The following is a 144,179-nucleotide window of genomic DNA, read 5'->3' as shown; positions in this document are numbered from 1 at the left end:
CAACTAAAGCCAGTAACAATGTTTTGATTTAAGATGTCACTTTCCCACAGCAAGTACCCCAAACAATTTTGCTCCTAGGCTACTCATTTGGTGATTCATTTTTGCTTGCAAAAATCAGAGCAGAATAGTGCTTTAAGCATATGGGGTGGGGGGGATTCAAATATCAAAATATCTCAAGTACCATAATTTACTGGACTTTATAATACCAGGGTTGCTTTTAACTGCCTGACACCCCACAGATTTGTAGTTAGGTATCCACTTTTGCTAAGCCCTAGCAGAGTTACAAATTCAAGGGCAGACTAGTCAGAGATATCCTTAACCAAAGGCTCCAAGTACTCCGAACACTCTACCCTGCACATCCAAACTACTATGGCTGGCAGAACTAAATAACTAGGAAACAGTAGAAAAATCAGTGAAGATCACCTGGTCAAATGCAACAGGCTGCTGTAAGACTGTATAAATTCAGAGAACACAGCATATCCAATCATGTAGTTAAAATTCATACAATCATAGAATGTTTGGGTTGGAAGGGACCTTAAAGATCATCTAGTTCCAACCCCCCTGCCCTGGGCAGGGCCCCCTTCCCCCAGCCCAGGGGGCTCCCAGCCCCGTCCAACCTGGCCTTGAACCCTTCCAGGGAGGGGGCAGCCACAGCTGCTCTGGGCACCCTGGGCCAGCGCCTCACCGCCTGCACAGGGAAGAATTTCTCCCTAATATCTAACTTAAGTCTACCCTCTTTCAGTTTAAAACCATTATCCTATCATTACACTCCCTGATAAAGACTCCCGCCATTCACTTTACTATTTACTCAAATTCACCACTATTCACTTTACCTGTACCATCTGATGTATTACTTTGTGTTTAGAAGAGGTGAGAAGATATTTTACAATATTTTAACTGTCTCAGTTCGTCTTTTCCTCAGCTGCATGACATACCTGGAAATACCTTTCTCTTGACCACATTTAGATTTTCAAATGGAGCTTTGTCAGGTCTAGAAGTTTGGCCACAAATGACATATTAAATTGTTTAAAAGAAAACTGGAAAGCTCCTACCTTTAGCCCAGTCTTTTTTCTCATAGATTTCCTCTACTGCATCTGAAATCTTCTTAATATTTTCTTTGATTTTTCTCTGGCGTAAGTTGGAACCTTCTTTATATGCTAAATGGTCTTGGGTGTAGGTCTTTTCTGTAATGGCCTCCACTACTTCCAGTCCATCATGTATTACTGGATCTATCTTTCTTCTGAAAAAGTCAGCGTAGTATCTGTAGGCAGCATTATTATTTCTGTGGTCATCTGTGTTTCTGTGCTCTGTGTAAGCCTCACTGGCCACAGAAGCTGCATTTTGTTCTGCATGCAACTTTTCTTCACCACTGTTCTCTGTTGGTGTCACAGTTTCAGAAGTGTCTGCCTCCACGCTTTCTGAACGGCTGAAATAGTTCTCAGAGCTTTGGATAAATCTGACTCCACAGAGGTCACACTGGGTTTGGTCAATATCTGCTTTTTTGAAGATCTGTGATAAAAATTCCTCTCCTTCCATTGCAACATGGTCAGCTTTGGAGCAGGCCTTCCTTTTCCACTTCATGCACAGAGAAACAAAATGGAAGACACGACGCAGCTGGCGTCGAGCAGATGCTTTCTGCTCTTGTTTCTGTTGCTTGCTGAGCGCAATGACTTCCAGGGGATCCTTCTGGTCCTCTAAGCAATGAACGCTTTCAAGTTCCTTTTCTAGCTCGTCAGTGTATTCTGTCTTATCCAAAGAGGTGATAAACCTGTCAAGGTTTATGGTTTCATACAGGATGCCCCTTATGGGTGAATGCCCCTGAGTGTACACAGAGTCCCACTTCCATCGGCAGTCAACCAAGTACTCTGCATCTCGTTCTGTCAGCAGCTCCTGAAGGCCTGCAACGATTTCTCTCGTGTGTGTAGCATCACTCACTTGTTCCACAACCCTCAGCAATCTTTCAGGCACTTTAGAGGGAGAGTCTTTTCTCATTGATTTCAGCATCACCTTGATTTCAGGAAAGTGGTGGCATAAGAGGGCTCTATGTTTAGAACTCTGCACCTGGTCAGCATTCAGTAGCATCACTAAGCACAGCACTACAGTCCGCTCAGCCTCCCCTGAAGTTATGCAATCGGGATCCTCGAAAGCATCTAGAAGGACATTGAACTTTCCATGAACTCCACACAAAACTTCTGCTAGGTAACAGAGATGAAATGTGAAATTCTGCACAGCTACATATGCATCCTTTGGTCTGTACTCCTGTATAATAGAAAATGTGTCTCTAACTTCTTTGTTATGGTCCTTGCTTCTGAACAAAAACTCCCAGTAATGAATGAGAGCAATGTAGCTCTTTGGAAAGCAGAGAGTAATGTTCTTGGAGAGACGCATCAGGACAGCACAACAGAGAATATACTGGAATTCCAACAACATCACAGTATTTCCTATGCTTGGAATCAGGTATCTTGTGCATTTCTTGACCAGGACATTCATAAAACGGAAAAAAAACCTTTTACAGTTTTCTGGGTTCTTATGAACATAGAATTGCTCAAGTGAATTTTCAAGAAGTCGAATGAAGCACAAATGTGTTCTTCCTGCATTTTCGGCATTTTTGTCAGGTAGCAACATACCATGTCTGCCCTCTATTCCTTTGGCCTTTCCTCCTTGGCCTTTGGTCTTTGGAGAGCTTTTTGCCTCTAACAAAGCAAAGTTTAGTTCTTTGTTATAATCATCCTCTTCCTTGGAAAGAAGTTTCTCAAATTCTTCAGGATATCCCGAAGATAAGATGAAAACTTGCATGGCACTTAGCCACAAGTCAGTTGATTCTCTTCTGGCTGCAGTGTCTTCATTTTTAAACTTAAATGCGATGTACTCCTTCAACATCGCTCTACAGGGTTTGGAAATAATATTACTGAATTCCAGTATTTCTTTGCATGCCTTTGGGTTCTCAGACAGTATTCTCAAATGAAAATGATTAGGAAAAAATATTCCTAGGAGGGCTTTACACGATGCGTATTTGTCAGCAGTCAAAACATCATCAAAGGTTTTGCACTGACTCAGTAGCTCTTTAGGGAAAGTGCGTGTGGCTTCCAACAGCAGTCCATTTATGGCCACCAGATGCATTTTACATTGAAATATTGTCTTTGCTTCATGGCGCAACAAGGGCTTATGGTAACCCTTACAGGTTTTGTCTTCACAGTTCAAGCCAGCAATGAACTTCATACAAATATCAGGGTAATGCTTGTTTAGTAACTCACGGGTGATAGAACACAACCTGCTTAACAAGTGCTGCTTTAAAGCTGATTTCACCTCCTCTGTGCTTACTGAGAAATCACCTTTTGTTTTCCTCTCTTTTAGACTTGGCTTGTCTGACAAAAACTTGAGAATAGGTTCAGCTTCATTTTGAGACACCTGGCAAGTGTCACCTGTTGGTACAATCCCAAAATAGGCAAAGCACGACTTCACCATATCTTTCTCTGCATTGGTGGCTGCTTTCTTCAAACCCCTAACCAGACTCAGAAGAGCCATTAAGCCGCGCGTTGCCATAAAGAGGATGTTCTGGCTAGGAGCGCTGCAGCGAGATAATGCAAAGAGAGCTTCAGCTGCACCAGCTGAATGATTCAGAGATAGGAACTGACTGTATGCACTGCTCAGCTTTGTGAAGTCTCCCTTCAGAGCTCCCTGCAAAAACACAGCCTCAGCAATGCCAGACTTCTGCTCAGTTTGTTCACAAAGTTCGAGGGCTTCTTCTAGGATGACCTCCACGTCCACCAGGTCAGATTCTGAAGCGTGAGTCACACTAGCACGTGCTGCAGCAAGCAGACATGATGCACGAAACTCTTCTGTAGCTGTGAGGTTGGCTGCCTCCAGAGCAAACCCATGTTGTTTCATTAACTTTGCAGCTTCTTCCTCTCGACCTTCCCTTTTCAATAAGTCTGCTGCTTGGTGTAAGCATCCACGAGACTTCAGAAACTCAAGCTGATCTTCTATATCAAGTTTTGAGAGGACTTGCATCATTTCCTCAGTTCTGTTCATACTCAGGTACTTCGCGGCTGCTTCCAAATACAACTGATTTGCTGTACATGACAGTTTGGAAACCATTTGTCCTTTTGTATTTAACATCTGTTCATATCTGAAATAATAGATACATCAATTTACTACCAGAGATGACAAACCTAGACAAAAAATAATCTTAAAAGATTGTCCTGGTTTCGGCTGAGATAGAGCTAATTTTTCTTCTTCATAGCTAGAATAGTGCTGTGTTTTGAATTCAGTGTGGCATTTGGTATGAGAAGAATGTTGATAATACACTAATGGGTTTAGTTGTTGCTAAGAAACCACGGACTTTTCAACTTCCCATGTCCCTGTGCACCTGCGTGCTAGCGGAAGCTGGGAGGGAGCAGGGCCAGGGCAGTGGACTCAAACTGGTCAATGAAATATTCCATACTACAGAACGTCATCCTCAGTATATAATCTGGAGGGAGTTTGCTGGGAGGGGCAGATCACTGCTCGGGCATCGGTCAGCAAGTGGTGAGCAACTGTGCTGTGCATCACTGGTCTTTTCCTGGGTTTTATTTGTCTCTCTTTTTGTTATATTTCTTTTTGTTACAATTATTATTATATCTTATTACTATTATTGTTATTATTATATTTTAGCTTACTTATTAAACTGTTCTAATCTCAACCCTCAAGTTTTACTTTTTTTTTTTTTTAAATTCTCCTCCCCATCCCAGTGAGAAGGGGAAGAGCGAGTGAGCAGCTGCATGGTGCTTAGTTGCTACCTGGGGTTAAACCACAAAAAAGATCTACAGAAAGTTTTTAGCTGCAACATAAGACTGTCTGAAGCAAGATCGTTAAAACCTGGTGCAAACAAGATCGCAAGGTTTACAGCATTAATCTTTCTCCATGCTGTCAAATCACTGTACAAATTACTTTACTCCCATTTTGACAGTGATAATATTTTGTTTATTAAAGTAAGCCTCAATATGGAATGGTTGTTTACATGAACAGAAGCCATAATATAATAAAAGTGAATTTCAGTGAATTCTCCACAGGTCAATATAGATAATATTCTGTAAAATTTACATAAACCAGTCAGTTCAGAGAACTCTTTCAATTCTGTTCTATGTATCTACACATACTTTGCTGCTTATTGGGTGCCTCAGCAAAGTATCTGGTTGCATCTTTCAAACCATGCACTTTAAAACACTCGGCTATTAATTATTATTGGCTGATGTGAAATTACTAAAATATTCCCTAAACCAGTCTTGCAAAAGTATTCTCTCCTGCATGCCGAGAATGAGTAATTTTTTCCTGATGGGTGAGTAAATTATCATTAGCCTTTCATTATCACCTTTTTCATGATAAATGTGGGAGTACAGATTTTTGTACCTATGCTGATGAATTTGCATGAATGATTTGGGGAGGTTGATTTAAAAAATTGTTAGCTGATGAGGTGACTTTAATGCTTGAACTTTTTGATCAAACTATCTCTACATACTAAACAAGCTTTAATCCTTCAAAAAAACAGCTGCCATTATTAGATATATCACAAAGGATTTCAGTGAAGGTGTGTAACTGTAGACCTTGCTAGGATTCTAATTGGTGTATATATTCTTTGAAAGTCATCAATCAGTTTAGGTGAAAGGTGTGGCCAATAAATGAACTGTTTACACAAGAACGTGCTGATGAGGTCACAGGGATGGTGCTAGATGTAAAGTTCTGTCAAAAATATACTAATAAAATCAGTTTATCAAGCACAGTGCAAGGCAGTTCTTAGCTGCCCTGAGCCAGCACAGGAGAGATGGTATGGCAAAGTTCATCTCATAAATGGGACCAAGAATCTGTCAGAGAAGCAGTGCAAGTTGCTCATTTAAATTCCTACTCTTTGCTCGTAAGTTAGAGATTTTGAGAGATAAATAGTTCATTTGCCACAACAACTGCTGCATTATATACCATATATCTAATGGTTATACTCCTACAGAAGTCAGTAACTAAATGGCTAATTCCGTTACTACTTCACTCTTAAAAGAGAAGTATTTAATACTTCTATTAAACGTTTTTGTTTATTTACCATAAGAACCTAATTCAGAGGAGTGGCTGAAGGAGAACTTGCATGACTAGTAATATGGACTGCAAAAAAAATTCCCAGGAAAATGAAGCTAGTCACTGTTCTAGTTGTGAATGCAGCAGAATGTCTTCATCATGTTAGTATTACCCGTGTGAGAATTCAGACAAAGTTAATTTAACTTTGTAGAACACAAAGTGACCAGCTGAAACTCTTGTGAAAATTTTATGGTGAGACAGCTGTATTATGTTGAATTTGGAAAAGGAGAAGAGAATTATATTCCAATACCATCTTGGAATACGTACCTTTCAACTGCCTTTGCTGCTTCTTCATAGAGTTCTTCCTGACAATACATTTTAATTGCTAGATCAAACTCCTCAATTTGTTCATAACATTCAGATGCTTCTTTGTAGCACTGGCTTTTCTGATAGTAAACTGCAGCATCTTTGATCTGCAATGCAGAAGTCAGTAATGAAACTGAAGTGCTCTAAACAGTCAAAACTACAGGAATAGAATAAATTTAGTAATTCCATCACGTAGGTGTCTCCTAGAGAAACACACTTTAATAAAATGTAATTAAAGTATCTGAATGTAATCAAACACATATTAAAGTAACCATCATGAAAACTGAACAGATTTTTAAAAAAACCTTCAAAATATTTGTGTCCAAAAAACTAGAATGTAAAACTAAAGGTATTATACAGGATTTCTAAGTACTTTTTACTTACCCAGATCTGCTTGCTATTAAAAAACACCATGCACGCTTCTGTTGACTTGAAAATTTTTCAGAATCAATGGGATTAAATGAGAACAGTTATGGATGCATAATGGGAACCCTAACCTTGTATCTTAAACTTTAAATATTTGGGAACAATTACTTTACATTCTTTTAGTGGAAATGCACTGCAAATAAAAACCGTTAAATATCTTCATATACTTAGAAAATTATTGTTAGTACATTAATGAACCCTTGCAAGTTTTAAGTTTCCATTTGGATGGCTGTAATTGGTGAAGCTTCAGTATCATCACAGTACTGAATGAAGAAACAGCCTAATTTTCATTAAATCAGTCATTAATTAACTTTTGACTGCAAAGCAGAAATGACTGATGGTGAAATCTGAGGAAAGCCAAATAAACAAACCTAGACTGTGTAATTGCATCACTGTCCTCTTCATTTCTCTTCTGGCTATTCTGTGACAAGTGCTTCCTCCCAAACAGCCCAGCTTAAAGAGCTGTTTTAGTTCATCTATTGCCACGTCAAAAAAATACTATTACTTTATGGGCAATAGGGGGAAAAAAAAAGCTGTAGGAAAAAGGAAGTGATAAGGGGAGGGTAGTTTAGAGGGTTTAATACCTTTCCTAACTTTTTACACAGTTCTGCACAAAGCCGGAACTCCTTTGATTGAAACAGACATTTTAGTGATAGTTTTGGTTCTCCACATTCCAAGTAAGTTTTAGCCAATGTCATATATTCCATCTGTTTTTCCCTGTAAAAAGTAAGAGAAAATTACTGCTTACAACCAAATTAAGTTTAGGATCACATGACCTGTCACTGACTCCAACCAACACTGACATCATGTGTTCTTCTTCATACATAACCTGATGAGGTACTGTTTTACAATTAGTTATATTTTTGGGCTGACACTGTTTTGTCCAGAAGTCTGTTCCAGAATCTCACTGCTCCAGCAGTAAAAAGCTTTGTTTTTTGTTGTTTTTTGGGGTTTTTTTTGATTCTCAAACTAAAGTATACTAGTGTGGTTTTGTGCTGCTTCTCTTTTCTAGCTTAACTTGCTCCTTCTTCCTTTCTCCTGTTTAGCTCCAATGCCATTATAGACAACGATCAAATTTGGTTTCAGCCTTTGTTCTGTATAACTAAACATGCCCAGCCTTTCTGGTATCATTGCATCGTGTCTAATTTCTTCCCAGACCTAGTCTGAATTCATCATTCTTAAGCCCGGAGGATCAGAGTCGTACAGAGCATTTCATATTATAGAGCACACAGGAATCTTACTTATGCTTTGTACACCTTTGCAATACCTCTACTCAAAAAAAAAAAAAAAAAAAGCCACTTTCACAGCTTCATTATTACATATGTTCTATCAACTTAACATAGCCTAATATATCCAATATCTTCTCAAATTTTATCCAGCTGACAAGCACCCCAGCTTATAGCCAACTGAAAAAACATTTTTTTCAGTCCCATTAACAAATTCTCTATGATCACGAAAATTTATGAGTATCCTTATACTTCTAGGCAGGGCCACTAAGACAAAACAGGTAAATTAAAAAAGGTAAAACTTTTATTAATTCCAGTAATAACATTTCTCCAGACCTTCCCCTTTTCCCTTCAGTGCTAACTTCCTCTGCTCTAGTGATTTCTCACCCACTCTGCTAGCACTGCTAGTCTTTGTCCTCCCCAGCATGAACAGGAATTAATTCACTTAGGTCTAGAGTCTTCCCCATGAAGTTTTTTCTTGTCTTATTTGAGACAAGTCCCAAACAGTTTTTCAGCCTCTTCAGCAAACTGCAAACTTTCTCCCCTGACAAACCATTGAGCTATTTTGCCCAGCTGACAGCATGAACTAAATGATTCATCTCAAAATCTGTCCCTTTAAAACTGCCCTTTGGTTCAGACCTAGCTCTGCTTGCCTAGTTTAGATTGACTCTAACACTAATTTTATCTCAAAGCTCACTTTCTGTTAGCAGCTTTTCTTCCCCAATGTACAGCACCATTCCTTCTTCTTTGTTAAGTGAATATGCAGTGGGATTAACTGGAGTTGAGCACCACTGATGGCATATGCTCTTCTATCGTATCTAAGAATGGAAAGCCTCTTGCAGTAATACAAATCTTGTTACTTTTCTCTCATGTAGCCAGTAAGCCCTTTGAAGGGCCACATTTGGTTTGGACAGCCCACAGCGTACAACTGCTTTCGCTACTCCCCAAAGGGAGCTGTGCTAGACTTTCCAATTTCTTAAATCTCTTTTGCCACCCACAGACAAAGATGTGAAGACACCTTGCTTGCATCACCAGTCTGGTCCCATAGCTGTGGTGGGAATCTCCCCCTGCACACACTAATGAGGTCTGGCACCACAGACTGCCACTTGCTCATCTGCGTTTACACATACCTGGGGCTGCTTTTCTTTGAGTGCACTTTGAGAACAGCATCATGTGCCAGGGCCAGTTTTGACTTCTCAGCTGCTCCTCCCTTTTGGTAGCATTTGGCTGCCACCTGGGGTGAAATCATACACAGCAGTTACACATGTGCGTCCAGCCTGCGGCTTATCACATAAAAGCAATACTTAATTTTACAGTCGCTGTAATGGAAAACAGAAAGGCTGGCAGGGTGCCTGGAAGGAGGAAAAGGTAAAACATTGCAGTATATTTTTAGGACGAAAAGAAAAGCTTTAAAGTCAGTCCACATGTGACTATCAGAATTTTAATTACAGTGTTTTACGTGGAAGTAGTGAAAGCAAAATTCCTAGTAGGCTGATAGAACAAACAGCACATGCAATTTGAGTGATGTCCTAAACCACTAATTGGTAAGTCATCAGGCGTCTACCACATCAATTCTATTAATAAAAGTTAGGAAAGCCAATATGTGCAAAGTTAAAATGAAACGCATGGAACATTTATTTATACTTTTACCATACCAGGTCCTTTCTGTGATAAGCTAAAGAGAAACAGCAGGAGTTACCATATTCCTAGCAAGGTTTGCTTCATTATCTCCTCACTTATTCTGCGACACCATTATTTCTTTATTCTATCCATTGATTTAGTATTTACTTCTGCTTGGAAATTGCACATTGCAAACCACTCTTAGAACTGCCAAATTCACCAGATAATTTCTTCTTAATGTAGCAAAGATAAGCAAAGATCAGGGTTGTAAAGAAAACAGAATAGCAGATAATATAGCTAGTACATTACAGATGTCAAGATTTTTTTTTTTTCAGCTGTGTGGTTTTTATCTAAACAATTTTCTGTCTATTTAGGAAATTGCCTTTTTTTTTTTTTCCAAGGGGAGATACTGTCTGCATAGTGGCAGCTGATTATTTTGATTTTGGTCTTGTTATAAATATCTGTTTTCCATACACAAAATTATATGTTGCTATCGGCAAAAAAATTTTATTTCCTAGAATAACAGAGTATCTCAAGTTGGAAGGGGCTCATAAGGATCATCGAGTCCAATTCCCTGCTCCTCACAGGACTACCTAAAACTAAACCAAATGACCAAGATCATTGTCCAGATGCTCCTTGTGAGAGGCTTGGTGTCATGAAGACTTCCTTGGAGAGCCGATTCCAGTGACTGACACCCCTTTTAGTGAAGAACCTTTTCCTAATGTCCCAACTGAACTTCCCCTAATGCAGCTTCATTCCATTTCCTTGTGTCCCATCGCTGGTCACCAGAGAGGAGATCAGCACCTCCCCTTCTGCTGCCCCCCTTGAGCAAGCTGTAGACTGTGATGCGGTGATCCCTCTGCCTTCTCTTCTCCAAGCTGAACAAGCCAAGTGACCTCAGCTGCTCTTCATAAGTCTTGCCCTCAAGGCCTTTCACCATCTTGATCATACTCCTTTGGACGCACTCTAATAATCTGATGTCCTTCTTATATTGAGGCACCCAAAACTGCACACAGTATTTGTGGTTGGGCTGCCCCAGTGCAGTGTAGAGTGGGACAGTCACCTCCCTTGCCCGGCTAGTTGTGCTGTGCTTGATGCACCCCCTGACATGGTTGGCCCTTTTTCCTGCCAAAGCACACTGTTGACCCACATTCAATTTGCCATCAACCCAAGCACCCAGATCTCTTTCCACAGGGCTGCTCTCCAGCCTCTCGTCCCCTAATTTTTACGTACAACCAGGATTACCCCACTCCAGGTGCAGAATCCAGCACTTGCTCTTGTTATATTTCATACAGCTGGTGATAGCCCAGCTCTCTGGTCTATCCATATCTCTCTGTAAGGCCTCTCTACCCTCGAGGGAGTCCACAGATCCTCCTAGTTTAGAATTGTTGGCAAACTTACTTAATGTACATTCAATTCCCGCATCCAGATCATTTATAAAAACATTAACGAGCACTGGCCCTGAAATTGAGCCCTGGGAAACCCCACAGGTGACTGTCAGCCAGCCTGATATAACCCCATTTAGTCTTTGAGTACTCTCTGAGCCTGACCTGTCAGCCAATTGCTCACCCAACGTATCATGGACTCGTCTAGCTGTGTAGTGGACATTTTATTAAGAAGAATACTGTGAGAGACAGTATCAAATGCTTTGCTAAAATCCAAAACCACATTTACTGGCTTCCCTTGGTCAACTAGATGGGTGACCTTGTCATAAAAGCAAATTAAGTTGGTTAAGCAGGACTTTCCCCTCATGAACCTGTGCTGGCTATGCCTAATGACTGAATCATCTCAAGTGTCTTTCAATAACTCCCAGAATAACCTTCTCTGTAATTTTAGCAGGCACTGAAATGAGACTGACAGGCATGTAATTACTAGGGTCTTCCTTCTTAACCTTCTTGAAAACTGGGATAATATTCACCAGCTTCCAGTTGACTGGGACCTCTGCAGACTCCCAAGACCGTTGAAAAATAATGGAGAGAGGTCCCGCAATAAAATCAGCCAGCTCTTTCAGTACCCTGGAATGAATCCCATCGAGCCTCACAGACCTATGTCCATCCAAGTGGAGCAGCAAGTCTCAAAAATGTTGAGTCAACTGTATGTTTATCATCCCTCCAGTCACAGTCTCCCAACACAAGGTTCCAGGTCCATCATCAGTGTTGAAGACAGAGGCAAAGAAGGCATTAAATGTCTCTGCTTTGTCTACCTCCCTATTTGTGATGTGACTGACGTCATCAAGTAGTGGACCAATGTTTCTGATCCTCCTTTCGCTGTTAATGTATTATAAAGAAGCCCTTTTTGTTGTCCTTCACAGTGCTGGCCAGCTTGAACTCGAATCAAGCTTTGGCAGCATGGATTTTCACACTACAGTGGCAAACACAATCTCTGTAGTCCTCCTGTGTCACCTGTCCTTGCTTCCAACATCCATACACTCTCCGTTTCTGCCTATGTTCTAGAAGATCCCTGCTCAGCCAAGCCGACCTTCTGCCCCACTTGCTTGACTTCTGACGCTCTGGAATTGCCTGCTTCTGTGCTCTTAAGAGATTAAGAGGGTCTTAGAGAGTGACCAGCATTCATGGACCCCAAGATCTTCAAAAGCAGATTCCCAGGGGACTAACTAGCTCCTTCAGCAGCCCAAAGTCTGCTCTCCCCATATCCAGGGTCAAAGTTTTGCTGGCAGTTATTCTCCTATTGCCAACAATTTGAAATTCAAATACTTCGTGGTCACTGTAACCAAGACAGCCACCAATCACCACTCTTCCCATGAGTCCCTCTCTGTTTACAAACAACAAATCTAGGAGGCCACCTTTCCTAGTCAGCTCCCTCTGTACCTGCACCAAGAAGGTATCTGCAGTGTGCTCCAGAAATTTCCTGGACCTGTTTGTGTCCACTGTATGATATTCCCAGTCGATGTCTGGGAAGTTAAAATCACCCATAAGAACAAGGGCAGTTGATCTAGAGATATCCCTTAATTCCTTGTAGAACAATCCATCGATGCTGTCGTGCTGGCTGGGTTTTGCTTCTATTCCATTAACTGTCATCTCATACCTAATTGTATTTGCTATCCATTTAGGAAATAAGACTCCAAAATCTCCATGTTCTTTCAATAGGAAAGGAATTAAACCATCATTTTGCTACTCTTCCTGCAGTTTTCTTAATGCTCCCTTGGTCTGTACACACTGTTCTTTAATGTGTGTTTTGTATCCATCCCTAATTACTGTCCAAAAAGCTATAAAAAGGCTCTGAGATCATCACCCAAATCAAGATACTTCCAAGAAATATTTTAATTTTCCTATAGTAATGTGTAATGATGTTGTCAAACACATGGTTTAGATTCACAAATTCCAGTCAATTGCAGTTGTTGCTAATAATTGTTTTTTCCAACCATCTTTCACTTGTGCATATTAAAATGCTTTTCCCTCATTGGACTGCAAATTTCTGAGTAGTGAATTTAGGATTATAGACAATAGGCTTGCTCTCCCTTCCTGCTTCTTACAAGTTGTTTACAAGTAGTCTATAGACACCTACACAACTACAAACCACAAATAAAGACAGACTGCTACAGAGCAACTGAAGGTTTAAAGATAATTTTATAGATGCAAGGGAAAAAAAAAGTTTCGGGATAGATAAGAATCCTTATTTCAGATAAACATATGCTCCCACCTCCCAGAACTGATGTTTAGCATAGTAGTCTCCCTGTGCAATCCATTCTTCTGGAGTTGAAGTTTTGGCAAACATGCTGTCATCTAAGTCTAGGAAGTCAGAGGTAATCATTTCATGTTAGAATGGAGAAAGCACAGAAATCACTTATCACATACCAAAATGAAGCGTTAACATCTCATAATGTTCCAAACTCTTTATGATTTGATACAACAGTAATGGTAACTATGAGTTAAATACATTTTATCCCTCACAATCAGCACTGAAAATCAACAAGTTGGGTTTTGTTTTGAAAGCTCTTTAAAAATCATGCTTTTTTTTTGGACAAAACTTTGAGTAAATCCACTGTCTTTACAGAAACCAAATTCCTTCATTTGATAAATCTTTCAGCTGGGATGGTTTACCCATGAGCAGTCTTCATCACCATGCAGGTGTGACTGCTGCACTCTTGTTTGCACTAACTGAGCTTTGGTCCAGGCAGATGCTCAGCAAGCAGCAAGTAAGCCTAACCAAAGTTAATCCTATTGCGTGAGGCTATCAGTGAAAACACAGCACCAAAACCAAAAAAATGGACTGACTGAAGACTGGGTTGATAAGAGGCTGAAACTATGTGAACACAGCAGAAAATGTGACTACAAACCAACCACGGCTGGGAGATCCCTTACCTGACACCAGACGTCCATGGGTTGGTATGTGACATTTTTGCATGCATCTAACATTTAAGATACATATAGTAAGCTTAGGCAATAATCTTTGTATCCCATACTAAATTTAACTGTAGTGAATAGTAGAGTATTGACCACTAATCCGCCTCTACTTATTAAATAAATATTAAATAACTAAATTTATTGGTTAGAACTCAATAAACTAACTACTAGATCAGTTCTTTCTGAGCGATCTCTGACTGTTCTCCTGCAACAGGAGGAAAACTTATACTAATGAATTAGCAATGAAGTTATGTATTGACATATACAACTGATCTTTAGAGCCAAAAGAAGACCCACTGAAATCAGTGGAAATTTGCAAGGGTAGTTATCAATGCATACTGTTAGAGAGACCAAGGAATTTAACCTTCTCTATTATACAGTCTAAAAGCAAGAAAACATGAGTAGGCTGTCCTGTTTGACAGTCTTTAAGAAAGTTTTAGGATAACTTTACCTTTCTTTTCATCTGCTTTGACAATCTGAACAAATTCTCTTTTGATGAAATACTTAAAAGCCGGAGCCCGTTTATCACTGTCTTCATCGAAGATCCAAAGATTGACTCTGGCTCTTGTAACAGCAGTGTACAATTGCTTTAGTTCTCCATTCAGCATCTGAAGCAGAACCAGGAGAAAGAAAAAAAAAAAAAAAAAGCAACACACCAAAATAAATTAAATGCCAGATGAGCTAGATTGTAGAAAGAAATATTACTTTGCAGTTAGAAGAAAACAGCAAATATATATAGAATGAATAACAAATAAGAAAGTATCCTTAAGTAAGCAAGTCTAAATATTAAGTATGTGATTTTTTTCAATTACATAAGCCATTGTTTGGCTAATTTGTGTGCAACCACCACTACAGCAAATCTAGCAGCTGCAGGTGTGACAGTCCATTTTCCTTCTAATCGCTTGCACATATAATTATTCATTTTTTAGCATACAATCCAAAAATATCTGACTCACTAGATTCTAAGAAGTTTTCTTAATTTTAAGGTAGTAACACTGATCTGAAACCAGACTAAAGTAATAACAAATATCAACAAGCTGATTTGCCATTTGCTTTAACCACAGCTGTTCTGTAAATATACCTAAAAGTCTGTAACACGTAGTTTTTGTTCTTATCAAATTACACTCGCAAAAAACCTATCTTTCAAAATCAAGATTATATTATACAAATGTGAACAACTACCAAAAAGATAAAGCATCCTCAATAGACATGGAACTACAGGGTGAAAGGATTTCTCGAAGAAATTTCCCTACTTCTAAGATTTAAGAATTTAGTTTATCCTTCCTATTGCCAATATTACAAAAAACTCACCTTGTACATTTCTACATTAAAAGGAGTTCTTTTCGGCATACCAGTAGCATCCTCTAAAGGCATTTCGATTAGCAATTTGCTTCCTACTTGCACAGCTGAATCAGGAGTATAAGAAGAAATTATCTTCCATTCCTTGCTAGCCTAAAATGTCAAAAGAATGAGGTTTACTTGCATGCAGCAATCACTACTACCCACACATGCAAAAGATAAGGTCATATGTTGTGATTGACCAATGCACCCCCCCAACTGAAAAATGCTCAGAGAAGATGAGTGGGGAAAAAAAAAAAATTATCTCAGGGAAGAATGTAAAGAATAACCACCAATTTTCATCAAGAAAGCTGAACTTCTTCGCAACTCAAGTGGGATTGGAGGGTAACCTTTGAGATGCATGTCTGTACCGGGCGGTCATCAAGCTAAATAAACAACTTCACTCTCTACTAGCTATTTTAGGGAATGTCCTCCTGAGCTGCCTAGACCAACATGGGGGAAAGTAAATATGTGGCTTAGCCCAACAGTGTGTAAAAACTGAACAACAAACAAAACAAATCTGGAAAACTGCAACTGGCTTCAAGCTACCTATTACTTCCCGGGGACGGGGGATGCCCAGCATCATGATGGTGGAGCATATGGGGACTGCTAATGGGAATCACATTTGTATTGCAATTCCACAGTGTATTTCTACTGTTTTATTTGCTTGTCTTGTGATTTCATGATACTGCTGTATCACTCTTCACAATCCAAATCAAACGCAACGCCTACTAGATCAAATAAGTAAATTTGATGCTAAACACGAAAACCTTCTTGGGTGGGACTACAAATTTTCAGCTGAACTTGAAGATACACCCCTACAACAGATGGCCCATCTATGGGGAAAAGGAAGAAGTCAGGTTACCCTCACCATGGACAAGGCTCAAGGTTTAGTCCTAGGGCTGGGGATTCTCCTACAAACCCCAATACCACAACAGGCAGAGTCACTGTGGGGGTGTGCTGACCGCTGGGCCAGGCAGCTCCCTGCCAGCTTGGGGCAGGGTGAAAGGTAAATTGCGGTGGGAAAACACAAGTTGCAGTCTGTCATGCTAAAATCTGCTAAGACATGCTGGATAGATCTTAGCTTGTAAGTCAGGACAGGCAGCCACCAAGTCTCCTTGACACTACAAGACTGACAAGCTCAGTGAGTTGCAGGCCAGCTGGCCCACAACTCACCAGACTCCTTGTCACTGTAGCACCAAGGAGACTGAGAGCAAGGAGGATCCAGACAAACAGAGGCAAGTAGTTGCTGTCCTTTGGCTGGTGTACCAACAAGGCAGTTCTCTGAACAGGGACCAGATCCTACACCTTGTCAGGGAAAAGCAGTGGATTAACAAGAGGGAAATTTGGGACATCATCTTTGGCAAGTATCACCAGTGCTTGTGTAAACCATGATGTAGTGGAGCCCATGGACAAAACAAAGGGGTCAAAGCCATGGAAGTGGACCCACCAGTATCCCATACAGGCATGTATTCTCCTCCTCATGGTGCCCAGGCAAGAAGGCTGGTCATTCATGTGAGGAATGTGTTCAGTTCACTGCACAAACACCAGTAATTGCCAGTGCTAGTGTAAGCCAAGGACTGGAATGGCATCTGCCAACACACCCCCTTGGAAGAAGGCTCAGAGATGAGCAAATTAACACTCATGGGAAGTATCTAAAAAAGTCTGGTCAGAGAATGTTGGACTCTGACATAGGGACATGTGAGAAATACATTTAAGCATGTCTGTGCACACGTTAAGTGTGGCAGCAGATTGGTCATGTGCATTCTCATGCCATGTAACAAATGCCAGCTCCTGATCACACTGTTCTGCAGGTTCCTGAACCCCCACAAAACTAGCAACTTAGAGAATCATAAGTATATTTGAAGTTATGTTCATTTTTTCCCCTTTTTGGTATTTAATGGAAAGCTGATTACGTAGTACGAAGTTTCTGACACAAAATAATGCTGAAACAGCTTTTTAAAAAATTATATAGTTCAGAGATTTAAGCCATGTAATACAAGTTAACTGTCTTCCTTTGGGGGACAAAAATGCAAAACTCTTCTTGCAAAATGTATTTTGAAGTTGAGATTGCAAGATATCATCAATCAAAACATTCCTAAACCTGTCACAGATTACAAATGACAGCCAGCTAATGGTATCAGTTTGCTCAACAGCTTGCAGGGTTTTGGGGATTTGAGGTTTTTTTTCCCTTTTTGATTCTTCATTCAAATCTGCTTCTTGAAACAAGACTGATTTCAAATCTTATTTTCAAGCCCAATAAAAAGAAAACCCAACACATTACAAAGCATACAGCCACATTTACAGTGTTTACAACAGTTCATGTATTCAGCTTTTCAAAACTAGAAAACCTCAGGGTGAGGTGCTTTCTCACCTGCTTGTTTAACTGCTTAAATCAACTCAATTACTCACGACTCAGGAAAATGGAACAATTGTATGAAAACAGTTCTCCAGGCCTAGCATATGTTAGTCTAAGTCAAAATACTCTACACAACTCAGTTCCATTAAACTGATTCTGCTAAATTCTGGTAAATGGTTTGTTGTTTTTCTGAGTACAATCTGCATCACCAAGAACAAATCAACTTTGAGAAATCTAAAATGACAGCCAGTATTGTACCGTCCCCAAATGTCAGTAAGCCAGACACAAGGCTGTTTACCTCAAGCTCCTTCCTGTTGCTCTCACCACATAATGTCTGCTAACCTCTACAAAGAGCCACCAATAGGTTGCCTTCAGTTTTTCAGTGGTTTTCATCTACTGAAAACCACATCGGAGACACTTTTTTGAGGGCTAGAGGCAGAGGACATTTGCAACAGAGATGTTCACACTGAATGTTTAATTGCAGAGCAACTCAGTCGTGGGCATTCCCAAGTCTCTGCAGGCATGTTCAGTAAGGATGCTGCCTACTGCCTTGCTGGGGGTGGTGGTGGGGGCTCAGTAATGCTCCAGCAAGAACAGCAATGCTGCTGTGGTTGATAGCTCTTTACAAGGAGCCTCAAGGACCGCACCCGTGCCAGGTCTGGAGTTAGAAGAAACCCTGGAGAGACAGGGTCTGAGCTCCCTGGAGAACCACAAATGGGGAAAAGGGAGTACCTAAGAAATACAAAATTCAACACCTCCAAGAAAGAAAGTCATCTTTACCCGAGGCCATTCTACAGGCAGTGTTCTCCGCTATAGACTGTGATGTCTTCCCAAGCTTCCTGACAACTCCTGAGCTAGACCAGAATAAGTTTTCCAGAGATAAGCTGTGGATGGGTACAGATCATGCTCCTTCCCCTCACCCCAAACACATACACACACTATTTGATTCTAATCATAATTGTTTTACAATTTTGTGGTGATGCAAAGCAGGGGGTCTAAGGTGGTTTTCTGGGACCCAGAACTCCAGTATGTTAAAAACTATGAGAGGGTGATGGCGTGTCCCTCCACCAACTGCTCTGACCTGAACAGGGAGCAGCCAGGAGGGACACGCTGTAAGTTAGCAGAGTAGTCTTGGTATGCAGCAGAAGTGTGTGCATGTGTGCACTGTTGTGTGAACCCCAAGGCTCTCCCTTAAATTGCAATAGCCAGTCTGAAGGAGCACTAAAGGCAGATGGTCTCAATTCATAAACCTATGAGCCCTGTTTTCTACTGTGATGAAACCACTCATCTTCAGAGGAAACAGGGAATCCTTCCCCAGCTGGAAAGCCAATTAGTAACATGTAAAAGCAAGACTTAGGGAAAAACTACAGAAAATAGATAAGAATTAAATACCTCTGAGTCTGTGAAAAAGTTGTAAAGGAGTACATCATCAAATTCCAAGCCCTTTGCTTCATAAATTGTCAGTACAAGTGCTAAACTAAGTTCCTCGGGTATCTTCTCCTTTGCAGTTTCATTTGCCACTAATACCACCTGTCATAAGATACATTAATAAAAGGGAACATATTAGAAACCAAAAAAACAGAAAAAAGGTAACAGCTGCATAGAGAAAGCATACAAACATGTCATGATAATACAAGAGCCTTCTCAGAATCAGATGACATTTAACACAGACGTTCCTGCACACTCTGCAAAAAAGGTCACAAAGCTGACACTACAAGACTGACAAATGCATGGTATGTGCAAATAGTCGTAGATCTGATAAAAGAAAATTTGGAGTTTGAAAGACATGGGACAGGCAACACCTGATGTAAAAAAGAACAGAAAGACCCAGACACGTATTAAGAAACAGAAACCAACACAATAAGGGTTTCTAAGTTTGAAAAGCATAATTTATCAGTGAGACACAAGGGCTTAAAAAATAAAAGTTGTGGGAAGCCCATATAAAATGGCAATGCAGCAACAGTGCTGGAAGACTCTGCAAAAAGCCATATACCTAAGAAAAACCAACCTGATGTGCTCCAAATTCAATGGGTTGTGTTTTCCTTTTGTTGCCCCTCAGCAGAATTGCTAGATCACTAACACTGCAGGACTCCAAGACTGTAGGTTTTGGTCCATCAAAGAGACCACAGTCCTTAGGAAGCCGATCAAAAGATTCTGGGAAGTAATGCTGAAGCAAATCAACCACTCCAGATGCTAAATGGAGAATACCTGCAATAAGCAGAACAGAGATTTTAAACTTCAATCTGACTGTCTCATACTCTCTCACAAACACACTTGTAAAAGATTTTTTAGAATTTTGAAATCAATAAATGTGATGACAAAAACTCAAGTCAGAGAACAGAGAAGCTGTAAGGTCCGCTTTATGTTTTCGTCATTTTGAGTGGACCTCATTCTTGGGCCTGTAAAAATCAGAAAGCATGCTACAAAAACTTAGCAGCATCCTCACCAAATAAAGGTCATAAATGAGAAACAAGTAAGAAAAGTAGCACACCAATGCTGCAAAGTCTAGCGATTTGGGGACATGACAACAGAAATGGTATGATTATTTGTTAAGTTTTCCTTCAAACAAATACAGTCAAGACATGCACTAAGCATGAGCATTCAAAACCCAACAATTTAAAAAATGTTCATTCTTGGTTTTCTGGTTGAGATGTCAAAACACAGAATTTGCATGTCAGAAAAACCTGACCATTTGATTGCTTAAAAAAACAGGCCACTTAAAGATGCTTTGAATTAGCTAGTAGAAAACTTCAATCATTAGTGACACTTGAAGAGCACAGGCTCAGATCATAGATAAATTTGTTACTGTACCTGAATGGGACCTGTAGTTCTGGTACAACTGATAGATCCTTTTTGGTTTTCTAACACGCTGCTTTTTGTTCACAGAGTTCTTGCTTGCATAGTGAAACAGTGATTTCAGATCACTAAAACGAAAAGCAACTCCTTTCATTATGCTTTGGGCAGTGTCACCAGTTAGAAACATGGCATTAGGATCATTGATGCATTTCATTAACAGTGCTAACTCAGCTTGGGTGAAATCCTGTATCTCATCACCATAAAACTCATGGATGGACCACGGCAGCTCCCTGAGCTTTGAAAGTCTTTGAGATAAATTATACAGCAGATCTTCTTCATCAAAGTAACCTCTTTGTGATCGTATCTGCTGATAAAGACAAAAGAGGTGATAGATTTCACTCCTGTCTTCTGTGAAGTTCGGTGATCTCTTTCGGCCTAGCTTTTTGTACTGCTCCTCAGTAAGTTTACCCCCAAAGCAACTCAGTGCCTCAAAAGAGCCTTTCAGAAATGATTTTATTTCTTTCCAAACCAGTGCTGGATTGTACAAGCTTTTACCTTTTATCATTTTTGGCCACATTTCATTTGCAAATACATCATAAGTCACAAAAGTCCGAGGATCACTTTCCCTAGAGTACGCATCTGCAGCTCCTTCATCATCACCATGTTCTGCTTCAACATCACCTTCTTCATCCTCATCCTGCCAATTTGGTATAACCAAGTCCTCCTGAGGAGTCCAACCAACAATGGTTCTTTTAAGGCTTCCATCCTCATTTCTTGGAAAAAATGGGTTGGGCATGGATGCATCCAATAACAGCAACAACTGCTTGGAGGTGACAAACAGCGGAAAATTTTCATCTTTAATGTCTTGTATCTTGTGAACATTTGGCTCCAGAGGCTTGAAGTGACTGGTTACCTTGGAAGACTTGCTAAGTTCAATGAAATTCTTCTGAACTTCTTGGCACAAGACAGGATTTTTTGTCACAAAGATCTGATGCAGGTGCTCCAGCCTGTCTGCTTCTGCGTCACACATTTGGTGTCCTTCATGGTCATCACATGAATTCATTTCTGCACCAGCTGCACCCGCAGGAACATTTTCATCCTCACTGTCCTGGTCTGGCCCATCGCTCACCTGCTCCTCACTCGAATCATCACTGTCCTGTTTTAGTTCATTCTCTTCATTTGCTAACCTAGCTTTTTCAACCTCACTGCATGGTCTTTGCTGCCATGTTTGCCTCTCCAGCAGAGGACCATTTGCCAAGGCGGATTTTTCCCAATATGAATAGAATTTCTTCCAAAGCCTATACAAGCAGCAAGTCGTCTTCCCTGTCCCACTTCGTCCAATCAAAATGATTGGTTCCATGGGCTTTGGATTGAGATCAATTACTGCATACTCCAACTCCCCAACTCGGAAAGGGTATTCAACAGAAGAATGTACATCGTTTATAATGTTAAGCGCCATGTTAGTGCTGAAGCTGTGAAATTTCATTATATTGTATTCCAATTCTGCTGCACTGGCTGGAGGGAAATACTCGGGTATGGTACGTTCTTTTGATTTTTCTGCCTCTGGGTCTTCAACATAACAACGTGGAACACGCTTCTGTGTTGTCACATTGTGGTTCTGATGTCCTTCGTTTATACCCTTGAGCTTTTTCCTCAAGATGCAGGATAAACCACGATTGTAGGAAATACATATATTATCTAAGACACGGTTCAGCTTGCAGTGGTCGAGAACAATGGCCCAAATTCTGATTATTTCTGTGTAAACTCTACCTGATTTTTCTGGAAGACTGTTTGTCTGTTCTGTCTCCATGATCTTCTCTGCACTCTCGCTGCAACGAGGAGAAAAGTCAATTGCAAGTTCCCATAGCATCCTTGCACCTTTGCCCAACTTGGCTTCATACAGCTGAATATTAGTTTTCAAGTGTTTCAGTGGCTTCTGAAGGCCCTTAGTCCATTCCCCATTGCCAAGCTGTTTAATTGTCATTATAGTTTTAGTTTTCAGATAATGAGGGACAGCTTTGCTGCCCAACGTCTTCAGCATTTCAGGAGTGCACTCTATTTCCCAGGTCATGTTATCAAACTCCTGTACATATGCCTCAATATCCAGAATCTTCCCCTTCTCTTCTTCTGGTTCTTCCTTCTCTTCACTGGGCAGGGCCATACTAAATTCCCCTGCTCCCTTCTTTTTGTCCCAATCATCTCCTTTTCCTGCAGGATAAACTATGCTTCCAGAAGGTTGCGAGGACTCACTTCTTCCCTCTTCCAAATTAGTCTGGGCTGAAGATGACTTCTGTACCAGAGAATGATCTTTTCTCAGAGGGTCACCCAACTTCAATTGATGAATTAAAGCTGTGATTGCCTGCACTAGACTTTCCTGCAGTGTTAAGGGGCTATTTATTCTTTCTGTTTCCTGCTTTGCCAACTGATCTTTTTTTGTCTTTACAGAACACAGGGTTTTTAAATCATTATGCGCTGCATTGCCAGATGGTGCCTTTAATGAGGACCCAGATGAAGAACGCCCTGTGCTCTTTGGCTGTGAAATTTCAGAGGCTGGAACAGGCTTAGATGTTTTAACTGACTGCCCTGCTATATCATGCCGGTACTTCTTTTTCTCCAGTGCAGCATTATTCCAGGCAAGTAGCAGTGGGTCATTTTTTTTAATTCTATGCCTCACATCTCTTCCTAATTTGTTTTTTATATTAAAGTTAACATCGAATTTTGCCAATGACTCCATTATTCTCTTAGCCTGCTTTGAAAATCCTCTCTGAAAAACAACATGCATCACTGTATTTCCATTCTCATCTTGTACGTTTGGATTAAGACACGGAAAGTCAGAAGGTCTTGAAGCAAAGAGATCAAGTAGATAGTTCAGGATGTTTAGGCCAGTGCTATCTGAAAGCAAAAGAACAAATTTAAAAAAAAAAAAAAAAAAAAAACCAAAACAACCAACCAACCAACCAACCAAACAAAAAACCCCACTTACTTTACAAGTCTGCTTTGTAGGCCAACAATTTTTAATACCTTTTTTCTGCAGCTATTAAATGAAAACCAATTTGTCTTCAAAAGAATAAAAAATAAAACCTACATTTCATGTTTGTAAAACATGCTTATTTGAAATGGCTTAAAACTGAGCTTTCCTAATAGGGAAAACAATACGATGGCAGCAAAGCTTTAGAAGTCCCTAGTGCTCCAATTGTAGCATCAGTTGATTTCATTCCTTTTTAACCTCTGGATGTGGACAGATTCGTTGGTTTCCCAATATCAGCCCTGACTGCTACCCAGAGTAGGCTGGTGACTGGTCATCTGGACAAGCAGCAGCTCTAGGTACTGTTCTGGAGTCGTTTGGTTCACTTTAATACGCCACTCAAAAGTTATCTGTGGCAGACAACTTTACTAAAACAGCCTGTGGCAAATCCCAATTATTTCCTGGTAACTGAGGTCCCTAGAGAAACTTCCTACAAAATAAATTAATCCAATACCTCCCTGGGGAGAAAAAAAGAAAGATACTCTACAAATTTCTGGATTTAATCCAGACAATCTATTATCTGGTTTAAATGACATTTATGTGAAACATTTCTTTCCTGACTGTAAAATAGTCACACCAAAATCATTGTAAAGAAATTCTACCTCAAAAACTTCACACAGTGAAAAACACTTGAGAAGGTATTGCCATTGGACTTCTTAATCTTTTGATTTAAAATTTACAACTGGCAGTAACTATGCTTTTGATCTCTTTAAAGCTATTAAATTAAATGTCTGTGCTTTAAAAATGAATAAATTCTGTGTTTTAAATTAGTTTAAACCTGAACTCAAAAATGCATTTTTTCTCAATTTAAAATCAAACCTGACTTTGGGGCTTGATTTCATAGTTTATTTCTTACATTTTCATGTAAGCCCTACAGTCTTCTCACCGCTACTCCTCTGAACAAAAATGCTTGATTTACAACCAAACAAAAACTAGGAAACAGATTTCAGATGTCATTGTAGGATTTCCTTCAAAGTCTGCTGCTATTGCTCTGCCTTTACCTTTGGTTTCTTCCTAGATCCTTCCCATTAACTTCATTCCCAGCTAGTACACATTTTACAGGGTTTCAGACAGGAGCCTTCCTTTCTAAATCAGCTTGATTAAACAAGAATATATTCACAAAACAGTAACTGACAGAGGCATTACAGCTGCTTGATTCCCCCTGGTCACCTCAGCTGCCATTAACTCTCTTCACAGTCCCAGCCACTGCAACCAGAAAGCAGAACACGTCAGCTTAACTAAGATGGTGTGAATCCTCTGGCCTGGAAACTTTGGGGGCTGAAACACATTCGGACATCCTGATCTGATGTCACATCAGTAAACAGCAGCAGAAGGGGCGGTGGGCTGGACAGGTAAGAAATGGGGATGTTTTCAACAGCTGCTGTGAAAACAAACTGCGCACATCTGCGAGAGCTCTTTGTGTCCCCAGGCCCGGGCACACAAAAGTCTTACCTCTGTTATTTAAACAGATGGAAACTGCAGCATGCAAAGGAGTATCTCCTTGTGCAATAGAGACATTTTGAGGATCTGCACCTTTGGTCAGCAGCAAATATACCAGTTCAAAATAATTCTTTCTGAGGCATATTTGCAGTGGTATTTCAGAGCTGGTTCCAACCCCATCTGGCAGAGCTGTTGTGAAGGACATGAAAATAGCAAGGGTTAAATCTGATACGCCAGATCTGCAAACCAAACAGATGAAGGTACATGCTGACTGCTGAGCAGGTGATGGGGTTTTTTGTCAGATTTTTCCATGTATCTGTGAAAGAGTTTTTGACTAGGAAAATCTTCAGAATCTCCTCATCTCCCATTAAGCTGAGCAACCAGTCCTCCTGTTATGATAGGAAGACAGAAAGGCCAGAACATATCTTCTTCAAGTCAATCACTGACGGAAACAAGAAGCCTCCTTGCACCTCCGGCACTCACAAGGCTGCAGCAGGACTGTGTGTCCATAATTTATAGCTAAGTTATAAGATGAAATGAAAAATGCCAGAATAATCCTAGCAATAAACCCCATGCAAAACAAGAAAAAATATGATGTCTACACTAGCTAAAAAAAGACAGACATCTGGTCATGCCTTTGAAATCACTGAAGTAGTCAATTACTTGTAAAATAACAACAGACTGAACCCAAAGATTGTAGCTTACAGTTTGTATCAGGATAATACTGTGGCTGAAGACAAGAGAGATTAAAAACTAAAGCAACTACAAGCAAAGGAGCAACAATAATCTTTGGCGTTTTTTTGTTTTTTTTTTTTTACCTTTTACCAACCCTGACAGTCAAATTTCATCTGAACAACATCTTCCATTCCATGTAGCCTTACTTACTAGTTTTCCCATGGTCGCACACGGCAGATGCGGCCAATGGACTGCACTCCAACAAGCTGCTGCACTTATACAGAGCCACAAAAAAACATGCACTGGTATTTCTGAAACTGTTGCTCCAAATATGCCAGATAAAATACCAGATCTTTTATAATAAATTAATAGTGCACAGTTTCTCACCTCCTCGTTCAAGCAAGCATTTTATGAGGTTCACTTGCTTATCTGATCTGTCACACCGTTGGATAACGTTGCCAATGTCAACATCTGAAAGACTGCAGTTTTTGAAGAGTCCTCCACTTGATGGCTCTTCCCCACTGGCTTTCCCTGTGAGCAGCAGCAAAACTTTATGCCACATTTGCTTCTCCAGCAACTGTTTTATGAAGCTGCTAGCACAGGCATGGGAGATGTTGCAAACCACCCCTTCAGGGATTTCTGCAAGACAGTCAAGACAACATAACTCACTCAAAGCCACATAATAAAATCCATCTCACTGTAAACTAATTTCAGAATAATGAACTCGTTAAATTCAAAGTATAGAACAACAAAATGCAACACTTGCATCTTTCCATCCTTATGCTGACAGCCAAACAAGTTTGAACATTTTGATTCAACCACACTAAATTTTTGTGCATATTCCAGTGGTTCTAAGGGCAAAACACAACAGTAAAAGTATCTTGTTCCACTAATGTCAATTGCAGAAAAGGGGAAGAGAAGAAAGGGTAAAAGAGCAAACACTGTATGTTAGCATCAAACACATTTTTCACAACAATTAAGTTTTGTGAAGGGAAAAAGGAGAACTCACTGTACCATGCATCGAAGACAGCAGTTTCAGAAATCGCTTAACTGCATCTTCCTTCAATACATTTTTATTATGTGCTCCGGTTTCAAACCTGTAGAACTGGACAAACTGTTCAAGAACATCCAGGAAAGAATCTGTATCTGCTATGGCTCTGCTTTCACTCCCCCCTGCAAAATATTACGGAAATTGAAAATCCAGTTCCCTGCTGGCATGTGTTCAGGGCAGAACTGCAATACATGACATTTCAGGGCTCTAAGAAACATGTAGTGGCAGGTTAAAATGAGATGGCTGAAATTCTTATTGCCAAAGACAGTACTGTGATGAATTTTATATTTGATATACTCATCAAATACACTCTCTGGCATAATACACTAGCTTGAAAATTGTACAGTTCACAAGTTGATCTGCATGCAGGCAGAACACTGCTGCTTCGCAGCGATAGCATTGTTCAGAATTTTTAGAGTAGATGACTAAAACCAATGATGTTTTCAGCATACAGTTTTAATCAGATGTCCTGAGCTTGTCTGATTCCTCAGTGTCATCTAAGAAACACAGCCATAAAATTAGTTTGTCCTCTTAAAAGAAAAACACAAAGCCAAAAAAACGTCATCACATCAAAAGTAACACCTACAAGTTTAAGAGATACTTAGGTAATGCAACAGCAGATCTTAAATTATGTCCCAATAAACGCCTTTAAATGAAACCCAAATGACTTGGCCTGTCTTGCTGAAAAGACTTGAGGAATTCAAGTACATCAAAGACTAAACAAAACAGTAGCTTTAACCTTTAGGACAAAGAGACAAACAAGGCTGGTCATCTTTTTAGCAATGAGGACTAACCTCAGATTGTTACCTGTTAAGCAGTGGTTTGTTCTCCAGCCTTTCATTTTGCACTAAGCCTAGAAAACTCTTGTGGGCTGTGCATTGCCAAAAAAAAAAAAAAAAAAAAAGAAAAAAAAAAGAAATTCAACACAAAAAAGACAGGCTTTGCTACCTGGAACGCCAACAAAAGTGATTGCCACCAAAAGGGGTATTGGTGTTAACATCCTAACTGAAAACCACTGGGCTGAGACCTCCTGCAGAGCAGAGATCTCTACAGTAAAGAAAGAGAAACTTGGGAATCTGCTTATGCCAGGAGCCATAAGATGGAAGTGCAATGAAACTCAGTGCTTTCTAGTAAACTCACATGCAATACACATATGAAAACAGAGATGTAGCCTAAAAACTTCAATTTTTGCCAGTCTGATCTGCCTGCGCAGTCTTTTGCTCTACCTGTGCTTTGAGATTTGCACAACATGAGCAAGTCCTGGTTTGAAAAGGTTATGCCTTGGGATAATACAGTAATATTTCTAATACAGGTGTTAACTTAAAGTTCCAGTTGGTTAGTGACAGGGAAAACAAGCAGATCAGGCACCAAGCCATTTGAGAAAGACTGTACTGAATAAATGCTTTCAAGATGAACAGTGTCCATGCTTGGGAGTTATTTTTAAACAGCAGTCTAAACCATGGCTTGAAAAGATCAGCTGCAGGATCTTCTCCTCCGTTTCTGAACCTCAAAGTCCTGCAGGAACATCTTGCCTCATCAACCAGCTGGTTGTCAGTTCCCATGTGGATCCTCACAAGAACTCCAAGGGGCCTCCTCCTAGGACTGGGTCCTCTGCTGGAAATCTCTGTGGCCCACTACCACCTCTTTCAGAGGTTACCTGGGAGGTAAGCAGCATCCAAGCTGTAGCCCCATGCTGCCGAGAAGGTGCCTCCCGCAGGGACCCCGAGGGGAGCCAGCTCCCCACCTCCTGCCCCAGCTATCATCTCTCCAACCACACCGCAGCACAGGCTGCTCAGGCTTGCTCCATTTTTTTAAGGCAGAAAAGAAACTATATTAAGGGTTAGCCAGTCTTGATGCTGTCACGCCGAGGTGGTATTGTACAATTTTTATGTTTTCTCATTCTCATGTATTGGCATGAAAGAGGAAATTCCCATTATTTGGGCAATCACACTTGATACATTAGTTTCCAGAATGGAAAATTATGGAGAATCCAGACAAGTCAGAATCTTTTTCAGAACTGACAGGCTACTATACAAAAGCAAACTGGAAACCAGTTTATCACCCCAGTTCATGAAATCTCGTATTAGCACTGGTACAATTAATATTTGTGCTTTTCTATATGACAAAAGGTCCTTTGCAAACTGCCTAGAAATATCACTAATAATTTTTAAAATGTACTTTGAAGTTTCCCCATACTTAAGAGTGTAACTAAATTTCAGCTCCCCTGTTTTGGTTATGAGAGGTTCTTGTAATTTTAGTCTGGTAATCCGCTCTGCTTCTCTTTTCCCTTAACACGTGCAGAAGTTAAAACTTTCCAAGTAATACCGGAGTTTTAGCTGCCTATCAGTGACATAAATCAAAGATGACTAAAACTGTGTGAACAAAGAGCTCTTACTAAAATGTTATTTTGTTTTTAAAAAAGCCAACAACTTTTCACTCACATTTTCCTCATTTCAGAGCTTCTCTTTTTTTGTCAATATTCTTTGTTATTAAAAACATTTTAAATATGCCACCAATATTTTAACAAAACATTTTATTTTCCAAAAAATAAAGTGAAGGTAAAAGGTTAAAACTGAAAAAGCATCAAAAAGAAGCAGTTTTTATGGCCAGGGGAACCTCATGTTAAAGGTGAGGAAAAAAAATAGTGGCTTATAGTAATGTAGAACAACTTGTAGTTACTTATTGCATGATATACTAAGAACATCAGTTATAGAGCAGACACCTCCAGGCATGGACAAAATGTTCATCACTGACTGACAGATCAGGGTGACAACTCACAGGAAAAGTTACATAAAACCCACCTATTATTACCAATCACAAATAAATTCTGTATCCAAAGGTTATAATTTTAAAGCAGGAAAAGCACACAGTCTGTGTAGTACCTGTCCGTTTCTCAGAGGAAGTGTGTTTCTCAATGTGATTGCTGACTGCTTTTACAGCATCGAAGTTTTTGTTCTTTTTCAAGATATCTATGACATATCTTGACCGTGCATCTGGAACAGTGGGATCGACCCCAAAATTCAGGAGCATGATCACATCTTCTGTTTGGCCTAAGGTATTACATGAATAAACATTAGAGGAAGAAAAACTCTCATTGTTCAGGGGTTTTGTTCTATTTTCCTTTGGATTTTTAATTTCCTGGTACGATTTCTAGCATAATTAAAAAAAAAAAAAAAAACACACTTGAATTTTTCTGATGTCATAAGAATGAGGTACTGTTAGGTATTTTTCCCCCCAAAAAAAACCTTAAAAAATATAGAACTCTATCTTCATTATTATTAATTGGAAAATGGGAGAACAGAAACAAAGTGACTGGGTGCCTCATGAGCATCTCACTGGCCAGAGGCAGTATGTGGAATTCACCTCCTCCCTTATGCCCCAACCCTGTTCTCCAGGCACTAGGCAAACTGCTCTGTACATAAAGAAAAAAAAAAAAAAAAAAAAAAAAAAAAAAGGAAGGGATTTTGCTATTGCTTGGAAGGTGACTCAATAAACCAGAATATTTCACATATTCAGGCGTGAATATACACAGCTAGGCACTGAGTTTCTTTCCCATGCAACATAAAATACATGATTTTCTTGGTAATGAGCCTTATAACAAAGATGTCTAGCTTGACTAACGATAGGTACCGTTGCTTTCAACAGAAACTACTATCCTCTATAGCATTTCACAGCAAGCATTACAAATTGCACGTAAACACAAGAAATACAGTAGTGATTTAAAGCCTTGACACGGTGTCTAATACTCTGGAAGACAACATGCTCGCTCCGTAGTAGGTCTCACTGGGCTGCCAGGGGGATCTGCAGCCCTGGGCGCAGCTGCCTGTCCTCCTCTTGCCTGGAAGAGGCACGTTCCCTACAAGCCGTGCCCTCAGGACAGCGGGGAGAGCGCGGGAGCACCGAGCCACCACGTCACGGGGGAGAAGACGGAGCGGCGGCGAGCGGGGAAGTGCTGGACCACCACACGTCCCCCCGGCGCGCCACCGCACGGGCCGACGGCAAAACCCAGATGAGGAAAAAATGATGCAGGCTAACGCAAATGTCTGGCTTGCTTTGTCTAAGCCTTACCATTCTAGCTGCTTTAGGGATTATTTTTTGTTAACAGATGGGTGCAAGGGCTTCTTTTTATATGTACATTTATATATATTTATAAGTATACTCTACATATAATATATAGAATCACAGAATGGTTTGGGTTAGAAGGGACCTTAAAGATCATCCAATCCCACCCCTCCTGCCCCGGGCAGGGCCCCCTTCCCCCAGCCCAGGGGGCTCCCAGCCCCGTCCAACCTGGCCTTGAACCCTTCCAGGGAGGGGGCAGCCACAGCTGCTCTGGGCACCCTGGGCCAGTGAACATATACTATATATTTTTATATGAACACACTATATAAAGACATAAACTTTAATAAATAAATATCTCTATAATCTATAGATAATATATTATTATAAATATAAATAAATAAACTTCAATAAATAAATTAATATTCAATTATATACTATCTATATAATATATATACTGTATAATTATTAATAAATTTTAATAAATGAACAGTCTGTTCTAGAAATGCAGGAAGCATTTAGCAACAGACAGAACTGCTGCAGAAGAGGTCTTACATCTTTCCAGAAAATAAAATTCTTTAGATATAGGTTGTGCACATGTCATTCATACTACTAAAGAAAACCACCAGAAAGTCATCTCATTTAATGACCTAGAAGTCTGGTGTTACCTTGGCATTAATGCTTATTTCCTTTTGCCATCTAGTGGGCAGAGTAAGAAACACAAGAAAAAAAAAAAGCCAGGCCAAGATAAAACAAGTCCTACAGAAAACGTGAAGGAAAGCATTTAATTTTCGTCTTCTGACAAGGTACACTGCTACTTAGGTTTTAAATCTTCACCTATTTAAAAGAACAGGATAGTTCTCCAGGTGGTCTAACATGATTTTAAGGGCACATCAAACTTTAAAAGGTAACTTCTATGGCTCTAAAAACTGCAGCATACTTGTGGGAAAACCATAACCAGCCAAACCAAATAGCAAAGAAAATGGTCACAAATCTGGTATCCAATTTTAAAAGGGAATTGTTTAAATGTTTAAATATTATATACCATTACAAAGTCTACATTCAGATCAAAAGACTTTCTCATTTTCTTCCTTAGCATGAAATAGTGAACACTAGGGTCTGATATTTTCTTCCATTATTCATTTTTCCATGTTAAAATAAAACACCACACGCATAGAAAAAATAATTGTATTTACTGCGTTTCTGGGAATATTCACTGGAAGATGCCACAATATGCAGAAGAGTGCATCCATCTCTGTCTTGCTGGTTGATCCTATCCTTCAAGTCTGGCCTCTGAGTCAATAACCACCTGAAGAGATGGTTCTTTCCTAGAATGATAAAAAGACCCCACTTGTTATAAATGGTAAACAGAGATACAGCAGAAAGAGATCCTGATTTTTGTTCCCTATGGAGTGGGGCAAGATTTATCTGTACAAAACCTTTTCTCGAAGATGGGGAGTAGGAGAGGGAAGAAATATGTGAAAGAAATCATGGTAAAAAGCCAGCTGCATTGTGGGAGACATGATGCCGTGTTCTCGCTGACTTGCAGAAAGTGCAAATCTGAGGTTGACTCATGACTCTTTAGCACCTATAGAAATTGTTGCTCCACACTGAGGTGGCAGGAAGAAACAGTGTATTTTCACCAAAGCTGATATATTCAGGTCATGAAAGACCCACGCCAATCACACCTTTTACTTCAAACCACAGAAGAGAACAAACATATCAGGTTTGCACCACTATCAGGCACAGATAATCAAAGAGAGTGTTTATAACCTTGCATGTGCCAATAAGACACTATTTTAAAAATGTTGTACCTAGATGATCCGATCCCATTAATTTATTAAAAAAAAAAAATTAAAAAGCTCTAGCTGTCAGTTCTCTGATGAAGGCCACCATTGTTTTATTTTAGCTGCAGATGTCACTCACTTGCTTTGATACACAGTCTGATAACGGCATGAAGCAGATACACTCCAATGGTTTCAACTTTCGCCCCAATGGAAATTAGCCACTTGGCTAACTCTGCTACTTCTTGCATCTTCTCACCATGACCATACAACTCCGAAGTCTGGTAACAAAGAGAACAATTACAACATGTTATTTTTACATTTATTTTTAAATCCTATTTCCATGTTTTTTATGGCAAGACTCAGTGGAATTATAACAATCAAGTCATATCTGCCGTAAAATGAAACATTTATTATATATGCAACAATTCCAGTAGAAGCTCAAAACGAAAACTCTTCTCCTATGAGATGTTAATGAATCCTAAATAGAATCTTGTCCTGGTCTGAACAGCACTGAACCTAAAGTCTCTCTACATTTCTTCTCTGTAATTGACTGCAACTTTCAGCCTTACACTTGTCTGTTAAATGTTACTGTATCTATACTGTGCATATATGGCTGTAACTGGATATTGTGCCTGCTAAGCTTGGATGAGGCAGCTTATGCAAGCAATTACCCCAAAGCAAGAAAAGACTGGAGAAATACTTGAAACTGGGAAAAAGGAGACTGGCAGGAGGTTTAGGGAACTCAGGTAACCAGTCCTTTTACAGCTCAGGAACCCAATGGATATAGAGCAAGACAAAGCCCTGCTCTCATCCAGCTCAGGAATAACCTGGCCAGTGCTATTAAGACAACAATGATAATATGACTGCTCGCACAAAGAGAAGGTGTTAAGCCTTAGGAGACAGAATTTTGGCCAGATAAATTCCTAGAAGGTGATCTGATAAAAGTATGGAATTTACAGGGAAGCTTACAGACCAAGACTGAAAGCACACAGCCTGAGCAGAAGGCAGCTGAACTGAAAAAGGGATGTTCTAGCAAAGACTTAATGAACATGAAGCACAGTCTACAAGGGGTACAAGTAATATGAGGAACTCTGGAGGTGGGCAGAGGAAGCTCAGATGGAAATTGAGACAATATGCCAGAAGGATCAGGACATGAGGAGGTGGTCGGAAACAGTGTTCAGACATAATTTCTCCGTTTGTGCCAGTCATCTTTTTAAATAGCAGTCTTCACACATGCTTCCAACATCCACAAATAAATCTTTTTTTCTAACACCTCATGACAAATTTTGACTGGCAAGAATTACTGTTTGCGCACAGTTACAAAATTAAAATACAACAAATTACAGGGAGAATGTAGTGGCAGCAGGGGAAGTTTAAGTTGTCAGAAAGCCACATTTTCTAATTTTTGCTGAAAAGAAGCAGTGCTTAGGGATCTTTCGTCTTGATTCTTCAGTTTTCCGCATGCACAACAAACCCACTAGAATAGCTAAGACTAGTGGGGCCAACTCAACAACGAAGGACATTCTATTTTGCAAATGCATCCCACTTTTATCCTCCTCTCTCAATGAGGCATTTTGATTTGCCTGCCTAGGAAGGAAGATTTTTTGCTAAGACAGCCTACCTGTGTCCTCTACTGTGCTGCCATGCTTTACAGTCAGTGTGAGGAGCACATTCACCCCTTGCAGGACTGCTTTGCTGCTGTGCCCCAGGCCAGGGTGCTGCTAAGAGCTTCAAACCACAGCAGCAGCAGTGGGCAGCTTCGCTTGGGAGCTGCTTTAAGCTGAAGCTCTCATGCCTCTGTCCCCACCACAGCCATGCTGCTGCCTGGACACAGGCATGGCTGATCCAGGACCAAATCCTGGCCCACCCTCCCTTCCTGCAAAAAACTGAGCAAAACACACAAGGGATGACAGCGGGTGGTTAAAGTCCCATATGGGCTACTCTGCAGGCACCAACACAGCCTAACGATAGCTAATGAAGGCACGCTTGCATATATTCATCCACTAATCCTTCTGCTATCACTATAAACAAGCTTAAGAACTGATGTTGATTTCTTTCCTTTGCATTACCCTTCTTTTCCAGAATCACTCCCGCTCACTCTGTCAGGCACCTGACTGAAACATATTTATAGAAAAAGCCTCAACCTGAAATCATTGTGACAAAAGTATCACAAGCACTGTAGCTGCCAAATGGCAAACTCTGGGATATTCCATCAATATGCCCTAAACTGTTTATTTGCCAGCCAGTAAATACCAAGCAGATGTACTGTGTAGCCTACAGTTAACATCTGCTAAAGCTTCCACCAGGAAAACCACAGCACTGTAAAAAATCTAGTATACTTCACCATAAAGCCTAATGGAATTTCTCAATGAATGTGTAACCATATCTTTTAAAAAGGTTACATACAGCAGAACTATAGTTAATTAACTTAGACACACAAAGAAATGGGAGAATAGAACAAAAAAAAAATAATACAGAGAAGAATTTTTTTAATGGTCTGTAAGAAATGCTTTACTTAAGTGCAATATGAAACAGGCTGGGCACCCACTGTGCGGTCTCAGGCACATACACTTTGAAATGCCTTTAGAAAGTTGGTGTGTTACTGCTACAGGCACCAGCTGTTCCCAAGCTACAGAGATGGTGAACTCCCAGCAGCTCCTGGCTCGCAGTTGGCCTCCAGCTACACCCTGGTTCCCCGGGGGCCAGAAGCAAAGGCTGCACGCCCCTTCATACATTCAGAGTGTTTTGGTGGGACACACATGCACAAAGGCAGGGGCAAGCAGCAGAGAGCCCTACAAGGCCACCTGGCTCGCACCAGTACCAGCGTGCAGGGCCCAGAACATGCACCAGGCAGGCACGGCCAACCAGCAGCAAAGCACGCGTGAGCGTGGCAGTTTCTGACAGCTGGAAGATTTTATTTTATCCTGCCAGCATAGAAAGCTTTGGAGGTTCCCAAACGATGCACAATATGAGGAATCGCAAGATAAGGAAAAGAGTGAGTTTCAGAAGAGCAACATAAAGATCTGCTGTCTGTAGATGCCATCATCTCGGTGAAAGGCACTAGGAATTGTGGCTCCTTGGTCTGTGACTACGTGTTTCCATCTTGCCAAAATTCTCCAAGTCATTTGGAAAGCGTCAAAGGCTTTAGGGAGAAAGTTTAGCAGTTGCTGCCTAGGTATAAAGCAATCTACCAAAAACTTGGTGCATTGAGGGAAGGGAAAATTCCAACACTGCACCCAGCTCAACTCCCTGTAATCATACTCCGCACCATGATGCAGTCCAGAAACAGGCTAGCAGTATAAAAATACCCTATCCTGTGTAGATCATAAATTCTCCTGGTTGAAAAATATATCCAACTTAACTGATATCAGACATTTTTCAGCATTAAATTGTCAGGTTAGAAGCGTGACTTTTGATCGAATTAGAAGAAAAATTAGATTACATACAGAAATTATGCAAATTAAGGATTTTTAAATTTTCAAATGAAAAGGCACAAAATAGATGATTTAACATAATCATACAAAGTCCACATATTATTTTCCATTTTATTTTCTTTGATCTGTTTTAGCCCTGCACACAATATGGAAAAATCTCTCACTAAAGCAAACAGGAAGAAGAAATAGACATAAGAAAAAAAAAAAGGATGTTACTTTACCTCAAAGAGATTCTTCAGTGATAACTGGGTGACCCTGAGATTGGTGGGCAACTCTTTCTTCTCAGACAACAATAACAGACAAGACTGGTAAACAAACAAACAAAGAAACATTAGAGATCTTATAAGCACACTTGGAAACTTTGTTTTTCCTCATCAGATCTTGTAGGAAAGCAAGCAGGGGCTAACAACATTTCAGATCTTTTTTTAAGATTGTAACAGATTACTGAATCTCCCTTTCCATTTTCCAACTGAATTAATGTTGGCCTTTCGCTTTAGGAATGGACCTTTACGTTCACGGGGATGAGGCTCCCCAGCTACACCAACATCCTGAGCAGAAAGCAAGAAACACATGCTGCATCTTTTCCCGTTTTCTCATTTTCCCTAAAAACTTCAACTTGCTCCTTGAAAACCCACCTAGCTTCACCAGAGTACAAGGGAAGAACTACAGATGTCATCTATCCAGACTTCTGTCGGGCCTTTGATACAGTCTCTCCGTAACATTCTTACCTCTAAATTGGATAGATATGAGTTTGATAGATGGACAGATAAGAAATTGGCTAAATGGCTGGCTCCATCCATAGTCAGTGCTCAGAGTCCAAGTGGAAACCAGTAATGAACAGTGTCCATGTTGAGTCCCATACCATATAATATCTTCATCAGTGACACAGTGGGATGGCGTGGTGCACTCAATCACTTGGCAAGTTTGCCAATGGCACCGAGCTGTGTGGTGTTGGAGCCGGCTGGAACCAGCACAGGGCGGCCCGGCCTCTCCCCACAGCGGCCCCCGCTGCCGGCGCCCCACCAACAACATCCACTACAGGTATAATTGTGACAATGAACAATTATTATTTTTTGGTGGCGGTGTTGTTTGTGTGTGGGTTTTTTTGGTTTTGGTTTTTTTTTTTTTTTTTTTTTTACACAGTCACTACAGAAAAAAGAGGCTTAAAGTAATTTCAGGTGATCTTTCTAAATGATCTGTTTATTTTTTTTTTTTTTTAACAACCACATACTTCCACTGAGATAGTCCTTTATTTGTGGGTCTTTCACAGACAGCTTTGAAAATCCAGCCTGCCATACAGAAGGAAAAGTATAAAGGACCCCAAATAAACACTCTTCCCTCCTCTGCTTTCTTTCAAAAATTATGACTGTAGATGGCACCATAATTGTAACAGAGACAACAGCAAGAGTCATGTGGTGTTTCAAGTTCTTTGTATTCCTTTAAGAAATTAATTTCAGAAATAATTTATCACTGAAAGTATTTTTCAAGTCTTAAAAAAAAAATCAAGACATTTGAACCAGAGAGAATAAGTATTCACTGTTTAATATTCTAAAGGTAACACAAAAAGGTAAGACGTGAGCAGCAGCAGGTAACGCAGTGACAGACTTACCCGCCACTTCCCTTTCTGGGCCAACCTTTCTATCACCGCTTGCCAAATCAGCGCATCAAACCTGGCGCTGAAAATATAATCATATGCAGGGGGAAAAGTTGGTGGAAAGACTCGTTCATCTGCAAGAATTAAGAAAACTCTTTAGTATACACAGCACTTTTAAAGTTGGGTTGTCCAAGGAAATTACTTAATTGCACAGTGACAATTTTAACGCCTGTTAAAACCCAGGAGAATGCCAAATGGGGTCTTAAGTGTCCCTGACCACCCAACTGATGTGGCACCTCATTATCAGCAGTCAGTCTTCATTAAACAAGTTAAAAACAAAAATAATCCCTGCCCTCAAGAAACACTTCTAAACCCCAAGACATTGGAAACCTCACGGTGGCTCTTCCATTTGTGGGTGCGCTCAGATACAGACACTGCTAAAGGTAATCAAAGTCCTTAACATGGAGCTACAATTTCAAGTAAATGCAGCAGGTGCACAACCCGAAATCTCCTGGCATGCCTGCAGGCCCCATCAGTCAAAGCCTGCGAACCAGACAAAAAAAATAAAAAGCAAGTAGAGGAGGAGAGACTGAGGAGAGGGGAGGGAGACACTGGGTGGACATTGCTCCAAGCAACCTACACAGTGCCACAGAAAGGCCAAATTCCCCCTCTTCACTGCTGCCAATTACTAGCTGAGGGAAAGTCCCTCCTCCACTGAAATACACTGCACTGTAAACTCAAGTTTAAGCTGAGTATCTTCTAATCATTTTCAAATCTACCCAGCTAAAAGAAAAGCTGAGTGGGTTGGACAAAAGCCACTAAAGCCTTAGGGGTCTGGAGCTCCAAGTGTCCAACCTTGCCTCCCTGACAAAATTTTTACTTTTTCTAACTATTCCACAATTGACATGTTGTTGTGAGATAGCACACTCCCCTGCACAGTGATTTCGGATTGCTGGCATCTGCTGTTTACAAACTGGACCAAGTTCACCACATCCTTTTGATTAGGCCACTCAACATATTCATAACCCTCAAATACTTCTGAGGCACTAAAGACCAAATGAACAATCTCATGAAGGATGCCCTACCAAGGACTTGTGTTGTCCTCACTACTGAAAGGTTCTTAGAAAAATTAAGGTCTTCATTTGAGTTTACCGTTGATACTTATGAAGATTCCAGCTACAAAATCAGCAACCTGAGTTCGATCTGCAGAAGCACTCAGGAGAATCAAACCTTTATGAAACATAGAAATCGCCTCATAAGAGTCTGATAACATGATCAATGAGTGGCCAGCTCTATAGTAAGCCTGAGAAAAAAAGAACAAGAGAGACCATTGCTGGAAAAATATTCAGAGATCTTTACTAGAAAATGTTATAATTTTTTCCTAAATTCTCTAATTATGCTACAAAAATGACATGCAGTACTATTTTTACAGCTTCTTATATACAGATAAAAAAAATGCAATAAACAACCCTTGAAATTCACAGTAAGCTACTGATATCAACCCAGATATTAAGAGTGATAAATCCTGGAATATAAAACCTGGAAAATAACTACAGGATGAAGAACATACTGTTAGCAACTGTATTTTAACATCCTCTGGACAGGAATTTTTTTGTCATTATCACAAGGTCCAGAATATCTGTTTATGTCCCCATGTCACTGCATTTTGCAGTATTTACCACAATGCATATAATAATCTTCAGCCAATGGCAGCTGAACATGTTTATATTCACCACTGAACTAGATTGTACTGGTTCAGTGTCACAGTGGTGTCAGTTTGTTCAAACCAGCTATCTGGCATGCTGCAATATAGCACAAATTAAATTGGTATTTGCATGCAATTTGACCATATATAAATCAAGTACCTTCTGCTACAGTCTCTGGGAGTCTGTAGTGGTTAGTCCAGATGACTATTGTACATAAAAGCCAATCCAAGCATATGCCTCTATGATAAATACTGTACAACCGCTACTTATTCCTAACATGAGTATTTAAGTCAATGCTTATTTTTTGCTCATTGCAATGCAATCACAAGCATATGTAGACTGTATTGTTCTGTCCACTGAAAATACAACATGACCTTGGTCACCACGTACTGTTCTTATGAACCTGTAAAGAATATTAGGGCACACTACCCAAGAGAGCCTTCAAAGCTAAGTCCCCATCCCAGACCCGACTGCTGCCAGTGACTGATGGATCTGTACTGTGAGCCAGGCTCTGTAAGACCGCAAGTGAACACAGAGCTGGTGAGCTACACCACAGGCAGGATCTGCACAGCGTGCCGTGGCCTGAGCAGAGACCTGGCTGGTGCTGCGCCATCCCAGGGTCTCCAGCATTACAAGGGCACATAAGATTTTATTGCTTGCTATCACCCCATCGGTGATATTAATAAAATAGTTATCTTTCTTGAAAGGACTGGTGCCTCTTGTTGGGACCCAGAAAGAACCAGCACCTCCTGGTGCAAAAGTGAGCTGCTTCATTTTATTAAAAGTACTATTACAGTAGTAATTCCAATGCTCGTGTACAGAGCCAGACATTGATTTTGGAATTTTATGCTATTTGTTTATCACACCTCAAAACCAAAACACAAGAAAAGGCAGATATCGACACCTGTTTTAAAATGTAAGACATGCAAAAACTGCCAGCTTTAACATCTGAATACCTTAACATACTCCGGATCCCAGTGTAAGCTCTGGCAGGCTGAAACCACTGCTTCTCTCCATTTACCAAGACTGTACAAGGCAGTTGATTTGTTGCAGTGTAACACAGCTATGTCCTTGGAACACCTGAAAATTTTTTTAGCATAACTGTTTATTTGCTTGAAAAAGGATGCATCGCACTTTATAGTTAGCAACGAGAAAAGAAGTCTACGTGTCATCCACCTAACAAAATTAGAGGTAAAAATGGGGTTGTAGAAAATAAAGATCATTTGAACATCAGCTACAAAAATCTAAGTGACATTCTAAAGGATCTCTTAGTGGTACCCCAGTCTCTTCTGCAGCAGAAAACCAACCCACTGGAATAACGCAGTATGAGGATTTAGAAAGAGTTTAGACCATCTCAACACACCTAGATATGGCTCAGTGAAAGCCAGTGGCCAAGAGTGGAGGAAAACAGACACACAGGTGGAAGCGGCTAGATGGAAAGAACACTAAAAGCATTTTGGTCACCAAAAAAACAACCTAAACTCATTTTACTGTATCACCAGTTGATGAAGTCAACAGTATTATTCACATTTACACCAGCTAAGAAATAAAGAAATTTCTTTTGGAGAACAGATATATATTAAAGTATATAAAGCATCTGCTGGATCCAAGAGAGTTTCTGGAAAGAGCTGCACACAAATGACAGGACACAGGGTACTGGGGAGCCTGGAAAACCACATTGCTGCATCCTTCACCTTATTACTATCTACTAATTTACACTCAAGAAGGTTACTTCAACTACACTGAACGTGTACAGAGCACACACTGGCATGCAGGCATATCCTGACAAGGCCACCTCTGGCAAGGGGAAAGGAGACGCTCAGGAGCAGATCCCTGAGGTATGAAGAAGCCCCACTCAACTATTTAATCATTAGCAACTGATGTTAACTAATAAAAACAAGGACCTAACACTTGGAAAGAAATACCCAAAGAACTCTTCTGCTGAAAAATTATTTTTTAACAAATCTGAGAATGCCAAGAAAGACGAAATAACTTGCCTGAATCATTTTAAAGATAATCCAACGACTCATTTAATGACAGGCCACATGTATGACCAGTACATGGTAGAATCACATCAAGATTAATCCTACAGCATGTCAGCTAAGAAACAGAAGTAATTTAACAGAAACCAACATAGATTATAGAAAATTAATTTGAGCTTTAATTACATTAATTTATAATTGATGTTTATATAAAAATATTCAGAATACAGTAACTAATCTCCCACGTATATGTCAGGAACAGCAATTCCTCTTTAATTAGGAAACTGATACACTAAAGAGTGTGACAAAAGATACAAGAACATCAGGCATCAGGGCAAGAAATACAGTTCTGAGTTAGCTGTAGTACTGTAAAAATTTCAGAATTGTCTTATGGTTTACATCTTGTAATTCAAGAATACTTACGGGACCCACTGCATTAAACAACTGAGCATATGTAGAGCTTGATCGTACTTTCTAATGGCCAAGGAGTAATTCCCATTTTTAAAATCCTGGTTCCCTTCTTGTCTCATAACCTGTGCATATTCCATGGCATCCATCCTAATTTAAAATAAAAAAAAATAATAATCAAACAGAAGCATTGAATTAGGAAACACTTATTTCCCTAAAATTCACCAAAATTTTCATCTTAGTTTTTGCCTATTTGAAAAAGAGGACGAAAGAGCAACTCTTTTTTTGTTTGCTGCAGTTGGAATAGTAAAATATAACTCAGGTGATAACCTCATCTTTACTGTTGATGTCTCAACTTCCCATTCAATTTTTAAATCAACCTCAGCTACCAGATCTACCACTGGTATGCATTTTTTTCCAGTTCTTCTCCTCGAGTCTTAGACTGTATTTTTAAAATTAAGATTCCAAATTACTTAAATGTGTACACAAACATTAAATGCAGGAGGAAATATCCAAGAGAACATACACAGTTCATATGCTTAAGAAATACACGAAGCTATACATCTCAATTAATTAAACACAAAACTGACTTACTTGCTTTTTATTTATCTTTCTGACTTTCTTGTCCAGCCTCTCTGGGTATACATTCAATAACTCAATGTATACAAAACTGCGTTGAAACTTGATTACTCCATGAAAATACTGTAACATAAGTATATTAATAGTGCATGAGGACCTTGAATCAGGTTCTGAAGAAAACAGAAGGTTGAAACAGGCATCAACTGCAACTGACTGAAAAAAATATTTCATCATTACAATTGTAAATTCAGGTTCACTACATAAAACTAATCACATGGTCAGGTAGCTAGATAAAGGGAACAGACAGAAAGAAAAACATGTATGTTGAGAAACAGAACAAAGTCACAGACAAGAGAAAAAAACAATGCTAAAGCCTTGCATGGTGTCGTGGTTTGAGCTCAGAGCGCAACTGAGCACCATGCAGCCACTCAATACATCCCTTCTCTCCCAGCGATGAGAAGGGACAAATGAGCCAGGCTTGGGATTTGAGATAGGACCGGGAGGGGAAAATCACCCATTATGGTCAAGGGCAAAAGGCAGACTTGTTAGGGGAAGAAAAAAAGAACATACATTTATTACAGACACTAACAATAACACTTAACAGAGTAGGACAGTGACAGGCATTGCCACATCTTGAGAACACCTTCCCCCCACCTCTCCCTTCTTCCCGGGCTCAGCTCTGCTCCCGATATCTCTACCTCCTCCCCCAGTGGCGCAGGGGCAGGGAATGGGGGGTGCAGTCAGCGCTGCCACTTCTTCCATCTTCAGTGGGGGGAGCTTATGGAACTTGTTCCCCCTGCTCCAGCATGGTCCCCCTCTCACAGGAGACAGTCCTCCACAAACTTTCTCTGACGTGAGTCCCTCCCATGGGCCGCAGCATTCCCCACACTGCTCCGGTGTGGGGCACCAACTTTCTTCAACCGGAGTCCCTCCCACGGCTGCAGCCCTTCCCGAGCTGCTCTGACATGGGACTCCCCCGCATGCTGCAATCCTCCCAGCACTGGACTACAACAGCGGGGCTGCCTTTTCCCAGAAGACCCTGTCCTTCTTTGGGCACAGCACCTTGATCACCCAGGCAAAAAACACAGGCCGTAAATCAGTGTCTGCTCCACCGCAGATCTTCATGGGTGGCAGGGGGGGCCGCCCTGCCGTCTCCCCACAGGATACAGGGGGGTCTCTGCTCCGGCACACCTCCCTCCTCCTTTCTTCCTCCGTTCCCCCACTGACCTTGGTGTTCACGCAGCTGCAGCAACTCCTCCTCACAAGTCCCACTGCCCGTCACCACGTCCCTTCTTAAATACGTTATCGCAGAGGCGCAGCCGATTGGCTCAGTTTTGGTGCAGAGGTGGAGCTGACTTGGAGCTGGGGGAGCTTCAAGAAGCTTCTCACAAGGGGCTGCCCCTATAGCCCCCTCCCCTGCCACCAAAAACCCCACCACTCACTCAAACCCAGGACACGTGGAATCATTCTTCACAGACAGATTTTATGATTAAAAGCCATTTCCATTATCTGCAAAAACCCACTGTTGTGGTTTAGGCCCAGCTGGCAACTAAGCACCATGTGGCCACTCACTCACTCCTTCCCACCCTGGTGGGATGGGAGATAGAATCAGAAGAAAAAGGTAAAAAACTCATGGATTGGACGAGGACAGTTTAACTGGACAACACAGAGAGAATAAATACTACTACTAATAATAAAATAATATAGGAAGCAAGTGATGCACAGTGCAGTTGCTCACCACCTGGAACTCAAATGCCCAGCCCGTTCCCGAGCCACGATCCCTTCTCCCCTCTCCCAGTTTATATACTGAGCATAACATCATATAGTAGTCATATAGTATCAAATAGCCCCTTGGCTAGTATGGTCCAGCTATCCTGGCTGTGTCGCCTCCTGGCTTCTTGCAAGAACTAAATTTATCCCAGCCAAACCCAGGACATCTGCAAAAACCTGTATGAACCTCACAAATCTTAGTACTATGAGATTAATTGACTAAAAAGGAATGCACAGATTTACTTAATATCCAGGTATTAGCAGGCCTGGAACAAAATCAGTAACAACCTGTAACTCTACAACGCGCTAATATAATGTTATGGTCTAACCCAGCAGGCAGCTAAACACCACATAGCCCTTCGCTCACTCCCCCTGCCCCTGGCGGGATAAGGGAAGAGAATTGGAAAAAAAAGTAAGATTCACAGGTTGAGATATAGACAGTTTAATAGGAGAGAAAATGAAAATAAAATAAAAATATTAGTATAATTAAAACATGCAAAACAAGTGATGCACAACACAATTGCTCACCACCTGCTCACCAATGCCCAGCCAGTCCCCGAGCAGCAGCCCCCCCCAGCTTTCCCCGACGTCACATACTGAGCATGATGCCACACGGTATGGAATATCCCTTTGGGCAGCTGGGGTCAGTTGTCCTTGCCCTGTCCCAGCTTCTTGTGCCCCTCCAGCCCCCTCGCTCGTGGGGTGGGGTGAGGAGCTCAAAAGCCCTTGACTTAGTGTAAACACTGCTTAGCAACAACTTAAACATCACTGTGTTAGCAACATTATTCTCATCTGAAATCCAAAACACAGCAGATACCAGCTATCCCAGCTGAAACCAGGACACGCAATCTGTGAGATCGCTTCCCAATGAGCAAATAGGTATTTTTAAGTATATGAACCTACAGACAAACCAAAAAACACTACTGACCTATTTTCTCTAGAGGACTCCTTGTGATGAACCTGAAACATTGAGAATCAGCAGAACCAGGTGCAACTAGAAAGCTCAGATCCAGGCTGCTTCAGGCTGACTGGAAACAGACTTGTCAGATGTTATGTCTTATTTAATTAAACAAATAAACACTCTATGGTGATGTCTGCAATCCAAACATCACCTCCCTAATTCCAGGGAAGGATAAACTCCCAGCTATGAACTAAACTGAAGAAAAATAGGTCTCATCTACATGAGGGAGGTATGATGATCACTCACATTAAAGGAGTAATTATAACATTTATCCTAGGCAAATTAAACCGTCACTTCATTGAGCAATATGCATACAGTATATTTTAAAAATACTACTTATCCAAACAGCAAATCAAGTGTACTCATAGCGTAAGTGGCACTTTTTTTTTTTTTTTTTTTTTACACGACATGGTGTGAGCACTACCAAGGTAAAGAAAAGGAAAAATATAGAGCAACAGTGCAAAGAATAAAAAGCAAGTGCTAAATGAGTATTCTACGTCTTATTTTTGTCAATTCTTTCATCTTTCAACTCTTTAACATCAGAAGGTTAGATAAACTATTTTCACCAAGAATAATACCAAAATAGCTCAACAACAAAGGAGCTTCTTCATGTAAGAATACACATGAACCTGTGGGTTTCTAAATCATAGTCAAATTTCAAGCTTTTTTTTTTTTAAGGTTCTGCTTCTATTTAGGGTGGATTTTTTACCCAGGATTATATTTACCTTACTCTTCCTTGGAATCTACTTAAAGTAGAATTACAAATGAAAGACATTTACAAGGATTATTTTTCCCACAATACAGCAAAAGACCCCCAATTGCAACATACATTTTAAAAGGACTTTCAAACATGCACTGTGCTGAGAAGTTTTAGAACTGAGCTGCCTGTTTCACATCAGGAGGCAGCATCCCCCTCCCAGCTCTAGGCAGCCGGATTTCCAGCAGAACACAAATTCCCATCCTCTTCCAGCACTGGAGTTTCCCAGCCAAAACTCCAAACAGTAGATCATTCAAACAATCAGGATGTCCGCTGCAGGCTTTAGCAACTACACCCAAGTTTGCAGACACAAGAGATACACAAGCATGCAAATCTGACAGCTAAGTTAATGATCCAAAAGAATCACTGTGCTGACTAGCACAGCATGTCTTGCTATTGCCTAACATCTTCTTGAAGCATAAACAATTTTAACTCAAACCCAGTGAACTAACTGCAGAACTATTATATAAAGTCTACTGAGCATGGTGAGCATTAAACAAAAATGTTGTCTATTACTCTGGCTTAACTGGCACAGGTAAAGGTCACAACTGCATCTGAATATAACTAAAGATTTTTGTTGTGGTGAGTGCTGTGGGTTAACCCAGGTGGGCAGCTCACTTCCCCCTCACCCCCAGTGGGATGCAGAAAGAGGAAAGGAAGAGTAAAAGCAAGACAACTTGAGGGTCAAGATAAAAATTGCTTAATAAGCGAAAGAGAAGCAGAAGGAGAAAGAAAACAAAGCAAGGGCTACAAAGACAATCCTTCATCACCTCCCACGCATAGACCCATGTCCAGACAGTTCCTGAGCTAGGGATAGCTAATCTCCCCAAGCCTCCTCCTCTCCCTTTCTATTGCTGAGCATGACGTTAATAGCATGGACCATCCCTTTGGTCAGTTCGGGTCATCTGCCCGGTTGTGTCCCCTCCCAACCTCTTGCACACCCCCATCTACTCACTGTGGGGTCAGAGTGAGAAACAGGGAAGGACAGAATGCTGGGCAAACACGGCTCTTCAACAGCTGAAAAAGTGTGTTACCAGCATTGTTCTGGTCACAGATTTAAAACACAGCACAACACGAGCTACCATGAAGAAAACGAACTCCATCCCAGCCAAACACAGTAAAGTAAGACAGGTCTTCTCTTAAAGTGAGGATTTCTCCTAAGCTATGGAGTCCATGAAACACATAAATGAGTGGGGACACCTTAAGGTCTGGGAGACCCTTCCTAGGGCATTGAGACCTTGTACTTCAAAGAACACAAACAAATAAACAAAAAAAACAGACAAGATGGTCTACTCTATTCACTTTTTTTTTTATGACTCCTGAGGCCACCAGCATGACTGTGAGAGCAAAATGAAGCATATTAATTTCCACTCAAAGAATTAAAACAAAAGATTATACAGTTAAGTCAGAAGCAACTGGCTCCAAACCCTACTGCTGCCAGTGGGCAAAATTCCCATTTACTTCACATGTTGCCAACTCTTGTTATTGTGAGACTTGATGTCCCACTGAACTACTTCAGTCGGACTGTTCTCAGAGCAGGGCATTTTTGGGGGCTTACAAGGCTAAGTTTTGACTCCTCCTGCTTCAGCAGATATGCTTGAAAACACAGAGACTGCCCAGAAAAACCATTTGTTATTCTTGAAAAACATTGTGTTCCTTATGCCAGCTATCAGTCTCAAGAGGCCAACTTGTGCTTTTTGAGCATCTGAAGTTGGCAATACTAAAAACTGTACAAATCTGAAAGTGAACCCCAGCAGCTGGTTTGTTCTGCCTGCAACTGGTTTGCATGTTTTTAAAAGAGAAACTGTGTGACACTGCCAATTTACAGAGAAAGAGTGGGAGGGCTACACAGCCATGCTTTTAATTACTGTTGATATTGAAAGTTAAGCTTTGAAGTTCCATCCCTATGGCATTATTCAGTGGTAGAAGAATGTTTTTATTCCTGAGGCACAGCAGCTTTCTATAATGCAAGCAACAAATGAACTATAGCAATCTGGGGAGCTCCGCATTGGAATTAAAATAGTGGTGAAAAATAAGCATATTACTATTTAGAGGAAATCTGACTTCTAAACACTGCACATTCCTCATTCCTATTAAGCAGAGGAATAAATAATCTTTCCTTCTTCTCCCTTAATCTAACAGGTAGACATTACCAACTGGCAACAGGTAGGGAGAGAAAAAGCCCAACAATGCGTCTACACTGTGGCTGACAACTAAATACATTTCACCAGCATTTGAATAATTCATGTCTTCTCATCAGAAATCCTCCAGGCTCTCATTAGCTCTTGCCCAACAAACACACGCTGCCTCTGAGAGCATGATGCCACCAAGAAGGAACTGTCATGACACCCCAACCTGCTACATCAGAGGGACCCGTCCAGCCACGTGCCCACCACTGGCACCATCCATCGAGGCAGTCCTGCAGTCACCCAGCAAAAGGACGCTGCATATAAGTCCTTAGAATGACACCTTCAGTATGTCCTGGTATAGATGTATGTGAATGTCAGGGCAGGCCCAAGTGTCAGGGTTTAACCCCAGACAACAACCAAGCCCCACGCAGCCGCTCGCTCACGCCTCCCCCCGTCCCAGTGGGATGGGGAGGAGAATTGAAAAAAAATAAAACTCATGGATTGAGGTAAGAACAGTTTAATAACTAAGATAGAATATCATAATAACAGTAATAATAAATAAGAATAATTGTAACTGTAATGAAAAGGAATATAACAAAAAGAGACAGAAATAAAACCCAAGAAAAGACCAGTGATGCACAATGCAATTGCTCACCACCTGCTGACCGACACCCCAGCAGCGATCCGTCCCTCCCAGCCAACTCCCCCAGTTTATATACTGGGCATGACACCCTATGGTATGGAATATCCCTTCGGCTAGTTTGGGTCAGCTCTCCTGGCCATGCTCCCTCCCAGCTCCTCGTGCACCTGCTTTGCTGGCAGAGCACGGGGAACTGAAAAATCCTTCATTTAGGGTAAGCACTACTTAGCAACAACTGAAACATCAGTGTGTTATCAATGTTATTCTCACACTAAATCCAAACTATGGCACTGTACCAGGTACTAGGAAGAAAATTAACTCTGCCCCAGCCAAAACCAGGACACCAAGGAAAGGGAGGAAAGATCTAAGATGAGAAGGCTCTAGCAGGCCACAACATGAAGAGGCAATGGTTCGCCTGCTAGCCAGTTTGATTTGCTTTCCTGACAACAGCAGCTACCAAAGACATATTTACAAAACACAACCTTCTCTGAATGCCTATAAGCATTACCCTGACAGTGAAAAGTAGAAAAAAAAATGTACTTCTTTAGAAGCCTTGTTTTTCCATTAAATGCTGAGATGCTTGAAAACAAAAAAACAATCTTGAAATCACCTGTACTTTTGGAGGAGGACTTAGAGAAACAGCAGAGACAAAAATGCAGATTCTGCAGTCACGATGAACAGATTATAACTGACCAGGTCATAAGTAGACACCTTAGGAAATCTCATGCAGAAGATGAGAAAAAACTTGAGATTTAGACACGGCCATGCTCATGGATCTGTTTGGGCTGGAGAAAGTTGTAGTGGTATTTCTGATTATCTGAACATTTTAATTGAATGTTCAGCCAATATCTCACAAAGAATGTGTTCAGCCCTTGCGAAATATGTCAGCTCATCTTGGAAAAGCTGGTCAACTCAAATGAAAAGCCTATCATGTAAATAGCTTCTCATTAGACACCCCTATCTAGGGATAGATTCAGCTAGACAGGGACAGCCTATCATTAGATAGGCTCTCATTCTACCCTGTGAAACAAAAAGAAACATTCCTGTAACAAGGCACCTTGCCAGATCCGTACTAGGGCTTGGAAGTGCCAAAAGACCCTTTGTTCCTGCCACTTTGAAAATGAAGAATGAGATTCTAGAGCAAATTTCAAACAGATTAGGGCAAGCAGAGCAGCATAGTGGTAGCTTCTTAATAGTATACGTTGCCCTGAACTTAGCACAAATTGGACCAAATGAAGTTTCTTTATTGCTTCTGGGGCCTACAGCTGGCCAGTGTCCTGTGCATCACAGTACTCCAGAGGTGAAGACAGCATGCATCTCTGTAGCTGTGTTTACCTCTAAAAGGACAAAGAAAACAATCTCCTAGGTTAAATGAATAAAGAGAAAACCTTATTAGTTTTTTTTCAGTCTGAACTGGAGACCTGAACACAATCTCTGTAACTGGAAACAAATAACCCTAAACACTTCTCCAGATACCCTTCCCACCTGAGTGTTTGGCCAGAACTAGGACTAGGGGAACTCAGCCTACCTTTTCGTAGCTCCACCAGTGCAGTACCACGCTGAATCAGTGCTCCCGGCCAGCGCAAAGCACGTCTCACTCTTGAGATGGGATTCGTGCCTGCACTGGGTAGAGCGTGCAAGCGCTACGTCCCTATTTTGAAAGCCAGCTGTGAGACTTTTCGGTTCTGGCTGTGCTTTCAAGAGATACCAATCAAATGGCTGCTGGTGCACTGATCAAGACAGAACATCCCAGGCTGCTCCTCATTTTGTACCAAGCTTTCCCCTGGAAACGTGCTCTGTCATCAAACTGATGATTGTAGGGCACAGACGTTGTCTGACACAAGACAAACACCCTTATCAACATTTAGCAAATGAACCCCAGGATACGATTAGCACAGATGTCTCAATGGCCTGTTACTATCTCAAATGTTATGTACAAATCAGATAAGGAAGAGGTGTATGTAAGGTCTGGGTAAAACGAGTGGAACAAGTGGAATACAAACAAACACAAGAAAACTCAAGCTCTACCCTAGGACTCTGGTCTGGGCAGGGCTGGTCTGAACGACCTCCCAAGGTCCTCCTTCTCCAGATTACCACTGTATGTTGGTTTCGATTTATGCAAACTGTTATAAAGCAATTATTACTAACAACTAAGCCTATCCGCCTGACATCTCTAGCTGGCCACACACCAAATTCACATAGTTGACACCGCTTAGCAGCTCAGTTCCTCTTCAGATGCATCACCAGCAACCCAGGCCACAGAAACAGGACCCAAACCCAGCCAGAAGGACAGGGCCAGCCCTGCTGACTCGCAGTAATCCAGGCCAAACCTCAGGACAAGGATGCTACTAATACTTTACAAATAAATCCTCTACAGTAGGGATTTGTGTTTGACTTGTACTCAGGAAAGCTATTACTCCAGGAAGTAAATGGAAACCAAAAGCACGTCACCAAGAACAAGATAACACTTTCCACGAAACGAGATGGGTACACACACCCCCCACCAGAGCAGCTCTGTACCGGCTTTATACTGCCAGCATTCCCTGCGACACCAGAGCTTTACATCCATGAACAGGGCAAACAGAAACCTGACAGACTGTCTCCTACAGACCGCTTGGCATGTCCTGAGCCTGCCCACGAGGTGTCTTCACGTGCTGTGGTTTAACCCAGCAGGCAGCTAACACCACACAGCCGCTTGCTCTCCACCCACCCACTGATGCCCGAGCGCTCAAGCAGCAGCCCCCTGCCAGTTTTCCCCCTACTTTACATACTGAGCATGATGCCATATGGTATGGAATATCCCTTTGGGCAGCTGGGGTCGGCTGTCCCGGCTGTGTCCCATCCCAGTTTCTTGTGCCCCTCCAGCTCCCTCGCTGGTGGGGTGAGGAGCTCAAAAGCCCTTGACTTAGTGTAAACACTGCTTAGCAACAACTTAAACATCACTGTGTTATCAACATTATTCTCATCTGAAATCCAAAACACAGCAGATACCAGCTACTAGGAAGAAAATTAACCCTATCCCAGCCGAAACCAAGACATCACGTCATTGAAATCGTACCCCATCTTAGAAAGTCTCCTAGAAAAATAACACTACCGAAAGACAAAAATAAAAATCACAGCTCTCTCACTTTATAGGCGAGACCTCAACGCAGTGCTGAGTGATTTGGCGACAAAGGTTTTGAGGTGGCATCTCAGAACACCCTTCCTCCTTTCCTCGCAAGCTGAACTTACACCAAGCACATGTGGACTAGCTTTTGCTGAAGACTGCTGCTTCACAGCTTGCACCGGTGACAGTCTGCCCTTGCTCCCCAGCACATCCTGTTTTGCTAAGTGAAACAAAACAGGGGTTTTTTCCTTTCAGTTTGAAACGATTCTCCCCTCTTTGTAACCTACCAGTAACAAATTATAGCTAAGAGAACATACGGTTCAGGCAAATTGCGGAGTTGTATTTTCAAGCAAAACTCTGTATACATACATATGATTTCCAGCAAACTAAGAAAGGATTTGCATTTCCCATTACACATACATAAACACTGATGCAAAAACATCTTCAGCATTCTATCTACACAGCATCATTACTGTTTTACAGACCAAAAAAAAAAATCTCCAAAACCTCACAAAACAGTAGAAAAAGTTAACCCTGCTTCCTACCCTCTGAAACAGCAACAATCTTGCAATCCCGGGTCTAGCCCAGCCGTACAAGACCTAACAGCCCAAGGGGGAGGTGTTTACACTGCTGAAAGTTGTTTGCTCATTCCTGTCATCAAACAGAGCTGACCGGGTAAGAAAGCAATGGCAACAAACAGCCTCAGTATTTCCTTTGTATAGATTAGCTCAACATGGTATTACATCCGGAATGAAAAACAAAACAAACCCCACAAAAAGCAAAACAGACAACAAAACAAAACGAGATTCCTCTAACAGCAAGGTTTTCAAGATTGTGCAGTTCACAGCCAATGCTTAACAATTTCAATCGCATGTTCGTAAAAACACTTAGCAAACATTCTGTCTTGCATGTTTTCACGGGAAAGCAAAGCTTCTTCTCATTTGCAGCAAACCTACGCTACCGACCTGGAGCTCATTTTCTGTAAACTGGGCAAAAGCCACGAAGACTGACGAGGGATCTGTTCGCTTTCCTCCTCCCGAAGCTCACACTGCGCCCGAACTCCTCTCCAACTGAAAAAGCCTGCTTCGTGGAGTGACCACTCCACGACCTCGTACACGAGTTTTGCTTTTCAGGGAGAGGGTCCAAAAACCACCGAAGACAAGGCTCAGCGCCGGGTTGGGCCACAGTTCTCCTTCTTCTCCCCAAGCCCGGACACGCCACGCCACGCCGAGCCCCCCCCCCCCCCCCCCCCCCCCAGCTCCCCCGCGCAACGCCGACTCGCACCCCCAGACGCCTGGCAGGAGCCGGGAATGCACTCCCCCCTTTCCCTCCTTCCACCACCCCACGCACTCCCGCGGCGGGCTCCCCACGCAGCACAGCCACCCCGCGCCCCTTCCCAGGGCAGCGCGACCCCCCTCCCGCTCCAGCCCACGGGAGGCCAAGGTGGGTGGGAAGCCAGACACACACACACACACACGACACAACGGCTCCCACGGCGGGGCACACGGAGCCGCGTGGGTCACGGAGCACGGCGCGTCCACCCCGAGCCGTGGCCGAGCAGTCGGGGTGTCCCTCCGCCGCGGCTCCATCAGACGCCCCCCCCCCCCCGCCCCGCTCCCAAATCCCGCGTGGAGCGGAGCACGGGGGTGTTCGCCCCGCCCGGCGGAGGGCGGCTGATGCCCCCGCGCACCCCCACGCACGAATCGTAGCGGGGGGGTATGGGGGGGGGTGGTTATGGCCGCTACGTGCACGCACCTACCTGCCCGCCACGGCCGCACGCAGAGACACCCCAAAACGCGCGCCGGCCGCCGCCCCTAAACACGGGCACCCCGGCCCCGCCCACCGCCCCGCCCATCGCCGCGAGCGTCACCGCAGGAGTGGGGGGTGCCTGCGGGGAATCGAAACGGAGACCGCCCCGCCCCCTGCAGGGGTTGCCCCGCCCCCTGCAGGGGTTGCCCCGCCCCTCCCGGGGTTTGCCCCGCCCCCCGGGTACCGGCAAGATGCCTTCGTGTCCCCCACCGCAGCAGGAGCGTCAATGCTATTTTCTAATTTTTTTTTTTTTTTTTTTTTTTTTTTTTTTTTGGTCAATGACATAGCGGCACCATCAGCCGACGTGGGAAATCGGGCGTCCCTCCCGCCTCAGCCACCCCTTCGCCCTGAGGTCACCGTCACCTGAGATCCTCTCAGGGTGACCCCCCCCCCCCGCTCAGAGGGAGCCCCCCCTGCTTGGCTCTTCCGCGGTTTAAGGCACCCCTAGTTGTTTCCCAGTTCCTCGTTGCCCACTGTCCTTTCGCACTGGGAAAAGCGGATCAGTCAGCCAAAGATTAACGCTTCGCTAAGAGACGGCTCAAGAGCTCACTTTTCCATTTTAGAGTTCAGCATTTCGTATCACAGCTCGACAGCTCGCACTTCTCACCGGGTTCTTCTCTGCCGTCGAGTGTTGCCATCCGCGCGTCTTTCCGGGTGCTGGCCCTGGCTGAGAGGGGTTAATCTTCCCCCCAGCACCCTGGTTTCTGTGGGGTTGGTAGCGCAGCGGCGCGGAGACCCGCTCCCCAGCACCAAGGCTGTCTCCTCAACATTTCCCCCTCTCCAGCACCCTGGGGGTGGGCAAGATTCTAGGGAGGGGACATGGCCAGGACAGCTGACCCAAACTGGCCGAAGGGATATTCCATACCGTGTGATGTCTGCTCAGCAATAAAAGCCAAGAGAAAGGAGGAGGCGGGGGGGGGGGGGGGGGGGGGGGGGGGGATTTGTTATTATGACATTTATCTTCCAGAGCAACCCCTACGCGTACTGAAGCCCTGCTTCCCAAGAAGTGGCTGGACATCGCCTGAATAGAGAATAAATCTTTTGTTTTCCTTTGCTTCTGCACGCAGCCTTTGCTTTTGTGTACTTAAACTGCCTGTATCTTGGCCCAAGGTCCTTCTTATTTTCTTCCCCCCCCCAATACCCCTTCCCAATCCTGCTGAGGAGAGAGCAATAGAGCAGCTTGGTGGCACCTTGGATCCAGCCAAGGTCAACCCACCGCAGTCCTTTTTGGTGCCCAACGTGGGGCACAAGGCAACGGCAGGTTTGCGTTAGTGTGCTATAGCTATAGTATATAGTGGCAAGCTCCTGGCTACAGCTCTAGCGGGGAGCTCCTGTGCGGGTCACGGGGTTCGTTGTCTGCACCACTTATCTCTTTAATTTGCTGAACACGTCAGTGCAAGCAATTGCTCTGTGCTTTGGCCCGGCACTGATGGCCTTGCTGTGCTGGGGAGCTGTCTTGTGGGGAGGATGAGGGAATACATCTCGGGATTGGTGTGGATGGTTTCATTACACAGGCTCCCGAGGCCCTTGTTCACCCTTACATGAGCTGTTGAATATTACTAATTAACACTGTTAGCGTATTACGGGGTTTGTGGAATCTGGTGTCGTCCTGGTGTAAGAGAAGACAGCTTTGGGGTGAGGCGATACTGAAATGTGCCCTGAGGCAGCCGGTCCCTGGGTGGCAGGGTGTCAGGAAGGATTTGGGCAGGCTCTTAGAATGGTTATCACCCTAACCTGGACTTTAAATCCCATAACCTGAGACTTTACACCCGAACAGGCAAGCAACCCTGGCAAACTGATGTGCCAACTGGTACAAGGGTGCCTTGCCTACCCCAGTGAAACCCAGCAGCTTCCCGCACGCTACTGGGGCCTGGCCTGTGCCTATTGAGCCAGGGTTCAGTAATCTCAGAGGACTGTGGTTGAGGCAGGGACCCAAACAACAGCAACTACAATAATGGCCCCAGGAGTGAAAAAGAAACTGTGGACAATGAAAACAACAGGTCCCTATCATCGATTAGTATGGGAGGAGGAAGAAGAAGAAAGGTTTGATCAAGAAGCCGGTCCTCCGATAAAGAAATTGGAGGAAGAAGTGAGAGAATTCAGTCAGGAAGGGGAAACTACCCGGTACCTGACCTCATCAGATCTTCGATTGCTGCCTGGCTGCTCTGATGCCGGGATAGGCACGCCAACAGCAGCTGGAAGGTAAGGAAGCCCAACAGCTGGGATACCTTGCTTGAAACCAGGGAATTGAGAGAGGAATTGGAAAAGAGGCAGCAATTTGCAGTCTCTGGAGACAGGTCCTCACAAGTGTGAGGGAAAGATAACCATTCAAGGAAGATCTGGTGAACTCCCCAGGAAAGTGGACTAGTGCAGATGAAGGCGTCCAGTACCTGAGAGAATCAGCGGTGCTGGAAGTCATCTACAGTGATCTAGACTATGATGAGGTCTCCAGAGATCCAGGGGATATCCTGTGCGCAGGGGCCATGTGGAGGAAGGCAACTCAAAGTGCCCCAGCGTCATATTCTGACGGCTTGGCCATGACATATTGCCTGGATATGGATATACCAACTGTGAAGAGAGTGTCGTCTTGGCTTCAAAACACTGAAGAAAATCTCTGTACCTCCTCATCCTTACGGGCCAGCGCCTTGGCTGCCAGGGGCACCCCGAGAAATCGGTCCTCTCCTGCCCTGGTCGGAGGGGAAGGGAGCCCCAGGCACGTGGGCTGCGCTTCGTATCGGTAGCTCGACAGGCGCTGGCAGCACCCCGGTGTGCTGGCTGCTGCTGAGCCCCGCTCCCCAGCACCAAGGCTGTCTCCTCAACATCCCCCCTCCCCAGCACCCTGGGGGTGGGCAGGATCTTGGGAGGGGGACACGGCCAGGACAGCTGACCCAAACTGGCTGAAGGGATATTCCACATCGTGTGGCATCTGATCAGCAATAAATGCCAAGAGAAGGGTGGGTGGGTGTGTGTGTGGGTGTGTGCGTGTGTGTGTGGGTGTGTGTGTGTGGGTGTGTGTGTGACGGGGGGCATTCACTATTACCATGTTTGTCTTCCAGAGAAACTGCTACACATACTGAAGCCCTGCTTCCCAGGAAGTGGCTGGACATCACCTGCTGATGGGAAGTAGAGAATAAATCTTTTATTTTCCTTTACTTCTGCATGCAGCCTTTGCTTTTGCTTTCTTAAACTGCCTTTACTTTGACCCACAAGGGTTTTTTCCCATCTTATTTTCTCCCCTCCCTGTCCTGCTGAGGAGGGGAGTGATAGAGCAGCTTGGTGGGCACCTGGCATCCAGCCAAGGTCAACCACTACATTCTCATATAAAAATGAATTTCTGCTAATCATCTATCTTCTGTGCTGAGTTTTCACATAAATTATCTTGCTACCCATTTAGGGACTGGAGAAACAAAGTAATGATACCCTTACCATGGGTATGTTTATCACTTTGCTCGAAGTGGAGTGCATCAAAATAATGGTGCAAAGCCACTTAAAAAACAAACAAACAAACAAACAAACAAACAAAATGAAAAAAAAAAAAAGTCAAAACTGTTGTTTTGGAGCTGCATTGATACAAGGTGGGAAAACTGCATGCTCACCAGTGTAATCTTGTTTGCTAAGTAACTTAAAGAAATCAAACTTCATGGGTGGGATTTTGCAGTTCTTATTGAGGCAAAATGCTTGTGTGAAATAAACCGAAAATAAATGTTAAGAGTATCTAATGTATCTGGTATTTTGTGTAACCTCTGAACTCTCTATTATTGTTATTTTGGCATGTTTCACTTCAGTGCAGAGGAACCAAGGACCAACCCACCTCAATTCTGGTGCAGAAAGTGGAAAACACTGCTTTTTGGCTTGGAAGGGACTCTGACCTAAACACTGGCACAACATACAGTCTTTGCTACATCTGTTTGCAAGTCATGGGTGTGTTTGTCAAACCAGTCATGAGACAGAAAATGAAACTTTTCTTTCCAAACTCAGCTGTGGAAATGAAACCTGGCAGCTTCCAAGCCTTTTGCTGGTGTGCCGTGGGGCGTTTCCCTCTCCTGCAGAGCGAAAAACTTCCAGAAGCTGCCTCCCTGCCACGCAGCCCTGTCGCCAGTGGGTTACTGAGTCTGCAGATTATTGCACTTCCTGAATCTGAGCGAGTGGAGAAGGAACAGAAACTGAAAAGGGTGGGCTGGCTTGGGGAGGCAGTACTGCACGTCTGCGAGCGCTGGCACTCGGGCAAGGAAGCGGGTAGCTGTACTGGCTGATACGGGACCCTTCTGCACAGAAGAAGGAGCACTGGGAGAAGGTGCTCAGAAATCCAGCACGGCAGCACAAAAGGATGCGTAAAGCCCTTACTTCTACACCTCTTCTGTTGCAACTGTAGGGGCATTGGTACATTTCTAAGGGAAAACATTTCTTTTGGATGGGAGAGTGAGTAACAGATCCCTCCACTTCTTTGTCACTCCACACACCAACCCGTGCAGCAGCCCTCATGATGGAGGTGCATCCATTGCGCAGAAGGGATGGGCCTTGGCACAAGGCTGATGCTAAGAATCCTGCTTTCTAGCTCTGCTCCTTTTTCAGTGCTGGGAAAACCTCACTTTGAGGGGAAGGGCACCCTTCGGAACACATCCAGGAAAGAGTTGCAGTGCCTGTCGCAAGCCCTCGGCTGTGCTGAGCTTGTGGGAGCTACTCCACCAACAGCTCTTGCTTTCCTGAGCATCCAGCATCTCCTGGCTCCCGAGAGTACAGAAAATTCCTGGATCTTTCCGCAGACCTGCACCTGGTGGGATGCAGACTCAGCTCCCCGCTGAAGGCGTTGCATCTATGTGTAGGGCTGACACGCTCCCGACACCGACACAACCTGAACAGGGAAACGGACACTGTTCTCCCTCCCGCAAGGATCTATGCAAACTATACCATACGTCAGGGCCCTGGGGACAATGATCAGCCTTAAGAGCCCTGACTAACCTCACCTGGGTCACCCCTCAGCCCATGGGCCCGGCAGTCACGGGGCTGGCTCTGGCCCTGGTTCCCCTGGGCAAGCCTGACCCTGACACCCACCTGCAGGCTGACATCCCAGACTGGCCTCAGCCCATCCCCACCCCCAGGGAGCTGCCCCGCTCCCTAACTGGGGACAGTGGGATGGACCCTGGTTGGGGGAAGCCTCTGCCTGGCCAGTCCCCTGGGGATCACCACATCTCCCCATCCCTTGGGGAGTAGCTGGCCTGTGCTGCTGCCTGACACCCTACTTGGAAAAACATGGTTTTCCTGGTATAACTGCCCCACACAATAGAGTTAGTCAGCAAAAATACAGTGGCTATAAATGATGTCTCCAGCTATTACGGCTATGAGGGCAAAAGTTTGTGGTGTAGGTGTGGTTTCGTGGAGGTATCCAAGCTACAGCTTCTATCAGGGTGACTATTTCAGGATGCTTCCTTGACTTTAAAAGCCTATCTCCCAACTGACATAGTAGTACTGCTGATGAACTTCTGGTTACCCTAGTTTATTTCTGAGATCAAGAAACTTGTCCCAGAGCAATCAGCTACTTCAGAGTAATAGCTTTAAAAGCATATTTAGTGGAATCTTAAGCACATAATCAGTAAAGGATAATGCAACACAACTAATGGCAAATACCTGCCTATTTTATTATTTAGCATCTAGTTGCCCTAATGCTGAAAAATCCCTTCACATCTCTCCTGTCTAATGTATCTTGCCTGTTATCCTTTCCTGTTACTCCTTTTTCTTAAAGCCTGACTACTTAACCTTGCCTGTGTCAGCATCATATAGGCTAGTATACTTGTAAACCATCTGACTCTGAATAAAGGCACTTGACAGCATTCCAAGGAGAGGTCTGTATCATTGTACAAGTTGTTGTCGGTGATCCACACACAATTATTGGTGCTCTTTGCAAAACAAGGGGTTTTGTTCCTCCTGTGTTTGCTGCCAGCACAGTCCACAGCCATTTTTCCAGTGTTATTCTCTATACACTTAAAACAATTGTGGCACAGTATGTCCTGAGCTGGGACTGGAGTCCTCTGAAAGCAAGCACTGCATATCTTGTTAGGAAAGCAGTATAATCTTTTACACCACAAGGCCTGTTGTGCATGGAAGGACTGCTCTAGGGACGTCTCTCTTACCTAGACTTTAACCCAGCGTTTGATAGCAGCACTGAAGCTGCAGAAGCACAGGACTCATTTAATACTGCACAAATAGTTACCTTCCTTTACTGTCTCCTTTAATGGCTGCTAAACAATTTGCAATAAGGCAGCCAGTTCAGGACTGCTTATGTACTCTCCTGTGAGAGCAGTTCAAATAGTCTTACAAGAGGCAGAAACTGAGCTAAGCGAGTGAAGAACGGGTAGGGAGAGCAATAGGTGTGACCAGGGTAAAGAGACCTGCTCCTTCTGCACCTGCTATCTCAACCTATTTGTTTTGGAGGTAAAATAGCTGAGCAAGGAAGAGTGGAAAGAGAGTAGGGTGGAGAACGGGGAAGATGGTGGAGATTTTGGGAAAGGCACTCCCTCGGGCTCACTGGTACGGGCTGGGACTGGGGCATCTCCCCAGCAGCAGTGCCTGAAGGAATCTGGAGAAAGGGCAACCAACAGCTGGCAGCAACATAACAAACAAAAACACGGGGTCTGTCGTCAGAGGGGAGTCATCATGGGAGAAACCCATAATAATAAAAATAAAACAAAGATACATACTTTTGTACTCTTTCATTTTGAAGTAAAACCATACATTTGCCCCAGTTCTGGTTCAGGTAATTTTGGGCCAATAACTTCAGATCCATGTCTCTGTGCTTCCATACCAGTATGTCTTAATGAGGTGCATCCACTTACGGATGGTGTGATACGGGAATGCCAAAGCCCCTGAGATAACTAAGATTGTGTGAAGCCAATAGTGAAAATATCAGTAGCAGTGGAGCATGAAGGTGAAGCTTTAATCAGCAAAGAACACATCCAGCTACAACACCAAGGACTGGATGGGATTTTAGCAAGAGAGAGTGGCATTGAGCATCACTTCATGAGAAACAGAGATGACAGGCTTGGTGGCAGAGAGGAAGAGCAATACTCCTAGGAAGAGGTGCCCAAAGTCCAGGAGATGTTTGCGCATCAGGAAAGCAGTCAAGAATCTGTGCAGGCTAACCAGGACAACTAACTCAGATACGTTCCCATCCAGGTCTCAGCACCAGCACACTGTTAGCTACATCCCAGAAGAGATTGGCAGGATTTTCTGTGTCTGTTTTTGTAACGAGTCCATGCCAAGTTTTGAGAGGAAGTTATTTGTTTTTACTGCCAACAGTGGGGACCACCATCATGGGTGCAGAGGAGCAAACAGCTTTTCCAAATTCCTCTTCTCCCCTTATGTGATTCAGCTTCTCAAAACCAGCTCATGACAGTGACTTTTAAACAGGACACCTTCTGCTACCCATCCTCCAGGACCTTCCAACTGAGCAGGTGATCCCCTCCATCCCAGGGGTACAGCGTGGCTGGCATGGCCACTCCTGTACAAAACTGAGCATCCAGCCACTGCACCCATGTCCGTTCTGTCTGTGCAGGACATTTCCTCCAGCTGCAGGACTGCTTTTTCAGTCTGTATCTAGACCTTTGCCTGGTTCTGGCAGGATTTCACTTCCTGAATCACTTACTCCTTACCAAGCACTATACCCAACCCTCTCACTCACAAACATCCCCTCCACTAAATGTCTGCTACGTTAAGTTAAAAAAGGAAGCAGTGATAAACAGGTTGCTTTTGTGTCCTGTCCATTCCATTCCATTCCTTATCCTGCAAAAAGGCACATCTTGTTTATACGTTTACTGTCATACTACTAGAGGGAGACAATATAGCTGTGATATACTCTGATTACCTTCAAAACTGGCGGGGATCTCTTTAATTTAATGTCTGAGTACTAGTTACAAATGTCTCAGCAATCTTCCCACAGCACTTTTGACTCTCACAGGCTTAAAAACCTATTTAATTATAGCACAAGCAGGCAACAGTTTCTGAATTACATGCTGCAGATAATATTATCTAAAAGTCCCAGAAGTTTTATGAGGCAAGTTTTATGCAATTCTGCGAGTCACTGAGCTCTTCTGGTGACGTGGCTCCTCTGAACACCAGCCACGTATTGCAGCACGGGGTCTCCCTCTGATTGGGCATGTAGCTATTTGCTTTAGACTTCTTTGTTGTTGGCAGCAAGGTCTCTCTGCAGAAGTGAAACTCCAAAGTGAAAACAGCACAGCTTCAGCAGCCCATTTGCCCTCCGCTAACATAAAAGCCTCTTTTTATCCCTTACGAGTTCCCCTTCCTTCCTCTCTTCCCCGCTCCCAGTTACAGCACAGTAAGAGGGTAAACCACATGCAAATCCCAAGTCATTTTTATTCAATTACTGATGACAGTATCGTCGCCGCAGTGGTGCAAGGCTCAGTGCATCCAAAACGCTGCATGTGCTCTCAGCCGACTAAAGTCCATGGCGTGTTCCTTACTCTTGATGTCCGTCGAAGAGAATCTAAATACCCAGAGAACAATGGTGGTAAAAATTTCCCAGACCCTGCACAGTAACTGAATAGTTATGTACTTACTAAAATGTGACTTCTAAATTTTAGAGCATGCAGGTCACTGACTGGAGAGAGTGTAGTTTATCCCCTGTTGCACTTTTTTTTTCTGGAAATTAAGCATTTTGGTTTCTTTTTTTGGTTTGTTTTTTTTTTTTTTTTTTTTTTTTTTTGTTTGTTTGTTTGGTTTTTTTTTTTAATTTATTTTACCTTAGAAAGTTCAGAAATGTAGAGGTCATTAGAGAGCTCTTGGCCCAAGACTCAGATGTCCCTCCAGAGCTAGTTCATCTGCTAAAGGAAAGGCTAAAGTATTGAAACTTCAGCATATGTTTCTTGTCCATTCTTGTAATGTATTTAAGTTAGAGAGAAAAATCAAAATGGGATTTTTTGATTCTCTAGTAATCACAATAAAAATTAGGTTAAAACACCCCCAGTATTTACTGCCAAAGAAAATGTTAAAAAAAATTTTTTTTTGCCTGCAATCCAATCACACAATAATCACAGAACCATAGAAGAGCCCAGGTTGGAAGGGGCTTCCAAAGATCACGGGGTCCAAACTTCTGTGGGAAGGGAGCCCAGATGAGATTACCTAGCACCCTGTTCAGTCGCATCCTGGAAACCTCCAGCAATGGGGGCTCTACCACACCCTTGGGGGCATTTTTCCAGTGACTGATTGTTCTCACTGTAAAAAAAATTATTTCTTGTATCTCAAGATGCGAACACCTGTATATAATTTAGAATATGTTTATTTTTCAATATATTTTCATTAATATATAATAATTCTATATAGCTCATATAGTATTATAAAGTTCATCTTAAACTTCCTTTGAGACTATGCCAAAAGAGCTGATCTTTCAGAATATACTAAATCCCAGATGGAAATAAACAGTGACAGATTATATACAATGTTACGCAGTAGTATTACACCGTCATGCTTAAGTTACCATCCAGAGCTCACAAAATGTTTCATAGAGATAAGTTTTATATTCTGCAGAATACACAGTCACACAGAAAATAAGTTACAAAAATTAAGGAAAAAACTAGGGCTTCTGTTTCATACTTCCTGACTGGCTCAGAAGATTTTTTGTTTCAAAGAAAAAGAAAAGCAAAATATCAGAAAAACGAGCATCATTGTGAACAGCAGCTTGGAAAAATCTAAACACTGTGGAACGATGCAGTTACTGTAATGGGAAAAAAAAAAAATGTTAGCATAAATTTGGTCTCATAAATTCCATCTTTATATCATTTTAGGAACATGCAAAATGCTGCCTCCGTACCAACGTGTGATTAATTTACATAAGCGTTCTGCTTGTGACACTTTTTAATGTCAGATGAAAAGAAGAGATAACAAGTAATGTTCTGGTATGTTTGCAAAGGACAATTACAGAATGCCTTGCCTACAGCAGTGCCCTCCCTAAGAATCAGGACTTAGTTTGCAGCCAAGTAAATACTATTTTTGCCATTACAAGTGAAAGGCTGAAGGATTTGCACTCGCTTGTCGGGACAGGGTCTCAGTGTTTGTCTGGATTATGTTGGTCTAAACTGATTTTGCCTTATTTTAGTGGTAATAGCAATCATCTGGTGGAGAGGATGGGGTTAGGTTAGCTTTAGTCTATTGTAACAATGTGTAGCTATTTTTTGTTGGCTGCATTATCTGTTATCCTAGAACAAAATGTGGGCTATGAGAATCAGAAACGGGATGGTACCAAAGGTCCCAGGCTATGAACACAAACCACAGTGGTCCTTACAGGAGGATAATTTTGTTAAACCAGTTCAGATGTAAAAAAAAAAAAGAACAGACAACTAAACAACCGAGAACCAATGAAGAGCAAGTTCAGATACACAGATTCCACTAAGAGACTATGTAAGAATAAAAGCAGGCGGTCCCCAAAACCAAGGAGGAAAGGGCCCCCACCCCAGCATCACCCTCCTCCCAAGGCAGAACCTGGGAGGCTGGTCTGCCGGCGACCCCCTCGCTGCCTGCAGGACACTGGGGGAGGGAGCAGGACACCAGAGAAAAAGGGTAGGAACTAGGAATATTTTTCCGTGTAACTATTTTGACTGTACTAGTGAGACTTCCCTGTATTAAACTGGACTACAAATGGCAGTAGTATTGCAGCTGGGCTAACAGTAATGCTTTGTGGGATATTGCTTAGACTGTCAAACTAGACTAACAATAAGCGCTTAACTCCACATATAAGGTGTGTCCCATTTTACCTGTAAGACTTGGAGTGTAACAAGTCTTCAGCTTGTACAGCAAATGCTTTTTTCCTAGGGGATGCAACCATGGATGTTTTAAGGTCCATATAAATAAATGCCTATATTCTCAGTAGATAAGCGGTATTATGGTTAACATAGTGACAAAAAGAATGAACTTTGATTCCATATTCTATCAGGCATGTCCTACAGGGTCTTGCACAAATCATCCTGCTCATCTGGGTGCTCCAGGGTCATATAAAGTGGACTTAATAATAATTCCTTACCTGACAGGACTGCACACACAGGGTATGATGAGGGGATATAAACACACAGCGTACGGACTTCAGACTTATTTTCTCACCATGAGCTTCCAGAACCTGCTTTCCTTGAATACTCATAACAATGCACTGTAAACTAGGGTGAAAAAAATCTTAATCAGGGCAATATTTTCTAGCAAAAACTCCTCTTGCAATATGTAAATGCCTGAGGCTATGTATAAAGGCATGTGACATGTGGTCTTGAGCAGCTCTACTTGTAGCAGCACATTTTCATCTGGCCCTGGACCATGAGATACTGACTCAGAACAGTTACTGCAGCTTAAGAAGTGATCCTGTGTCAGGTGAGCAACAGTAACTGACTTGAATTTTATATGGGATAAGTTGATTTCACTGGAACATGAGTCTGATGCTTTTTTCTGTCTTGGAATGGGGCTTTTGTGGTTTTTTTGTTTGGTTGGTTGGTTTGGTTTGGTTTGGTTTTTTTCAGGTAGGTGCTGCATCAACTTGGAGCAGCTCCTTCTCTGTAAATAGGTTTAGTAATATATCAGTACCAACAGTGTTACTGCTTCTGCTATTGATATGCAGGCAACCACTGTAGCACAAATTTTGTGTTAATAATTTATGCTGCATCCTAAAGCTGCCTGAAATCCACTGCAAGGTGAGTGAGTCTGTATTCAGCAATGTTAGGGGTTAAAAAGAACTGCCTGGACAATCTGGGTGCTTGTCAAGACAAGCTGAAAAGAAGCAGAGGTCTGTGAATCAAGGTTACTTGGTTTGCATTCTTTCTGTTATCTCTTTCTAGCCAACTGGAGACAGTTTTAAGAAATTATCATAAATTTTGCTGCTATTTGGCAGTAAAAACCCAACGAAGGGTGAAAGATAACCACTTCCCATTAACATGCACATCAAGGAAAATTATTTAAGGTCAAATGAAAGGCATTTCCAGAGACTGGAATATCACCTATAAAAAAAGCTGTTTCTGACAGGGAATTTTATAAAAGTACTACTGAAGGAAAAATATTGTTACTGGAATGCTGCTCAACTTGCTTCTCTTTAAAAACAAAAAGAAGTAATCAGGCTTTTTTTGCTCAAGCAATCCTAATCTTTTAACCTTCTATTCTGCTTGAGCAGCAGTCTAAAACCCTAAGAATTTTAACCTTTTAAAGTGATTTCCTCACTCTTCAGTCCTTTCTCCAGTGCAGCAGGTCTCGGCCTTTTTGTAGCCTTGCCTCATGTTACAGGGTGCAGTCTTGTGCCAACCATGTTTAATTAGTTTCCCCTGTGCTACAATTCCATGCTCCAATTCTTTCTTAAACCTTATTTACTGTTTTTTAATACTCTCCTTTAATTGCTCAAGCCAAGTAAAGCAATGTTGACTTTGAATAGGGCACTAACAAATTACAAATAAGTTTAAAAACTGTTTTCTGGGCTTCTTAATATATTTGAGTTGGAATAGTAAGTGCATGCTGCAGATAATGAGCGTGTAAGACTTGAAGATTGTGTACAATATGGTAGATTAAGATCATCAGACCCAAACCAACAGATCTTCAGATTTAAAAAAAAAAAAACAAAACAAAACAAAACAAAATAGATTTTATAATAAAAATCAAAGAATTCAAAATCCGTATTGTTTACTGGCATTTGGGCCACCTCTTCTCAGCAGTGAGAAAGATTTTGGTATGACTGCAGTTTTTCCACTGCATTATTTTTTTATTTTAGATTAAATGGTCCTCTATGCTTCCAAGGGAAAAAATCACTACATTTCTCTAGTGACTGTGGGGCTGTTTCATTTTCGTGTGTTTCTAAGAAACTAATTCTTGCCTTCTGAAATTTCTTAGCATTGACTGCTAAATATATCAGCTTTCCTCTTTGGTATCTTTAAAAGCATTAAGATTCCAACAGGCTTTTTTCATTCCTTCTTCACCACTTCCGTTGCCCTGACACCACTTCTGAGCCCTGGCATCAAAATATACTGGTTATATCTTCCTAAATGATTCAAAATTAAATCTAGTTATTTTGTTTTTGATTTGCTTTAATAAAAACAAATGCATACATTATTTATCTTCTTAGTTAAAAAAAACCCCAAACCAACAAACAACTAAAAATCAAAAAAGTATTTTGCTATGACACACCTGTCTCTACCAGGCTTCTCTGGTGAATTATTTGTAGCAAATAAGTTGTTACTAATATTTCCCCTCTTCAGTGTATTGTCACACAAAACCACAGTTTACACTCCAACGTTGGAAGCAAAGCTTGTAGGGTATGAACAGTCAGGGCTGACCTCCAGTTGGAGCAGTTGTGATGCAGATATGAAAAAGTCTTTTGACGGCTACTTGCAGCCAAACAGAGAAATAGACTTATTCATATCAACTTCAACATGGAAACTGGGAGTTTGGCACAGGCCGCACAGGATTTTAAAGCTTCATGCAAGCAACATCCAGTAAAAACAAACTGCATCTGTATGACACAAAGTGTAACACGGGTATAAATAATAAAAGGTGGAAACTTTTCCTCCTGGCTGGTCTAGGGCAGATACTGAGAGTGCAAATGGATGTCAGCAGCAACGACACGGACAAGGAAGAGTTTGAGTAAATGTGTTCGGTCCCAGACGGCGTGCCGACAGCCAGCAGATGCCTCCTGCTTCCCCAGTCCCGTTGGAAGGCTTGTGGGGCCACCGAAACCAAATCCCTCCCTTAGGTTCAGATCCTGGAGCCCAGCCAGATTAATTTGCCCCCGAAGCTCAGGGCTCCCCTCTTTGTGCCTGTTAACCCTTTGCCACCTGCCCCGCTCCGGCTGACTGGGGGGGGGGGGGTTGGCTCGTACCAAGGTCCCGAACCTTTTTCCTGCGAGTCAAAGCAAAAGTGCACCCTGGCCCAGGTGGTGGTCGCTGCAGCCAGAAGGTTCAGGAAGCCAGGGAGGTGGCAGGGCAGGACTGTTGGCCTTCACCCACCTAGTTTTGCCAAGGACAGCAAGTGGGGAACCTGAAGTGAGCCTCAAAAGTGGCTTTTGTGGAGATCTTCCATGCCTGGGGACACTGCAGTCCACATGGGCAGGAATTAGGGTGACACTTTATAGCAACCATCCCGGGCAGTGCTGAGGACAAAAATGCCCTCGTGAGGCAAATCACCTTACAGCGAAGAACTGCTAATCCATGTTTCACACGCTTAATCCTTAGCACTCACAAAACATGCTTTTGCTTCATGCACCCCTTTTCCAATCGCTTTATCAACGTCCCCTTCCCTAGCAGGGCACCCCAGCTGCCTGGCGTCTTTACCCTCTAAATCCAAGCTCCTGGCCGCGTTAACCCAGCATCTGAGCGGCCAGGCGACAAGGTGCTTGCCTTGATGATGGCTGAAATCTTTCTGTATTACCTACCCTCAGTTTGCTCAGGGATAGAGATCGGGTGGAGGCGGTTACTGCCTCATCTTCTCCTCCCTCCTCCTCTTCCTCCTTAGCAGGAGCATCTTCATCTCTTTCTAAATGTGATGACTTTCGTGTCCATTTCTTCTTCCATACGGGGGATGACTGACACTGGTGTGGGTTGGTTCTCTGGTTCAGCTGCGTGCCTACCATTTTTTTGTCAGATCCAGACACTTTCTCTTCCCCTGGGGGGTACTGAACAGTGCTGAGCAGGGCTCGGCAGGCGTGGGCCAGGCCCCAGCACGCTGCAGTGATTTGCATCTCTCTGGAACTGCCAGGGTGACAGCGTACTTTTTTCCAAATATTTTACTAGTTTTTCAGGATTCTGCACTTGTTCAGGGGTGAAGTTCCAAAGTATTGGAGGTGCCCAAAGTATTGGAGCTACTTGCCCATGCTATCCCCCACCCCCTGCTACTCATAACTCTCCAACCTTGGAGTAGATCTCCGGAACAAAACCTGAACCACACGCTGGCTCCCAGCAATAAGACGTCCATGTTAGCGTCAACATGCCAAGTGTATTAAAAATTTTCGAAATACTCAAAATGCAATTTTAAGTAGCCTGAAGGAGGAATGGTAAAGGGTGTAATTGTTAACCCTTTCCGCTAGATGGCCCCTGAAGTGCAGAGGTGACGACCATGCTGAGTACAGATACCAGACTAGTTGCAGGACCAATAACTTTATCCTGCCATAAATCAGCGTTACATAGTACAGCAAAACAAAAAATCTTAATCCACCTCCCACAGGTATATATCACTATATACGGCAAGTGAGGTGATACATAACACATCTCTAAGAATAAGGGCCAGAGCCAATAAACCGACATTATGACCAGCAACTATTGAACCAATGTGATGAATGCTTATAACAAACTCGTTGTAATATGATCTGTCATTATCTCAACCGTTCGAGCCCTATGCTGGATGCCAAAAAGGACTGTTGTGGTTTAAACCCAGCTGGCAGCCAAACATGATGCAGCCACTCGCTCACCCCCCTCACTCGAGGGAAGGGGGAGAGAATCGCAGGGGTAAAGGTAAGAAGACTCATAATAATAATATACAAATAATAATATACAAATGGGTAATGAACAATGCGATTGCTCACCACCCACCAACCGATGGCCACCCTGTTCCCAGCCAGCGATCCCAGTGAAACCAAGATCCCAAAACCTCAATCCTGGAAGTGAGAGTCCCCGCTCGCCAGCTGACCCTCCTCTATACACTGGGCATGACCCGATATGATATGGAATATTCCATTGGCCAGTTTGGGTCCGGTGCTCCAGCCGTGCTCCCTCCCAGCTTCTTGCATACCTACGCACGGGCAGGACATGGGGAGTTGAAAAATCCTTGATCTCTCAGCAACAACTGGAAACATCAGTGTGTTATCAGTATTCTTCTCATTCTAAATCCCGTACCAAATCCAAAACACAGCACTACTCTCGCTACTAAGAATTAACTTTATCCCAGCTGATACCAGGACAGCTTTACACATTCTTTGCAGGCCCTGTACCTTCTTCATGCTCTTGGCCAGGACATGGCCATGGTTTAAAGTGACACCTGTGAAGGCATACTTCTCAGGATGTTGTGGTTTGTTTTTTTTTTTTTTTTTCTTCTTCCTGCAAAGTGAAAACTGCTTTATTGATTGCTGTCAACATTTTGCAGTTAATGTGTGATCCCCAAAAATGAAGACAGATGTTTATGAAGAGGATGAGAAGTTGTTACATTACATTACATTAACACATGCAAACTGTAGAGCATCTTCAACTGGTTTGATGTCCATTTCTTGGCATTGCAGCTACAAGCAACTTGTGAATGACATGAATAGACTGTGGTGTTTTACACAGCAACGTGCCAGCTACCCACCCTGGCAAGGCACTGCAGCAATGCTGCCCTCCTGGAGAAGCTTTTGCTTCTCCAAGGCTCCATTTGCAGCTTGCCTGAGGGAAGCGCTGCTTACTGTGCTTAGGGAAAGAGCTGTTTTGCACCAAGAGACGCTGGTCTGTTACTCTAAAGAAAGAGACAGTGATATCTGTGTACTAAGATTATTAGAAAATAGGTATTTGTGGAATAGAATTATTAAAATGAGTTTAAGCTGTTTTGACCAGCTAACCATTGTGCTGCAGAACAAATACTAATCTTTTGAGGAACAGTTAGAATAACTGTAGGATAAGGAGCTCATAAATAATCGAGATGGTTTGGCCTCGTAGTAGCAGCTGCAAAGAAACATAAAGATAAGGAAGCTGCAAATTAGCAACTAAAGCAGACCAGGTTGGCCTCCAAGGACAAGATATACATGACCCCAGGGCTGAGTTTGCGCAGAAGTAACGGTCAACTGGCGGTCACAGTGAAGAAGACTACGAGCCTTCATCTAAAGAATCCCGGCAACCACCTGAAGACTCCAACAGACATGCACCGGAGACATTAACATATGCTAATGAGTTCCTGGAAAAGTTATGATAAAAATGCATTGAATGTGTATGATTAAGGAGTTACAAATGTTTGTTGATTTTGTTTTCACACACACACACCAGGAGGAGCTATCCCCTGCGTGGCCGGCACTGTAATAAAGAATGCCCGCTTTCTAAAACTCCAAAATTGAGTCTTGCAGAGTAAATTAATTACCGCTCTCCGGTAACAACAGCAGTGCTGATGATCTTACGCCCCTTTTGATGCTCGGAACCTCGAGTTGTGCGGCACCAAACGGGCTTCCAGTGCGCCGCGCCGACAAAGGGCCACCTCATTTCAGTATTCGAGCTACCGTAGGATTTTCTTGCGTGAAAAAACAAAACAAAACACAACAAAACAAAACAAAACAAAACAAAACAAAACAAAACAAAACAAAACAAAACAAAACAAAACAAAACAAAACAAAACCTCCATCATTTCTACCGTCTTTCTGAGGAGAGCGGCTCCGCGGCGGGCACCCCCCCCATCCCCCCGGCAGGATCGGTGCAGGGACCAGCAGGCGTCGTTTGCGTGTGGGGGGCGGGGGTCCCTCCGCCTGCCGCGACCCCCGGGAGAGGCCTCCCGCCCGCCTTGGGCGCTGCCCATGCCCCGAAGGCTCTGGCGGGCAGCCCGGCCCCGCCGAGGCGCCGCCGCCATCACGGAACCACCGCCATGACGGGGCGGCCCGGCGCTGGGTCGCCGCCTGCCGCCAGGTGGCGCCCGCCCCGCCCCCGCGCCGCTCAGCCAATCGCCGCAATGGCCCCGCCCTGCCGGCGCCTTCCGCTCCCCCCGCCCTTGCTTAGTGTTTGGGGGGTGAGGGGGAAAAGGAAGGGGGCCGTGTGATGGGCACTCGTGCTGCCCAATCGGAGGGCCGCCTGCTGGAGGCGGGAGAGGGGGCGGGTAAGCGGCGGTTTGGCGGGAGTGGGGCCTTTTCTCTCCCCTCAGCCCTGAGGGTGGCTGTTCCCCCCACGGACCCGTGTTTAGGCAGCCGCCCTCTCCCCCCCTCGATGGCCGGCGTGATCCGGCGGCTGGATGAAGCCGTGGTGAACCGCATCGCGGCCGGCGAGGTCATCCAGAGGCCGGCGAACGCCATCAAGGAGATGATAGAAAACTGGTAACGCGGGGTCTGGGGGCGTCTGGAGGGGCACCTAGAAATTGGGGTGCTGAGGAGAGAGAATAGGTGGGGGGGTCGTAGCGAATGCGCGGGGGGACAGCTCCGTTCAAAAAGACTTGTCTAGAGTCGCTTTTGGGTTTGTGGTGTTGCTGTGTGCTTAAGCTTCTGAATCATTCTCGGCGTCAGGTTAATAATTTGGTTATTTAACTTGAAGGTAAAGCCCGTCTGGGGTTAAAATTGCTGTCTTCTCACCAGTAAGTGTAGTGAGCTGTATCAGCAAGCAAGCAGCGGAGTCTGCAGCAGTTTTTGGTGATGGGGAGAGAAGGTCTGCGTGTTGGACTGGGCACCTTCTTAATTTTTAACTTCCTGAAAGTGCTTCACAGTTATTGTGGGTGGTGACGGAGAATTATACATCACTGTAGTTAGAAGAAAAAGGAAGGAGACAGCAAAGATTTACTTGAAACAGAATGAATTCCAATACGAGTGACAAGTAAAATAGAAACAAGTTATTTGCATGATGAAAAATTAAATTTTAGATCCAAATCGTGTAGTCCTTTATTCTGTAGAATTGCTGTTCTATAGAATGCTTTCTTGGTTTCTGCAGTTTGGATGCTAAAGCTACAAGTGTCCAGGTAGTAGTTAAAGAAGGTGGTCTGAAGCTCATCCAGGTCCAAGATAATGGCTGTGGTATCAGAGTGAGTAAACAAAGCTGACAGCTGTATGCTGATGTTTAATACTACCTTTAAAAACCTATTTAAATTTATAAATGTTTCTGAACCTGAAAAAGTTGGAATTAGAAAGTGACTTGTTACTTGTCCCTTTCACATAGAAAGAAGATCTGGACATTGTATGTGAGAGATTTACTACGAGTAAACTGCAAAAATTTGAAGATTTGGCTAGTATTTCTACATATGGTTTTAGGGGTGAGGTAAGATCTTCATCAAGATTTGGAAACTGTTAAGTGTTTGTTGTTATCCTCTTGTAGTGAGGTTTACATACTCTCTTATTTCCAATACTCTTTACAGAAGCTTCTGAGAGAGTCTGTCATGTGAATATAGTTCAAAATACATTTCTATGTCTGTCAAGATTAGATGGATGCCTAGGGAGAGGTATATATTCTTTTTGCTTTCTGGAGTAAGATTTTTTTTTTTTTTTTTTTTTTTTTTAAAGTAAAACAAGGCCTGTTTTCTCAAATGCTGCTTCAGGAACCTATAGATGAAAGACAGTGCAAGATTTGAGTTGATGGGAAATCCTTGATGTCAGACATTTGTCTAAATGCAATACTTAAAACTAAATGTTTGAAACATACATTTGTCTTCCTTTGCTTTTGCTGTTAGTCAAAGTTAGCATCTCTGACCCCTCAGATATTCTAGTTCTCCATATTCTTATAGGCTCTATCTAAACTCATCTGAAAGAACAGTCCAGGCTGAGTTCTGCTTTCCCCTCCTGACAGACATCAAGATACAGAAGTGTGCTGCTCAGACACACAGTGTTGTGTGCTCCAGAGAGCAGACTGCCCGAGTCCTCTCCTCACGCTTTTAACATAATCAGCTCCACAGCCAGTGGAGTCTGCTCCCGAGGCTGGTCTCAGCAGGCCATGTAGACATGTCCATCGAGTTTTCCAGGAAAACCATTGTAACCTAGCTTTGTAATCCTGCCTACGGTCAGGAGAACAACTTGGGCAGGGATGAGAAAGTAATGGCCAAAGCTTTCCAGCTGTTTTTCATCAACATGAAAGAAAAAGGGCACAACTGTAATAACTAAAAGAAATTTGCCACGTTATGTTACGTGGTTAGCTGCTTGCTTTGTCAGAGATAACAAAATGTTAGGAAAGCCAAAAGAAGGTCCTGGATAAAAGTCAGTGTTAGAGGTACTAAAATTTGTTAAAGCTTTACTGACCTGCAGTTTTCTTGTAAGGGTCTTTATTAATTATTTGCAAGTGGTATATCAAAACCTAGTCGTGCTGCTTAAAGTGTGAACACTCCTCCGGGGTCCCCAGAGGGAGGTTTACAAAGATGCTTTATTCTTTTTCTAGGCACTGGCTAGCATCAGTCATGTTGCCCACGTTACGGTAACAACTAAAACAGCTGATGCAAAGTGTGCATACAGGTATGCTACCTATTATCCAGGTGACTTCTGCTGCTTGCAATAATGAACAGATATATTTAACTATCTTTTCAGTGCTTTTATTAAGGAGGAGGGTGGGGTAAGGAATTCAGTGTTTCTAGGGTAGTTACAAAAAAGATTCAGAAAACATTGAGTGATTTTTTTTATTACAGACTGTAAAGGTAAGCTTTAGCTAAATGATGTATTTCAAAAGTTAGGGAGGTGTGGGAAATCTTAAAGGCAATTCTACCTCAGCAGCCAATGTAGGGTAAACTTTTTTTCTCTATTTCAGGATAAAATGATGTACATACACAGCCAGCATGTCTTGCAAATTTCATAAGTCTGTGAGCACAGGAATTTACAGCTTAGTTTGCTTTTGTATGGTGCCTAATCCTATCCAGAACAGATTTGAATATTATTCTGAAAACTTACTCTGAATATAAGCAAGCCTATCCATTAGTTTTTCAACTACTTAAAAAGAAGGAGGGGGGGGATGGAAAATGAGATGCTTTGCATCTTAGCTTTTCAAAAGGTTGTGTGACTATAATCTTTCCTGCATTAAGTATGTAGGGTATGTGAGAGGGCAAAAAAAAGTATGCCCTTTGAAATTATGCTTCTGTGTAACTAGCGAAAGACGTATGTGGGTCAGAAATATCTTACGCTTAAAATCCTGGTACAGTCAAAAAGGAAACAGATCTTACATATAAAATCAATAATTTCTTATTAGTATAGCTGAAGTGTAAAGTCTGGTGTAAGCATTATTAGGAGTCCAGGTGTAGTTATTAAAGAAATATAAAATACAATAATCCTGCCTTTACAGGAAAGGTCTCAGTAACACAATTTCAGAACACATATCCTGCTACTTGCCTCTTTTTCTCTGCTGTTATTCCCACTGCCCATCTGGGTCCTAAGGCCTATGAGGACAGCTTTTATCTAGCAGAAAGCTGGGTTTGCAGCCAATTGTCAGTGTCCCAAGTTCTTTGCTGGGAGGAGCGTGACAATGATGGGATTTCTTTTGTCTCCTCCCTTTTGTCATCTGTCCGCGTCTGCCCCCCTGTAAATCTAGATGTCTGACAATTTATTTTCTGCCTAGAGCTACTTACAGTGATGGAAAAATTAAAGCCCCTCCAAAACCCTGTGCTGGAAACCAAGGAACTCAAATCACAGTAGGTTTTTGTGCCTGTTCTCTCTCGTCCCTTTTCCTTTCTCTGGTCATTATGCTTGCACCTCTTACCAGTATGTGTTACATTGTAAGGTACGCGACAATATCACCTTGTAGGATATTTTCCAAATGGTGGTGTGTGGTTTTGTTGGGATTTTTGTTTTCACCGAAGACAGCAAGGTAAATTTCAGAAGATCATCATCCTCTTCTCTCTCTTTTTTTTTTTCCTCTTTTTTTTTTTTTTTTTCCCCCTCTTCCTTCTGATAGGATAGTCATTTACTATCAGAAATATTTCATAATCCTTCTGGACTGCTGAAAGCCTCAATGGACAGTTAGGGCTACAAGTAGCTCAGCGTATGGCGGAGTGGTCTACATTGCATGAGCCAGAGTGGGAAGATGAAGGCTGGCATGGGAAACTGTTTGCTTTTCAGTTGTATTTTTCATATACTGTACCGCAGTTTGCATGTGGGGTGGGTTGGGATTAGGATTATGAAGATTAAGGAGCTCAGAATGGGAAGGAGTGTGCATGCTGTGCACAGCATAGGGTGGAAAGCGGATCCCTGCCCTAGGTGCCTGCAGGTGTGTGTTAATGGACAGTTTAAGCAGCTCTTTTTAGTGACATTAACAGCCTTGATTTGCAGCAACTGTTTGAACATTCATTTGTGTTTCATTAAAACACAGTGTAAACAGGGAATCCATTGTCATCTGCAGTGGAAGGCATATAATTTTCACTGAACAGTGAGCTGTAGAGTTATTGTTACTATTGGTAAAAGTATTGATGTACCAAAATACCTGAAAACATACATTTCTCTGGAGTTGTATTTTGTTAGGTGAGTCTAAGCAGGTAATGAATAAATTGAATGTTGATCTTCATAAACTATTCTCAGAAAACTTTGTAGTATCTATTAAGAAGATGGAGTTAGGTTAGTTGTATAGTAAGAGAAGGTTTTAGAAATTATTTTAAATTGTGATCTTTTTCTCTGTAGGTTGAAGATCTCTTTTACAATGTAAACACAAGGAGGAAAGCTTTAAAAAATCCAAATGAAGAATATGCAAAAATACTAGAAGTTGTTAGCAGGTAAACTGAAATAGGAGGCTCCAGTTTTTTATACTGCCATGGGGATTAGTGGGGTTTTTCAGAGGGACTAGTGTATGTGTGTTTGGTGTAATATAATTTTTTTGTTGTTGTTTTTGGGTTATTTTAACTATCTGTTAGTGGAAGGTGTCAGATAACAGTCCAATTTAATACAGAAAAGCCAGAGGAGAAACACTGTATTTGGTCCATGACTATTATTAGTAAGAACTCCAGCAAAGGAATGGTGATAGACTTGAATGAGTGAACTCTCAATAAACTTGAGCTGAGTAGAATCCAAGTAAAAACTGTGCAGGGGCATTGAGATTTGGCTGAATATGAAAAAGCTGAATGGCAATTTCATATCCTCAAAGGAAAAAAAAAAAAAAAGTATCACTTTAGCTACCAGATGGTCCCTTTGTTGCCTCTTGCTGTGTGCAGGGGCTTTGCTAGCAGGAGCTGCCCAATTTAACCAAAATAACTACTTTATACTTTCAGTAAACACAAAAGCTAGCAAAGAGTAGGAAGATGGTGTGCTGAGTGTTAGCCTGCTCCCTGAATGAGCTACTACAGTCTTTGCTGGCCAGGCAGACTTCAGCCAGGAGGGGAAGGGTCAGGTCCCGCTGCCCTGTGAACAGGCTGGTCTGAAGTCTTGCTGAGTTACAAGCTACTGGGGATTTTTTCTGTTAGGATATTACTTTTTTTTTTTGTTTGTTCCCTCCCCCCTTGAATTTTTGAGTTACTAACTGCCCTGGTCATAACAGTCTAACCTCTGTCTGCATTTTTAAATTTCTTGTCTTGCAAGGACCTACTGTGTGTTCTTACTCACAGCTTAGCGACTTCCCTGGAAGTCTGAGCCACGGTTATGCAGCTGTAGTGTATCAGAACTTGGCCCTGGGATCACAGACAGCTGAACCATCTGGGTAGGGGAAGTTAGAAGGGTGACCCAGCTGGTTTTTCAGATCCTTCTCCTTAGAATTGAGATATGATTCTGTTATACTGAGGAGGTTTTGCTGCTGTTCTAGTTAAACCTATGCAATGAACCTGAGCCAACTACTCTGTAGAAGTTGATCAGGTTTTTTTTTGAGATAGATGCTAAGCTCATCCTTGAATTTCGTATGGTTACAGGTGAGTTGTAAATAGAAAACTTCTAGCCTACAGAAGCTCAGTTTGACTCAAATCACATCACTGTGTAACAGGAAATTTTTTGCCCCTGTTACTAGCTGCTTTTCAGTATTCAGGGCAAGTAACTTTCTTTCAGGTACTGCAGTCTTATGTTTGCCTGTTTTTCAGGTATGCCATCCACAACTCAGGCATCAGCTTTTCAGTTAAAAAGGTATGTAAATAAAGTCTTTAACTTCACCGTGTGTCTGTAGATATATGTCTGTATATATGGAGTGTGTGTATCTGAAGATGCCAGTAAAATTGCACTGCACCTTTTGCAATGGGAACAGTGTACAGAGCCTTCCCTTGTACTGAAATGTTGAAGTGTACATTGATGCAGATTGGATAGAAAACACATTAGTTAAAAGTAAACAAGAAATGTAAACAAGACAAATGTAATTGTCATGAGTTTGGAGCTTTCTGTGTGGTCAGTGTTTTGTTTTGGCTTTTATGAGCTGTTTCAAATTCTTTTGAGAGTCTGGTTACTAATTACTTTATGAAAGAGAATGGAGTAGAGTACCTTAATTCTATGGTATTCTTAATAATTATTTACTAAACTGCTTATGTTCCTCACTTTCAGAGACAGAGTTACTAGCCTGAATGGGTCTGATGCGATCCAGCAAATCTTTTATTCCTGTGCCATTTATCATCTACTGTTTTTCTGAACACAAATTAATAGTGCAAAACATTATAATGATATTCTGTCCCATGCCTCTGTGTCAGAAATGTTATTGTTAAGTTTAGTGTATTTCTAAAACTTCAGCCAGAACTGTGACTTGATTGATACTCGTGTCTGCTCTCTTTAGCAAGGTGATACCGTGTCAGATGTGAGAACCTTGTCAAACGCCTCAGCAGTGGACAACATTAGGTCCATCTTTGGAAATGCTGTTAGCAGGTATGTCGATGTCAAGTTTCCTTTTGACATGAAGTTTTCTAGTAAACCTTCCCCTTTCTCTTTCAAAGAACGTGGGCTGTGCTAACTTTTCCTGCTTCCTTCAAGATGAATTACAGAGAAGAGGGAGTGTTGTGATACTAGAACTCCCTTGCAGAATGTGCGACTTTTTTTTAAGTATCTCAGAGGGAAGAGGGAAGTTGCAAAGCTGTTCCTTTAGTGCATTAAAAGGGAACCATCTGCTTGTAGCTTTCTGTATGCTCATTTAAAAAGAGCAAGCTGTACCTGTGTTCTCTACAAGTTCCTAGTCTCTTCCTCTGCCATGAAAATCTCACCACAGTCTGCTACCTGATAAATTTTGAAGTTTCCTCAAATTTGTTTTTGTGATATCTTGCGGTTTAATATTTTGACAAAAGCTACATTAGCCGAGGCTGAGTAAACCAGGCAGAAAAATTGCAAACAAATAAAACCAATCATCTTTTGAAAAGATACCTGCTGCTTCAGGAAGAATTCTATCTTTACAAGACATTCAGCTGTGAAGAATTAATTGAATGGATTTGTGGAATGGATTTGTCCCACAGATACTTTGGTGTCAATTTGATTCAGTTAATAAAGTCACACTTCACATGTAAGGAATGTGACTTTTAATATATGGAAACACCTTTCTGAAACACAGCAAGCTGGAGAGGCTGTTTAGTGATAAGGTTTGCAGTGTTGTTTGTATTTCTTTCTTATGCGCTTGTTCTTGTCTATGGCTAATGCCTGTTTTAGTCCAGTTTTTCCTTTTACAGTTCTGAATAAATTGTCCATTTCAACTTATGTTTTGATTGTATGTTTTCAAGTGAATCTTTTATTTTAACCAATTTAAGATGGAGGTTAGTCTAGCTTGTTATTTTGACTTAAAAATTAACACAAATAAAAATGGCACTCCGTATATATATATATATTGAGGTTGCATTGGAAATAAGTAGCCCATAAGCCTTTTCTGTGTTAACTTTAGAAGTTGGCATAATGCCTTTCTAGAGAGCTGTGCTCACCAGCTACCAAAGTGGATTTCTTTGACTAATGAGTCATGAAAATTATAAAAACTATTACAAAAATTGTTAATGTTAGGATCTGTATGCATGAGCAAGAAAAAAACTGTTACATTTTCATGACTTCTGAACAGCCCACCAGTAAATATTAGACTGACAAAAGTGGACAGAGTAGTTCAAAAAAAAAGAATGTTCTTCCCTGGCTGCTGACAGTTTTGAAGTGTCCTTGTCTACCACTGTCAATGGCTTACAGTGAAATGCATACTATAAACTTATATTGAAAATTCTAGTATTATGGATACTGTGATATGTTAAAGTATTAAGAAGATAATGTGGATAGTTTCACTGACTCCAATCACATAGTATTACTACTTTATACTTACTTAGGAAGAACCAACAGTGCAGTTCAGGTTAAATAATTTTTGCGGCTCAGCAGTGTTTGAACTCTCAAATAATTCTGATGTTTTCATTAACTGATATAAATAGAATATAGAACAGTATATAGCTACTTGTGTGTACTGTTTGAAATTTGCATCAACAGAAGAATAATTAATTTTTTGTATGTGTTTCTGTCAAACTGTCAATAGGGAACTGATAGAAGTGGGCTGTGAAGACACAAATCTGGCCTTTAAAATGAAAGGCTACATCACGAATGCAAACTACTCTGTGAAAAAATGTGTATTTTTACTCTTCATAAACCGTAAGTTTAAAAAAAAAAAAACAAAACAGCATTTTGTGCAGTTGTATGTTGCTTACATAATATTTGGAAGAACAAAATTTTCTGAAGAACTACAAAATGTATGAATGTTCTTAAAAACACTGAAGAATAAGTATCACAGTTAATTGCAGATCTTAAGGTGTTTGTCTACTTGCAGAGTGCATCCTGCTTTTCACGCTAAATAGTGGGAAGCAGCTAAGGCTGGGCCTAAGGAAACTTAAGCTTGTGGAGTATCAAGGTTATGATTGTCGATTGCCAATTTACAGAGTGGGCTCTCCATTCTCTAGCGACATTGGCATGGGGTGGAACAAACTTTGACTGTATGAAATAATGAAGGTTGTTTCAGTATTTATTGAAAAAGTACTACTTATAAATATAAAACATACTAGGATGTTTTAAATTTAACTTAATTTAAAATTAAATTTAAATGTAAATTTAAAGTACTAAGATACTGTCTATCCCTGGTTTTATATGAAGAATAAGTAGGTCTTGGAAAAAACGGGTATAATGGATGGCCTGTGAAGATAGGAAGTGTGAAGATGTTGAAGGAGTAGTTGGTCATGGCAGTGCATTTCAGTGGGGCTCTTTGAAAATAGCCTCGTGTTCTGTGTTTCAGATCGATTGGTAGAGTCAGCTGCTTTGCGGAAAGCCATAGAAACGGTGTATGCTGCGTATTTGCCAAAAAGCACGCATCCCTTCCTATACCTAAGGTAAAGTAATAGGTAGAAGCAGCCTTTTCATACTATCTTGTAGGATATAGCTAGGGTGAGTAGGTTTAGAAGGACATTTGTGTTCCTGATAGTAGTGTTAAGTGTTGCACTGAGGTAATTAATTACCAGACAGGAGATAATTAAATCATCTCAGAGAAATCTTAAAACAGGCCTTATTTTCTGAAGTAGCAAGTGACTAATCTCATCTTAAGTCCTTTCATATTAACTCATGAGACACTGCAAGTAAAAGATGTTTCTAAAAATCTGTTTTTTTGCAGCAGTAAAATGGAGATTGGTTTAAGCTTACCTACGTCAACTGATTTTGGTGACTTTGGAAGAGTTCTTCAGATTAATTATTTTTTTAATACACCAAACAAATCTGTCTGTAGTGCAACTTTTAGCAGGTGTCAGGACCATTTTGACTTGGGAGTTGCACGGAGTAATGCCCCAAGCCTGACAAATTTTGTACTGAACCAATTTGTGCTCTCTCTGCCATCCACGGGAAATTGTCAGTTAACTTCTTTTAAACTGTTTTTCAGCCTGGAAATAGCTCCCCAGAATGTAGATGTGAACGTGCACCCTACAAAACATGAGGTCCACTTCCTTCACGAAGATAGCATTCTAGAGCGTGTGCAACAACACGTAGAGAGCAAGTTATTGGGCTCCAATTCTTCCAGGATGTACTTCACTCAGGTAAGAACGTGTTTTGAAGTGACCACAGCTCTGCACTATTTGAACGGTCGTGGATGCTCGTACTGTGTTCCGTAGTTTGGTCTGTGCAGCCATTGAGAGTCGTCAATGCTACACTGGTTGCTCGAGATCTCTGCTCGATGTTTCAGGGATGAAATTACTTTAATACACCAATATTAACAATGCGGCGAAAGAGAGAAAGAGTGTACGAAAACACTTTAAATACCTTTCTGTCAGGTATCTGATCAGTCTTTTTGATTTTACAAGTATATTCGGCTTCATGTGTGGTATATGGTTTTTTAATCTGCTCTGATTTATGTGAAAGACATGTGACTGAGGAAACTGTTTCATATATTTGACAACACTTTGGATTTCATCTAACCAGAAAAAAACCAGGAAGATAATTTCCTAATCTCTCTTTTATGTAGAGCGTAGTGTAAGAATTATAATCTTTTAAAAATAAAAAAACAAACAAATTTCCTTGTGATTTTTTTTTTTTTTTTTTTTTACATGAAAGATTTTCCCTTTGAGAGAAAGGAATGCTAACTAATTATTTTGTTAACTGCCAAGATGATGACATTCACCCTATGTGGATAGCAAGTGCAAAGCTGGTGGCCTGTTCAAGCAGCTGATGATGTGGTTCTGGGATTTGAAAGTTACTTGCCTCTGAGCAGTAAGATGCTGTGAGAAGTGTGGCTGATCAGTTTTGTGGTTTTTTTTTTTTTTTTTTTTTTCCTTGTTGTTGAATCTCTTTTCTTTGCTTCCCTCTATCTGAACGAAGACACTGCTTCCAGGGGCTGACTGTTCTTCCAGTGAGGTGGCAAAATCAGCAGCAAACTCTTCCGCAGTTACCAAAGGAACCAGTGATAAAGTTTACGCGCATCAGATGGTCCGCACCGATTCCCGCGAGCAGAAATTGGATGCTTTTCTTCAGCCAGTGAACAACCCCCTAAGTACAGGCCCCGCGGAAGCGACAACAGAGGTTAATGCAGGACCTCTGGGGGGTGCAGCTGGCCCCCAGGATGCTGAAATGGAAGATGTCAGTGATCTGGTTGAAACGGCTGATGTTCAGCAGGACACGGGGATGCCTGCGGGGCTGAGAGAGAGTGGACACTTGTCTCCTGAGACAGCGCCTCCTCGGTAAGTCTCATCTTTCCTGAGGTCATACAAGGCTACCTATTTTATTTCATGGTATGGCCCTCAAACTGAAGATTTTTCTGATCAATTTTGGGTTTCCGGTTTTTCAGAAGGGAAAATTTTCCTAGAATAACTTTCCGTGGCATTTTATTGAGAAATTAAGCTTCATCTGTGAACTGTAAATTAGAGAACTTGTGATAAATTTTGGAATGGGATCTCCATGCATACTGAAAGGCGGGAAGCAGTAGGAATCATGACAGTTTTAGTTTAGGGAGATCCTACGGGTCTGTCTCTCTTTGGAGTCCTTCCTTTTGTGAGGGGATAGAAACTACACCACTGAATTTTGCGGACATTACCCTAGTAAAGATGAAAGTGCTATAATCTCTTTATAGCTCCTACAGGAGCTGTTGAGGGGCCAAAATCTTCTGAGGGAGTCTGGTTTCCTCCTTTATCCCCCCCCAGTATTACAGAAAAACGATTATGAACAAAATTATTAGAAATATCAATGTTTTTTGACGTTTCCTTTAGAGCCCCATTTGCTCGGTGCTTAAACAACAGATGTCTTGTGTGATTAGTATGAGAGTCAGAAATTCACTTATGTATTATCTTTTCCTAACAAGTTATGCCTTGGAAGTAAAATAAGAGTGTTTCTGTGAAGCTTTGGGAAACTTGCTGCGTTTCCCGTGTTAACGTACAGCATGTGAATTCGAGTGTCCTGTCTGTTGGTGTGTTTTGCTTGAGCGATAGGAGAACTGAACGTAATTCCTTTTCTTTTGGTATTGCAGAAAGAGACCACGGGAAGACACAGATGTAGAAATGGAGAAAGATGACACCAGAAAGAACATGACTGCTGCCTGCACCCCGAGAAGAAGAATTATCAACTTGACCAGTGTATTGACTCTCCAGGAGGAAATCAGTAACCAGGCACATGCAAGTAAGCAATTGCTTCTCACCACTGTTTGTTATTCCACCAACTAAGTATGATTGTTCGAACTGCCGAGGAAAAAGATATTTAAAAGGTGGCCCAGTCAGTTCACGGTGCTGCCACGTGAGCTTTTAACAGAAAGGTTTGTTAAACGTCAATGGGCAAACTTTGAACAGGCAGCTGCCATACTGAGCCACACTGGAGGACTGTTTCAAAAACTTCTGTGTACCTTGTTACTTGATAAGCGTTTTATGCATTCTAAATATTTTGCAAACCTTAACTTGCATCATAAGTAACACTATCAAATCTCTGCTTGAAAAGCTAAAGCACATACTCACGTTTAACTTGTGCTCCAAAAGAAGTTTTGCATTAGGCTGGTAATTCTGAGCCGGTAATTCCATATCTGTCTGTCACTGTTTAAATACTGAAATCAGAGTTGTCCCTGAGCCACAAAAATGTCTCAAAATACATGGTAGAACTTGTGCAGCTGCTTGAGGTTGTATCTTGTTTTCACGTGTGTAAGAAATACGAGAGATCAATGCAAGAAAGAAATACTCTTCTCACAATATTGTATTCCTTTGGAAAAGGTAACAGTGCAATCGGGGTAGCGTAGTGCTGTGACTGCAGTGCCAAGCTCCTGTAACAGAGCTGCTCCCAGGGTCTGCAACTAGTGATGTTCTTTGTGGAATGCCTAAAATGAACTTTTATTATGGAATCTGACTTTTTTTTTTAACATGTATAATTGAGAGGGCCAGAAACATATTTTGGAAGAGAAAAATAAATAAATTATGGATCTGTTCTATCATGCTTTCAGAATTGTCTGACAATACTAGATTTTGTTGCAAAGTCGTTTTACATCTGCAGTTTTCTTTGAAGTATGCTTGTGCTCCCTTACTAATCTGTGTCTGGAAACAAATTTTGAAAGGCTATTCAAGTCACAGTTGTGTGTGTGTATGTTTTGGCTTGTTTGTTTTGTTTTTTTATAGAATTTGCATTTGTAGTTTAAATGTTACTATCGTCACTTTTGCTTTAATATATATATATGTGTATGCACACAAATGATTAATATTTTAAAACACAGATAATTGGTAGTACAGGCCTATAAGAAGCAGCAGGGGTGCAGCAGTGACTGAACAGTAATCTGAGACTTTCACGCTTAAAAGATACAAATCATTCAACTAAATACATTAGGCAGTGTTGCAAATATGAAATGATATCCCTGTTTCTTCCCCACCCCCTCAATTGTTTCAGATCTTCAGGAGATGCTACATGATCACTCATTTGTTGGCTGTGTCAGTCCTCAGTGGGCTCTGGCCCAGTATCAGACAAAACTGTATCTTCTCAATACAACAAAACTCAGGTAAAGAAGCTGTTAGACTTGTTGACAGTTGAAATAAGTACCAATTACCAAGCTAATTAAAAGAAGGAAGGAAATGACAGGAAGAAGGTCATTTTCTTGTTGTCTATCTCAAAAGTCATGAGGCTAAAGATGAAGCAGTGGGTTCAGAACAGTGGAAACGAGTCTGGCGTGCTTGGGAAAAGTTGCAGGGAATCAGTGTAAGGAAACTGCCAGCTGCTGGGTGGTGTGCTCAGGGGCTGGGGGCAGGGAGAGGCATGGTGTTCCCTTTGGGATCAGCTCTAGCAGCAACGGGTCTACAGCACACTGGATAAAGATGAGCAAGCAGAGGCTTCAAAAGAGACTTGTAAAACATTGTATCCAGTTGGGTTAAGAGATGCTGCAGGACATGATCCTAACACAAACTTTGTATTTCTGCATATGCAGCCTACATAGGGCCAGCTCCATAAATTTTGTAACAAATCAAAGAATATACTTAAGGTATATGTAGGATGTGTCTGTGAATTTCCAAGCTCCTGTGCATTTCTTGCAGTGCAGCAAAGGAGCAAAGAGGTTGAAATACAAGGTGTCTGGGATTAAAGTGAAAGTGGCTGCATCCTTGAGTATGTAACATTTCAGCACCAATGTGGCTGATGAAGTCAGAAACAAAGAAACAGATTTAACTGTAAACATCTTAGGTAGCCTGTGTGAATCCTAAAACTGTTTCGTTAAAGACCTTTGCTGATATGAATGGCTATGTATGTCTGCTCTTTCTAAGATGACTTGTACTTCCCCCTCTTAATTATGGTAACTTGCAGATATGTGATCCTGTCCATATAACTAATTTTTGTACTTCAATTTAGCCAAGAACTCTTCTACCAGATACTTATTTATGACTTTGCAAACTTTGGAGTCTTACGGTTGTCTGTAAGTGTATATTTTTATATCATATACCATATAAAAACATTTGAAAAAATTAATTTACAATAAGCGTGTCCTTTCAAACAAATACATAGTTTTACAGGTGGTTTTTTTTGTCCACTACATGAGCGATGTTTCATTTCTTTTACAGTAAGAATTAACTGTAGAAAACTTTAGTAATTTTGTGGCTGCTTGTTATTATTGTCACTTCTAGATATTCACCAAGTTTTGCTTACTACATTGGGACAAATAATTAATTTGAATACTCAACCTATTAGAAATACAATGTTGACCACTAGTGTTTATCCTATAAATATCACAGCACCTTGCAGGATTGTAGACTGCACAGAATTATATCAGAAAAATTAATACTTTTCCGACTGGTTATGATAAACAGAACTGTTTGCTCTGCAGGCCAGAAATGATATGCTACAGTTAGCTTATACATGTGAAGGAAGAAGCTAAAGATTTCCAGTAGAGTGAGTTGATCATTAACAACAGTTTTGCCTTCTCCATTTTTAGGAGCCAGCCCCTTTATATGAACTTTCAATGCTTGCTTTAGAGGATCCTGTAAGTGGCTGGACAGAAGAAGATGGCCCAAAAGAGGGGCTTGCTGAGTACATTGTGGAGTTTCTGAAAAAGAAGACTGAAATGTTGAAAGATTATTTTTCTCTTGAAATTGATGAGGTGACTGCTGCTATTATTGCTGACAGCAAAGGAATAGTGGGCTTGGCAGCGTTAGGTTTACGGTTGGACTTGATGACCTTCAAAGGTCTTTTCCAACCTAAATGATTCTGAGTCTATATTTTGTTAACGGATCATCGCAGTAGATTGCTTGCAGTGCTTACCAAGAACTAGTGAGATTTAGGTGGCTTACCCCTTTCATGGAAAATGCTCAGGACTTAATGCTGCTTTTAAAAGGCCACTACACAAAGAAGTTTATATTTCATTAGTTACCAAATAAAATAATTTAGTCATTGCATCCATAGCTAGAATGCAGATCTCTTTTCCAACAAGGGGTGCAGCTGCACCAGCTCTCTAGCCAGGCAGGGCTACAGCATCACCACTGCTCTCAATGTGTCTGGTTTTGTGTGTGGCCTAACACATCCCTTATGCTATACAAAACTGAACAGCTTCATCAAGGCTCATATAACCCACACATTTTGCTTGGATATTCTCCTGGGAACTGGGATCTGTGTAGTCAGTGGCGAGGGGAAGAGGAGGAGGTGGCTGAGCTGAGTCTTCCTAAGCTGAGTGGCTTAAATCCAGGCCCTGTGAGGCTAACCACCACCACTGACCTCTTCCTGCAATGGCTGCCTGGCACCAGGCTTTAAAAACTTGTAACTTCAGGTACCCTTAAGGCTCACTAAGTTTGGTAATAATCAGTCTACTGGCATTTACAAGAAAGAAAATTTTTTTTTTACTGAAGCAGCAGCATTGCCTTGCAGGAAGGAAATCTGATTGGGTTACCACTTCTGATAGACAACTACGTTCCGCCGCTGGAAGGCCTGCCTATGTTTGTCCTTCGCTTGGCCACAGAGGTATATTCTCTTAATGATTTTATTGATTCACAAATGATTTCTATTTAGGAAAGAATGAAGTGAATGAATTTAATTCATCAGAAGCTGCAAAGAAAAGGCTGCAGTCAGTTGAATGTAGTGTTACATCCTCTAGAAGCTTTTGCTATGGTTCCTGGTGAGTTGTGCTTTGCCTCTGCATTCATAACTGACTGAATGAGCGTATGTTTTGATTTGAAAGCCTGCATCACTACCTTCTTTTTTTGTTCTATACCTTTACCTTATCAGCACAAAAATGGCCAAGACATTATTATGACTTTTCCATGTTAAGAATATCTATCAAGTCTCTGACTGCTACCCAGATTTGATTAAATGACTTCTTTTTCTTGTAACAGGTAAACTGGGATGAAGAAAAAGAGTGTTTTGAAAGCCTAAGTAAAGAATTAGCTATGTTCTACTCCATTAGAAAGCAATATATAATAGATGAAGCCAACCTGACAAACTCTCAGGTACAAGAATATGTAACCAGTTGTATGAACAAACAATTCACACCACAGAGGAAACCTTTTTGAACTGTAGACTTCTAGTCCCACCTCTTTCAGTGAAGTGAATCAAGTAGCAGTGTGGCAAGAATCTGAAAGAATGTGGCTTAAATCTTCTGCAGTATTACATGTATTCAGAGAACCTTTTAACTCTGCGTATCGCAGTGTACTTAATATTACAACAGTCCTTGGCCTCTGAGTTTGGGATGTATTTTTTTAACCTGCTGAGCTATGATAAATTTCTACAGATGAATAAGGATGGATATAAATTAAACATAGAGTCTGCTTGTGTCTAAGTATCTGCTTAATCATTCAGTTAAGCTAGCCCGTTCTGCAAATGAGTTTCCAGAGCTTAGAATTAACTTGACTGTATAGAATTAACTTCTCTAATACTAGCAGAATTTTAAAATCAACAGTTTTGCATAATTTAAGTTTCTTAGGGAGTAGTCTCCTCTAGTAAAAGAGAATTTCAGTTTGTCTTTTTTTCTGTATTTCAGAATGAAGATTCTGAGTCTGGTTCAACAACATGGAAATGGACTGTGGAACACGTACTTTACAAAGCTTTTAGGACTCATCTTTTACCTCCTAAACACTTCACAGAAGATGGCAACATTTTGCAGCTTGCTAACCTGCCTGACCTGTATAAAGTTTTTGAGAGATGTTGAGCAAGTAGTTGCTACAGACTGATGCAGATCTAAAAACCATTCATGCTACACTGTTTTACTTAAAAGATAAAGCTGGACTCTTGATGGAGGAAAAAAACAGAGGAAAAAACAGAGGGGATTTAATATCATACTAACATGATAGCAAATGGGTCAATTTTCCTTCTGTTGATCAAAGAATAAAAAGAACTCATTAAGCTATGTCTAAACCCACCTGAAGTTCCTAAAATAAAATTTTCACTTATGCTTTGAGCTTCACTATTCTGCAATATATTGACTGGATACAACTAAAGAAAATTAAGGAAAGGAGATAGAGCTTAACTTAATTGAAACGTGCTTTAACTTTAGCTTTCATCTTACCTACCTCCCTTTAAGAATTACTATTATGCACTGGGAATGTGCATGCAAAGCACTTAATCATGTTACTGCAGGAGCTAGTCTTGTAGTATTTCAGAACCTTTGTTCATCAAGGAGTCTGAAAATGGGAGCAGGGATCCCCTGACAGACAGCAAAGGAGCACGCACACGTACCATTCAATTCCAAGCAGAGCTGCAGCTGACAACTGGACTTCAAGCTCCAGGGTGAGAGGAAGCCATTAGCCTTGCTCCGGCAGGAAAAAAATGCTTGAGCTTTAATTTGACCTAGACCTTCCCTGAGCCCATCACAGGCTTGAATTGTCACAAGGAGGCCCTTGGTGCTAGGCTGCAGCTTCAACAGGGTGGTTTAGAGGAAGTGAACTAGGAGCAGATGTGCTCGCTACCATCCATGAGACAAGTGATGATTCTCCTGTTAAGACTTGATAGCAACTAAAGTGAAATAGAATGGCTGTGAAGGTAGTCTCAAACCATCTGCTTCAATGTAGTTCTTGCAGATTTCAATAGCATCGCTTTCATCTTCCTCTCGTCTTGTAGTCCCCCCAGAATGGTCTTTATTTAGTGTTGAAGCCTCACGTCCAGCAGGACAATTAAGCAAGTGATCCTATTTGTGACTCAAGCCCACTTCTAATAAACGATCTCCCAGCCTACCTGCAGTCTCATACCCAGAGCTGAAAAGAGAAAAGAAATCCTGCATCTACACAGCCCTAAACAGTGTTGAACATAAGCATCCATCTGCAATTTCTGGTGCTCAACATGTTCAGGGCTGGGAGTTTGACAGCTGCAGTGGCTTACAAGCCCCTGCTGCTAGTTTATCGATTTGTTGAGACTGTATAAGGGGCAGACTATGTTTTAACGCTTTGAGGACTGGCTTTTGGTGGAAAAATCCTATAAACTTAAATCAGTCACTGCTGTGATTGGAAGAGACAGACCACAGCCCGTGCTGTCTTCCACCTGTTATGCTTCTGTTCCACAGCAAGGGAACTACAACAAAGCACTATGGTCCACATGCACGAGTTAACACATGAAGAATATGTTGGTACTTAATATTTGTCATGCAGGCTGCTAATGATGGCTATATAAGGAAAGCAACAACACTTACATTCCTTTTCAGGTAGGCATTAGATGTTACCTAAAACTTCTGACCAAGCATTGGTTAACACTTAAGATCTGCATCTGAAAATGCGTATGCTTACACACCTGAACCGAACAGTTAACTACCTTCCTTTCACTGCTGGGGTAATAGGGGTCTTTGCAAAGGCTCACCTACTCCACTTTCTTGCTTGAACCTGGAGAACATCCACCTCCGGTACAGGAGTGGGTAAAAAGCCCCCTGCATCCTCTTGATACCATCTATGCCACAAAGAAATGATGTTCCACCACCACCGCATCCCTACAGGCAGCCCAATGGCACTTTGCACAAAGTCTATGCAAAGTGGAATCCTCTCTACTCCACGAGAAATAAAGGGAGTGGCATATTCAGACTTTCACTGGATAAAGCAACAGAATATAATGCATTACCAGTGTTTTAACATTTTTATTTTAGAAAGTGAACATATCCATTAAAAAAGAAAATGCACAGAGTTAAAAAAAAGTAAACATAAAACTAATGACAAAGTTGCAATAACATAAAATAATTTTACCTAGTGAGTCCCAACAGTCATTAAATATACTTCCACCATAGAGAAGTTTTACTTCATTATATTATCAGTCTCTTGATTAGGTACACAAGACAACACTTTCCAGTAATTACCTAGTCATTAGAAGATCAACTTCAGGAATCACTGAATAATAAAATACATCATGGACAAATAATTTCATACCACCTGGGAGGCAACCTAATATACATATGTCAACAAGGTACATCTTTGTGAGGTATTACAGTACATGGGAACCGTTCCCTTTGCTTTCTAATGAATAAATTCTCCTGTCAGCAGCTCCACCAGCAAGTCAGCCACAGACTCTGTTGCCAGTTTCCAAACCCCAACAATTTCCCTCAGAGATTTTCTTTCTGTAACAGATTACACAAATCAGCATGAATGAAGATGCGAGTTAAGAAGCCAGATACTGAAAACAGGGAGGCTGAAAAGAAAAAGGCATCCACTCTTCCAGACGAGCACTAGAAGGTTTCAGATTAGAAGCTTCAGCTTCTCAAGAACATTTAATACCTCCCCTAGCTTGAGCTTTACTGTGTGTGGTGAAGTGAAGGCATGGGGCAAGATAATTCCAAAAGTAAATGAAAGAATTTCCAAAATAACCTTTCATATTTAACCAAAGTATACTACAAAAATCTTAAAACGCAGTGGCTCAGATTTCACCCATTTGTAGTATTAAACAGACTGAGAAGGGGAAATATTGAAGTAGTTTTGCCCATGCAATCTTCAAGCTGAGTATATTTGCCCTAGACCTAAACTAAAAGAAAATCTCTTCTTAGCACTCCTGCACTGCCATCTCCAAAGAAATAACTCTCCTCTCCACTTCCAAAAAAACTGGAGCTTTCATACATCTGGTCCACCACTGTCCTTTCTGGGACAGCCAGCAAATAACTGCCGGAGGTGTTCCACCCCGAGCCTGCAGGCTCTTACACCGTACTCCAGCCCGGCACCCTCAGGCCCCCGGGCCCGGGCTAACCAGAACGCAGCAGCAGAGCACTCCAACTCTCTCAGGAGCCTGGCAGGTTTTCCTGCGTGAAGGTTGCCAGGACAGACAGACAGGGTTCACACATGATGAATTCCTAAGAGTTAGCCCACTGTTCAAATTATTTGGGAAGGAACTAGGAAGAAAAAAGTATTTTTAGGAATGTTCACGTTCTACGCAAAAGAATTTACCTGCTTTTCCATATTTGCTATACAACTGGTTTTTCACTGTCTTGTTTTTCTTCAGAGTCTTCATCAGATCCTGAAAAGGAAGACAAGCTATTAGGTTAGTTGAGAGAAGAAGAAGAAAAAAGAAGTGGACCACTGTTGGTAATGGCTTATCAAAAGGCAATTCAAAGCAGCTATTTCCCATGAAAATATTTACTTTTCATTTTGGATTTCTTACTTTTTCAGGTGTTTCACATTGAAGGTTTTTTTGTTTTTTTTTCTAACAGTTAGCAAACCCAAAACCCAGCACTGGGATCATTTTTGAAATACCTAACCTGTCGACAGATTCAGTTAGCAAGTGCTTCAAGTTTTCCCTACAGCACACTCGGGACAATCAGCTCCACGTTTGCTCACTGACAAGCCGATTTTCCCACTTGCTACATCCCAACCTTTGGAAGACAGCTTCAGAAGACACTTGCAAAGGGGCCAGAAGTACCGCTTTATGAATTAATAAGTCCTGTATCTCGTGTTCTGGCAAGAGATTGTCTCACTCTTAAGCCAGAAATGAAGCAGGTCCCCTCTGCCTCCCCCTGCCCTCTTCTGTTCCCCTGCCTGCTCTCAGCGCTCTGAGACAAAGCCCTGGAAGGCCCCAAAAAGAAAGCTTAGCTGGTCACAGGGCTACGTGCCCAGAGACAGCTCCTGCTGGAGCCCCGGCTTTGCAGGAAGGCGGCTCCCGGTCATTTCAGAAGAGCAAGAAGGTGCCAGGCAAGCAGGGTGAGCAGCGCTGACCCGCAGCTCCTGATCCAAGCCACAGATGTCTCTGCCCACACCTGAGGTGGCAGTCACTCCTCAGGGACAACTGAGGAAATTATCAGCCTAAGCATTTCACCAGACATTTAAATGAGACTCCCACAGGGTAAAAAAAAAAAAAAGCGAGTAAAGAACTGTCTGTGATAAAATGCCTGGGAGACTTACTTGGGCTTTTGCTGTCAATTTGAAGCTGAACTATGGACCCACATTCCCTCTCACAAAGAAGTAAAAAACTTAAAGACAAAGGTGTTAGCCTTTTTTTTTGGCCAAACTACTGTGAAGTCCTTTCCTTTCTTGGAATAACACATATGGCCTTTCATTTTGAAGCTCAAATTTACAGAAACTGTAGAAATTTATTCTTTCCCTGCTGATTTTCCACTTGCTACCTCCAGAATGACTACTTGGCAACTAGGTCTAATGTTGAAAATGAAGGGTTGCCCCATATAAAGAAGTGGATGGGCAAGGGTATGGCCCTGGACATGGGCATCTTCAAGGAAGACATAAAAAGATAAACATGTTGAAAATTCCAGCAGAGACTATTTTAAATGTCTTGTCCTGACAGCAATGGTTTTAGTCATGTTGCCATGTCAGCAGAGGGGTTTATTCCCCTCTGATATCATTGGGAATATTTCTCTCTAAATATTTTTCCAATCAATATGTAAGGCAAATTGACCAAAAATTGCTCTCAGAACAGTCCATAGTTCGTCTTATCTGAAAGAAATGCATAATTTTGAAGAAAATATCTGTAATTGTGAGCTATTTTTGCTGTACAGTTTCAGAATACTTTGTAACTTCCAGTGAATGTGCTGGAGTTCAAATATATTCATCTGACAGTTTCTTTTGCTTCTCATACCCACAGAGGGTGCTTAAACAAATTGACTTGGCAGTTAGGGCAGACTACGAGAGAGCACGTGAGCTGTTACTGAAACCCAGGTGAGAAGCAGCCGTTCCATAAGCTGCAAGCAATGGTACAGTCATACAGCTGCGGTCACCACGTGCGTGCCGAGGCAGGATAGCTCACTGCGTCACCACCACAACACTGACCCAGCCCAGCTGCCGAGGGAAACGTGTTAGCTCCACTTACACTTCCTCTCCCACGGTATATTCGATTGCCAAAAAAATCCCAGGCTGAATCCAGTATAATACTTTCAACTATTATTCCTTAAGATAGACTCACAGCTTTAACTAAAATACATTTACACTTTGAATCATTAGTTATGCTTGACATTATTTTAATGCTTTGTCCACCCTAGATGGAGCTCTAAGTCATTCATTATGCCCAGATGCTCAGCAACCATAGAGACAGCTATTAAACTGGAAAATATCACCAACATGTTTATAATGCAAGACAGGCAAATGTATCTGTAACAATTAACCGATATTAATATTTTAAATATATTGCATAATACAGCACAGCTTACCAGAAGAGATTTACATTTTAGGGTAAAAAGACTGACATAGGATTTGAGGGTTCACACTGCATCCTCAAATCACTCCAATCCACTCAACCCATAAAGAAATTACTCGTTTCCTTGAAATGCCTGCAAACATACTCTTAAATCTTGCAGTATTTGCATTTATTTTTTGGCTTACTCAGCTCATACCTCATCTAGGTACACACATGATATACAGAGTTAGGATGCAATTAACACTTGCCCTCAGTTTGACACACCCACACAGCTAGCTTTTTATACAGAGAAGGCTTTTTTTTCTTCTCATGAGAAAGGAAAAGAGCCTCTGATTTACATTTCAGTTTGCTTTAGAGCAGTTTCAGGTTCACTGTCTATCCTAAAATATACTGTAAAGCTCCAAGTTTAGGCTGGGTTAAACAGTGCATTGCTGCATAAACACTACTGCTAGCGGATAAGAGATCACAGAATCACAGAATATCTCAAGTTGGAAGGGAGCCGCAAGGATCATCAATAGCAGAAACAAACAATAACCACCCCCTTTTGTTGCGGTACCATTTTCCTTCAGACTTATCTTGGGTTTAACATCTTTGGGGCATGTCAGAAGCCCCACTAACTACGTGTACTGCAACTCATCTCATAGGTAGTAACTACATTGGATTATTGAATAAAAAAGAATCTTTCATTTTAGGATTTTAAAGTACAACTTTCACTTAAAAAGGAAAACATATTTTCTTCCCTTCACCCTTCCCCTGCCTTAGCCTCTGAAGGGGGGTGAAATATGCAGGAGTTTAGTGTCAATATGAAAAATCATTCACTATGCGAACATAACTACCTGCTACAGATTCAGGAGGAGAATAGAACTGCCCATCAGAGAGGACTCCTGGGTGAAGAAGAGCTGCTCGTTCAGAAGCATCCTGTGCTATCAAAAATCCTAAAAACAAAAGAAAACAAAAAAACAAATCCTCAGTGCTATCGCGTAGCATCTTAATGATCAAGTATTGATGAAGAATCTTAAAGACTGATGTATTATATTAGCATTCCCAACAACTTGTGTAAATAAATGTCTCAGAAAAAAAGTAAACTCTTAATTTAACATTTATGTCTTCTATATAACTTCATGCAGTTAAGGAGACACACTCTAGCCAAACAGAGGTATTGTACACATGAATTAAGGAATCCTTCCTTCTACTCCATTCAATTGCATGATTAGGGTGCCATACGTAAATTCATCAATATTCACTAACTAAAACTCTGAAATACATTTTAAATGATCTGATTTAAAAGCTGCCACACACAACCAAATAAATTATTTTCTCACTTTGCTGTTATAAGACTCCTCATGAATGGCTTGCTTTCACCTATCTGTCACAACATACCTAGTGACTCCAACCTTCGACTCCTTTTGGCTCAATTTCATCCAAAATCAGGAAAATTATTTGGAAATGACATAGGGCTATTCTGGTGTGTTTAATACAGGATAAAAACCAAAAGGGTTGGGAGAGAATCTAATTTATCTCATCCTTATTGCCATCAACAGGTCTTCTGATAATAACAGGGCAAATACACCATTTTAGGACAACATAAGGTTATTGAACCTCCATCCCTTACTCTCTGCCACATGAAGACTTATGGGGGGAAAAAAAAAAAAGCAACCTTGATGTTTTACTGAATCAGGAGAGCTGAGGTATGCAGCAGTTATTTAAAAATCTCTTTCCAACTCAAACTACGATTTCTACATATCAATTTATCTTATTAACCAATTCAAAGTCTCCAAAGGAGACATCTATTTTACTTATATTTCCACTCTGTCCAAAGAGGAAGGTTAGTCTCCATACTAAACAATGAGTCACGAGATACTAGAGGACACACACTGGCTGGATTTTAGTTTTAAATCCTGCTCACAGAAGGGAACTTTTAGAGCTGTAAATCTTCAGTGGAAAGACAGTTTTGCCCTTTTTTTCTCTTTTCTTTTTTCTTTTTAAAGTTACAGAGAAAACATCTGTCAATTATAAGCACTGTTGCATTAGGGAGAAAATTGCTGTGGTGGGGTTATTTTGTTTGATTGTGGGAATTTTTTAAGGCAAAACAGAAAGATGGAAAAAAGTCAGCTCATACTCCCACTGGAGACAGAGAAAAATACCTGACCAGAAAGCAAAAGCTATTAAAATCTGTTGTTATTATCTGACTCAGATTTAAGAGCAAATAATGCACAATGTAAGTACCACCACACAACACAATCCAAACGTGCCCATCATTTGTCTGACATAATTGCTTAAAATCAGCATTTTCCAGTGAAACCCCATCTTTTTGGGAAATAAGCAGACTTCAACTAAAAAGCATATATTTCTAAACAAATACCACCTATTTCAAGCTCAGTAGGAATGAAGAAAAAGAAAGTTTGATTGAATCCCACAGGGATTTAGCAATTATCATCTCGATTTTATAAATATGATCAAGTATTTACATGTGTTTGTATCGAGTACTTTATTTGTCTACGAATATCCAGTATAAAAAAAAAAACCTTAAAAAAATCTCTGAACTGGTTAAATTTCTTACCTATTGAGACAAAAGTGTGATGCAGCTGTATTTTCTTACCCTCTCAAAAGAGGAAAAATACAGTTACCCTAAGCTTCCTTTTCTCTAGGCAAAATCCAGTGTATTCATTTAACCAATTTTTCTTGTAGTGGAAAAGAAGAGCAAGGAGATCAAAGGACAAAGACTGCATTTCAGAGCACTAAAAAAACAGAGGCATCCATGCCTGTGTAGTTTTAGTTTTTACTTAACAGGTACACATGCCCTTCCAACAGAATTTCAGACTGTATTTCAGGTAATGATGCATAAATAACAGGTTTGATGTATAATTTCTCTCCTGCTGTTGAAACTAACAGAACACCTGTAGCAGCAATCTATGCTTCATTTCCCTCACCACCCAAGCAATACTCTCCTTCAACTAAATCAATGCGCTTCCTCCATTTAGTTGAATAAATCGAGTGTCAGATAACCTGCTGCCCTATCTTGAAGAGGCTGGAATTCATACTTGCTCTGGTCTCATTCTGTCTGTGCATGAAGCAGACTCTCCACAATACTTCTTTGCTTTCCCTTTTCCACCTCAAAAGAAGAGTTAGTGACATTGAGTTAGTTACTGTGTTTACTCTTCCTAAAAGAGGAACCAGATGCTTTCTCTATGGATTACCCAGAAAATAAAATTTTACAAGTCCAAGCCAGTTAAATATTCATGTCTTAAGCATACAAAATTAATATACATTCCTAAGTGCCTGATAAATTGCTAACCTGTCACTTGTAGCTTTTAATTTTGCCTCCCTGTATTAAAACCCCACTTCTTTGAAGGCATATGTTCCTTTCCAGAAACAGAAAAATTCTGCCATATGATTTAATTTTTCCCACAGCTCTTCAAATTTTGAGAAGCTGCAAGAAGCATTCTTCTGCCAGATAATGTGGGATCAAATGTTGCCAACTGCAGCGACTGAGAGGAAATATCAAAAGCTTACTGTTTTCTTCTTCAGCTTCTTGCGGTAACACTTTAAAGTCCAGGAACCAAGTTTCAATCCAGGCGAGTATGAAGGATATGATGGGCAGCACGTAGCCAAAAGCACCCTGTGAGAACAGCTTGAAACAAAACCACAAAACATTACAGAAGTTACCCTGAAGAATCTTGCTTTTAGGAAAACAACAAAGTAAAACAAACATTTGATTAGAATATATACCTGTGAAATAATTACTTTTGCTAATAAAAAGGCACTGGTCACTGCTGTTGTAAACTGAAAGAGACAGGGTAAGAAGAGTTAAGACTAATAAATGGATTTACTTTCTCATTTCTGCCATTATTTATCAGTTGCAACTTTAAATATTTACCAACAACAGCAAGATCATAGATTAATGAAATGTAACAAGTACAATACAATTAACTTAAAGTGTTATTAAAATAACCACCTTAAAGTTTTAATATGGACATCTCCAAATGTTGCTTTCCACCCAGCAGATAGGCAGTTTAGATGCTACACAGAAGTGGAGTTATATAAATTGTGATCTTACTGTATAATTAATATGCAGCATTTTATTCACCAAGTCCCTTAAAAAAAAAGATCTATCCTATGTATTTGGGAAAAAGCAAACAGCAATTGCTCCAAATGCTTTTCACTACCATCCAAATCAAAAGATCCCTTTCCAATAACAAAAAATCTTTGCAGGAGTAAGTCTGAATTCATGTTTTAATTCACGTACTGATAATTGTGAAAAATTAATCACTTTGAAGACTTGATACTCCCTGTACTCCCTGACATTTAAAAAACAGCAGGTTGCATAAAACATCAGAGGAAAAAAAAAAAAAAAAAAGCAGTGGATAAGTACTGTTCACTTAAGCAAGGCTTCTAACTCTATTAGGGCATTTGGGTCCAGCAATTCTTTAAATAATAGCAGAACCTAACTAGCTTCTGGTAAGCACGGGTAGGATTTAAAGACTAATGGATTCTGTAAAACCTTCAATGAATCTTTATGTATCTAATTGCTTACTACCATGATGGGTTCACTCTCAGCACCTCACAAACAACTGCATCAAATTGTAGGATGTCACTGGAAGAAATATGCTAAAGCTACACAACTAAGAGTAAGGGATTCTGAGAGGTGTGCACTCTCAAGAGTTGTGCTATGCTAATAACACAATTTCAAAAAAATCATGACATGTAATCTCAGACTACTAAACAAACTGCATGCTACTCACTTGAAGAAAGTTACACAGGAACACATTCTATGTGCACCTACCACCGTGTAAGGGGAAAAAAAGCCTAAAATTTACAAGACACTAAGCCAGCAATACGCCTATTGTATTACAATCTATGGCATTGACTGGTGGAAGTATGAATTTATCATCAAGTTTCGCATTCTTTCTCACCCACACAGTACAGCTGCATTAAAGATATTTGCTCCAATCCACTGTGATTGTCTACAGCTCTCAAGAACTTCCTTTCTAAGAAAGGATGCATATTCAACATTCTGTATTGGAGCATGAAGCAACACAGGTGCTAGTGCTCAGTGGATGGCAACTAAAACACTAAAAAGCTAAGAATGTGGGAGTTTATGAACAGCTGGCTCTCTGGTACAACAACGCCAATTCTTTTTGAATACAGTTCACTATTTCAAATGCAAATATACTTCAAGCATTAATTAACAAGTCAGAGGTAACAAGCAGTTACGGCTAGCCATCCATACAGGATTCAAAATAAGTCTTTAATTCGTATTAACACATTATCTAATAAGGATGACAACCACTGTGCTATTAAATTCTTGGTTTTAGGCCATAAATTTTCCAGAACAGAAGTTTTTACTCTGTTACTGTACAGCGAATTTTTATATATAGCATCAAGATGATTCTTAACATACAAGCGTTAAGAGGCATCTAAAATTTTGTCTGTTTGATCCATTCTAGATAAAACTCCATTATGCTTGGCTACTACTCACAGCTATTGCCCACCAATGGCGCAGTCTGCACAATGCATATGCAAGTATTAACACCTTAAATCGAAAGACTGCCAGTAGCTATAGAGAAAGGAAAAAAATATTTGTTGGTTAATTCAGAACACAGAAGAACCACAAGATTCTCATCTCACTGAAAATACTAACTGCTTACAAACAACTTAAAACAGGACAGTCTAAGTACTGTTATTGAGAAACAAATTTGAACGTGTGCTTACAAAACAGAAAAAAAAGCATAATTTCCATTTGTAAAGCAAAGGCACCACTCACATGCTTACATAGGCTCAAATATGCAAGCATGTGCAATTCCACAAGTAAGTTAGAAACATAAGAAAGCTACACAAAGTATGTTCACAATCATTTTACTTGATTGGAATCTAAGCAGTTAAATCTAGATGCAGTTAATCCAGCAAATACCTTCAGCATCTCACTGATCTCAGTGGTGTGCTACCGTGCAAGAATATCAGAAAAAACTGTCAAGACTTCACAAATACAAACAGAAAGTGGGAAGAATTTTTAAAAACAATTTTCTACTTACTAAATTTTTAGTATTTATTGAAATATTAACGTTGCAACAATCAAATATTCTTCATGGAGATGCCTGCAATAGCCATTCCAAATATTTTGCAGTAAAGAAAGGTAAGTTATGGTATTTCTAGGCCAGAAAATTAAATCAATAGCAGACAGATGAGATTTCTGAATCAGGGACCCTAACCCTCAATTTCCCCGTTTTATTCTTTGATATTAGATTGCCTCCAATTTGCCTTAAAAGATGAGTTCAGAATCTAAAAAATATGAAACAGATGCTTAAAAATGAAGAGAAATCAAGGACAGACATAGCCAGAGGTATTATGAACCCATTTAATCTTAGGCAAACATGTATGTTTCAGTGATGTGTAGTAGAAACAGAAGAAAACCTGTATAAGCCCACAAATAATTTTGCAGAATTCAGTGACCTAGTCTATTCCCAGGGAAAAGTCTATTATTTTGCATTACATTTTACATATTTTTATATTAATATTACATATTTTTTAACTCTTGGTTCAACTACAGGGCAACAAAATTTCCAGAGCATCAAGATTCATAGACAACATTTTTTGCTTTCTGCAGTTATGCATATCATGGAGAAATTGCCAGCAAAATAATGAGAAAGAAGGGGAGAAGTAGCAGAGTTTGCTAACTTATGAAATTTTTGTATCTAGTACCTCACTCCATTTGACACAGCAAATGGTCCAATGCAAAAGCAAGGATGAGTTTTTACACCAGTTTCAAAGAGAGATTCTGGATATAGTCATCAATATATAATGACTGATACCAAAACCAACTCATCTCTGCCAGGCAAACAAGATCTAGTAGAATTAATGATCCTGCAAAAACATGGGGCCCTTTAGAGGAACCATAAAGAAACGGCTGTTATTCTGAGATAAGTAACTTGGTCCATGCAGTGCAAAATGCATTGCAATTACAGAGCTACAGTGTTACTGAAAGACAGAGAAATTTCCTAATGCAGTAGAGTTCCTCCCATGTGCCTTAAGGTGCTTATATCTAGCAAAGGAGAATTATACTTTGTTATCTCTTTTTAGTACCAAAAAAAGGTTAAAAAAAAATCTGTTTGAATTAAAACACAGAAATCTGAAAAAAACCTGACCTATATAGGCCAACCCAGGAACAAGTCTCTCCTCACTGCAACTGACTTATTTCTGTGGAAGGACAAAAATGTCAGTTTAAACAAAATGATTTTACAGCTGGAGTACTATTGGTCTTGTCCTCTTAATGAATTATCTTTATATTACATCAGTCTCACATTCCTGACTGAGATTTTTTTCATCTGCTTTTCCACACCTCCCCAAAGAAGAAGGTGCAATTTAAGTGTGGCTAAGCATCTCTATCCACAGGCTCCATGAGCCTGATCCCAAGGGAGACTGGGAAACCCCTAGATGGGTGAAACTTGGCACAAGTCCTTCCAGTTTAAATTATCAAAATCAGCCTTTTCACAGGACTCAAACTAGAAAACATCTGTGGAAGGAGGAATGTGGGAAAACTGTATGTTTGCCTCTTTTCCTTTCTCCTTTTTTTTTTAAAAGAACACTTACAAATATATCAAAATATGAAGAAGAGTAGTCATATTGTAGGACTTCTTTCTCTAGGGTAGTCTCAATGCCTCCTTTTACCTACAAGGAAACAACACACAGAGCTTTAGAACACAAGGTACAGAAGCCAAAATACACACAAATCTAAAGGGTGAAATTAATAGTTCCCCACTGATGCATAAAAAGATCATTAAACTAAGTACAGAGGATATATATGCTAATAATGTCAATTTCAAGATCACTGTCCCTATTTGTTTTTCACAATTATACACAATTTTGAACATGAAAACATTTAGGATTATCACCTGGCCTACACAAGCTACGTTTCACACTGTCCCAAAATAAAGAGCAAACAAGTTGTTGTGGGAAGAAGAAATGATTAAATGTTAAGGTCAGCTACACAAATTCACAGAGCATTTTATGTCTCATAAGGAGTATCAAAACAGCTGATCAAAAAGCCACCCAGAAACTAGCTCTAGTTAGACACATGTTAGCAAATAGGAAACAAAACAGTAACTGAATTCATATTCCAGATATCTTCCTTAACAGCATACATACTATTTGTTTTATGAGAGGTGAGCAAAAAAACCCACTGTGTAAGACACAGAAACTGCAACTATTAGATCATTCTCCCACAAATAACTAATGTCCACATCTAATTCTTTCATTTACTTGAGGGGATTCAAAATTACATCTTCCTTAGCCACTGTGTATCTTTCCAGTGGAAGGATTCTAGTGTCACCCTCTTGTTCAAACTGGGTTAGTATGAAAATCATTTAGGATGTATTAGGTCAGAGAGTGAGGAAGAATATATACCTTAGTTGCAAGTGAAAAACCTCAGTGTCCATACTGTTACTAATATTAAATTCAGTAACTAAGCACTACATGTAATAAGTTATGTAAAGCACTGGAAAACACCACTGACAGAAGGCTTTAATAACAAGTTTGACTGCTGTCCATCTTTTAAAGAAAAGAGGTACCAAAGCACACCAACAACATATGCTCACCATCTCAAAGCAATGCAGTCTAAACACTTCAACACTTCTCCCAGCTATGCTGCTGGACAGTGTTTTCCTGAGACTATTCACTCCAACCCCAAATTTCTATTTCTTCTCCTCTCCCTCCCATCTATAGCTACCTGACAAATAACTTTTTAAATATAGCTTCCTCTTGGTCGCTCTAATGCATCAGGTGTGATCACCCGTTTCCAGCATAAATAAGGAGGATCAACCTGGCGCCCCTCCAAGCAGTTCACTGTGTGGCTGCATGAGCACCATGCTAACATAAGGATGAACAGACAACCACAACAGACTCAGTTTAGGGCTTGCTCAAACTGCCATGGAGCTACTCTCTGAAGTTTTTAAAAATAAATTACATCTAAGCGCAGTTGATAATGGTGACAAAGGGAAAACAATACTTACAGGAACTCTGGGAACAATTCTGAAGTCCCATTATTTATGTATCAGTGACAGGCAGTTCTAACGCAGTGCTATTCGACTTCCCAATGAACAAAGCTTGATTTAAAAAACAGATCAGAAAAACCTAACCATGTGTCAGATCCCAGATATCAAATGATGACTATTTTGAATTTCGAAGACAAAAAACCGGTTTTCATTCTTGCTGACATTTGACAGTATAGGACTCCAGTTCATAATATGTTCTCCTTAAAACAAAGCTTCTCACAAAGAAAATAGCCAGGATCTTGAAGTCCCCTAATGCAGCAGCACTCAAAGTGAAATGTCATGAGTTGGTAGCATTTTCTACAGAGTCTTAAACATTCTGACAGCACTAATATAAAAATCTGTACTCTGAATCCTCAACAAGAGATACAAACCCAGACTCGGCTCCTCTTAGTTGAACAAGCTGTTGAGAAACTGGCCTAAAAAAAGAAATGTGTCGGAACACTATGCTGCCTTTCTGAAACAAGCTAACCTTACGTACCGGATACAACAGTCTTTCCACCTAGAGACACGACAGAAATCTAGTCCCAAAACTACAGCGTTCAGCCAAGCAGTCTGCTTTCTCAAATTAAACTGGAAAATGTATTTTTCTCTATACCAATGAACTACTTGAACAGTCAGCTCCTGAAACTTCATAATGTCAGAGCAATAATGTTATTTATCTTGTAAAAGAATGCTGACAAAAAATTTACTCATGGTCTTGCATAGAAAAGGGATTTCTCCCATTTTTCCTGTGTGTCCTTTCTTAAATGCATACTTTAGATTGTAGCTTAAAACCCAGCTCAAGAACTAGGACGTTACCTATGAAATAACAAATCAGCTATCCTATTGCTTTCTGGAAATTTCAGGACAGCTGCCTTGTTTTCCAAATTACAAATGTTGGAGTTAAAAAGTGCAACTGTGGGAGTTTCTGTTGTTTAAATGCATGCTGCCATACACAACGTACAGCATACTAAGCTTGTCTCAAAGAAAATACAGCAAAAGAAAGGTTTTGGTCACTGGGAGTCTTTCCAAGGACTCACACCTCAGGGAAATACCACTGACTTTGAGTTACTCAAAAGGCAAACACTTGAATCCCATTAAAATTCACACTTCCTGTCAAATTCAAAGATGTACAGTAACATTTCTGTTTACTTGCTGCCTGAAGAGTTCACTGGATTTCCAATGGTTTCTTCAGCAAGGTTCATAGACTACAGGAACATCAAAAGATTTAATGGTAAGAAGACAATAAACCATGTATCCTAATGACTAAAAGTAGATGTAGTTGAGTAGATACTATGTTCACAAAAGCTTGCAAGTAAGAAGCTGCTTTAATTTAAATATATAAAAATAGCATATAATTTGGGATAGAAGACAGAAACTTATTAACCACTCCTGAATTGAATAAATAAATTAATAAAGTCTAAGAGTACCGAAAAGACAACTCACATTTAATTCTATTATCCACAGCAAGGTTATGAATAAGAGATCAAACGTAACAAACAAACAGAAAGTCCTTCTGACATCTGATATGCCTTTCTTCTCTCTGCCTTCATATGACTCAATCCTTGCCATCAGCTGCGCTGGGTTGATGGAGTGGACATCCCGCAAGGAAGGACAGGATTCCACACTGCTACTGTGAGCATTTTCTGCATCACCTGGCACCCGATTCATCCTGGGTTTGCTTAGAGTGGTAGTCTTCCAGTTTCACCATCACTAGAATGCTGATCCATATAGGAAGAATTCTAAAAAAACAAAGAAAACCAAAATACATTAGTCACCACAACACCAAAATTCCAGTAGGTATTTTCATCTTACCATGTCAGGTCTCTTTTTGCTAAACTGACAACTAAGAGAATTTGGCAAGTAGGCTCTAAAAATTGTTTCTAAAATAAGGTATATCTAGGCTCTCTTCATCTCTCAGAGGATTTGTAAGACAAGAGAATTAATGTTCAGTTAGACCAGTGGGAATAAGGGATGACTGTCCAGATTTAGAAGGTTCCGTTCTCCACCCTGTTAGACTGACATCATTAAATGGGAATGAATAAAAAGCATGATGTTGTTCATCTTTAAGGCTTCCAATTCTCATTTAAATGCTCTCAATAGGAAGCCAACTTGAAGGAAATTCCACATACAGTTCCTGAAAAATGGCAGTTAGCTACCAGCACATCCAGAGCTGACACAACTAAAAAATTAAACTCTATTAAAAACCCTGGATACTGTAGTAATTGTTCTATAAAGCAAATATACTGCTATTTACTCTATAAATAAATTCAGCTGCTGTGACAACTTACATGGCCAGACAGGGTCTTTCTGAAAAAATTGTATGCAACCCAGTAGTTATAGGTAATGCAATTACCCTAAATCTCCTTCTGACTACAATACTTTAAAAAAAAAAATTCAGGTTAAATTTCTTATAAAAGTGGAGCAGTCTGATGTATGATTCACCACACTACTCCATGAGAACCTTTTTTCCAATTACAGCTTCTAGAAGGAATTGACTAAGAAGGTCACAAAAGTTTCAAGAAACACACAGAAAACTTAATTTTATGCAAAATACTCAGAAGATTAAGCTACACATCCTGCAATACAAATCACATCAGACAAGCTTCTGTGACACTTGGGGAATAGCTTTTTGAAATTCAAGAACAAAACTTTGTCTTTTCCTGTGGAGGCTGTCTTTCAGTAAACCGCAAAACAAAGATAAACCTTTCCCACTCTTCTATTTCAACAGTGTTTCAATTTTATGTCTGCAAGAATGCAGTCAGACAAAGCACAACAGGAAAAGCAGACAGGGGATCTGTAACACAGTTAGGCAAACACCAGGATACAAGGACACGGGGCGGGTGGTGGGGGGGGGGGGGGAAGGAAAGGTGGGGCAGGGAGTTGCCAGTGCACACACATCACAGCCGAGGAAGAGGCAGGCCAGCCAGGGATGGCCAATGTCTAGGTCAAGTCACACATAACAACCTTCAGGTAGTTCAAAGTCTGCTTTCCTTGGGCTACACCATGAGAACAGTAACAGACCTGCACCCAGACAGAAACTACCTTGCCAGCTGAGTCTCTGCCTGCAGGGAACAAGCGATTAGAGGCAAACCAAGCCGGTATCAATCACCATCTCATTCTGGGATGTGGCTGTGGGCCAAATCAAGCACAAGGCCAAGACCAAGCACAGGAAGCTACCGCCATCCTGCTCCTGCCTCTGGCTTTGCCAAGCCAACCCAAGGTACACATCTTCTAGGTCTCAGCTGTAAACCACAGGACCAAGAAAGCTGAAAGGCCTTTTGCTGGGCCTAATCTCCTTTAATGAGATGTTAAGCAGAGCACAAAGGATCGGAGAAATTAGGTGGGAATATGAGATTAAGATAATCAGTTTCATCATTAACCGGAACAAAAATAAATGCATAAATTGCTGTACTGCACTCATTCCTGTTTCTGGATCTTTTCAAGCAGATTTACAACTGAGCATCTTCATTACTTCTCATTCTCACTCTCTTGTTTACCCAACTCTGAGTGAGAGGTGTCAGGATTTGTGCAATGACTTTTCCCAGTAAGTACTAGCCTCAATTCTAACACATGCTCTCTCCCTCCCTCTGAATCACGCACAAATTAGAATTTATAAACACCATTAGGCAGGTGGACAAACTCTGAAGCTGAACAGAACTTTTATCAGGTTTCTAACTCTCAAAAAAAAATAAAACAACCCACACTTGTACAGTTATAGTTTTACAGTTTGTACAGTACAGCTTTACAGTTGCAGCAAAGGAGGCAAATCCTAGATGAAGGAAGAGGTACTGATGTTGCAGTATTGTTTAGTTTTGTGTTGTTATTATGCATCCTAGACCTAGGTAGCTGCAGGCCACCAGATGCCAAAAGCAAAGGAGATCAGAGACAGTGTTATATTCCTAATTATAAAACCATTTTTACCCAGCTGAATCTCCATCCCATAGAATAAAACGTATCTTTATTTGTTGATCAATTTTCTGACTTACTGGTAAACTTTCTCAGGACATCAAATTAATGAGTCTGCATCAGCAACATCTCACCCCAAGATTTCTTAAATCACTGACAGTAAATAATGCAGCTTATCAGAAGGGCTGAACCTCTGAATAACTACTCACAACTGGTATCCAGCTTCCAAAGTTGGTTCTGTTGTGGGCTTGAAGAGGGGATATTGCCTAAAATTTGATACTTTTTCCAACCATACCAATTGAACTAGTGAAACATATCCCCTCTTCAAACAAACCTTGCCCTGTCAAAGGGATGGGGTTTCTTTAATTGCATGTACACTTCATACTCTGCAAATTTCCAAATAAAGATGATGTTTTATGCCAGCACAGTATCTGTCTCGGATTTTTTTTAATCAAATGTGCTTGTTGAACACAGAGCAAGCCATAAGCGACTGGCAGTGTCCCCTCCTATCATGAGAGAAAGCTTACCCAAGCAGATGACATTTTTCCCTATTTCCTGCCAGCTGAGACATCCTAGACGGGAAATCCCATTCAGGAACCTATAAGGTTCATGTTCCACATAGGTAAAAATGGGAGAGAAACAGTAATGAAAGAGCAAGGTGAAAAAAAGAAGGGAGAAGAAAAAAGTTGTTTTCTGAAGTGAGCTGCTGAATTTGGACATTGAAAGTGCCTAACTCCCTTCCATTTCATTTCCACCTTGTGCTAGCTCACACTGCCAGAATGATATTGCCCTTAGGAATATTTGTTCCAACAGTCTCACTCCTACAGATGTGGATGAAAAGGACAGATGGTCCCCATGGGAAAGTTTAGGAGAAATAATCAGAGGGAGAAGGCCAGAACAAAGCAAATCAGGACACGTTCCTGGGCACCTCCTGCCTCTCCCATCACACCAGCCACCCGAGCTGGACTGGCAAAGCGGGCAATGGCGCAAGCTAAGCCACAGGAAGCGAAGCCCTACTGCGCTTCAAAGATCGGGGCTAATATTGTCTGTATTAGAGCAGCGGTCGCATGATGTCAGACGTGCTGCTCACTAACGAACTCTCCTCCTCTGGAGGATCTTTTTTAAGAGCAGAAGGAAATGTTGGATATTGCCTCCACGGCGAGTTGTGTCCCAGCCAGCCAAAAGCACCAGGCAAGGGCAGCCAAGCACAACACATCCTTAAAGCTCCCTCCTTTATTTCTACAGCAGCTGCCTGCAACACGGCTGTCAAAGGGCTTCCGAGGAGGAAGACATGTGTGGCATGTGTTTGGTCAGGTGTCTCAAGCGCTGCAATGAACTTTGGGCCACCTGAACCCGAGGGTGTGAGCAGAAGCCCTGCGCTCCAGTGCTGTAAACAGCATTTGCTTTGTACTGAAAACCCTCGCAGAGAAGTGTCCTGCTGTGCAACAGGCCTTCAAGGGAAAACATCTGGGGAGAGACAGAAACCCCAGATCAGGCTGTCAATGGCTATACTTAAAAAAGAAAAGAAAAGCCAAGAAATTGCTAAAGAAATAAAAGACCCAAGTGGCACCTGCACTTCCAAAAAAAAAAATTTCCATCTACATTGGCTAAAAGACTTTTTTTTCTTTTTCTTTTTTTTGGTGTGGCAGTCTGTGCAATTATCTAGGAATTTGGTACTTCCAGCCTGGATTGCTGCTAGATGCAGCACTACATGGGAATGCAATTAGTACAGCTAGAGCTAATTAATTCAGGATGTGCTATAGTTCAGCAATCATTTGCCTCGTGGGGCCCTTTGCAAAGAGGAAACCGTGGTCTTAAAATGCACTGGCTACCACTTCGTTTTCAGGTGTAACTCAGAGCATGGGGTTTAGCTTATAAATTCCATACGGTCTGAAATCCTTGCTACTGACAGACTGTCTTTTGCCTCAAAGCCCTCTGGACAGGGGGCACTCCTGGCAAGGGAATTGTCTCTAGCCTTGCTCTGCCTGCTGATCCATTAGATCGACATTTGGACACACGCGAGGGCCTGCCTCATCACCCTGAGCTGGCATCAAAATGTTGAGACTCTAACTGAAGAGACATAGCCGGGCAGCTTTGGGCACTCATTGCATCAGTTTTGCAAACTGGTTACTCACAAAGCGTGTGCTAGAAGATTGATTTCCATAGTTCCTTTCATAATTCCTTTGTATCTCAATAATATAAGCAATAACTTCATCACAACAGCATTCTCAGGTGGTTTCAGGGGATATATAAAAAGCAAAATCTTCAGTCCTTCTTGGCAGCCATCTTACAGGTGCGCAGGGACTCTTACAGAGTGTCGGATGGCCATTAGGCCAGCCACCTCCTTACCCATCTCTGCATTACCAGCAACAACCTTCCTCTTCACTAAATGCCTGCAGAATTCATTTTAAAAGTCATCAGCAATCTTTCTTTCACACTCCCAGAGAGTAAAGTATATCCCCACACACAGCAGTGACACTCACTGCATCACATTGACCCACCAGTGTTTCATCTCTTGTAGCATTTCCAGTGTCTGGGCTGATTTGGCACTTTTTCCAATGAAAGTTCCAAAATGGAAGCTCAGTTACTGCCAGCTGTGGTTCTATTCTTCCCTAGGAGGCAGACGTGCATTTTGAAAGTGGCTGGACTGACACCACCAGCTTCTGACACCAACAGCTTCAGAGCTGACCCACACAGCCCGTCCGTTCCCCAGCCGGCTGGTGGACAGCTGGATCTGCGAGCTGTCACTGCATAGAGCTGGACTCCAGAAGGATCCTGATGGGTGAAAGCCCCTTTAATGTATTTCTCAAGCTCCACCCTTCATGGTTTTCTGTAAACAAATGCATGAAACAGTGAGGCTCATAGTTAGGTCCTCTGAATTTAGATTGCAGAAAACCATCATTCAAGATATGTGGACTTTCTGACTTCTCCAAAAGATACATTCATGGGGCACATCTTACTCTGGATTTCACAGCATCCACGAACCAGGAAAAGCTCTATCCCATCGTATAGTTCTACGGCCCCCATACTCCCTACCACCTGGAGCTCTGACAGAAGAGATATTCCCTACATCCGTAAGCTGTGTGTGAAGAACTGCAGGGTAGAAATAGGTAACACAATGTCAGGTGTAGGTCACAGCTTGCCTATGAGCCATGGATGTGGTGCATGCAAATGCACTCCTGTGTCAGACAAGGTGTTTCCACGGGAAAGCCAGGTGCTGTGCAGAGTGCTGCTGAGCACCCACCTGGACCACTATGGACATTTCGCATTACTTGAGTTGAAGAAAGATAAACTGCATCTGGGAGGAAGGCAGACAAAGACTAAGCAGTTGATTAGGAGCATGGAGGACATACAAAAAAAGAAGACAACTGGAAGGAGCAAGATAAAGGGTGAGAGGGCTGCCGCCGCTTTCAAGAAAGATATGAAGGAGGAAGGCCAAAGGAGAAAAAGGGCTACTGAAGTGCAAGGAAAAACGTGGTAAAGAACGAGAAACAGTTCGGGACTTCTTTCCAAGAAGAGACCTCACTGTCAACAGTGTAGGAGCAAATCTCCCTTGGAATAGTGAAGAAATCATGCCCAGTCTCTGTGTCTCTGCAAAGTTCATGCAGAGGCAACCAAAACCTTTTCTTCTACCTCTGTCATCACAACCAAATAAATGGTATAAATGCCCTTTTTTATCTGAATGTACATACCAGTTCTGGCACAAACATACAAAATGACAAGAGCAATACCGCCCTTACTCTTTCAGTCCTCAAAATACTAAATCCTAAAGGAAGAGGAGATTTGGCAGTGTTTTATACAAGATCTAAACATCCTCCCACAAAGTGAGGTAAAGAAATAACTCTCAGAAAGGTGAAAGACGCAAAGGAGCTGTGGAAGTTTTACCCAGTGGCTGAAGCGTGTTCTGTGTCCCATGTAACACGGCCAACTGCTCAGCGTGGTTTCAGTGGGAAAAGGGGATGTGACAACGACAGCAGCAGTGGGCTAATTTTGCCATTTGAGCAAGTCATCTTTTGCCTGGCTGTGCTTTGGGCATTCAAATGTTCTAGGTCTGACAATGACCAACCTTTCCACCACACCCGTTTCACCTCCACTCATTTTCCAAAGCCTGTGCTATTTCCATGGCAGTCTGTGGGCATCGTCCATCCCAGCCTATGGCTCTGGTTACACTCTGGATTTCCTCCTGGCTGCAGCTGCTGAAACGAGCCCCCGTAATACACCCAGAGAAGGGTCTGTGTCCCTGGTCCTCCTCGCTGCGGGGCCTCATGGACGTCAGCTCAGTGCAGAGAGGGGACGGCTCACGGGGCGGTCTCTGGGCTGCGGGGTTGGCTTCTGCCATGGCCTGAAAGAACAGCAACAGCACGAGGTTTGTCCTTGGAGCCGAGCGGCAGAGGACACGTCGGGGACGCCCCGCAGCTGGGCCCAGAGCATGGCCACCAAGGGCAGGGACAGGCCCCGGGGCCTCCTGGGCACAGGGGCTGCCTCGGGGCCGGCACCCCAAGGCCTCGCTCCCAAGGGGGCTGGGCAGAGGGGCGGCCGGCGGGGCTGCGCGTGGGGGCCCCGTCACCCCCGTGTCCCAGGGCCACCCCCGGCAACGCAGCAGCCACAATGCCCCAGGGCAGGAGAAAAGGGAGCGTCCTCCCGTGTCCCTGCCAGAGCTGGCCCGGGGCAGCCCAAAGACATCCCAGAGGAAATCCTTGAGGGGCCAATGGAGTTACTTGGAGGAAACAGAGGGTGAAAAACCAGAGCCTGGACGAGGCTGCTGGAGGGTCTCTGCTGCAAGGCCAACTCTTATCAGGGCCAGGTTCAAAGCTCAACTGATGGACGGAAATCCTGCTTCAAGCCTTTGGGGAACAGACACAAGTCCCTCAGGAAATCAGAAGAACCATCAATTCCTGGATGTGTCCAAGGCTGTCAGGTCTTTTCAGCTGGATAGCAGTGGCAAGACCAAGGGAATGCCTTCTGGAGGCGCACCGCAGAGCTCACCATCCTCATCCTCTGCAGAGCCAGGGGCAACAGCTGTAAGAAATGGGATGTACAGATGTTGCAAGGGGTCCCAGTGCTTTGGAGCACCCACTGGTGCCCTGCCAGGTGCAGGAAGGATTCTTGCCCCCAGGGTCAATCGGGCCAGGGGCATCTGGCCACTCTCAGAAGCCCCTGAGAAGGCTCCAGGCTGAGGGAGAACGGGGCTGGGGCATCTCCTGGGAGGTGTGACCAGCCTGTGGGACAAGGAGACAGGTCTTGCTCACATGCTCAGGGAGCAGCCGATCGCCAGCACTGGGGTCAGGAAGGAATTTTCCCCCAAGGCAGATTGGCACTGATCCCTGGGGGTTTTTTGCCTTCCTCTGCAGCACTGAGCATCACCACTTGCCAGGGCTCCTCTGCTCCATTTTGGCTAGGTTGCTGCCTGCTGCTCCTGCTCCACAAAGGTGGCCCTCGTGCCCCACATCCAGGGGGGAGGAAGCTTTCTAGACTCCTGGGGAGCCCCAGGGTGGCCCCGGGAGTTGCTGCTTGTCCTCCGTGGCACTGAGCACGGCCCCGGGTCAGGCTCCCGCGGGCCCTTTCGGCTCGGCTCTCGCCTGCGGCTCTCGCACCCCCACGGCCCCACTCGTGCCCGGGCTCTCTCGGGCTCTCTCGCCCACGGCCAGCTCGCAGCGGCAGTGAGCTCTGCTCTTCCCTTGGCTCCATGTCCCCGGGGGCTCTGGCCTGGGCACAGCAGCCCGTGCTCGGGAGGGCTCCAGGCTCGCGGCACCGCCCGGAGCTGCCACTTTCCAGCTCTCCCTGCCCCAGCCCCAGCGCCGGGCAGGCACGGGAGCGCTGCTCACGCATCGCTGGCCAAGCAGCACAGCGGGGGAGCCGGGCTGGGGAGGCAGAGGGTGTGCTGGGCACCCGTACGGGTCACACCTGGGAAAGTACCGTGGCACCTCTTCTTTTGTGTGTGCTTGGTACTGATCCTCAGGCTTGCTTCTCAGGAAACAGCGACCGCTTGGCCTCTATTCAGGCTGCCATATTAGTTGAGTTTCTGCATCCTAAGTGATACAGGACATTGGTTATAATCCTTTCTTCTCAGAGGCTAAAAGAAAATTATTTAGTAACAAGAGAGGAAATCTAATCATAAAGTAGCTGTGAGAACGTTTGGGGGGGTGTTGTTTTTTTGTTTTTTTTTTTTTTTTACAATGGCAAAATACAAATTCAGGTGAAAAAAAATTCATTACCAAAAAAAGAGAGGAAGTCACTTTCTTAAATCTTTAGAGTTTGTTCTAGAAAGAGCCTTCCTTGTGCATCACTCAGCTATCTGCTTTCCTGCTCCTGGCAAAGGTTAATATTTTTATGTTAATTTTTGTTTTTCCAATGTCAGTTACATAGTTTCAGGACTGTTGCTTCATCTGTGGGTTGACCCAGTGTCTGCCTCTGATTTGAAGGAGCCTGGGTTCAGCTGGCACCCTTTCTTTCGGCTCCAGGCACTCCCATTATTTGGGTTATTCTATATGGCAGGCTTCAGGAAGGATGTGTGGCCAAAATAAAGCACGTCCTATGAAGGAATGAAGTTTACAGACTGACGTGCTCACTCCTTGCTGCGCCTGGGTGAAGGACATCCACCAGGAAGACACACAGCCCGTAAGTCCTGATATTGCAAGGAAAAGCTCTATGGGCAAACTTGCCTGCAGCGGTGGAGTTCATGGCAGCCGTGCTGGACACCAACCGTGCCATTAACTCCTTGTCACAAGAGACATGGGAGTGAGCCAGGAACCGCTATCCCCATGCAGTCTCAACAGCACACGGCTCTCCACAGGACGGAGGGGATTTGCGACTTTCTGGAGCTCTCTGACTTCCCTTTGCCAGGCTTCAAGTGATGTTTTTTCAAACTAAACTGAGGATTGCATCAGCCTGCTCCTGGCTACACTTGTGCATTGTGTTAATGCTTGTGAGCATCGGCTCTGAAACAGAGTCAGACAAATAAAGTAAAATCCTGTTTCCAATTGTATCCTTCTGTTATGTGTCCTTGAAACTGGCTTTGGAGCTGAAAAACTCCTGGCATTGCAGGCAAATAGCAGCCTCATTGTTATTCAGCTCATCATGAGTGCAGGAGAATAGAATACAACCGCCCATCAGAACGGGACCTACAACCATCCTGTAGTCCCAACTGCTTGACCACTTCAGGGCTGACCGAATGTTAAAGCACGATATTAAGGGCATTGTCCAAATAAATGTCTCAAACACTGACAGACATGGGGCATCGACCCTCTTTCCAGGAAGTCTGCTCCAGGGTCTGGCCACTCTCTCTGTAAAGAAATGTTTCCTCATGGCAATGCCAAAGCTCCCCTAATGGACGCAGCTCTGAGCCGTTCCCAGTGTCCTGGCACTGGGTCCCAGGGAGAAGAGCTCAGCACCAACCTCTCCCCCTCCCCTCCTCAGGGAGCTGTGGGGAGCAGCGAGGTCGCCCCTCAGCCTCCTTCTCTCCAAACTAGACAAACCCCGAGCCCTCCGCCGCTCCTCAGAGGATGTGCCTGCCAGCCCCTTCACCAGCTTTAGTGCCCTCCTCTGGTACCTTCACATCCTCTTTAAGTCACAGAGACCAGAACCGCACACAGTACTCAAGGTGAGGCCACACCAGCACTAAATCCAGCAGGATAATCCCCCCTCCTGCCCGGCTGGTCGTGCCATGATGGATGCACCCCAGGATGGGGTTTGCCAGGGCACACACTGCTGACTCCTGCTGAGCCTCCTGTCAGCCAGCACCCCCTGAACCCTTCCTGCAGGGCTGCCCCCAGCCACACCTCTCCCAAGCTATACTTGTGTCTGGTGTTACTGCGTCCCAAGTGCAGAGCCCAGCGTTTATTCTTATTCACTTTCATGCCCTTGATGATTGCCCAGTTCTCCCACCTATCCAGCTCCCTCTGAAAGGCCTCTCGAGAGAGTCAACAGCACCTCCCAGTTTAGTATCACCAGCAAACTCGCTAACGGTGCATTTAACTCCTGCAGCCAAATCATTGATAAATACACTGAACAGAACTGGCCCTACAATTGAGCCCGGAGGAACACCACCGCTGACAGGCCACCAGCCAGACGTAGCCCCGTTCCCTACAACCCTCTGAGCTCTGTCCTTCGGGCAGTTCTTCACCCAGCGCACCGTGTACCTGCTCACCTCACAGTTGGACAGCTTGTCCAGAAGGATGCTGCCGAGGGACAGTATCAAAAGCCTTACTAAAATTCAGAAAAACTACATCCACCACCTTGCCTTCAACCACTAGGCATGTGAAATGACTGAATCTGTAAGCTTACTGAAATGTGAAAACATTTAAGAGGGAAATTAAAAGTCTGTAGTAAGAATCCACAATAGTATATTTGTAATGTATTTTCTTCTTACTCCTTAATTCACAAGATTTTATCTTTTTTTCTTCATAAGCGCATAAGTTCACTTTCGCTCAACTCCTACCACTAAAATATTTAGCTAAGTTAGTTTTCTATACAGATCTATTAAAAGCCATAAACAAAGGGGTTTATGCAAAGTTTGCATCTATTTGATTTTAAATATATGGGTGGTTTTGTTTTGTTTTCTAATCACTTAATTGTTACAACCATAACTCAGGCTTCCAAACAGAGAATTAAATTCCAAAACTTAACCTAAAGAACTAAAGATTTTACTCTTATTAATAGTATTAACTAGTATACTAAGTGAGAAGTAGTTTATTAACATCAGCAAAGTTAATACTGCACTCCTTTCCTGCCCTCAAAGTCTAATGAAGACTTTAGTAATACACAGTGAGAGCTAGCCCATGATTTCCATGTTACATTCACAATTAACACTATAATTTTCACTTATGCTGACAGAAGCAGATGGCACCCATTGCACATGTCAGTTTTACATGTATTTTACAGAAGCAGGATCAGAATGTTACTTTTTGATCATTATACTATCCATATTCTTCTATTGTATTGTCCTTGGTTTAAATTACCTTTGTTTACTATGTTAATGTACCACACATGAGCACCAGCACAACTTATGTTACTTTTTTTGTTTCCAAGGAAAAAACACGGAGCAGAATTTAACTGAGAATCAATAGCAAGTGATTAAAAAAAAAAAAAAAAAAAAAAGCTTATTCAAAGGGCTAGAAACAGGTCAGCAAAATCAAAAGTGAAAGCATTGCATGGAGGCAATTTTAGGAAAAAGCAACACTTTTAGTTTAAAACATCAAAGAAAACATATTTGCAGAAAGTAACCGCAAACAAAATAATACTGTGCCATGACTGCTGTTCAAACCTATTGAAAACCTAGAATACTTTTTACATATGTCTCTGACAACACTAAATACTGCCCAAGAATTCCCACCATAAATAATGTTTCTGTTAAGGTTAAAAAAATAATCTGAATCTTTTTTTTTTTCAATGGGTAAAATAGGATGACACAGCCAATACCACGGCCAAGATGCTAAACCATTGTGAAAACTACAGGGTTTTCCATATTAAAGTCTTTCAGTCTTTCCTGATGAGAAAGCTGACACTGAAACAGCAGTAATATTCATAACAAAAACCAAAGCACTTCCTTGCCAAAAAAGTTTCCCCGTATAGAGATAAATAAAACATGCCAGTTCTTCACCTCTCCCACTTCTTACCAAATGAGTTATTTTCTGGTAAAAGGACTTGCATTACTGTTTACACTACCTGTTCCATCTGTAGGAACACACTTGTAGCATAGTAAAAACAAAATTCCTTACAAGACTAGAGAGGTAACTAGTATTATAATTCTAATGTTCAAATATTTAAGATAAACCTAAAGACAATTTCAGATAATTTTAACATACCAATGTATAAGCATAACAGGCAAGATAATACCCACAGGAAAATGATCTTCAAGTTAGCAAGCTCTGAGCTGGCAGCTTTTCAAGCGAGGACGACCCTGGGCAGTGTCCCACTGCAGACCCAGCATGGGCAGCACCCACCACACAGACACTCCAGGATTTACCCAGCTGGCATAGTAAACTATGCTGGACCAAGTTCACTCAACACATCCTCTGGAAGTAATGAAAGACCTCAGGGTCTGGAAACTAAGTGTCATACCCTTTTGCTTTCACAACAAACTCCACCATAACGAACTCCAATTTCAATCTTTAAGTATAAACGCAAAATGCTCTAGCCAACACCCTGGACAGAATGTACAATTAATGCAAAGATTGCTTTGGTACAGCACATATACAAAGTCTAATAAACTGAGAATATCTGGTATAAACATATATTAACCTGCAGGAGTATTAGCAGAATTCTCTCAATGTGTTTTCTGACAGTCCCAGCATAAACTCAACTTCTCCGAAAATGAGGTAATGCTAACTGCAAATTATGGGGGGAAAAAAGAAAAAAAAATTCCCCAAAGCTAGAGACTGCCTTCATAGCTTACCTAGGCACATTTTTTTATACCATGCTCTACTATAAATGAACCCAAAACATTCTGCTGACATACTCTCTCCCTCTTCTGTTTATATATAACCAAAAGAACTAATTTTCATGAAATCCACTTGTAGTGAATGCATTACTAGTGACCTCCTGATAGTCATTGCCCCCTTTCCTGAAGGGTGCTTACATCCTTTCCAAGGTGCACGCATTCTGTCTCTAGCTGTAACATATCCTTGCCTCAGGAACATTTTAAGGTTTCAATGCCTTTAAAAATACTTCTCAGTCTGAAATAATGCTCTGTTTGAAACAAGCATTCCTTACTAAACACAAGGAAGTATTAAAAAAATAAACAGAGCATGTATTTTGGGAAATACACCAACTTAATTTCAAAGTTGATTCAGTTAGTTGATATTATAGCCTGATCTTGAAAGCACAGAATTTGGAAAATGGAAATATCTCCACATGCACTTCCATTTTGCAAATTTAGGTTTTAGCTAAACAAGAACCAATATTATAAATCCCTTGAATTTCACTACCACAAAATCTTAGTCTAGAGACTGGTCAACAACAGTCTACTACCTCCTGCACATTGACACGAACAGCATAAGCAGAATAAAGACAAATTCATATAAAATCTGGCCAACACAAAGCAGGCACACAGTCAGAGAAAAAGGAGAGAATGAAAACTTGGTAATTTGTGTAGCCAGAGAATCACAGAAATGTTGGTTGGAAGGGACCTTTGGAGGTCATCTAGTCCAAGCTCCTCTCAAAAGCAGGACCAGCACTGGACTTGACCTGCTGAGGCTCTCAACAGCTGAGTCTTGAAAACCTCTAAGAGTTCCTCTGCGTAACATGTGTTAATACTACACTAACTCCTTACAGAGTTTCCCTACTGTTCAACCGAAGTCTCCCAAACTGCCCCTTCTAATGTTACCTGCTGCTGCTGAGATGAGCTTGGCTCCATCAGTCACTACTTTATCATTCAAGCTCAGCTGCACATAATAGTTAGCCAAAATTCAGGCATGAAAGGAAGACACAAAAAAACAATAAAACAAAAACTTGACATAGCAAAAATTAGCCTGCAATTATCAATTATTTTAAGGCAATTTCAGCCTCTCCTGAACTTTCAGTTTCAGAAAACTAGCTAAGAGTCTTTGTGAGATCCTACTGGCATACCTGATCTCCAACAATACTCAGAGGTTTCTAGGACCACCTGAAGACACCTGCTCTACAAATAACAGTAGCTTTTATAGTCATGAGAAGTTGCCTGAGTGATGCATCATTTAGTTTATAGCCCTGCTTACTCCTTGACACATTAGATCAGACACACAACATCTGAATCTTGAATCAGATGAAGCAAAAATACTTGATGCTGTACTTGTTAAAATGGATCCAACTTGTCTGTTTTCCTATTAATTACTTCACAGCATATTTGGGAAGTTTAAGACTACTCTGCATCCTTTCTCTACAGATGTTCTTATTCCAGTTAAATCACAAAGTCCAGAAAAATACTCTGGGTTTATGATATCTAGATCTAAAATAAGGAATTTTTTAAACTATGTAAATAAGTACACCATGGTATCGGACATGCCAATCCAAAACTAAAAGCTACTGAATAATAGAGGACTGCAAAATAATCAAGCTAAAAGAACAGCAGTTAACATTTGAAAAGGAGACTACAATAGGAAAGATATGTAATTTTCATTGCCGTGACATTCTAGTTAATATTCAAGTCACATTATATCATCAAAAGGCCCAAACACAGCACCACCATTTACAGAATTAAAAGCAATTGCTTCAGATCAATATTAAGTGGGTTGTGTCTGAGGAGCAGGCACAAATTTAAACTCATGACTGCACATTGCACCAAGAGGCCCTGAGCTCTGAACAGTGAGACTAATTAGTACGAACCAACATGAAGGTATCAAAGACCACCTGAAGAAGCCTAATGATAAAAACCCAGTACCATAGATACCAATTTTAGTAACTGTTTGGTCCAAAGAAAGTTTTCCCTCAACCAAAATGTGTGTCCTTCATTGCTCCTGACTTTCACAGGATTGTATTTCCTTTACACTTCTGTTTGTCTTCTGTGGCTCCCTTCCTCTCATCTTCAGCTTTATTCTCACAAAATTCCTGCAAACTAGTAAAGCTCATCTTCCTACTCTGTCTGTGGGATATGGTGAATCGGCTCCAGAATGTCTACTCCAACATAGATTCATCTAGTTACACAGTTATAGATACGCCTTATCTTACAGTCTATCCTCTAGAGTGACTCCCTAGCTAGTTATTTGCTGAAGGAAAAAAAAAAAAAAAAAAAGGCACTTAGGTACTGTTGTATTCAACAGGTACAAGAGACTTGTCAAAATAAGACTGAAAAATTCAAACCGATGCATGCCCGCAAAATTCCCCAAACATAAGCACAAGATACTGTGTGTAACTTTTTGGCAATACTCTAAATTTTCAATTAAGCAACGCAGCAGGAATTACAAGTTACAAATATGCAATACATTTAAGACTACAAAGACTTCCCATTAGAGGGGCAGGGCAAGACTTAGCATACAGGAGAAAACTCCTTACAAAGAGTTTGGCTTTACCTGAGTGTTCAGAACTAGAGTAGCTCTGCTTGAGCCTGAAGTAGCAGCTCTTACCTATCCCTGAGGCCAAAAGAACATTTTTCATCCAACATGCAAGATGAATACACAAAATATGCTTGAGTACAGCTTGTATGGCATACAAATTACTCTTATATTTGTAACACACATCTGGTTTCATACCAATGAGCCCTGAAATAACTTCTCACCAAGATTTTGAAAGATACAACACCAAGCAGATGGCTAGATGTCAGACAAAAGCAAAGCAAGAAGAGCAATTAACTTGCCTTGGTTAGAAAGTGAGTGGAAACACAAATATTTGTGCTTTTGCTAGCAAATTACTATTTTTTTTTCTCTAACTCCTATCATTTCTTTCACATGGGGTTTAAGTTTTATTTTCTACAAAATGATTACACAAGTAAATAGTATGACTTTAGAATTAAGAATTGTATTTGAAAAATAGATAACTTCTACCTGTAAAAAAACCCCAAAAATACAAAAAAACAAACCAACACCAGTTTGCATTAACTTTCCTTGAGAAAGATGTTTCCCCAATTTCCTATGCTCTAATAACTCAACAAAAGTAACAGGGCAGTTGCATACATGCCACATTCATACTGAACAATATTTTTCTCAGAATGCTGGAAGGAGGTGCAGGACACAGTTTGCAAGCTAAAAGAAGAAAGAAAAAAAGTAAGTCAGTCTTTTGGGTCAGCAGGACATCTGAGGGAACAGTACCGTCACCTTCCACCATCCCATGAGTGAGACTCACAGATTCAGAAAGTCAAATCAAAGTGCTCCAACCTTGGACTGATTTTTCCTGGCAGCTGAAGAAGCCCTGCTACTGAGCAGCATCCTGCAGAACACTGCTGTCCTTTCACAATCACTCCACTCTCACTTCTTGTTCTACAAGAGCTGAGAAAGCGGCAGCGAAAGCAGCTTGTACATTTGGTATTGACATTGCTTTTTACCTCCATTGCCACTCTTCCCTCTGGGTTCCTTCTTAACAGCAATTCCCAGGCTTTTTACTTCTAAAATGAGCAAGTAAGACTTTGTGCCTGTATGAGTATGCTCAAGCCAGACATGGGAAGCAGCATGTGAAAGAACAGTTCTTCAGAGTTAAACTAAAGTGACTTTGAAAATATATTCCATGTTGAATTCATGACACATTTGAAAGCATACATTGTCAGAACTCAAAATGTGTGTTCAGCTTTTATATAACAAATGTGATCTTAGATATGCAACTATATTCTATTTTAAGAAAAATACTAAAAACATACAAAAAGGATGCACCATAACCCATTCTGAAGGTGTGCCTCAGATTTCAGCTGCACCTAAGATATTTAACCACTCCAAAATGCAAAACTGAAGTGTGTGCATTTTATTATTGTTACATCCTTACAACACAAAAAGAACAAGTATCTCACAGAATTGATGACACATCATCCCATGTAAGACCAATATATTCCGACTGATAGTTTTGGTAATGAATCAAATAAATGAATACCAAGTTATTTTTTTCTTAAAAATAAAACATCACCTATTTTTTTGGTTTAGATATTCTTGACCAGTCTTGCCAAAGACCTGAAACTACATCAGGAATTTAAGGTTAGATGCAAACAACTTCCTACAGTTATATTAGCATATGTATACAGTATTTTTGTATGTTTTATGTATACATAAACATGGCAGTAGCACACAAATAGCTACATGCAATAAAAATTTAAAAAGAAAAAAGCCAGTAATTTCTTGCAAAAGCAGGGAGGGCTAAGTGGGCATAAAGGGGAAGTGGTAAAAAGGTAGAGAAAATATAATTAAAAAACCTCTGCAAAATCTGGTCTTAACTCTTTTCCACATCTACTACCTGCTCTCTGAAGCTGACCTTGTAGGTCACGCAACATCAACTCACAGAAAACAAGATTTCACTGCAAATTTTACTCCACTAAGTACTAAATACTAAGGAAGAAGGGCTTATAATCCAATCAGTTTTTGAGTTAAAACAACTGTAGCCCGAACAAACCTTTTAGGTATCAAAAGTATATCTATTTTATCATGTCAGCGTTTCTCTAAATGCAATTCTTTAGAGATATCAAACATCTCACCGATTACCTTGAACATCAAGCATTATACTGGTTTGTTATGTAGGATACTCATATACTTTGTTTTCTCCAATTCAACAACAAACATATGCCCCAGGACTACTAGCCAGATACTGCCTGGGCACAAAAAGCTTTTCTTTTGCTAGCATGGAATTGCAGGACTCTTCCTGAAAAATGTCAGTCATTTTATGTGTTGGTAGGAAACACTCAGGATTCTGTCACCCCTTCAAAAGCTATTCAACAAAATGGTGTGAAAGTTTTCTCCAGGCAAACTCAAACCCTGGAAATTCTTCATAGCTCTTAAGAAATATGGTATTTTAAGAAACCAATGCCCATTTTAGAATACAAGATAAACTTTTGTAAAATTTTTCACTCTTAACTCCTATTTTGTAGCACTTAAAGATGATTCAAAACAAAAGGAAGTATCAGGTTTTACACATTACCTCCATTTTTCTCCTTATACAGCTTAAAGGGCATTGTAAGAAAATAAACACCCAGTCCAAGCAGCTGTAAATTCTAGCAATAATCTGCATTTGAGCCTTCAGCATAAAATACTTATTCCAACACACCTCCACTTAATTAATTTAGTCTTTCTGTCAGTGCTACATAGAAATTAACTCCTGATGTCTGCAGCGATTGTGTTTCAGGGCTTCAGCTGATGACTGAGTAGTTGACCTTAACATGAAAAGTATGATGTCATCATAAGATATTTGTTTGGTTTTTCATAATCCTTAAAATTTTTTTTTCAGCCTTTCATCATTAATCTTACTCCTAGCTGAATTTAACATAGCAAGGCAGAGAGATAACATACAAGTCTATCTTTTAACATAATCACTAAGGATTTCAAATTAAGAACAGATTTTTAGCAGATACAGTTAAATTAGAGAACTAACAAGCAACACAGCTGCAATCCTTTAAAGTGACTCAGCTAAGTTGCTGGATGCTGCTGGCTAGCCATGCAAAATCACAGTTTCTGCTGTCACAGGTGTGATTTACCATTACCATATCACCAGTCTCTTCTGCAAAAGCACAGATAATATTGTGCTTGCTGACTGAATTTACTGAATGAAATCCATTAACCCTCCTTCCTACAAATTAGGTTTGGCCCTATAAAACATTTCAACAAATACAGTTATTAAAATATGTTTAACTAAGATGGCTTGACGAAGTTTAAAATGGTAGTCTAAATAAACACTTTTGTGTGAATGAAGGCCTAGAACAATTGTCCTAAACTCATTTTGAAAAACTCATGGCTAAATACTTGAAAATTTTTGAAAATTAGAATGTATCATATCAAGAAAACCACATTTTAGCCCAAATGCACCAAAAAGAATGCCTAATCCATCTGAATCAAGAGTTTAGTAATTCTCAAATTTCAGTGCTGTTGAAAAGGTCAAATATTTCTTCCTTGACATACCAAGTTTATAAAGAACAACATTCATCCTGAAAGAGTCTAACACACAAATAACAGAAAAATACTTAAGGGTCTGTGTCATAACAAGAGGACTGCTGGTACATTTTACCCAAGGTATCTGGCCCTGAACACTATCAACAAACAAACAAAAACCCCAATCCCCAATCACTCTGCACATGGCCTTCTTAAAACTGCAAAACTGATGAAAAACATCTACTAAAAATAACAACCCTATTGGCTTATAAATAGAAATAAGCCTTCTCGCAACGTTGGACTGACTATCAATCCCCCAAAACACTGGGGCTTCCAGAACAAAATGACAGCTCTCAAAGCAATTAGTGCTCAACACAATCCTACATCACATTATAAAAGCCAAGATGACATACATGCACAATAAAATGTATTGGCAACACTGTGCAGAAATACCGTGATGGCCTTGTACCTCTAAGCACACTAACATGATTAAAAAAAAACCCAAACAAACAAAACCAAACCAAACCAAAATACCTCTTTCTTAATGCTTAGTATTTATGGTGAGTATTCTCCATGTTAAAGTCAATCACTGTATCTACTTAGACCTGACTGCCACAAAATTGGGAACTGACTCACAGTTATCACTTCATCAATGAGTAACTTTAACTGCTGGTGGAGATCAAACCGCTGTAGGTTTAACCACTTCTCTCTGCAGACGTGCCAGTGTAACCCTGATGCAAAATGTTAACATTTCAAGAACGAATGACACCCTTTTAACTCGGATGCTGAAACCGGGCAGCGTCTCCCCAAAGTTCCCTCTATCTAGCCCGACGCCAAAACTAAACCTCAGCATAACACCTCCCCACGATGGAGACCAGCGGATCGCACGCCCTGGTTCGCTCACGCCGCTACCAGCAGGACAACCAGGTCGCTACCTCCGTGAGCCGTGTTTGCCGAACCAGGACCTCAGAGAGAGCACACAACCCGCCCCCAGCCTGCAGGCCCGCCGGCAGAAAGCGGGGTGCCGGCCGGGCGAGGCAGCACACGCAGCTCTAACGCTCAGCATCCCCCGGGCACCCGGGGAGGGGACACACACACACACACACCCCGCCACCCGCCCGGCGCGTGACCTCCTTCTTCTTCTTCTTCTTCCTCCTCCTCCTCCTCTCCCCGCCCCCGCCAAGCGTCGTTTGTCCCTCTCCGCCCTCCCCAGCAAGGACAGCGGACACCGGCGGCACCAGCGCGGGAGGGAGGGAGGGAGAGGAGGAAGAGGGAGGAGGAAGGGCGGGCAGGGCCACAATGGCGAGGCCGCCGCGCGCTGCCCACCCCCCCCCCGCCCGCCCGCGCGCCGCTCCCCTCAGCCGCGGCCTCCTCGCCGGAGGCGCGGCCAGGCCGCCCACCTCCGCCACCAAGGCGCTCCGCATACCCTTCCTCGCGTTTTAACCCTTCCTCGCGTTTTAACCCTCCCCTCCGTCCCTTCCCCTCGCTCCCCGCTGCCGGGCGGGAGGCGGCGGCGGCGCTTACCCCAGTCGCGCCGCTCCGGCCCGCGGGAGAGGGGCCGCACGGCGGGCAGGCAGCGCCGCAGGCCCCGGGGACTGGCGGGGCGGGGCCCGGCGCCGGAGGGGGGGCGGAGCCTGATCGGGGAGGCGTGGCCTGAGCGCGGGGGCGGGGCTTATTCCACCCGCCCCCTTAGTGGCCCGGCCGCGCGTGGTTTTGATCTTAATTAAGGGTGCGGGGTCCCGCCGTGTCTCCGGAGGGGTCCCGGTACCTCCACGGCGCTGGCGCCGCCCGCTCGGGCTGCCCCACGGCCTGGCCTGGCCGTTGTACGAGGGCGTGGAGCTCAGAGGCCCGGCAGAGCGCGGGTGGCCCACGCGTGGCCGTGTGCCCCGCGGTGGGGGGGGGGGGGACGGGACTCTTCTTAAATGTGAGCACCCCCGAATTGGAATGGGGTAATGAGACCGATGAGCTGTCGTTGGCCTAAATTCTGCTTAAGCACCCGTGGCTTGCCATACGGCCCTTACAGTTGCAGGGGTTAGCAGGAATTGCAAGCGTGATCGGCATCGTTGCGGTAATACGACAGAAACTCAACCAACCAGTGACTGAAGGAGCGTTTCCTTGGGGGGTGGGGGCATGGTCTTCGTCCTTACTGAAACCCAGAGCTTCTCAAATGCTTATATATGTTGTGAGGCTTGTCTGCAGCTCGGGGTTACAGGCTAGATCCGTGCCACATCTAACAGAACGTGCACAGAGACCAAGCGCTCTGCTGCGTGCATCGGGTTCTACAGGGAAAAGAAGAGCGAAATAAAACTTGTCACAGCTGTTGCATGGGAGCGGGGCAACGGAGGAAGAGGGAGTGAAGGAGGGGTCTGGGAAGAGAGGCTGTGACTGTGCAGCCAGCGGTCACCCATCCCACCCCGCCTGGCTCTGCAAGGCCCCACGCGGCTTCGGGGACATCAGCGCATGGCAGCTGCAGAGAGGTGGTGTCCAGCCTGGAGTTAGAACGCGGCTGGAAACAAGTACCCTAAGTGTTTATTACAAAAAACATCATGGTGAGTGGTAGCCAAGGTGAATGGCTTCATCCTTGTTCCAGAACATGCAACCCAATGCCCTGTCCACTACTGCCTCTCATCAGTGGGAAGGGAGAGGAATTCCTTTAGCTGTGAGGAAAATCTTGCAAGATCTTTTTTTTTGGCTAAACATTTTTTCCTTAATCAAAGTCTGTAAACACACAATCACTTTGTGCACTTTAATGCTTTTTACCCATGTTAGTTTATTGTTATTATCTTTATTTGGGATTTTTTCAGTTATTGTACTAAAGATCTCTTCAAGTTTTCAAGCAGACAGCAACATTTAAGAATTATTGTTACTTTTCATACAAAATGCAAAGAGAAAGACTTTTGAATCTCAGTGGCAGCCTGTATTTGAATTACCTGTCACCAAATAGTTTTGAGATACAAGTTGTTTAACACATTGCAAAAAAAAAAAAAAAAAAAAAAAAGCATCTGCTCTCTGTCACTACACACATTGAAATAAATGTATCTTGAAATAAAGTGTGGTTGACATTTAGCTGAACAGATTAGAAATAGAATTTGTAAAAACACATAAAAAGCCACTGTTATTCAGACCTCATGAGTGGCTATCAAACTGTTAAAAAGCCCAGTGTTACTTCTTGAAAATATAGCCAAGGTCAATAAATACAGGCTAGCTTCCAGCTAACTAAAGCCTGTGCAGGCTGTGTGTAACCATTCATTGACATCAGAAGTAAAGCAGAACTCTCAATATTCCTGCACATCCTGGTGGAATGAGTTGTTATAAACCAATAAAGAAATATGATAGTTATAACCAGCTGAGACTCAGGCCTGATAGCCATATGTGTTCACAGAACCAGCCAGCTGGCTGGTTAGTGGTAAAAAGGAGATCTGGCTGCAAGGAAAAGACAAAATAGAAAGGAACCAGATTGCAGCTCTGGAACAGCTCTTCTATTTTGTAGTTATGCTAGATAGAGGATTAGAAGAATAGCAAAAAAACCCAAACCTGAATTCCTGAAAATGTAAAAGTAATGTAAAGTAGCCCTGAGATCAGTAGAAAAAACATCTTTTTTAAACTATTCATATCGGCTAGTGTAACTTGTCTCTCTCCTCAAGCTTCTTGGCCTGTTAACAGCTCTTCTAGAGTACTGGAGAGAACTGGGAGAGGTTAAGCTATAGAGAGGTGGAGAGCTAGAGAAAAGGGTGGTTGACTTTAAGGGACTCTGTATTCAACTTTAAGTTGCATGAGGCAACTATGGAAGGGAGGGGGAAAAGAGATCCTGGATCAGATCTAGAAGAGAGGAGAAATCTCTGTCTTAAGATAACAAATTGATATCTGAAGACCTGTCAGATTAATGTTTGAGTCTCTTCCTCCTTCTAGGTGGCCTATCTCCTCTCTTTTGCTAGATTTGTCAAAATACTACCTTACAGAATCTCCCTGGGGAAAAAAGAGTGCTTGTTCTGCTTTTCCTGTTCTGCAGGGTGCATGGAGGGGATCCTGATGAGTGAAGAACTGTTTCAGTTCCTACTACAAGGAGCCAAAGACATCATATGTTGCATTATTCAAGGAAATTGAAGTAAGATTTGTTGAGAAGACTTTACTAAGCTTTACTAAAAATGGTAATGAAAGTGCTTAGCACAATATGCTAAGGCCATGTTTTCAAACCTACTGAAATTCTGAGAAACAAAGTATCTTCTTCTGTATCACAAGATATTATTACTACATGTCTTAATATCAGATCATCTTAGTGAGCTAAATGACACCTTAATTTGGGGAGCTGATAACCAACTTCTGCTTTTGGATAAGAAGTTGAGAGGTTTATGGGTTTACATTCTGTAACCATTCAGATAACTCCAGACAGATTGAATTATATAGAAGCTGGCTTTGAAAGGCCTTATGAACAAATTTAACCAAGCAATCTTGTGACTGCAGTGCTGTCCAAAGAGGGGACATTTAGTAGTGCAAACTTGGGAAAAATGAGCTGATCATGGGCTAATGGGCTAGTTTTTCCAATCTGTGCAGAGGTATTTTCCTAACCTTCAGTGGATCTGAACATAGGGAAGGACAGACAATATCAGATGGTTTAAAGAAGGACTCTGCAGTTCCATCAGTAGTGCTTTATTAGCAGGGGCATGTCTCTCTTTCTCCTGGTTCTGAAGTCTGAATGTGAGCAACTGAGCTCTGTGTGCAGGCAATGGAGTGCCTGCTCCGCCTTCCAAAGAAGTGGAGCAGGTTGCACAGAGGTCTTGGCCAACATTCCATGTAAATTGTTACCTTGGACTGTGTTCACGTGTGCCTATTACAAGGCATTAAGGAAAGAGTGTCTGTAATCTTCTGGAGCAAGAGAAATTGAAAGAGCAACACAGGGTCAGGACTCATAATTTATATCCTAAAGCCTTCCTCATATGGTTTTCCTCTGCTTCTGTATGAGTTCCTATTTTCAGCCTTTAGGTCTGCTCCCACTGTAAAAAGTGTGTGACCATAATAGATTATTCGGCAGAATAAGCAGCCAGTAACCAGGACAGGTTAATATTTGTGTGTTGTTCTCAATATGCTTATTCTCAGCTTTATATTCTTTGTTTCTAGGGAAAGACCATTAGGGTTTGGTACTTCTTTGAGAGCTGAAGGAATCCTAATTCCATATTCAAAAGTGCTGTCTCTATTTGACAGATAGTAGGTAAAATCTAATTAAAGCCACTGGATGTGAATTGCTTTCTAAAGATTCCTCTGCCTTAAGCTGTGGCAGGGGTAGGACAAGAGGGATGCCAAATGGAGGCAAATATGCCAGAACTCTTCCTAATGCTGCTCTTTAGAAAGAGGATTCGTCATTCTGTAACAGTGGTGGAGGGGAGTTTGGAAAGGAGCAAGAAACCTTCTTGTCACTTGGATTTCCCAGGGCATGGGTTGCAGTATAGAGCTTCCTAGCCTGTTCTGACACTGAAATATGGGTTGTCATTTCAGCGTGATCCCTCACCCAGGGCGATTAGCAGGTCTAAATGCAGAGTGTCTCAGTTAAGTCAGGACACTGCTCTTTGCTGTCTGTGCTGGCTTTGGGACATCAGTTAACTGTTCTCACAGCAGCTAATGCTCTAAGGTGAGGTCTAGGGGCTGCAACAGGTCTCTCTAAATATGCCTCATTACATCAAGTAGATGGATGTAAGTTGAGCCACTTTCTGCTGTAAGACTGTCAAGTATTTCTTTCCTCCTCTTTCATGCTGTGGTAAACAGCCAAAATGAGTTTCTTGGTTCCTGCAACAGAATATACACAAATAATCCTTTAGTTAAACATAGTGTCTAAAGATAGACACTAAGATGTACAAATTCATTACACCCCCAAATCTCATTTGAAATCAAAGGAACTGATCTGCTTAAGTACATTTCAGGATGTGGTGGGAGATTCATATTTCTGTGCATGATTGGTTCTCAAACCTCAAGATACAAACCCATGACCACAGACATCCCCGGTCAGCTGAGTTAACACCTTTGCTTCTCTAGCTGGTGAGCTCTTAATGACTATCTCTCCTTCAAGAAAAGTGAAGTAAGTTGCACTGGGGGTTATCAGATTGCCTCCCAGATAGATAATATGGGTAGGATGTGATTATTTCTACAGTAGGGCAAGAAGAAAAAAAATCTCTTGACTACACAATTATGAAGTGAGTATAGAGTTTGGATTCTCACATAATTTATTTATTACACTTCAATGGTAAATCTGATTTTAATGCTTTTTTCCATGATGTGGTTCAATGTAACCGAATGAACCACCCAATGTAGGAACTGTAAGTTCACCCTGTGGCAAGAAAATGACTAAGTGAAACCGAGAGCAAATCTCCAACAATTTCTCAGGTATTGAAATAAAACACATTCTTTTTTAGATCTCTTTTTCAGGATGGTATTAGTGCAAGCAGTAATTGCTGCTTAATATTCAGTGCAGTAGCTGACAGGACTGTTCAGCATATTTCATAACAATATCATATTAAAAGGCTGACGTGCCACTTTTGCAGGCACCTTTTGCATGCCGTCAAATTATGTAGCTCCCACCTACACTTGTTTTCTTATATGTGAAAGCCCCCAAATTTCTAACATGCACATGAATCAAACTTTATAACTCTGTGCTCTAAAGAGAACCTCTTCTTCCCTTGAAAAGAAACAACACCAAAATCCCACTCTGATGTTAATGGGAACTTTATTACACTGAAACCCACAGCAGATTGCTAGTCAGCTCAGTGACAGAAATGTTCTTCTCTGAGCCTGTCATCAAAGCAAGACAAGTCCTATCTTAAAGATAAGAGCTTATTCACTTGGTAGGAAGAAAGAAATGCTTGTACTTGAGTTTTAAATAAAAGCCCTCTTTGAATTTCTGTTGACTTTTGGAAAGTGTTTTGAGCACACAGAATGCTGCCGGGCCATTTCACAGCCGATTTCTCATTTTTTGGCCATGCACACTCATATTCTATCCCTCTGCAAACTCTTTGTCTTTTCCACTTCTACTACTTTATCTTTCTAATGCACATTATTATTTTCTATCAATTTTCCCTCATCAATTCCTCTGAGTTCCATCTATAGATGCTCTTTTTCTATACGTCTTCTTCAGATTGTGCTTTCCTTTTCTTTTTTTCGAATAGAGTTCCTCTGCCCCAGGAAATGTGCTTTCATCCACAGTTAGACTTTATGAGTTTAATCAGAGCAAAAATGAGCAGTTTTAAACATTTAATGGAGTTTTTCTTTTCCCTGGAAACTGATGATGAACCCTCTACCTGTCCCTAAAAGTATCTTGCTATCTTTACCAATAAACCTCTATATGCAGTCCTTACATACGTCAATAATTACCCCAATTTTAGGTATGTTTTTGTGCATAAACTCTCAGTCTGCTTTATTCTTTTATCTGGTTTTATGTATTTCTGGGTTTAACTGTCCATGTTTTCCACCTAAACAAGATTCCTTATGCATAGAAATATACCTAGTAATGTTAACATTAGAAATATGCTTATATGCTTGTAGGACCAAATAAACATCTGGTAGTTTCATGAAGCTTTAAAAGGAAAGCATTATTTTTGTCATTCATTCGTGTGACCAAACTTGTTGAAACTAAAATATTTAAGTGAAAAAGGAGAAGTAAAAATTAGAAAAACAAAAACTCCATCACCCTAGGCCAGAGATTTAAAGTGCGATCCTTTGATATATTTTATTCTTCTAAAAGAGGAAATATCTCCAGATTACTGTACAGAAACTGCCTTATAAGTAAGATAGGGTTTTTCACCAAACTGGACTTTACCCAAGAAGTATTTATAATGCTCATTCTGCAAAGCCTGAGACAGCAGAACAACATATTTAAGTACAGTCACAGCCTTCAATAAACAAATTTACAGTTATAGTATTATCAGTATGGCTATTATCATCTCAGTAGATAGTCAATACCTCTCAGATTTTAGATTTATGTGGTTAACAGTGTGGTACTAACAAGAGAGTAGCTTCTTTCCCAGATAACTTGCGTATGTGCAAAGTCCTTTGACCCTGGTTATGTTCAATAACATTTTCTGAACATAAATATATTTCCTCTAAGGAAATAATGTATATTTAAAGCACCGTCACTTCTCAAAACTTTGAAAATGCTGACACATTGCTTCAGCAAAAGAGTTCCTTAAAAGGGTATTTTGACAAATGCTATTCAAAACCATTTGAAAGGAGTGCTGAAATAGCTGCTGTCCAGTTTTTTTCATCTTAAATCGCTGTAGCGTGTGTAAGTTCCTCTAGCCCTTGTTTCCTCCCCCCTCTTCCTCCGCTCTGTTTCACTTTAAGGATATTCTAATAGGAACACTGCTAACGTCAAATACGTTGTTCCTGTCTGAATGACAAATACTCTTCTCAACTCAACATTTGTTGGGAACTCTGAGTAAGTGGATGAAAAAGTACTAAATTATGCAAATAAAAAATGAGACAAGTAGAATTATGTAAGTGTCAAGGAAACCTGAAAAATTAAAATGACTAAACCTTGTACTGTATTTTTTTTTTCTCTATGCTTTAACACATGATCACATAAGTGGGTATCAGGTTTTAAAATATCTACAGTCCTTCCTCCCCCCAAAATATACACAAAACCAGCAGAACAAACAGCAGAATCTACCTTTTAATTTTCTGTAATCAAATTTAATGAAGCTTGTCTATTCTGTTCTTTTAACTCACTCCTACCTGGAAGATGTCATGTACCCCTTCCCACCTCTGTTACCATCCCCACAACTGCAGTTTCTTGTGACATTCCCATGCAGTTCAGGTTATTTTTCTCAAATAATATACACGGATCTCATGTGACGTACTGGATCCATTTCCAGTTGAGTCTAGTTAGGCAGGTCACTCGAACCTGAGAGGCTCTTTTTGAAGCTGCTGCTCAGGACCTGTGCCAGCACAGCACCCACTTCTTCCGATTAAAGCCCCTTGAAAAGCCCCTTTAGGCTCAAGCCTAAAGCACATCAGAGCCACGCTCAAGGGACCCTGGTCCTTCACAATTGTCCTACCAACAAACTCAGGGGAGATGCTTGATTTGTTGTGTTTTTCTTTTTTTTTTTTTTTTTTTTGTTGGTTTGTTTGGCTTTTTTTTTGTTTCTTGTTTTTTTTTTTTTGTTGTTGTTTTGTTTTTTGGTGGTGGTGGTTTTGGGGGGTTTGTGTTTTTTTGTTTTGTTTTGCTTTTTGTCGTTTTGGGGGGTTTGTGTTTTTTTGTTTTGTTTTGTTTTTTGTCGTTTTGGGGGGATTTTTTTTGTTGTTTTTGGTTTGTTTGGTTTGGTTTGTTTTTTGCTTGTTTGCGGGGCTTTTTGTTAGTTTTTTTTTGTTTGGTTGTTTTTTTTTTTGTTTTTTTTTTTGGTGGTGGTTTTTTGTTTGCTTTTTTTTTTTTTGGGGGGGGGGGGGTTCGGGGGGCCATCAGCCGATTTCTGGCGAGTGCAGACCAGAGGCCGGGTGACGGACGGGGCGGCGGGAGCCTGAGAGAGGGTGTCCGTGGGCCGCAGCTCAGACGGGTGCCCGGCCGGGCGGGGGGGGGTGTGTGTGAGGTGTTGGGGGGGGGGTGTGAGGTGTTGGGGGGGGGTGTGAGGTGTTGGGGGGGGGGTGAGGTGTTGGGGGGGGTGTGTGCTGTCGAGGTTCCCCCCGGTCGCACCCCGCCCCGCCTCTCCCCGGGAACGACTCCCGAAGCGCTTTTTGGGGGCGGGGAGCCAGCCCCCTCTTCTGGGCAACCGACACGCTGCACCTTCTGCTCCTGAAAGCGAAGCCCACGAAGGGCTGGCCGTGTTCCAGCTCCCCACGGGCCGTGTTCCAGCTGCCCACGGGCCGCGGCCACCCGCGCCTTCTCCGAAAAGCCGGGCTTAGCCGGCCGAGGCATTCTGTCTCCCCGTGCAGAGACATTTCTCTCGTCCACGGGTGGAAGGGTCCGTAAGAGTCACTGGTGGCTCAGCACATCAAGAAACACTAACTTGGGAGAAGCAAAAGATGTCCTGGAAAAGCTGAAAGTCAGAAATTCATTTGGTCCTGAAAATGTAAGAAGCTGGATGCTGGAGGGGAGATGAAGATGCGTAGGAAGAGCATACGCTGGCAAAAGGCTTTCGGATGCCTGAAATATCTCACCAGCCTTCATCCGGTTGCCAGCCAAGATAAAACACTGCACTATTCTTGTTCTTAGAGTTCAGTCCAGCAATCCTGAACCATTGCACTGTAAAGAGAAGGAAAAAGAAATCTCTGGGAGTTTAAAAAGTAGAGTCTGAGCCCCTACAGCTGTATTTGAGCTGCTTCTTGTAGAGGCTTTAAAAAAAACCAGGAAACATTATTTCCAGGTTTTTACCCAGGAGTGTTTCCTTCTCTGCAGGAAATAACATGCTCCACAAAACTCTTTGTTTTGTGCAGCTATCTTTTTAATCAGAAAAGTCATTTTCGTCATCTGTATCATAGTGGACTGTGACTTTCAGAAAATGGCTGGATGTGATAGGTCAAGTTCATGTGCATTACAGACATTAAAGGATTCATTAGTTACTGAAATGCAGATATGAAACATATTGTATTACATAATAATTTGTACCCATGTAGATTCATTTGGGTAAAGAAATTAATTCAGCAGGCATCAAGAGTGTTATCTTTCTTCACAAGTGTATTAGAGAAAGATACTTAATATGTAAGAGTAGAGACCACATTTTATTCCCTTCTATCCTGAGACTGCATTCAGCTGTAATTTATTTGCAATAAATGGTTCTGCAACTTCAAAATCATACAGATTTTTATAGTGATGTAGTTTGTATAATCTTACACTGGTACATGTTGTTAGTAATACAAGTGAGAGAGCACCATTTATATAGACATTATATACCTAAGAGAATACAAGGTAAAGAAGAGGTGACCAAATCATCAGCTTCAAAAATCTAACTTTAGCTTTAGAAAATGAAACTTTTCTATAGCGTAAGCTAATATTTATAATAGGTTGCGTTTTTAACTGAAAATTCTTAAATCTGATGCATAAAAATCCTAAATGAAATTACTCTGAGTTTAAAGAGACTGGAAACATAAAGTGTTGACAGTCTGAGACACTTTGTGTTATAGCTAATTATTTCAGCTGCAAAATTCTGTGCTTGGTAGAGCTACTCACAAAGGGAGCGAGGCTGTGTTGACCCCTGCCCTGCACTGCCAAAATGGGGAAGGAAATGTTCATGTTTTTCAGTGTGTGACATGGAAGCCTAAAACCATCCCTTGTTATGGTGGGAAGTCCCATCCATCAGGTACAGAGCATAGAGCGGTGCGGGCAGCAGTGGGCTGCAACCTCTGCCCCCGGCTCCGTGGGAGCTGGGTTTGATTTTTGAGATATGTTTTGGCTGGTAGTTCATTTAGGTAACACAGGCAATTCCCGTTCCAGCACAGGATGAACTCTTGAATTGTCACCTTGTGGCATGGAGCCCACAAAACGTGTCCACTGTGGGGGCAGGCTTTGACTTTGAACTTGCGCCTTATAAACGATTGGCATTGTTACTTCAGGGTTGTGACTTCATTTGCAGGAGCCTCTTTTGTTCAGGAATATCTCATCAAACTTCTCTGGAAACCCTCCTGCCCCGGGCAGCGTTACTCTTGCCACACCCCAGGAGGCCAGGGGAGATGTGGTGGGTGCATCACACCCAGAACAGGGGCTGCTGGAAAATAAATATCCTTTCCCTCTGGCTCTGTCAACTTCTTTCCTCTTGTTTACAGCAGGGCTGTGCTGCGATTATCCTGCATTTCCCCAGTGTGTTCACAGTTCCACGTCATTGCTCCCTTGCTGGGAAATACCATCTTGTTCTCTTTCTGTGGTTTCCCCGGAGGGACAGGAACACGCAGGCAATGAATGGGGGGGGGGGGGGGGGGGGCGATTCGGCTCCAGGTGGGCACCTGATGCTGCACAACAACGCTGACAGCTTTAAACCTCTCCCACAGTGGGCAGCAGCTCTGCCAAAAGCCGGTGCCTGGCTGCACGTGGCAGCAGATGCTGTCTGTGAGCGCGGTGGGCACCCGGCGCGTTACCGCCAAGCCTTCGGGGTTCTGCGGGGGCACTGGCCAGCGAAGGGATGCGGGGGGAGGTCATTCGTCCCGGGCTCATTTCAGGTCTTGGGAAGCTTTGGAAACCATCTCCAGCTCTGTTTTGGTAGTCACTGCGTTGGCAGGGAACACTTCTAGGGCCTTCTTCGGGGACACGGGTTTTAAAAGCCTCTCTGTTGTGCGAGGTTACTGTGTTTGAGAATGGTGGTAGCTAGATTTCAAGGGGGCTGGAATAGGGACTCCCAAAGGTGGATTCTTCCTGGAATGACAATTTAGCAAGTCAGGCATCAGGTGAAAAGCAGAATAATTAACTTACTCTTATACCAAATAAAATATATTATTAATTTACTCTTGTACCAATAAAATATTCAAGGCTACGTATGAAAAGTGCAAAGTTAATAGGCCACACTTTATGTATTTCTGGGACAGAGACTGAGAGGTGAAGGCAGAAAGGCAGTTCAAGGGGATTAATGCAAAAAGGGAGTTAGACAAATTAATAGACCACAAGTCCCTATACAAATAGTAAATAAGTAATAGGTAGAGATCAAATTTTATTCCATTTTATGCAGAAGTTACATTCAGCTGTAGTTTATTTGCAATAAACGATACTTCGACTTTAAATACCTTACAGATTTTTTATGGTGAGGATACATAATAATCTGTGAATGGAGAGGTGCAGAGATGTACACACACCTCTACCAGTAAACGCTTTCATAAATGTCTGTAGATGTTCTCCCATTCAGAAGGTGGCAAAGAGCTCAAGGCTGCAGCCAGAAGCAGCAGGCCACATCCTGATCATGTTGCAGCCTTCAAAGCGAAGATCTCAGCTTCCAAAGGAGAAAGTCTTTCTCAGACAAATGTTTGTTTTAAAAGTATTATCTGCCTGAGCCTCTGTGAAGAAGAAATAGGGTTGGTTGGTTTGTTTTCCTCTCAGCTTTTGGGATCTAAGCCTAGATTTTTTTAGTGTGGTGCAAGGAGCGGGAGCAGTTCTGCTCTGGTTAAAGCTACTGTTTGCCTTTAGAAAGAGACTTCAAATGAAGCAAACAGTAACAAACACTAAAAGGGGGGCATGTGTCAGGGCCAAATTAAGCTTACTTAAAGTTCCTATGACCTAAGATGTAAATGTAATCAAAATCTTTCCCTTTCCCAATTTTTGAAGACATAATTTACGATACATTTAGGTCTAATTAGAGAAACATTTTATTTTCTTGAACCAGTGGTAAAGTGTGAACCGGTTCCCTTGCATTTTGAATTATGTTTGTTAATTCTGAAAGTCAATGGGAACAGCCCGCTCTGCACGAACATGGTAATGCTGTTGCTTTCTGAAGGGGGATCAGACTGCGTCAGGTGTGTGGCAACATACGTGGCAGAGGAGCATGGTAGCTGTGAAAGTGCAAGTGAGGTACAAAGTGCAGAAAACAAGATGAATCTCTAGGAAGTGCTGCTACTACAAGAGCAAGATACTAAGCCAATACCTCAGAATCAGTTCATAACTGACCTACTGACTTTTGGCCTGTATGCAGATCTCCCAGAGATTATTGTTAGGATCATTTGGATATGAAGGATGAAAGCATCAGAGCATTACAGCAAATTTGTTTCCTCTACCCTAAATTCACAAGGTTAACAAATGCATCTGAGGGACTCTTTAAGGATGGTAAGGTTGCCAGAAGTACAGATAACAGAGCAGCAGATCAGCGGAGAAAACAAATGATAGTATGGATAAATGGAAATGTATCAGAAACTTTTCTGTTTAATAGGTACCTTAGTAAAGAGGAATTCAGCTAAGCATGTTTCATCAGGAAGGTACCATTCAAAAAGACAATCAGGGCAGGAAGCTTTAAAAGAGATGGCCAAGTCAGAAAAATATGTTCTGTTGATGTATTAGTAGTATCTATTAACAAAGCAGACTAAGCTGAACAAGCTATGTGTTGGTAGAATTATGACAGTATTTTTATAGACTGTTCTGCTTACAACATAAAAAAAAAAAAAAAAGCATTAAGGCCTTGAAAATATTGTTTTTACCAATTGAAATGCTGTGTATTGGGCTCCAGCGCAGAGTTACGGTAAGCCTGAACTTTTCACATCTCATTCACAAGTGATGGGACAGGATAGAAAGCTGATGTTTCAGTTGTGGCTTGGTTCTACTCTATTGTATTTTATTATAATTACACTGGTTTGAGAGTGAAATTACTGATGAAGTGGCGCATGATTCCCATGTCAACATAAAATCTCTACAAACAAGGATTTGGTCTCTAAAATATACACATCACAACATACTATCCTATCATTTACATCTGACAAGACATATCCAGTGTTTTAGTTGGCCATCAAACACAAGGGAATAGCCAAGTTTCCAATAGCTTCACTTTCCAAACTTTAAATGAGACTTCAAAAGCTGTAGAAATGCAATACAGGACTATGAAGTCCTATACATACAATATCAAATCTTTTGAGAAGGAAGAATTGTGGGTGCAATTATTGTTATGCTAACTGACATAGTTTCTGGAAATTGCTTGGGATTTGTTATGAAGACTTTAAAAATCTTTTCCATCTGTTCTTTCTCTGGGTTATTTTAGGGCGCATTTATAGAAATGCATCCACAATATATCGTAACCACAATACATAGATAATATTTGAAATATGCATTTCCACTCTAAAGCTATGTTTAAAGTAATATGAACATTGATTTCCCTAAAGAGACATCCAACGTAATGCTAGGACTGAGGGTGACTGAAGACTCAGACCAATAGTCTTGGCTAAACAATAGTCTGAGGAGAGAAAAATTCACTTGGTCATTAGCCTCAGAAGAGTGAACATTGTCTTCCTGTTCAATGCACATCTCAAGCCTGGGAAAAGACTGAGTTTTTCTTCACACAGGCATACTTCAGCAGAACAGGATCCAGTCCACGGAAATACCTATCCTGCAAAACCTGATCATCTATCCCACAAACATTAGGAGGCTGCACATCCTGTGGTAAGAACAGGATAGTTATTACAGGTTAGTTATTAGCTAGCCAAGATGCTGACACAATGCAAAACACTCTCACTGCAATAAACCTTCTGCTGTGGACCAGTTAAGTTCATGCTTTCCTCTTGCTGTCTTGGTTATCTGAGAGATCAGGCACACCAGATCTTTTCTTCAGCTGCTTTTCAAGATAGAAGTATGTATAATACTGATATGTAAGTGAGATGTAGTTGTTCAAATTGCAGATGAAAGGAATCCCCAGAGGACCAAGGCTCCAAGTCATGGTTTAGGCAGTAGGAGTTAGACACACCTGGGCTGCAAGCAAAGATGTCATCTCTGAGGGGAAGCAGTAGACATCTTTCTGAAACAGCTATCGCATGTTAGGCACTGAATTTTGGAAGCATTGCTAACCCTAGTGACCAAAACTGTACAGGAGGCTGAGCATTGATGCAGTCTTTAAAGTGCTATGGCCTCAACAGCAGGAAATTAACCTTGAGAAAGAGTGGTGAAGGAGTCAAAAGTAGAGATAGCTGATAACTCTGGACAAATGGGGTTTTTGTTTGCTTGTTTGTATGTTATCCATAAGCTACTGCTAAGTTTCCATCACAAAAGAAGGCAAAGTGGAGGGACTTGTAGCTCTTTGGTTTTTTTTACGGGTATTTGTGCACTTCTGGAGAGATGATTTTTTCCTCCTGGGTATGCCTAAAGTCTTAAAGAACCTTAATGTTCCCATGCAGTGATGAAGCTGCTGCAGAGCTGTGGTGCCAAGAGACTATCTCGATACCCTCAAGAAGTTTTCAGAGTAAGAGTGGCAAGCTGACAGAAATCTTCCTTAGTCTATGGAGGATGAATATTGTTCCACCTGTCTGGAGGACTTCTACAAGCAAAGGAATCATAAAATGTAATTAGAAACTGGAGGGATCTCAAAAAAGGATTACATTCTAGTCTATCATAGTTTGCTTTTACAAGGATGTATAAGTAAGGAGAAAGTTGCATTCCCTGGTCCCTGCTCTTAGGCCCAGGAGTAACATACTCAAGCTATGGGTAGGATGTGTATAACTGCTCAGTTCTGTGACAATGGCTCAGTTTCTCAGCCTCAGCTTCTTCTTGTCCCCTGTCATCTCCAAATATAGTGTTGGAACAATCAATTTTTGTTTTTCTTTTGAGACACCAGATACAAATCTATGCATGCATCCAACTTTATGTATCCTTGAACAGAAATAATGAGACAGACCTTCTGGGAAGTGCAAGCAAGGAGTTCAAAGGGCAGATACGCCTCCACCTGCATTTACGTTATGCTTACACAAGCCTCTGCACCCACAGCAAAACTAAAAAAAAAAATTAGAAAGTGAAGTTTAACCCTACTGCAGGTAGTTAGACTATCAGCACAGAGGAGCAAACTGTTATCAGCGCATTAGTTACCAGAGAAATGCCAGCAGCCATCATCTTTTGCCATTCATGTTAATCACAGCTTTAAGTGGAGCATCACATAGAGTTGAGGATGACATCTCATCCCCAGAGAGCATGTGAGGAGCACCCAGGCCCAACGAATGGCCCTTGGGCGGCTGAGTTCACTTCACCTCATTGAACTGTGAATAAATATCAGATGTGGAAGGTAGGCAATGAAGAGGAGAGCTTTATTTGCTCATGTGTGGGCTGAGAAGAAAAGCAGACCTGCTCTATCCACTTGTAAGAGAAGCCCTGTGGGACAGATGAGGACTAGAGACTGCTGCTACCAGTCTCTGAAGAAATGAAGTGCACAGACTCTTGTTAATAAATTGCTGTTGGTTTGAGCTGCTTATTGCTGAAATCAAACTAAGGCTTTTCTTATTTTTGTGCCAGCCTGGGAATTTGCTAGTGGATTTTCCGAATGCATTTCCTAACCTGTATTTATCATTCTGGCACATCCATCAGGGTGGTTGGTAGAATTTAGTGACATGGTGCTGAAGGGGTCAAAACACATGTTTATTGATGTGACTGAGACTGCTGAAAAAGAAATGCCTAGAAAAGAAGGCTGGAAACCTGCCTTTATCTCCACAAAGCTCTGATATTGATTGTCCTCAATGTTGCCTGTTGCCTGGACTGGAGTTGTGCTACAGTGTAAGTCTGGATGAGTGGGAGGTCAAGAACAGAACATGGATCTGCAGATGAATGAGCTGGTGACCGAGTGGTTGTGGAGTCCTGGGCAGCAATGGGATAGTGACCATGTCTGCATGGTCAGTGACAGGCTGAGAAGACAGTGGATAGTAGACAGTGGGTAGTGCACAGTCACATGGAGGGTTTGACGGGCACCAAGTAGTGGCTTTCAGAAGTGTTGTTAGTAGTTGGTAGAGGGGTGCAGAGGTAGCTAAGTCCCCATTGCAACAGCAAAACTCATTTTGATAATGATTTGAAAGAGCTTTTTGTTCCCCACATTGCTGTCCCCTCACACTGCACCAAAAGGCTTAGTTCTGAGGTCCTCCTGGCCCACCCCTATGCCAGCACTTTACCGGCTGATTTATTCAGTTGAGCCTCAGAAGGGAAATACATCTGGAGGATCACAAAGAAATATAGTGTATGATATAATTTGTGAGTCTGCTTAGTAGGAAAAGAAATGCTAACCAGTTTTGATGCACACAAAATCAAATGACCAGAACAGCACCCAACAGTAATCTATAGATGCTTGCATCATGCAGCATTGCTGTGCCCTACTCTGGAAGTAAATGGAGAATGACTAGTGAGGCAATAGGCATGGCCAGCAGAAAAAAAGAAGTGATGTTTGGGGAAGTCAATTAGACTGTTTAAACTTGTAGCAGCTTGCTTTCCACTATGACAACCTCCATGATCACAAAACTACGTCTTATAAGACCCTGAACCAAAGAATAACATTATCATTGCAAAAACACTCTAAAAGCAAGGTGGGATTTTCTTCCATCCTGGAAAACCTACGGACACACATAGCTGAACCACACCAGACAAAAGAAGCATGAACCCGTGAGCAGTACATATTCCACATTAGATGTACACCAAGTGGTTGTCGCTGAATGCAGTACTTGCTTTGTTTCTATTTTATGAGCACTGTGCAAATATATTTAGCAGGGTCTTTTGTTGTATTTGAGTTTGGATAGAATCCGTTGGGAAATTGAACCTATCTTAGTGATTACTCTTATTTATCCATAGGAAATTCAACTGTTCTTTAAGCATCAACACTATTACAGAGATCCATTTAATTAACTGAAAACAAAACGATGTTCATTTGTGCTGAAGGATAACACTTACTGAAATGACACCTGTCCTATTATTTTCTATTTCTCACTTGCAAAGCTTTGGTTGATATATTGAACTCCAGATGGAAATTAGGTCTACAACTCAGTGAATGTGGTGGAGGTTTAGTGAATCTGGACTGAATGGTGTGTTTTTATGTTAACAAGCATGGTTGAGGCACCCCAGGGCTGACCACTCCCTGTGTGGAACAGACACTTATGCTCCTTGGCTTTCTCTCTATCTCTGGACAGGCCCTTCAGTCACACAGAAAGAGGACAGAATTTCAAGAACAGTTTTGTGCCTCCCCAGGTCCTGAGATCTTCCAGATCTGTCTGAGGCCTGGCAACTCCTGCTGCCGTTCAGTGAAAAGATTAGGGGGCAGAGCAAGCTTTCGGGTTATGAGCCTAAAAAGAGACCAAGCACATCAGCATCTCTATTTTGGCAGCCAAGGTCTGTAGCATCGGTTGTCCTTGACTGATGTAAGGTTGCATTACAGATTTCACAGGATCCCCACTGACTGAATGGAGCAACCCCATGACTGGTTGCAAGCTTAGTGGGTTTATTTTGACCCTCTAGGTCCAATTTGAGAACATTTGTCCCTAAAATAAGCAACTGGATCAAAGAGTGCCTATTGGTAATGAATATTGAGGACTTCAATCCTTCCAAGTCTTATTCTTCTTGTTACATCTCTGGGGCTGAATAATCTGAATTACTTATTTCTAGCAGTCACTTATGACTAGCCTTTAGAAACACCTTGTTTCAGATTTGTCAATATTTTGACAGCAGGGTTGTCTTTAGGAAGTTCTCCTGGCACCCATCTGTTTGACAGAAGTTGTTCAAACCATATCAGGTTTTTTCAGGGTCTTCTGTGCCTCAGAAACTTAAATAAATGTTGGCAGGACTCAGGTAGGGCTGAATTCTGGTGTGAAGTTTTACTTTTGTCTTAAAATTCTGTCCAATCCTTTCACTCATGAAGCTTTTAAGCCAATTGTCTCCATCTCAATTTCTATGCCATTCCAGCCTAAGGGCACTGAAGTTGTCAGCTGCCTCCACAATTTGTTTGCTCTCTTGAATGTCTTACATCTTCGTGGTTTGGGCAAGGAAACTGAGTTTTCCTCTTTGCTCAAGAAACCCATAGGGTAAGGACTACTGTCACACCTGAAGCTTCTTGGTACTCTTTTGAGATTTGTGCTGGATGAAAAGGATGTCATCAGTTCTGTATATGAAAATATTTTAAATGCAAATCTATTTCTTGTCTTTTTTTTTTTTTTTTTTTTTTTTAAGGCATATACTAACGAACTTCAAATCCTTTAATTCAGAAGAATATAATACACAAACTCATGTAAACATGTGATAAAGTCGGGGACTATAAACATGGGAAATGTTGCAGTGAAAGCAACACATTTTTGCCTTTAGGTTTTTAAATAAGGGTTTTGGGGTTATGTATCTGGACTATATGCTTATAACTTCCATGAAGTCTAACTAACCAGCCACTTGTAAGCTTTAACCCTTTCTAGATTAACTGTTCTTTATCCCATCGTTTGCTGTGGAGGAAACCAGAACAAAATGTCACAGTGTGGGCACCGGGTCTTGTTACCATGATTAGGCATAAAATAAACGTATTTGTTTTCCAGTGGTCACAGTGGGGTTTGAAACTTTATATTACTTGTGGTTGAAAAATATTCCTGAGAGGACTTTTGGTCATAAAGGGAGACTATGTACTCACTTGGTTGGTATGGCCTGTATATACAAGAGAGTGTACAATATAAGCTTTTCCTTAGCTTATTAAAAATTCTCATGCATAAAATGCATTAATATTTTTTAGTTTCATAGAATTTTAAAAATTAAATGGATCTAAGAATTAAGTAGCATTTTCTTGTTAAATGGCATATAATGTATTTTTTTAGTACCTTTTTTCTACAAAAATATATGCCAGCAATGAAATACAATATTATGGGATTAATATAAAAGGGCTGTTTAACATTACAAAACTAATAAGAATCATTCTAATATTGTGTTAAACCTTGTACAACAGAAATTTTTGTATAAGGAAATGCAGAAATAACAAAGGTCTTTAACCTGATTATAGATGATACCTGTGCAATTGACCCATTAAAATATGTGCTGTGTTTGTTTGATAGCCAGCAGTAGCCCAGGCAGCTTCTCCCCTAGACATAAATCAGTACAGCAGACAATTACAGGGGAATTTTCTGAAATGACTCACTGGGAGAGCAGGGTGTTGAAGGATGAGGTGGGAAGACAGACAGCAGAGTCATCATTAAACTTTAAGCAAAAGGCAGATAAAACCCGTGAAATTGCTGGTCTTCAGAAATAATTGTTAACCCAGACTATAGAATAATTTGTTTCAATTAAAATAGGCAGCTCCATTTTCCCTGCAGTCAGCAACATGAATTGTCAGGCCAGGATTTTAGACCAAATTTTGGCATAAACTGGAGGGACACTTGAAATACACTGAAGTAAAATTTTGTAGATAAGCACAGCTAAAATGAAAATCCTGAAAAAAAAAACAAACCAAACCAAACCAAAACAAAAGGACCAACAAAACATTAAAATAACTGATTAATTATGATTAACTTGTTTTTGAAAAAATCTGTATTATGTATCTTTGTGAGTTATGTTCAGTGGACTGGCTATTGGGCTTTGCCATCTTTGACCATCCTTTGCTAAGGAAGTGATTGCTCAGATTCCATGAAATGAGACTTCAAAACCAATGGTCTGACAAACCAGTTTTGCTAGCAAGGAATTTTAAAAGGACATTCAAGAACTTGCTTGGTCAGTCTTGTAATCAGTGGCATGATATACGGTGTTTATGTCACACAATGAATTTGCCATGTTTTCTTTGCTGCCAGAAGGCACTGCCTTTATTCAGTGTTCTTATAATAACTAAAACCCTGTAATTTGAAAAAATAAGTACTGCCACTGCAAAGCATCAGGGATGCCAAGTATGAGATTCAGATTTGAAGCATACTACCACTGCTAAGGAAAGCAACTGACAACCAAGAAGGAGAAAGAATAGAAAACTTAGGTGGGTGCATAGCCAGTAACCACCAGAAGTTAA

At 41.7% G+C, this 144,179-nt stretch overlaps 3 protein-coding genes across 16 annotated transcripts in view; 1 reads left to right on the top strand and 2 right to left on the bottom strand.

The window, feature by feature from the left end:
* The window catches only part of TRANK1 (tetratricopeptide repeat and ankyrin repeat containing 1), a 59,116-nt gene extending 5,649 nt beyond the window's left edge, over window positions 1–53,467 (bottom strand). The window contains exons 1-22 of one of the 2 annotated variants that reach the window (XM_042806396.1): window positions 53,400–53,467; window positions 41,714–41,848; window positions 40,265–40,388; window positions 38,755–38,905; window positions 37,618–37,736; window positions 36,230–36,313; window positions 32,714–32,852; window positions 31,984–32,115; window positions 29,611–29,778; window positions 26,692–26,850; window positions 26,065–26,316; window positions 25,015–25,191; window positions 20,553–23,429; window positions 19,750–19,949; window positions 19,134–19,271; window positions 15,356–15,496; window positions 14,496–14,652; window positions 13,341–13,429; window positions 9,191–9,294; window positions 7,419–7,551; window positions 6,370–6,515; window positions 1,053–4,129 (exon numbers count right to left, since the gene is read on the bottom strand). In XM_042806396.1, the coding sequence (XP_042662330.1) occupies window positions 1,053–4,129; window positions 6,370–6,515; window positions 7,419–7,551; window positions 9,191–9,294; window positions 13,341–13,429; window positions 14,496–14,652; window positions 15,356–15,496; window positions 19,134–19,271; window positions 19,750–19,949; window positions 20,553–23,429; window positions 25,015–25,191; window positions 26,065–26,316; window positions 26,692–26,850; window positions 29,611–29,778; window positions 31,984–32,115; window positions 32,714–32,852; window positions 36,230–36,313; window positions 37,618–37,736; window positions 38,755–38,905; window positions 40,265–40,388; window positions 41,714–41,847 (8,701 nt within the window). In that variant the 5' untranslated portion in view covers window position 41,848; window positions 53,400–53,467. Of the gene's footprint in view, window positions 1–1,052; window positions 4,130–6,369; window positions 6,516–7,418; window positions 7,552–9,190; window positions 9,295–13,340; window positions 13,430–14,495; window positions 14,653–15,355; window positions 15,497–19,133; window positions 19,272–19,749; window positions 19,950–20,552; window positions 23,430–25,014; window positions 25,192–26,064; window positions 26,317–26,691; window positions 26,851–29,610; window positions 29,779–31,983; window positions 32,116–32,713; window positions 32,853–36,229; window positions 36,314–37,617; window positions 37,737–38,754; window positions 38,906–40,264; window positions 40,389–41,713; window positions 41,849–44,975; window positions 46,635–53,399 lie in introns of those variants that run through there. The other variant, XM_042806395.1, reaches the window with a different exon arrangement.
* Window positions 53,468–71,208: 17,741 nt separating this feature from the next.
* MLH1 (mutL homolog 1) lies at window positions 71,209–88,293 on the top strand. 7 transcript variants are annotated; one of them, XR_004406514.2, is made up of 19 exons: window positions 71,209–71,447; window positions 72,052–72,142; window positions 72,277–72,375; window positions 73,483–73,556; window positions 74,647–74,719; window positions 75,702–75,793; window positions 77,081–77,123; window positions 77,758–77,846; window positions 79,465–79,577; window positions 80,212–80,305; window positions 80,845–80,998; window positions 81,777–82,135; window positions 82,918–83,066; window positions 84,309–84,417; window positions 85,257–85,320; window positions 85,837–86,001; window positions 86,747–86,855; window positions 87,227–87,340; window positions 87,871–87,981. XR_004406514.2 is itself a non-coding variant. In XM_032988879.2 (19 exons), the coding sequence occupies exons 1-19, from the start codon at window positions 71,341–71,343 to the stop codon at window positions 88,036–88,038; spliced, it is 2,250 nt and encodes a 749-aa protein (XP_032844770.2). In that variant the 5' UTR covers window positions 71,209–71,340; the 3' UTR covers window positions 88,039–88,293. The 7 variants fall into 7 exon arrangements, 5 of the variants coding, with proteins under 5 accessions (XP_032844770.2, XP_032844772.2, XP_032844771.2 ...); XR_004406513.2 differs by having other exon boundaries at window positions 86,744–86,855; XM_032988879.2 differs by having other exon boundaries at window positions 86,763–86,855; window positions 87,871–88,293.
* Window positions 88,294–91,237: 2,944 nt separating this feature from the next.
* STARD3NL (STARD3 N-terminal like) lies at window positions 91,238–124,445 on the bottom strand. 7 transcript variants are annotated; one of them, XM_042806459.1, is made up of 8 exons: window positions 124,357–124,445; window positions 103,904–104,199; window positions 101,019–101,096; window positions 98,911–98,988; window positions 97,161–97,214; window positions 96,945–97,062; window positions 94,268–94,366; window positions 91,238–91,307 (listed from the first exon to the last, which is right to left on the bottom strand). In XM_042806459.1, exons 2-8 carry the CDS (start codon window positions 104,126–104,128, stop codon window positions 91,255–91,257), a joined length of 705 nt encoding a protein of 234 aa, XP_042662393.1. In that variant the 5' UTR covers window positions 104,129–104,199; window positions 124,357–124,445; the 3' UTR covers window positions 91,238–91,254. The 7 variants fall into 7 exon arrangements, with proteins under 7 accessions (XP_042662393.1, XP_032844763.1, XP_042662394.1 ...); XM_032988872.2 differs by lacking the exon at window positions 124,357–124,445 and adding an exon at window positions 116,205–116,224; XM_042806460.1 differs by lacking the exon at window positions 124,357–124,445 and adding an exon at window positions 110,433–110,801.
* Window positions 124,446–144,179: the final 19,734 nt, after the last annotated feature.

The sequence above is a fragment of the Tyto alba genome, unplaced genomic scaffold (genome assembly GCF_018691265.1).
Source record: "Tyto alba isolate M040663 unplaced genomic scaffold, T.alba_DEE_v4.0 Super-Scaffold_46, whole genome shotgun sequence".
NCBI classification, from domain to species: domain Eukaryota; kingdom Metazoa; phylum Chordata; class Aves; order Strigiformes; family Tytonidae; genus Tyto; species Tyto alba.
The sequence above is the reverse complement of the archived record's forward strand: the minus strand, read 5'-3'. Positions and strand labels throughout refer to the sequence as shown.

What these genes read in the sequence shown, in the direction of transcription:
- MLH1 (XM_032988879.2), top strand. Translation starts at nt 71,341, where the DNA reads ATGGCCGGCGTGATCCGGCGGCTGGATGAAGCCGTGGTGAACCGCATC. An exon ending in ACCAAGGAACTCAAATCACA is followed by an intron (nt 74,720 to 75,701) that starts GTAGGTTTTTGT and finishes TTTTCTCTGTAG; the next exon opens with GTTGAAGATCTCTTTTACAA. An exon ending in CCAGGATGTACTTCACTCAG is followed by an intron (nt 80,999 to 81,776) that starts GTAAGAACGTGT and finishes ATCTGAACGAAG; the next exon opens with ACACTGCTTCCAGGGGCTGA.
- STARD3NL (XM_042806459.1), bottom strand. Translation starts at nt 104,128, where the DNA reads ATGAATCGGGTGCCAGGTGATGCAGAAAATGCTCACAGTAGCAGTGTG. An exon ending in TGTGGATAATAGAATTAAAT is followed by an intron (nt 101,097 to 103,903) that starts GTGAGTTGTCTT and finishes GTTTCCTTGTAG; the next exon opens with GTAAAAGGAGGCATTGAGAC. An exon ending in AGAAGCTGAAGAAGAAAACA is followed by an intron (nt 94,367 to 96,944) that starts GTAAGCTTTTGA and finishes TTTTGTTTTTAG; the next exon opens with GATTTTTGATAGCACAGGAT.